Below are 118,586 nucleotides of genomic sequence, written 5' to 3' on the forward strand. Positions count from 1 at the left end.
TGATGCTATCATAATTGAAAAATTATGTAAGTTGCAGTTCAAGAATTTAAGTATTATTTCTGTAATATCCCATCATCACCGCAGCTTACTGTATCTGCGACACAAGAAGTGCACCGCGGCAAAACTTTGCAGCTGTTACTGAGATTAAAACAGAAAGAATGTCAAAAGCGCTGCAACGTGCGGCCCGATGAAAATAGTTTCACTCTAGATTCACCCGCAGCAGCGCATCGTAAGGTCAAGGCACGTGATTTTGTTGAAATTGTTTTCTGCCCTCCGAGGCGCATGTGTTGCACTCTCCGGTACGTCGACCGTGGCCAGGACATTTGAAGCAAAATTTCACTCATAAATTTCCCTCAACTGCGAAGGCTAAAATGCTTACATAAATAGCAAACAAAATGGAAAATAAAAGAACAAGCGAAAGCACCACGGGCGAGATGGCGCACGCGGCTGGGCCCCGTGGGTAACTTTTCTTGTGGATTTTCGCCGCCACCGTCTGGCAGTATTGCTTCATCAAGTAAACTCTTCCTTCTTTTTGGGACGGGCATTGCTTCCGGTGCACTTTTGGGCAAGGTCCGCTTTGCTTCCGTCCCGGGGTCCGTTGGTGAGGTTTATCAGTAGTTAACTTAAACACTAATGGGGCCGCTTTACCGGGGGCGCGATTACTGGCTTCAACCCACAAACGTGCCCACTGGTCGGTAAACAAATTTACACACACCAAGTAATTTGTTTGTCCCGCACGGTAATACCGCTAAGTGAGCTCATTTGCATGATCATTTACGGTGTTTATTTTATTAATTATGCATCAAACAGGGCAACGCTAAATGGGGCCCAGCGAAAGATTATGCAAATAATCGTGTACTAGGCTGATGATCTCCAGTACTTTTAATTTCCCCTCGGGGTGGCGCAGGTCCCAACATTACTGGCACTGACTGTACGCAATCAGTGGCACAAATTAGATCGAGTCAATGCTTAGTCTAATTATCACGCAGCATCAGCTGGACAGGGTTGGAAAACCCACAAATTATGATGATGATGTTTCGCGGAGGATTAAATGTGTGCATGCTAGAGATTGAGCTGCGACCTCCGAATTGTAGCCAGCAGCAAAATCAATCTCCACGTATGATAGTAAATCATATTTTCAGTTCGGTCGTCGTACCATTTCGGTGTAACTAGATTACGAACCTAGAGGTTAGCTAGTGAAACGATGGCTCGAATTGCTTTAGGAACATGAAGCTCACGTATGCAACAGCGATACGCTGGGAACACCATTACTTTGCATTATCATCAAAAGGATTACAAAACGGGAAAATGGAGATCCGATTAAGCCCGGTCTGGCCATGCTAACGAAGATGGAATAATTACTTAATTTGTTTTATTTGAATTTGAAAGCAGCAAACCACTTGCAGCACAACAATGGCCACGGCCCGAAGGAAAGTGTACATTGTTAGTCATCAGACCGCTGGGTGTCCTTCCTATCGTTGGCCAACTTCAACGTGTTGCAACAGCATTCGAAACGGGTCTTCTCAATCCATCATGTGAACGTGGCTTCCGTGTTGGTCGAAAGACACGAAAACGGACGATGCCGGGTTCGGTCTAGACTCTAAACGATTTTCAGTGCACTCCAACCCGCTTCGGGACCCTTTCTTCCGTACGGTTCGCTTCAATCCGGTCCGTGTTTCCGAACCGAAGACCAAACCATATTTCATCACTCACGCGATAAGAGCGATACGCCGGACCGAAGTGGACGAAGTTGGGAACTCCCATGGAAGCTGAATGATAAATTGACCACTTGAATGAATTATAAATTATTTATCTGCCAATTCCAGCGAAAGTTCAGCCCCTCTCCCGTTCCGACCGACGCGTCGCCCGAGTTCGGCGATTGGGAGGAAAAATGGGGAGAAATAGTTTATAGCAGTTCGTAATAAATTCATCATGCTTCGTACAGCGACGTTTGGCCCGGCAGTGCATCACCAGACGATACACTCTGGGCGCTCTCATCCGCTTGCCCTGATGCCGACCCTGTGCGACATGTCAAAATTCTGTCATCAACTGACAGCAATGCTGTTCGCTGTTCGTGTCATGTCAGCTGTTGCGATGATGAACACAATTGTCCGCTGCTAAGGCAGTCAAGATGTAATGCGAAACACGGCTGGAATGTATGCAAAAAACGTCAGAATGAAAAATTAATCATAAAACCGCAGTGTATCGCAGTACGGGCACATAAGGAATGTAATTGGGCTTTGGGCTTGTTCGTCACAACAGTTTCAAATTTCAAACAACCCAACGTCCTTTGTCCATCTTTTAAACAAGGAGTCAAACAACGACGGGTACAGTGAGCCCTCCGCATCTACTAATCATGTCACGTTTCAGATAACAATCAAACCACTCGTCCTGTCGATGCTGCTAGACCTGGAGGCTGACCAGGCGCCTCCACCGAGCAGCAGCGAAGTCATCGTGGTCCGAACAGAGGACTATCACGATCCGCAGCCCGAGGCATGAATAAGATGTTTTGCATACCGCATACCACCCATCGCTTGGAAACCCCTCGCTAAACCATCAAACAATCCTCTCCATCCGGACTGCAGTAAACAATCTCCTACATGTACAGCTGGGGAAATATTGGTTAGCATCGTGAAGTTCCCGCATCCCGCGGCAGGGACTACTCCGCGGGTGCGCTGGCAGCGCCACACATGAATTCAATCTGCACGAACGACGCTTTAAGTCGCAAACGGTGATGATAGCACGTGCGGTCGCGTCTTGAAATCTCGTGCTTCGCCAATTGTGAAAATAAATCTTACGACGGTCAGTGCTGCACGTCTTCGGGCAAGTGGATCTGATGAACGACCGTCGCTGTAAAAGAGCGGGCACCACTGCAGAGCGAGCGTAATATATTTAAATTTGCTTATTTCATTTGCACCTCGCACTGCTCCGGGGTCGTGAGATGGCATAAATCATGCGTTCGTTCCCAACTTTTATCAAATGTATGAAAAAAATCCCTCCAACACGGCGCTCGGCACTCATTAAGGCAAGTCTGAAGCTATGCAGACTAGAGAGCAGGCAAAAAGTCGTCGACCGCGCACACTAACGAGGCGCATCTCCCAACTATCGGATTTTATGTGATGCTCCCGCGTATGGTAGTGCATAAATTGTGGTACAGACCAGCTTCGAAAAAAGAGGTTAAGTACAACTCCATACCAGGGTAGTCAAATGATGATCCCCTGACGGGCAGCAAATTGTACATGCTCTGCGGACTGCGTTAAACCGGCAAAACCTTTGCCGCTGAAAATGAAACAAAAATATCCCCGTGGAAAATGTATCATCATCATCATTTCCATTTTGCCAACTGTGGGGCCGCTCTGTATGTTTCGGCGGATTTTTTAATTCTGCAATTCCCCCAGCAAACTCTCTGACGGTGTAAAGCTTTTGGCCCCGATTTCGGAGTGCAAACGATGGTGATACTGAACTTAGTTTTCATTTTAACTTTACGCTTGCCCCACGAGAATCACTATCAACGGTACAAGTTTAATTAATATCACCAAGGTTGGGAACTGAAACTGTTTTTCCACCAAATATTGGTATCGTCCAACGTTCGTGGTTGATTCAATTAATGCTGTGTTTCGATGCGAAATGTGCATGAAAGTTTTAAACCACCGTTCGTCTATTGTGTTACACAATAATGAGCAACGGTAACGATCGGAAATTGTGCACGCCCCGCGTGTCAATTTCCAATACGTTTTTTGCGCCAGAAAAATATGGTGAATAATTATACAATATCTTGTGCATGCAACACATAATGATTGGCTAGTGGAAGTGATGCTGAAGCGATAATACCACCGCGAATCATAACATGTTGGCATCATTTATCTATCACAGTGTCATAAATCATGTGCCTTCCTTCGCTCCGCAACATCAGACTAATCGTAGCGTTCGATCGATGATCGATTACATAGTCAAGCATTTGCATAATCGGATAATGGATATTTAATTCAGATTCAGCACACCGGCCATGATTAGAATAACAGCTGGCTGCCTGGGGTTGCCGATGGGCTGGAGTTAAAATTTGAATCAAAAACAATTCAATTAAAAGCCAAAAAAACAACATCGGGCCATCCTTGGTAGCAAATTAATCAAATCGAGAATACCCCATAATTGGCGGTTTGGGCATGGGCTAGTGGAAAATTCAATTTTCCCTCCGCCACAGCCAGGCGGCGGAGTGACTTGCTTGCATCGAACAGCCGCCGCCGAAGAGAGCCAGGTATGTGCATATTGCAATTTGTGGAATGATATTTGCCAGCCGGCCAGGTGTGTAAATACGAACGGAAATAATATTAGTGATGAGTTCGGATCAGGCATTGGAATCCGGCGTTGGTGTACATTGGATGGATAGTGCTCCAAGATGAAGCACCACTTGAACCAGAATCCATACCATAACAGCGGGATGCGGTCAGTCCTGGTAAGAGACGGTGTTTGGTATACTCCTGAATGCGATGTACGCATTACATGGTGCATCCGGCGTGTCGTTTCCGGTCGGTGAAAGCCGAGAAGCACAAAAAGGACCGTTCGATGAGCCCCTTTGTTTATACGGCCTCCAATGTCAAGCGAAACTCGATTACTATGCAAATGTCCGGAAGGGCTTTCGACGTTATGTGTTACTCTACTGTCTCGTTGTGGCCCCGTGAGCTCCCTCCGGGTCCTCCGGACAAAAATGGTACGAATATGTCGCTTTTGCTGACGGCTGACCCGATTTAGCCAATTGGAAGGAAAATCAGGCCGACAAATCGGGCACAAGCATAAGCGCACTGGGCAATAATTTGATTTTCCGACCGAATCAACCCGACCGACCGGAGACCGATGCCCGAAGGTCTGTTGTCGATAATTGTTGTGCTTTCGATTCGATTTTTTTCCACCGGGAACCCTACGGTGGCGGTACGAGTAATTAAGTTTACCGGCTCACGGCTTAAAGCATGTTGAAACTAATTATCACACCCGCGTATGGGCCGCGGGCCGGGACGGACCGGTGGACATAAAATTTAAATAAACAACTGCTGTTCATTCAAGCTCATTATGCTCGACACGCACTGCGACAAACCGGTGGGCCCGAGCACACACTTGTTTGAATGTGGAGTGAAGAAGCCTGGCACCTGGAGGCGGTCAGTCCCGGCTGTGTTCCGTCGGCGAAGGATGTGCAGTTCGAATGCTAATTTACACTGGCAACAGCTGAAGGTTAATACTTATTTTTCGGTTTTAATCATGTGAAAATCTGTCAACGGAGGACAGCATTCGGTGGAAGCTGCGTAAATAGCCTGCCGAACGCCATTATCGATCGGCCGACCGATGATTTCGGTCGGACCACATTTTTCAGCCCTTCTGCCAGATGAACAAACACAGAGACCATTTCACAGTGGCCCTTTCGGTAGATCTCGATTTGATGGACGGTCATGCTGATGATGAAACGCTCATATTTCCAATAATGACCGTGCTGTGGCATGGCATATGCTGAAGGCAAACACAACTGGTACACTCCACAATGTGGACACTATATTTTAAATATGTTTCCACGAGCAAACAGTCTTTTGAAACTAAGAAAATCTTTTTCAGAGCCGTTTTTTCGATTCCCGAACGAGCGGTCTAAAAAGCGGTCGGTCTGATCGGCCCAGAGGCCCAGTGTGACATCGCGAACGGATGGAGGGATAAAGTTTATGGAATTTATTCAGTTTCCGGGATTTGGGTAACCAATTTACTGCTCCCCTTGGTACGATAGATTGAGGCAGAATAAAATGGGAAAATTTAATAAAAAAAACGGCCGGAAATACCGGTGTAAGTGATACACTTTTTGCTAGCTAGCAGGATTAAACGGCTATCGATATCCGCTTCTTATTAATCTCGATCCTGTGCGGTGTCGTGTGAGCAAAAAACACCAACCGGTGGGGCCGATTCTACAGCTTTATTGATAAACGTGCCCTGTAACACGATCCTCGCAATGCACCGTTCGGTGCGCGGTGCTTCCGTTGGGAAATTAATAATTTTTTGCTTCGCTTTGCTTTCGGTCGCAACTATGTAACTTGATATTTTATGTCCAAAAAAACTCTCTCTTATTAGTAACCCAAAGCGCAGTTTTTCACGTTTCACAAAACTTTCTCGCAGTAACAGCTCCCTCTCACGTTTCGGTCACCTTCCGTCCGGCCGTTTCGTACAGGGACTGCAGAATTCCATTATTCCCACGGTGTCCGGCGGCCGGCAGCAATCCGGGACGGGCGGACCGTTGCGCCACCACCATGCGCTTGATAAGCTGCGACAGGTTGTCCCGGTACAGGGCGAGGTTACTGGCGGCCCGGCTACCGGATGGTCGCGTTGCCCTGGTCACCGGAGCGCACGTCGAACGGGTGGTTTCCGCGCGGCTCAACCCAGCCAGCAGCGACAGTAGAAGCGCGAGACAAATTATTCCATACCGTAAGAACTTCATCTCCAGATAAGCGCGTTGGCCCGGACCGAACTGAAAAGCTGGGACGTGTTTCTCCACCGAACCGAACCGGGGCACGGTTGACTCGTTTTTATACCAAACACATGACAGCCGGCCAACCCAGCGGTGTGATGCAATGGCCGTCATTTGAGAGTGTTGCAGCTACGGACACACCTGCCTCCACAGAAAAAGGTCACGCCGCCAGCAGCAGAACAACGCCCGGCGCAAACAAGACACTGGATACCGGGCGACATTGTTGGCTACACGATCACAATCGATTCGGGAGCCGAGCTGCTTGTTACGTGTGCCTTTTACAAGAAGAACACTAAAAAATAATCACACAATTACCGAAGGGCACACCGTGACTGTCGATGGCGTCGAGCAACAACTACTAATTACCAATCAGCCTGGCATTTCACGCTATCCGCGACCCGGGTGGCTATCGTTTTCGGAGAATCTTACCGGGGGGCTCGGCAATTCTTTTCCGAAACGGGACACTTTTCCTTGACAGGAGCGCCCGCCTCCTTGGATGCCTGTTTTGCATGACAACAGTCATTAAAGTACGGGACTTTGTGTTACGTTCGTGGCGCTGTCCGGGGGCGAACTACTGTAATGGCACTTTGTATCGCCGCTAACAACGGAATGGCCGTTTTCCTGCCAGCAGGGTGGCCGCACACGCGGCGGTAATGTATAATTTAAAGCGTGCGAACGAAAAACGGTGTCAGTGAACAAATCACGCACATCCGGGCTGTTCCGCCGTTGGCACTTTCTTTGGGGCCAAGGAAAAAAGTGGCAAAGAACTTCTTATTCATTAAACCCGTTTCTGCCCCACCCGGGGGCGGGGGCATCGTTAATCACCACGACGATCTACGATCCTAGCCTGGCGGAAGTGGTACACGCGAACTTCGCACCGGTTGGTTGGTTGATTGATGAAGGATTGAGAAGGGGCCACCGAGCCACCGAAACTGGGCATAAAACATTCAGCTGACAGCAATTAGAAAAATTCCTAATTAGAAATTGATTACTTCATCGGTGGCGTCAAATCGCACCCGTCAAGACGCTCGGGAGAATTAATATGATTCAAGGGTTTTCACAGGCACTGTATGATTAATGGCCGAAGCGGGCCTTCCTATTTGCCTTTTGCGAAACCTCAATTCAGGTGACTTCACCTGCTCCGGAACCTCGTGCCGAACGGATGGAATGTGGCACGGCTCCTAATTATACCATTACCGGCCACCAAAACCGCTGGCGAGATATGCGGGAGCAGCGTTGCTTTTGATTAAAATAAATTACCAAAACCACCAAATCATAGCCCGAGCCGGAGACCGGAATCGGCGCGAATGTTGGCGGGTTGGGTGCAGCGAAATGTAAAATTTAATCATTATTATTTCAGGCTCTGGCGAGCATAAACTCATTCGACACCACAACCTGGCACCCGGGGAACTCGCTGAAAGGACGTCAATAAGGATGGTGTTTTTGGGGAATGTAAATGTGGCCGAATTTTGCCTACTTTGGCCACCAAATCATAACACGTTTTTCTTGACCCGTTTTCCGGGCCCATATCACAGGCAATGTTTTGTGATCGAGTGGCGAATGTTCCGGAACACTGCGGAATACATTCCTTGCGCGCGAGCCACTAATGCGAACGGTTTGTGGCTACAATTAGCTACTCCACACATTCCGCTACTGAAGTGTAGCAAACTTTAGCCCCCGCCCCGTTTACTGACCACATATTATTGAAACGGATGCACTTCATTTATATGGCAGTGCCGCTGAACCGGGCCCGTTTCCGGTTTTCAGCTACACAGCGAAGCCGCGCGACTCATTTCGCCGGTGGTGGTGTTAAGTTATTTTCTCGGCATCTGCGCGGCTCGGTGTGGCGCCTCGGCAGCGATGTGGGTAATTTTATGTCGGTTTGGATCATTCGTTACTGCCACTCAACTTCATCATAAACTCATTATTCCGAGGCGGAACTGCTGGTTCCTGGGCGCCGTACACGTGCGGAAGATAATTTGTTTCCATTAGTGAAGCAAATCGTGGCAAATTAGTGCAGTAATCTCTGATGAGTTTCCTAAATGTGCATTTGTTGAAGCAAATAGTTCACCATAGTTTCACAAAACGAATTCCCCATTTTAGGAAACTTAAAGAGATTACTATTAACCGGGTGAAGCTATCATTTTGGAACGAAAGTTTTCACTTTATACTGGTGTTGCCACATCGCTTCTTCAACGGTCGTCCTGGCGCGAAATTTCGTTCAGATTCTAAACCAAATAAGTTTTACTCTACCGCATCCGCATTTTATTTTTATGCTTTCGGCCAAAGTGTAGTCGGAAGCAGTTGCGGAAGCTTTACGTTTTAAAAAGGCATAAAATATAGCACGATACTATTTCCCGCTTCCTTCCATTCGCCAACATTCTTCGGTCGTTCAAGACACGAACTAAAGGGACCGCGCTCATGCTCATGTTTAAATTCATGAAACAACGCTACACCTTGCTGCAAGCTGCAAGCTCACCGGAGCTCACATCCTCGCTCGCTGCGTTTCTGGCCATCCAGTTTAGTTGTGCGACTAAATCCTGGCCTGCATGTCCTAGCTGCGAAGAAGAAACCGGGCGCAAAGGATGAGGAGTGCAGCAGCGTAAAATAGCGTATAATGCAAACATAACTTGCAACGCCGATGAAACGGTGACGAACCGGAACCGGGCCGGGACGGAGCGAAACTGTTGCCGGCCGGGTCCACCCCCAAAATCAAGTACCGCCACAAACGGTTTTATTCAAATTCTGCTAGACAAGTTTTTTGTGCATAAATTTCTACCTGGTTCAGGGGGAATTGGTCACAGTTTCTTTTAAATTATGATGAGTAATAAAAGCGGAAGCCCGTGTTGTGAGCCGCGCGGTTCCAATGGGTGCCTAGAAACGGAAAGGTTCCGCCTGCGTGCTTCTTTACGCTTTCCGAGCGACCTTCTGGTGCTGCCGCTGGGCGGAATAATTTACCTGGGGGCGTAGACGGTAAATAAATAGGCATTACCATTTACAGTCATCGTATGACACATTTTAATGAAAAAAAGGTTGTATAAAAAGAAAATATGTGTGCGCAACTCGTTGGGCAATTATCGTAATTTAACGATTGTCTACCCTTGTTGCGGTAAAGTCTCGGAAACCAGTTCCTTTGCAGTCGCCATTATCAGCAGGGGTAACAAAGGGAACCCTTGGTACGTGACCCGTCACGAGCACCGGGAAATGAATTTTCATTAGCCCATTTTTTTCCGCAAAAAAATCCGGTTTTAAATTTCATAAGCCGAACCTTGCGTGAAAGTATTTCCATCTGGAAAACATAAAACTGTGAACAATCGGAGGAAAATAGAATCAATTTCTCGCCGGTCCTCATGGGCATTTTCCTCCGGTTTTCCCCGTTCATTTTAGAAATCCTTTATTTATACTCTCTGCTCCCGAATTTTCACCAACTCGATTCGCGCCCGGCTCGGCGGTGCTGGCAGTTTGGTGAAGCGTGAAAAAAGCTTTCAGTTTGAAAAATAAATTTGCTGAATTTATCTTTCGCATGGAACTGGCAAAACCCCGGGCAGCCGATATGGGATCCGATTTCGCGCAACCAACCGATCACTGCGGGCCACTGGAAAATGTACGATGCATGAGGATTGAACATCCCTCGCGAAAGGTTGGTCACGAGTGCCCATACGTTCGGGGGAAACGTGAGAATCCGTGGCACGATAGCACTTTATCGGAATAACAGATAACTCCGATTTTTTTTGAATCAGTTCAGAATTTTCCAATAGAATGTTTGAACGCCGTATCTTCCATCTAATAATTACTAAAATGGTCCACAAAACCATCGTTTAACCTCGTTCCGAGCCAATAATTGACGTTGAAAAAGGCTTCCAATCAATCATTCGTTTGCCGTCCGCAAACTTTCCGGGAGCCATTCGTGTCATTTTAAAAGCTACTTAAATTCGTTGACGAATGTTGATCTCTCTACCACGGGGCCCTATCTAAGCTGTTGGACATCAATCAAGCTAGGTCCATAAAGAACCGTCGGTATCGGTAATTACCCAGACGCGTGCGGTAGGTTGTCGTCGGGATTAGATCGTCGCTCGGTCGCACCGGTTCGGAGCAAGTGTCCTCGTTCGAGCCGGGCCACCATTCGATTGGCTAATAAATCTTTCTTTACGAGTTTATCATCACTATGAATGGGTGTCCCGATGACGTACATTTTGGGGCTTTCTATCGACGTTCCCGGTCTCCGCTTTCGTTCCCCGTCATTCGTGCAGTCTTTAGAAATGGCCACTGAAATAACTGAAACCGCTCAGACGTCAGGCATCGCTTCTGGTGGAAGCGATTAAAGCTTGATGTCTTCGCAAACGGTTCACCCCTTCGGTGCCCCAGATAAGCCCTACTGCCCTATTCGCCGTCAAATCAGGGCGCTTCCGGAAGGAGCAACTTCAATCTCGAAGTTTTGCAATGGTCATAAAGAGGCGGCCAGACAAGGCAACCGTGTCCTAGTTATTGAGGAACCGCTCTTCACTTCGCGCTCGACATCGAAGCCTCGATGCTATTGTATTGAAAGGGATTGATTCGAAGCATGCGACAGACACAAGCCGGGCCAGTATTCTCCGCTTTCGGAAGACTGGCACTGGAGAGTAGAGAAACTAATTCAATCGTTTTTACTTCATTTTGTTGCGCTTCATCTCCGAATCGGGGTCGTCGGGGGAAATTTCGGGTGCCATTTCTTTCGCAAAAACCTCATTTACATAATATCACAGTTCCCCACGGATTATGGCTGTATACTTTCGCCTTTTTTATTAGAAAATGCAGTACTCACATCCGGGGGTAAGTGCATTGATTGTGATGCGGTATTTCGCTTATTCTAGCGTTTCTTGCGTTGAAACCGAGCCATAAAATATATTCATAGGGCCGTGTCGTTCTACGCTTTTTGGTGGTTATCGAAGACAAATCTGGGGCACGCTGTTCACGGCACCGAATATTGCGAATGGTTGGCGAATTATTATTTCAATTGAATCGGAAGCAGACAACTCTTTGTTTGGTGAGCATTCAGCAGTAACATGGTCCCAGCTCATGCATGTTTCATAGCTACCAGGGCACGACTTGTTTCTGTACAACAAAATCGATGGGGAGAAAATCAATTCTTCGACGTCTGTGTCAACCAACGGAGAAGTTATCCTCCGCCAGCGGGACGTTGTAAAAGTTTCTCCGATAAGGACCGAGTACAAGCGGTGGCAATAAATTGCTTCGCTTTCACTGAAATCGTAATGAAAACCTAATAAAATATGTAAAACCTACACCCGACCAGAGGACGGATTCCGCCGAAGGTTCATGACAGTGATCGGATGGGTGATGTACGCGATGTTGAAAGGGGATGCTGAATCAACTCGTTGAGGGTGATAAATTTTGCGCAACGGAAGACTAGTGGCGCTATGCATTCACGATTGCACAATGGCCCCTGAAGGGAAACATATTTGTTGAGTGTGAATAGCATTGAATATGTTTCTGTGTTTGTAGCGATTTTTTCAACAGTTATTACACAAATACAATTCTTAAATTACGTATATACATTACGTATATATACGTATATTAAATTGCGACACGTATGTTTGCTTTTTAATCGTAATACAAAAAAAGCCTGCCAAATAAGCTTGAATTGGCAGCGCAATAAACACGATTTTGTAGAAAAAACATTTGCCATCTGCTCGAATATAACTCAGATGGTGTAGAAAAGATTTCCTATCACCGCCACGGTTGGACGTTAACATTCGCAAAGCGACCGGAAACTTTGGGCCACCGAGGCCCACTGAATCCCTCCCGAACTTGAAGCAAATGGCATGAGCGCACCCGGAAAAAGGTCGCGTACATATTTCATGCGAGTTTTCGTTTGAATGAAATTGCAATAAATATTGAGCTACCCGAGCTGTCCGTTTAGTCCGCGCGGCTCGGACGATCAGAATTCGACACCGGTAACACACGGGACCTACCCGGGTTATCGGGATCCGGCGACCGTTTCGAACAGAAATGCTGCCAAAACAGCAATCAAATTGAGCCCTGGGCAAATCAATGGTTCTGAGATTCCCATGGAAACATAAACACTATCATCAGAGGCCAGACCATGTTCATTTGGCTATAGTTTACTCTCTGAAAGGACATCGAAACTTGAGCGGTGAATATAAGTGTGATTGATTGGAAACAACAACACAATGGGTCCCGTTCAGGGATGGGTTCATTTCTTGCAGATCCATAAATGTCACCGCCTTTCTAGCGGTTTTAAAACATGAATTACGTTCTGCCCATGCTGCAGATACGCAACAAGTCTGAACGCCGGGGGCTACTGCGATGAGAGCAGCAGACAACAAGAGAAAGAGATTAAATCGCAACTCAGCACAATTGCGATCCGCCTCTGAAAGCAATATTGGTGTTGAAAAGTTTCTGCTGCCGTCTGTTCGTGGTGTCCGTCCGCAAGGACTTGAAAAGAACTAGTCCCCCTCGAACCGGTTGCACCTTCGGCAACGCGTGTGAAAACTTTTCATCTGACCACAACCGGGCGGAAAGGTCACCGAGACAGGCTGGGTCCCGATATTGGAACCTAACAAGGCGATGCAATTTGCCGTTCCGAACATGGCTCCAATTGGGCTCAAGAAGCGCAGCCGCATCGTTCAGTTCGTTTTCGAAATGTTGCTTCTGCTGCCATCGGAAACCCATCGCCGGACCGACTTTGTCAATGGACCGACGGCTACGGTAACAGATCTGCCCGTATCGATGAACGAGTGGCAGAACGGTGGAACCATGGTGGTTGCCATGGGAACATCATTGAAGCCCGAAGAAAACCGATGTATGGTTCGCCTCCAATTAACAGTGTATCCCGCCGAGGGCCACCGTGCTGCCAAGGAGTGCGTCTATAATCAATCTGCAGAAGCCATCGGAGCGCTCTCAGAATCACTGCTGAACGGGACGCCGTGTCGTGGTTGGGGCCCCGGTCAAGGATGGTGCTTCAGTGACGCCGATCGAGCCAACGAATCGAACCGTGGCGTACCGTTTCCGGTTGGTGAAAACTCATTCCGTGATAATGATGCAAGACAGCTTCTCGGAACTAAGGGCAACTACTATAAGTTACACCCAGCTCGCCGAGTGCTGTTTCGTTCGATTGTGGCTCGTAGACAACGGCACCAGCAGCTCAATGGTTCTGCCGATTGGATGGCAGTTCCAGGAAGTCCAGGCTCGCACCGAGCAGGAGTGTGTTCTGACTTGACCGGGCTGCTACATTTAATTTATGCTCAATTACGACCCAACGACCCTGTCCGGAATGGTGTTACGTGTTTTGATAACTTAGGTACGGTTCGCCCGCAAAGGAGAAAAGCCCGACGTCAACGCTGGATTTCAAACTGGAAACAGCCACCTCCTTTGTCAGCTGGACACCGGCAACAAGAAGAACTGGGAGTATCATTCCAACGGAACTGCCGAGGGGCTCTGCTCCGAAGTGAAAACTTGGACGAAGTGGAAAACTCCTCTCAAACACCAGGTACGCCCCGCAAAGGCTTTTGGGTTTCTTCCTGTCTGTTCTGAGGAATTATTTGCTTTGTTACCGCCCGGTTCCAGCTCAAGGCGATCTGTGGCAGCGGAACACGACAAATGAAACGTCGTCGTCGGCAATGAGTGAAGGTAGGGCGAACCACCGACACCGACTGGTGCGTGTTAAATGACGTCACAATCTGTCTTTTCCAGAGTACCGAAATCAGAGGTGTGACGAAACGACTAGCGCGCGGATCGTTGGTGGCCAGAATGCGCGGTTCGGAGACGCCCCGTTCGTGGTGTCGCTGCGGAACCTGCCGCACGAGCGGCGCTACGGTTTCGGATCGGGTCTGTTCTGCGGTGGATCACTGATTAACACCCGCCTGGTGCTGACCGCAGCCCATTGCCTGGCCACGAGGAAACCCGCCGATGTGGGCGTTGTGGCCGGGGTGCTGAACCGCTACGATCGATCGGGGCAGCGGATGCAGTTCCGGCAGGTGTACAGCGTGCTGCTGCACCCGGACTGGAATCCGAAAACCTTTCAGGCCGATATTGGTTTGGTGGCCGTTCGAAGTTCGTTCGTGTTTGCGGTGGCGGTCGTGAAAAATGTCCGTGCCATTGGACTGCCCTCGAGCGAGCCACAAGAAGGCCAGCGCTGCACCATCTATGGCTGGGGCCGAACGGAAGACGCCAATAAGCGCTCTGGGGCGGTCTGCTTGCAGAAGGCGGATGTGACCGTGCTGGACCTGGACCGCTGTAACCGGTCCGTTAGCCCGCTCATAACCGTCCCGGATGGCGCACTTTGTGCCGGCAGTTTCGATGGGCTCGTCGACTCCTGCCAAGGCGACTCGGGTGGGCCCCTGGTGTGCAATATGGCGGTCACCGGCATCGTCAGCTTCGGGTGGCACTGCGGGCTACGCCATTTTCCCGGCGTGTACACCGACGTGTTCCGGTACCGCCAGTGGGTCGAGGAGTCCACCGACACGGACCCGAAAACATGGTTCGCGGCCGCCACAAGGCTCCAGGCGTACAGTTGGCTGGCCACCGGTGCTGCATTAATCATCTGTTTCGCCCACTCGGCGACGTTCCGTGCCAATCATCTTTAGAAAGGCCAATTCGAGTACCGTGGCGCCCGTCTAAAAATTAGAAATAAAGAAGCTTTTCAGAAAAGGACCCCCGGCGAACCCAGAAAAGACGCTCGCATGAAGACATGAACTTACCGGACACCTAGCCGGACCGCTGCGGCAGACTCATAATTGCATTCGGTGCAGCAACTCAGCTCAGCAATTTTCTTCCCGCCCGAGAAGTGGACAATTCTGTTTAATTAGTTTTAGTTTTGAGCGGTTGGCCGACCACCATGACAGTGGCCCAGGGCCGGCGAAGTCCATTCCCGGGGAGTCCGGGACGATAGAGAACGATAAGTGACCGTAACGTGGTCGGTAGTAGACTTCGGCCGGGCTTCCAAAGAATCCTCATCTGGACCAGAAGGTGCCCGCCGGCGCACAGAATGTTGTTGCCGTTATTATTGTTGTAAACATGTTTCGGCGGTTTAGCACCTCCCGACAATGGATGCCGCCTGAACGATGAAGTTAGCCTCCCAGGCAAGGAACATATCGCAAGCGTAGAGCGAAGTAGATAACTCTTCGGTCGGTGGGTGTGTGGTTCCGTCCACATTCTCGAGGCCTGTGGTCGCTGGGCCCGGATCTGCCACTCAGCAGACTAACTCGCAACAGCTTAACCAATGGATGGCGGATGGCGTTTTGATCATGCATATTTTATTCGCAGCCACCATCGGCTGCCCTAGGAACTGCCTCAGTAACGTCGTTACGTCAACGAGGACGATGATGGTGGGCAACGATTTGTGCCCTGTGGGTGGCACAGGGCCGCCGGCGGATTCCACCTTCCCTCGCACGTTGGCCATTTTAAATTTCGCCCGCTCGCCTGCTGGCAACGCGCGGTTAGCCGTCTGGTTCCGTTGCAGGATCCGTTCGCAGGTCTGCTGCCGTGCGCGCCGTCCCGACTAGCCGAAAGCATGCCTGGCAGTTAATAATTTATGCTAAAAATACTTTCTCATCAACATTCGGGCACCTCGGCGGGATGGATGGAGCCACCGAGCCTTAAAGCTCGGCCGGGCTTCACCAACCCGTGGCCGTGATTAGCCCGTGGCCCGCGTGGACGGACCAGCGCTCGGCAGCGACGTCGATGACAGAAAGCGCTTTGCGAAAATTAAATCCCATCCACACCGAGCCGGATGGGGAACAAGTTGCCACGAGGGGGGAAAAAACCTGTTGGCAGTCGGATGGAAAATTCTTTAGAATTTTCATCCCTCTTGAGACCGTCTGACCCTACGCGGGATGCGGCGGTTCGCTGGAGACTTTCGGCACCGCTCGTCTGGTGTTTGAAGCCTGTCAGATGGTCCCGGCCGTCAGAAGGGCTGATAATCACGAGCTTGAGGTTGCGTGGGCCGGGACCACGGCCACACACATACACACTCGTTGCCAGCCATCGTTTTCTTACGGACGATCACGAAATTCAAAAAGCTGACGGTGGATGGCTTCGTCCCACGTTAAAATGACTGCGCCACAGATTCCTTTTGATGATAGGGGGTTTGGGCAAATTTCGTTCCATTCAGCGCCGCACCCAAATGGACTCCGGGAGTTGGATCCTCCGTTGCCTGGCGGCCGTAGAAGAGGCACCGGCTTGGGTTCCAGGAACCCGGATCTGGAATGGACGGGTTCGAGGCGCGATCGTCAAGGAAACTTTGGCCGGGCCTAGGCCAGATGTTTCGATAGGATTCGGGGGCAGAAAAATTCCCTCAGATGCACGTTATGGCAACCGGTTGGCAGCATGACCTTTCCGGGGCCGGCTAGGGACTATTTGATGTCAATTGTGGGCAGTTATGGAAGGTTTCCTGTCACGCCCCGATGCACCGCAGTTACAGCCAATAAATATTGTCTCTCTTAAACTCAATTTCGGCAACAAAAACGGTGCGGCTTTCGGTAAGGGATTCGGAGAGCTTATTCTGCCAACTCATGCGGTACGGTCTCAAGCTGATAGCTTCGGCCACCTCCCCCCCCCTCTTTCGCCAGGTCCCTTTAGGTAAACACAGCCCAGAAAAACAATCCATAAACAACTTTTTGCGTTCGCTCGAAAGTGGGTGCCAATTTGAGCTTCCCATCGAGGAAGGTGTAAAAAGTTTCGTAATGTCGCCCGAAAGTGCGCCGAAAGCAAAATAAACGGTTTGAACTTGACGGTCGCACGGAGCACGGTCGGTCGGTGGCCGACGGAGTATCGGGATGCGGGCGGCAGGAAATTGAATTTACCGAACAAATCACACTTCCGGTTCGAGTTCGCTGTTTAACTTTCTCCCGTGCCGTTCCACGGCCCCGGTGTTCCGGAAATCGGGGGGAATTTTCCATATGCCTGTCATCGCATTATAACTCTCGCGTAGAACACACAAACCGTAAGCCCCCCTGCTTTCGGTATTCGGCATTTTAGTGCCCTCGGTTGCGGGAAGAAGGAAACAAACGCTCCGAAACGCTCACGGCCGGTCGATGTCTCCACCGAGAGCCACCACCGAAGGAAGCCACAGACCGGCGCTCCGATATCGATAAGAAATCGCCCGAAAGGAAACGTCGCCAATGCCGTCGGACAGGACGTACGGAGGACGGTTGACAAAGGGGTACAAGCGAGAAAAGTAGAAATGAAAATTGAATTCCTTTGCATCACCGGAAATGCTTCTGCTTTTCTCCGATTCCACCATCCCGGAATGAGAAAGGCAAACCCGCAAGTCGGAGGTCGCCGTTTGCTGCCTTTGGTTTATCATTCGATCCTTTCAATTCGTTTGCTTCGTTTGTAGTTTGCACAATTCATTACCTTGCCTTTCTTTTCTTGCAGCTCTCGCCCGTTTTCTGGTTTCCGTCCATTTTTTTTCCCGTGGCCATTTTGTGAGTTTGTACTTTGAGTGTGAATATGGAAAAAGCTCACCGAGACCGGTCTGGTGGAACCGCAACCAGGCGCCCGTATGTATTAAACATTAAAACGTGAGCAAAGAAAGTAGAGTTTTGGAGGTACTTTTCGATGATACACGCATCCGGCTACTGGCTGAATCATGTTGTCCTTTGGTCCACCGTTACTGCTGCTGCTGCTGCTGGCGCATGCTAAACGATGATTTATTTATTTATTTTCAGCCCATCAGGTTTGCGAGCCAGCGCTCCGGCCGGCGAGGAATGCCTCCGAATCATAATGAAGTCGCAAATTGCGTTCCGAGAAGAGGGCCCGAAACGGGGGCCAATGTCGTGGAATGCTCCACAGGGACGATTGCGTTTGAACACCCTCCAGCAATAAGTGAAACGCAAACAAACGGCCGAAGGAACTTCACCCAAGAAAGAGCGCAAAGGAAGTCAGCCAAACACAAATACCCAAACCAGTTCCGAGTAGCGAGCGTCACAGACACACACAGAAATCAGTACCCGACCTCCTCGAAGAAAAGAACGCAAAGGACGTTCCGCAACAATGAGGAGAAACAATTTGCCGGCGATTTTTCTCTCGTCGCAACCGAGACAGAGAAGTACTTCACCTTGGTTCGGTGGAAGGACCGTGGCGAACGAAAAAGCGAACCAAACCCAGACATAAACAAAAACGCAACACGACGACGCGGACGGGCACGGACGGGACCGAAAAACCGGATCCGGAAAGGAATGGTGAAATACCACACAGTTAAAGATCACGTCGTCGGGGCCCTGTCATCGTACCCGCGCGCGTGTTTCCGTTTTGGCCCTCACGCCGGGGGCCGCAATTCCTTGGAGGGCCCGGGCTTGGAGTGCAACACGACACACCACTTTGGACGTTGTTTTTTGGGTCGCGTCCGTCTCGGCAGGCCAGCCAGCCAGCCAGCCACATTCGATACGCAAGAAAGCGTCGGGGCCCTAGGGGCCGCCACGTGGTACGCGAAAGCGCCACCGCGCGCCAACAATACGCAATCATCGCGGATTTTGTTCCGTTCGACGCAAAACCCACGCCGCCCCACATGGGGGAGTGGACTTTCGTGTTTCGGATATCGTGAGGTATTTTCTTTTCGATAGTCATGCTTATTTATTTTCTCATGCTGATTAATGGCGTGGCGAGTTGCCGTGTCGAAGCGGACGACGGAGCGTACAACGGATTAAAATTGTTGGCTAAGGATTTTTTTTCCCGACCACTAATCGACCGTCAAACGGCACTGGATTCTTTTCGGCTGCCCGGTTTTGTACTTAAAGACGCCAAGCGTTACGTTCAGTTCGCCCACCTACCGAATGTCGCATCGTTCCCTGACCCAGAAGGAAGCAAAACTTTGAACTTTTCAACCACGGACCAACCATTGGCTCCGACCGGTGGCCAACAAATCAGCTGGTTGTGGTGGACCAGAAAAAAGCTGCGGTTCCAAAACAGCGTTCCCGAAACCTGCAACAACCGCAGAAGACGCAAACCCATCGGTGGTGTCACGTGTTGGCCGTTCGTTTAATTGATGGCAGAGAGAAAGAGTCAGCGAAAATGGAGAAACGAACAACTGGAGGCCGGAGTCTACAAACCAGCCAGCTGAGAATCCCACCGGATCAGACTGATAAACGGGGCAGCAAGTTTCCGGTTCCGGTGGCCGCGCACTAATCCCGCCTTAGTGAAAGGCAAGAAACAGACGGTACTACGGTCCATAAGAAATGGGTCCCGAGATGAGTAATAAAAAGACAGCTTTACGGTTGGCCAAACCACGGGCGGCAAATATTTTCTTCGGCATGGAAAATTATTTTTAGCTCTTAAATCCTTGCCACGGACGACTTTGGGGCCCTCTGTTTACACGGTTCTGAATCAAACGGACGGTCGTCACAAAAGTCCACAAGCGCGCGGACACTGATATTTCAGCATCAATGTTTATTTGTTCGCAGGATGGCCCTTAAAGAATATCCTTTATGCTTTAAATGATGGAATGCTTGCGGCCGTGAGTGTACCTTTGTTATGTTTACTGGCCACCAGCAGTTCATTCCGTTTGGTAGGAGAAGGATTTCCAGTGAGAGATTTACTCTCTCTCTCTCTCTCTCTGTCTCTGAGAAAATTGGGAGAAATCAAGAGAAAGAGCGCACTCGGAAGAGAAAATGCTTTTCCAAAGAGAGAAAGTAAGCATAGGAGGCGGCGGTTGCTTAAAAGGTGTGCTTCGAGGCAGCCATCAACAGATGGCGCTAGCGCTAGTTTCCTTTGCTCAATGGCGGTCTATTTGGAGGATTTTTTGAACGTTCACGGATGCAGCACATTCGTAGGCATTTTGGCATTGTCGAACCGGGTGATCATTTGTCTGGAGAATTCCTACATCCGGCGGTCACTTTCTTCGTTCAGTGCAGTTTCCTTCCGATGGTGCGCCGCAACGAATAAAATGGCGCGAATAACGACGCTCGTGGCTGCCTCGGGACTGTGCCCTGTAGGTGGATCAATTTCACGCAACGTTACATTCCGTTTCACAGTTAATTTGACCGATTACACATTATCTTTCGTCCGCTTCTGGAATCCCCGAAGGTAGCATCGATCGATCTCGTCGAATCGATCTATTCCATGGTGCACAGCAGGAGGAAACTTGTTGAGTGTGATTCAAAGACTGTTGCCTTTGAAGTTTTTATTTTACAAAACTCCCAAGAGTGTCTGGCAACATTTACGACAGAAAAATGGACCACTTTTCCCTGTTACATGATGTTGAAAAAGGGACGACCACCTTTACAGTGCGGAACCGGAAGAGTGATAAGGCACATCGCTGTCGGATTTTTGCGGAGCGAAAACGGTTCACGATCACACTTAAAGTATGTTTATCATAACTCACCTCAGTCGTTGCGCGCCAGGCATATTCGTTTTGCTGGCGCAAGAAATCTGCCCTGACGAGTCCTCGAACGCGAGAGAGAGAGAGAGAGTTGAGATTGGTCCAAATTTATAACTCAATTCGTTTTTTCTCATGACAGTGGCAAATGTATCATCTGGGCGTCTTCGGTCGTCCATCTTGGCACGGGGGCTGCTCCGTGCCGGGACCGGAGCCGCTCCCGTTAAACGGGCAATTGGTTACACGAAATGGTGCGGCAGCTAGCGCGTTTGGGAAGGCCGATTTTGAATGTAATATTTTGCCAACCTCCTGTGCTCACTTGCCGCCGGCGTCGGCGGGCCACATAAGCGGTGGCAATGGTTTGAAAAAAAAACGACCGAATTTACCACACAAACGCTCTACACATGTGCATGTACTGCATCATTTTCGCCCTGAGGTGGCCCCGGAAGGAAGGAACCAACGGAAGCGCTTTAAGAAGATCACAATTTGCTTGCCTTTCCACGGAGGCCACCGTTGGCTAGAATGCGTCAGGCGAATGTAGGCAAATAAATTGAAACCGGGTGGGAATGTGAATTGCAACCGTTTCGATAAAATCCGTTTCCGTTTTTTTTGCCCATGCCCATGTGCAGTCGGGTGGCAACCTTAAATGGTTGTTACGACCAGCTGTGTTACCCCCCCGCCGCAGTTGCCGATGGAGAGGAAAGAAATAAACACTTTTTGCCAGCCGCTTTAGAATTGATTCGTGTGCGGAAAACTTTCAACGGCCTGGCGTCATAGGAAAAAAGAAAACTCGAATCAGCTTGAAAGGCCACGACGCTACCGCAACAAATAGAGTCCGCATCGTGCCATCGGGGCCCTGCAACGCTCCGGATCCGGAAGTGTGCCGCGTGTGTCCCGCGTATGCACTCAACCGGTGCCGGTAGCGGTCAACGAAGGACAACCCACTGTGCCGGTGGGAAAAGATGGGGAGAGTGTCTTCCCTTCACTGGTGCTCAAGCTCAAGACGCACCACGGCACGAGCACGAAATTTCCGCCCCTGTCTGCCGCAGGAAGGCATTTTGTTTGAGCGGGAAATAAATAAAAGTTCTCATTTAAACTTTTCCATGGTGGAACAATCAGCACCGCATTCAGAACGTACCGAGAGTGTTCCGGGCACCAAGATTTCCCCCCTTCCGTCAGGCGTGTTGCTCCGCCGGTGTGTGGAGATTAAATTCGAACTTTGTCTCGGGCTGGGGAGCAGAAAGAAACACGCAAAGACCCTTCAAGTAGCTCCGCATGCCAATCGAGTTACGGTTCAAGTTCAAGCTGTCGGTCCAGCGAAGAACCATATGAGAAGTGCATAACCCCAAAGGCAATCTAAGGCCCCACAACAACACTGGGTAACTAAGTCAGCGAGTAGTGTTGAGACAGGAAACTGTCCGCCGACCTGTTGTTGACCGTTTGTTGCGACGCCAGCGACGCAACTTTCACAGACTGATCGAGCCGAGTGAGATGGTAACGTCCTTACGCCATGTGTCCCAATTACAACTTGCCTGTCCACAAGATTTTGAAACAGTCGAAGGAATTCAAAGTATTTTCTAATGTTATTTGACCCCGGTGCGGCAACTTCTCCAAACTCATCTAACTTTCAAAGGCACTGCAGGCACACGGGTTTAAGGGCGACTGCTGATTGCCGTAGCCGTTGGCTGTGCCGGAAGCGAACGCTAAATGGATGGAGATGTTCGCCCCAAAAGTTGAGTTCCGTCGGGACCTTTTGGCTCCCACGCTATAATCATTCATTATACGACCATTCAACAGTGCGGAATCAGCAGAGAATGGGCCGGCGCCCGGAAAGCAGGAAAGAAGCAGAAATAATTGTAATTAATTTTCTCAAACGTGCGTTCGACGGTCGGATGCTGCACCCTCCGTTGGAGAACTTGCTTTTAATGAGCAAATTGCTTTAAAAGCGCACAGGAAAACAATCAGCGAAAGAAAACTCTCCCGGACTCCGTTTGCTCACGTTGGGCGTGCCGCTAGTAACGGTAGACATTGTCTTTCTTGGTTTTATTCGACTTTTGATGGAGTATGGGTCGGACTCTGATGACTCGCTTGACACTCGGAGCGGTGCTGCTGGGTGCATGGTCACGAGATTTCTTTTACTAATTAAATGTCTAAGTCCTTCTTACTGCACCAGCTGCACACCGATCGGCCTCGCTCCGGGCGCGATCCGACGCAGCTCGTTGGCGTCCTTCAGCTCTCGAATCTGCACTTTGTCACCGTCGGGTCCGAGGAGGGCTCGGATCGCTTTGCGAATTTCGTCGTTCAGCTTCTCGGGCGACGGATTGCCTTTCACTACCAGGACCTGCTGCTCATAGTTGGGCGTATCTGCCACAGCCGGTGACGGAGGAGGTGCTTGTTCAGTACGAGCCGTTGGCGAGGAGCCACCAGACCGCGTTGCTGCCAAACCCCGCATCCTTCGTGGACTGATCGGCACGGACGAGGACGACGGTACAGCAGGGCTTTCGTCCTGTTTGTTACTTTCTTTGGTGGTTTCACTTTCTTTGGCCGCTGCGAATCCGCACAAAGCAGCTAGCAGAACGACAAGCAGCAACAGTCGTCGAGAGTGTGCCATGGTGAACCCGTAAACTTCAGGCTTCTTCCACAGGAACGATAGACCATGCGCTCGGGAGTACGATCGACCAACGACTAGTATCGTTTCGGTACGGATCGGTTCAGTTTTATAGAGTTCTGCCCTGACGGACAAGCTGCGAAAACCGGCTTTCGAATACTGGCCAGCATGACTGGTTTACATAATCCGATTGATCGCCGAATTTTAAGTCACGAGCCGCGAGCCACGCGATGAAACTGAGAGTAAAGTATTGCCAATATCTACCTTAGTAAACGAGAAGTTAGTCCAGGAAAGTAATAAAACAGATTCGTTGGGAATGAAATGTAGAGGCAAAGCCGATCCCTTGGAGGTATCGCAAGCTACAACCTGAAAGAACTCTCTTTTTCATCTTCTTTTTCGGCAGCCAGCAACTGCTTGCAACCGGTTTTCTAACACAGAACCGTATCAAGAATCAGCACGTATGCAAATCAGGGATTGGCAGACAGTTCTTCTCGGACTCTCCAATATTGGGTTTTAATTTAACCATCTGAGAATAACTGGGCCTTAAAAAATGGGTAGCAGCATGTTAGCTATGATAGGTCACTGTGCTCTTTCATCAGATCCGAATCGGTAATGCTTGATAAGGAAATATTTGTCCAATGCCTATCCATCAGATCGCCTTTCAACTGATCTCCTTGGGCTTTTGCCGGACAAATCCTATTTGCATCATATTTGAGTACGACAAATAGACTCAATGTTTGCATAATCAAACTCAAGCCATCTTCCAGATGGTTCCGCGCGGGTCGAAATTTATTGTGGAATAGTGGTGCCTTAGGCCTTTGTCTTTAGATAGCCCAGAGTGCGGAGGGCGGTCAGCAGCAGCGGGTACGCTTCATTGTGACAGTCTCCCTGGAAATCGTCCGTATCGATGGTCCAAAACATGATGCCCCCGAGCTTCTTGTCCATCGCGTACCGCACCTTCGTGGCAATCGTTTCGACGCCATCGAAAGTGATCCACTGATCATCGCGGTACGCGTATTTGACGGCATTCTGTGCCAACAGCTTCACGACCCACTGACCCCCGTTCGGAGCGGTCCGGTTCGGTTTCAGTGTTTCGCACAGCTCGTTGTAACCTAGCGAGCCGGCAACGCGCGTGAACGGGCCCGGTAACCCGGGGCCGATCGCAGCAATACCCGGTGCCATCAGGCGCCCCGGAGCGACGGTGTACGTCTTGGCGTGGGTTGTTATGCCCAGCGTGAACTTTTCCATCGGACAGCCACTCTTTCTAACGTACGCGATTGTGGAGTCCTGCGAAAGGGAAGTGTGAAACCATCACAGACCAGAGTATGCAACGCTTGTGACACTTACGATCGTTTCACTCGTTGTGGAGTAATCTCCGTACAGTGGAGCATCCGGCAAAGCCTTCTCACTGCTGGCGTAGTCGTACGTCATCAGATTGATAAAATCAAGATCCTCACACAGTTTGGGCAGATCGTACCCGGACTGGAGAATTTCTTTCGATGCACTGATGGCCGCCGTTAGGAGCTTCTTGCGCGGTGCGTACCTCTTGCGTAGCGCTTGAACGAGGAGGACAAAGTTCTCGCGATCCTCTGGGATGCCTCCACGCTGAGATCATAATGTTCGAATTAAAAACAGCCACAGCGATGGCACATACCATAGTAGGTAGGCACTTTACCATAGTAGGATACTCCCAATCCAGATCAAGTCCATCGAAGCCATAGTGCACCAGATAACGCAGCGTTTGATCGGCAAAAGCCTCACGATCGGCCTCATGCTCGGCCATCTTTGGAAATGTTAAAAAATTTGAAGACCAACTTGAGCGGTTGTATCACCTTTCGAGCCACGGCCGATTTTACCAGCGAGTACTTTTCGGATCCCTCGTTCCATCCTCCGATCGCGAGCAGCACTTTGAGACAGGGATTGTCCTCCTTCAATGCGACCACCCTTTGGTAGCCCTCTGGAGATGGGAACCACAGTTTAATTGACTACCTCGGGGAGAAAGTGTCCAAAACTCACTGTTCACGTTGATGTCGTTGTAATAATCGAGCGAATCGAGTCCACCGCCAATGTTAAGACCTCCGAATGTGTAAACCAAGTGCGTACAGTGATCAGGCACGATGTAGCTAATGTTGAACGCACCGGATCCTTCGCGATAGTTGGACCAGCTGGCAAAGTAGCAAACAACACGATACGGTCCTACGGAGCCACCGAATCAGGTAAGTAGTGCTCAAAACAACCCCGCGATCAAAAATCTTACTCTCCGGACACTGGAAGTTTCCACGGATTGCCGTCGCGAAACTTAACAGGAGCAGTACTCCGATATTTGTCAATAACTTTGAACGCATTTTGGCCCTGAATAAACTACGGACCACTTGCTGGTTCGATACCTATTCAACCAGCGTGAAGATAAAACATTATCATTCACTACCGTCATCTCGGTACACGATCTCGTGCCGGAGTCAGTGATAACATTCGATAACTCAATTGGGCCATTGATGGGCGCGTTTCGAAAACGTGGAAAACCGGTAACCGTGCTATCCCCGAAAAGCATCTCAGAGGTCTTTGACGCTGCATTTGCCGTTTGGCTACCGCGGCCGAAGCGGTTCGGGTCTGTCGCGTCCAAATGAGTAACCTTGGAACAGATACCCAGAAACGGACCACGGTTTGACATTTTACATTTCCGCAATATGGACCAACGAAAACGGGTGTAAAAAACACAAACGCGGTCCGAAACTTCGGATCGAACTGGTTATCGTTGGGGTGCATCGTTTGCCAAAATAAACCCATGATATTCGAATCGTGCGCTACCGTCTCGGAATAAAAACTAATTCATGATTTTCCTTTCACGAACCCAAATGTACTGTTGTGTGCTGTTTTGTTTTTATAATCACACAAAATACATTAATTGAAATGCAGAAGGTAAATTGAAATAGAATGCCTAATTCAAAATACATGTTAAATTTTAAATACCTGATACCTATACACCTAAACATAAAATTCGAGCACAAAAGTTACAAAATAGATTGAAGCAACTGCCAATGTTTGCTAAGATTTAAATCTCGAGCGATTCAAATCCTTTGCGAAATCGTCCTGTTTGACAGCACTGCACAGTAATGTCAACCCAATGAGACGAGCCGTCAAAGTTTCCATCTCGCTCCCTCTGGACTGTAAACAAAGCATAGTCTAACCCGGTCACACACACGGCTTCGTCCGTTGGAGTGACAGAGACACAGCCAGCGCCGCAACCCAACATAACAACATAAGCGTCACGAAAACAAACTGTCTGCGTCGTAAACAAACTTCGCGGATCGCGTGAAGGCCGGCGCGTCATAACTCGTTGTGCTCATCGACACGGCACAAAATTATCGCTCGGAATCAGTTTCGTGAAGTTGCCAGGTACCGGCCACGGTGGATACGCGGGCCCGCTGGCGGACAGGTGTTTTATTTATTTTCCTATTGATTCCGACACCAGCGCGGGATTATGTAAGGACAATCCGCAGCACCAAAGCCGGAACAACGATGGCAGTGCGGCAAACCGTCGGCAGACTGGCTTCGGCAGCCACTGGGATCGGCGGTGCCAGCAGTGTTCGCACAGCCACCACAGCGAGCGACATCGAGTTGGCCATGGCACGGATAATTCCGGGAATCTTCAAGCACAGCCGCTGCCGGAACGGGGTCTACCCGCAGAGCGACGTACGGCGCTATCCGGTGCCGGATGAGTCCGTCTTCTGGACGCAGACGTACTCCGACTACCAACCACCGGTGCACGAGTCACCGATTTTGCAGGGCAAAGAGTGGGCCGATTTGGACGCTGGTAAGTGGTGCCTCAAGGTCAGCGCGTGCCCCCGGGTGGTGAGAATGACACTTGCCCTTTTCCCACAGAGAATCCCGCGTTCGAACCGAAATGGAACCAGCTCGATGGGAAGGTCAACCGGGTGAGCTTCGTTGGCGAGTACGAAATAAAGGACGACTGTCCGGTGAATCCGTTCGGTCGTACCGGTATCCGTGGCCGCGGTATACTGGGCCGCTGGGGACCGAACCATGCGGCCGATCCCATCGTGACGCGCTGGAAGATGGACGAAGCGGGCGAACCGGTGCTGCACCCGGACAGTGGCAAGCGCATTCTGGAGATGTGTGCCATCGAGCGACAGGACTGTGGCGAGTGGGCCATCCCGGGTGGTATGGTTGACCCGGGCGAGAAGGTGAGCGCCACGTTGCGCCGTGAATTTCTCGAGGAAACAATGGACAACGACGCCGGAGAGGAGGCCGGTGCGGTGGAGCAGTTCTTTGCGGCCGGTACCGAGATCTACAAGGGCTACGTGGACGATCCGCGCAACACGGACTGTGCGTGGATGGAAACGGTGGCGGTGAACTTCCACGACGAGACGGGCGCGGTCGTGGGCCGATTTCCGCTTCACGCCGGCGACGATGCGGCCAAGGTACGCTGGATGGACGTGAACGAGGAGGTGAAACTGTACGCCAGCCATTCGAACATCGTGAAAAGAGTGGTCGATATGCTCGAGGCGCACTGGTAAGCCTATGGCTGCGAATTCGGATGCCTTGGAAGGTTCGTGTTTGTGGGTTGTTGCGTGCCGTTGGCCAAACACGTTGCCACAGAGTACGTAAATTGTTGTAAAAATAAAACTGTTGTTACTACTGCGCGCGGCCAGAGTTGCTGGTGATTAAAATAATCATAACATGTATTTGTTTCACCTCTCCACACACCGATCGATCGATCTTGAACTGCGTGCTTCTAGAACCATTCCCATCTAGTTTAGTGGTACCCAACGCGACTGGCGTTAAGCACGAGATTTACACGTTTTGCAGAAAGATCTTTTTTGGGTCGTTTTTTATCATTAGTTTGGTTTTACGGGGATATTACTATGCATTTTCTCTATAGCTAATAATATTGTGGAGATTTCCAGTTTCCAGTTTGTTCGGTTTGCCCCGTGTCCGCTGTGTTCTGTTCCGACTACCAACCCCCCGTTATCTCAGTCGCACCGATTTTCTTCACCCTTTTAAGTCTATTTTAAAGTTTCTGTTTTGTTGTTTAATTCTGTTGCAACATTTTCATTTAACCGGTGGTGGATTCTTCTAAAGTGTAGCTGTTTATGGTGTTCAATTGTGTTACCACTCCCTATGCTTGAGTTGCGGGGCCAGAACCACTACCTCTTTGTGTGATACTAAACACGATCATTACGATGGGCGAAGTGATCCTCTACGTTTCAACTTAATCTTTGCCAAAGCAAAATCGGCGCGTTGGCCAGCGGCTGAGGGTTTCCTTTGTGAGCTAATGGGCTTAAATAATAGTTGAAAAATAATTGCTTTCACTCGTAACACTAACAAAACGGCACCGTTTATCACGTTTAACCACGGCATTGCTACTTAGCTAAACACATACTCAAACCAATAGGAATAGTAGAGTACAATTTGGTTTCGCGTTTCATAAGGAATTTTATAATTTGCACAGATTCTAGCGCTGAGATTGCTTGTTAATTCTGCTTGCTCCCTGCGGTTCTCTGCGATTATTGAGTGTTTTTGTGGCTTACCAAGCTTTTCGACATCGTAACAGATCCTGTTTACGTATTATTGCACGCACTTTGCTTAGGCTCCCCACACAAATGCACGCCGTAGGCGATAGTATGGCGTAAAAATGAGATTTGCAACTGCGAGTTGAGGTTCGATTAGTGCAATTTCGAGTTCTTTCCCTGTTTGCACCAGCGATTGCGATAAAATGTGTATGGTTTGAATCCAGCTCCAGTCTGACATTGTGGCCCGTCTGCGGTTTGCCACAAACCGACCCCGTTTCCATCCCCGTTTCTTCCCCATTTTGTTTATCGTTATGACTAGTACCATTGGCTTTGCTTTCACAATGTTAATCGTTTGTTGATTTTGTATGGTTTGTTGTTATATTCGTTTGTCTCTCTACCCTAACTGCCTTTCGTTTAAATATATTTTAATAGGTAGCTATGTGTGTGTAGGATCCGTTTGAATGGAAAGACGACACGGAACTTCAAGTAGAGTCGCCCCAAAAACTAACATTTAAAAATAAATATAAAACAAAGTAATTGCACTTTCTTCGTGTATAACCTAGCACATAGTTTTCTGCGTATAGATTGGCAATGCGTTTACAGTAATGCGAATAAAACGGTAGTGGCAGAATAATACTACAACATATCATTAATTTAGTCATTCAAATACAAAACAGTATTCTCAAGCACCCGTCCGGGTTCCGTCCGTGCCGGTTCATAATGGCACTAAACACAGTAGAACATCAAAAGGTTTGCTAAACTAATACAGAAACGACCTCAGTCGAAATGAATCGAACATAAAGTTCAACATAAAAAGGACATAATTGGCCGGAGCGCTTCCAATTCAGGGTGACCGCGGGAGTGACAACCACACTAAGTTAAGCATGCACACATACGCACACCCGTACACTCCAATTCCGCGTTGGACGCATTCATTCATCGACATTACCATCCTCCGAATGTTACTCATAAGTCTGATATCCAGTCGGTGCCCACCGCCTGCCTGCCTGCCTGCCGGAGGGATGGCGTTTAAAATGGTTGAGAAAAGGCCTGGGAAGGGAAAACACAGTCTCGTTCATTGCGTAATTCCGGGTTATCGGTAACTTTCACTACACACTAAAAAACAGAATTAGAAAGTAAACCTCTAGAAACGGTAGCTTTGAGAAGGCATTCGCTTCTGCCTTCGTATCCTTCCGTTCACGGCCGTCACGTTACACTTCCGCCTCAAACGGCCATCGCAACGTTCTACTTTTTGCCTGCACGCTTCGGCTCATCGTCATCGCTGTGTTCTTCCTGCAGCAGCAGCGAATCGGGATGCCGCACGGCGCTGGCCTTCTTGTTGGTGCCACGCTGCCAGGTGAAGACGCGCGCCAGCTGGGCGAACTTTTTCCTGGAAACCTTCCCCATGTGGCGCAACCGCTCCTTAAACGCAGCATCGTCCTGTACCTTACCTTGGTGGTCCTTTTCGAGCGCGGACAGGAACTCCTGATTCCACCGTAGCTCCGCCATAAACTCCTCGTTCTGCAGCATCATCGCAAACTGCTCGTCCCCGAGATCGAACTCGGTGCTGCGGTAGGTACCGTCAGGACCGATCGTACCACTAGCCCCGGCCGTTCCGCCGAGGCGCAGAAACGTCGGTGGTAACGGTCCGACCAGTGGTGGATTCCAGCGGCGACTGGCCGCACCCGCCGCCGACGATCGTTCCCCTTGGGCCGCATCACCGACTGCCGGCTGGGGCGGGTGCAGTCTGGGACTATTTGTGGCACTGCCGGCAACTCGAACTCCAGCACCGCCGACCGTGGTAGGTTTGCGCACTTTTGGCGAAGCGCCCAGCTGTTGCGCAATCGAGCTGGCGACAGTCGCGTTTGGTGAGGTGCTAAGAAATCGCTCCGCACCGGTGTCGCCACCGGAAAGATCCAGCAGCGGCGGTTCGCCCTGATTGCTATGTTTCGCACCGCTCCCATCGGTCTCCAGTTCGTTGCGCAACTTTTCGTTCTAAAAATATATAACCACCAGAAGCGACATGTACCTGGCATTCCTGCCTGCCTGTGTGCCACCGGATCGGGCCGGAGAGATTACCTGATTGTCGGTGCTCATCGCCAGCAGCTGATCGATAGTGGCATCGACAGCCCCCTGATTGGCACGCAGCACGGCCTCGATCACATCTCGATCCATTTCCGGAAACATATTCTTAAAATCGGACATGGCCTGCGAAAATTCCAGCTGCATCGTAGAAGCCATGGTAGTGACGAGTTGCCTATCTTTTGTTTGCTCTTTTCGACCCAACCACCACCGGTAGACACGGGAGCCGATGAACTTTGCTATTCACACACCTACCGCGGACAGATTTCAATTAATTCAACACTCCGTGGCACTCCTTGCGCACCATGGTTAGCACTCGCCGGAAAGGCGTCACCAGTTTGCGGGACTTCAGTTCCCCGCGACCGGAACACTAGGGATTTGCGGAAACAAACACGATCGCCCACACGCCAACCTGGATGGGCTTGGAAAATCACGGGTCACGCCACACAACACAAACAAAAAACCACACTCAAACAATGGTCAACAATGGGCACTGCACCGTTTTCGTTCGCTTCTTCTGGCGGCCCCGGCTAAACGTGAACAACTGGGCCAAATTTGTGGCAAGGCGGATAGAAAAGAATATCACACGGAGAATGCGAAATTTGCGAGAGTTGACCCTTTTGCTCCAAACTATCCTTGTTGCGTTTTGCGAAATGACTTTTAATAACTTTATTTGTGTTTTGCGTTTTACGCTGACAGCTGACTGACTGATTGAGTGAGTGAGCGAACGAACGCAGCCGAGCCTGCGTACTGTGAAGTGATTTTCAAAAATCCCCGAAGCGAAACGCACGCAGCCATCGTGAAAAGCGTTACACTCATGGGCAGGAACTTTTGTATGACCTTTCGATTTGATTGCAGCACCAATAAAAAACTGGCACCGGCGTATCGATAGTTCGCGAAAATTCTCCTCTCGGTTTAGATTAAATCGCTGATTGAGGTCATTAACACTTTCCAAAACATCTCGCCCTCGGTGTCTAATCTGTGCACGGGCACGAAATAAAACGTTTCTACTCATGCGAAAAGAGGAGAAGTGTGAACAGTTGGCGCGATTTCCCTGGAACCATGTGATAACGGTTGTAGAAAATTCGAATTACCGCGCGTCTGGCCGGGTACGATGCGTAATTAATATAGCGCGCCAGTCACAGAGTGCCATTAATTTGGAAGTTCACATTTTTTACACACTCTGCCGAGCACTGATAAGATTAGAACGAATTATGCCGGCGTGGATTACAGTGCCAGTTCTTTCGCATCCCATCGCCGAAGACGAACGTATTCTTATCGACATCGTTGGCGCATGAGAGGAAAGGCGACATCCAGCGGATTTTCACTCCCCAGAGCGCGCCACTGCAGAGCAACAACCTTGGCATATGGGTTCGAGGCTGCATCCGGTTGAAAACCGGACCGAACAGGATCATGGGTTTGGAAATATTGCGACCATCGGAAGTGGCGACGTTGACGTAAATGCCACTTTACGATTGGTAATTTTCCTAAAAAACTGATCTTCGCGTATTAATCACGTTCATCGTGTATGACGTTGAGTTCTCTAGAACAGTGAGTACGCGTTCGTGGAAGCGTCAAACATGTAACAGGACCGCAAAAAATGCTTGCCCATGAACAGAAGCAGCCCGCGCCACCCGGCGGCCGCGGGTTATCAATGTTCGAAAAAATACTACTTGCCTGATGTAAGTAGACGCGCTGAGAGCGCGCGGTGTCTGATAAAGAGCCTGTGAAGACGAATTACTCGCCGGCGTATCTCATTCATTGCGCCCGCCGTCCGACATCCGAAGTCGGTTCAACTCGGCGGCGAAACGTGATTATCGGCCGAATCAGCTCACGCGAAAGTGAACTTTGGGTCTGGCCCCAAGAGGCGACGGCGATCGACCACACACAATCGGCCCACAAACACAACCCGGGGGATGGGCTCGGCCCCGATCGTGTTTGCCCATGGTAACCCGTGGCCCATGCTCACAAATTGAAATGCTCAAACCGCGCGGTTGATAAGATTCACGTGCACGGGTGTGAATTTGAGGGCCGCGCAGATAGCCACGAAGTCGGTGGCGCCTTCATCACACCTGCCATCACGCGGAGCCCGTGCACGGATCCACGAAAACCGGTGACTGGGGGAACCTATTTTTGGGCGCGAATCACGACCTGCCGTCGACGGAAGCACGCGTCGGGTACTTGGGTATGATCTCATTAACATAACGCCAACGTTTTTGGGTCAGGTTTTAGTCTGAATAAAATGAGACCGAGGATTAGCACGGCGATTGGATTCGCCTGTCAACTGGGGGATTAACTCGCCAAATGTCTTATTCTGCGGAGAGTCAGTGAGAGAAGATTCGGTTTCAAGATGCTCCAGGCGTTATTCTAACTGCAACAATTGTTCTTACATAATTGAGGGAAATCGGGCCATTTCCGTATCTGAAACATTGTTGCAAGCTGCTGACCCAGTTCAATGTCACGCTCTAGCCGAGAACGTTTTCCGTTTCGCTGAATCATTCCGGGCCAACATTGAGGCCAAACCGATCCGAAAACATCGTGCAGTTGGTGCACTACATTGAGTAACATTTGATGAAGATTAGCTTGCGGCGATTACTGACTGACTGATAGCGGAATTGGTCCAGAGAGCCATCGGGCCACCGATTAAAAGAACTTTAACGATCGGACCATCAATGCCAGCGAAGCCATAAACGATAAGGCGTGGGTCGTGCTTTGCATTGACATGATTTTTCCCATCCACCACCGCACCAACTTAAGGCTCGTTAATCTCAGCGCTCTGCTAAACCAGTTGGATCACAAGCGCCGTCTAATGCGCTGGCCACCGACCAGTCTGTTCCGGGGATAGACGAGTCCTTCATCTTTAACCCGCATCCGGACGATAAGCGGCCGCAAGATCGGCAGTCATTGCTCCCGCGATCGGCGAACACGAAACAGCTGTTGGCTGTCCAGGCTGTCCGTGTTGCACTCCGGTAGAGGCACTCCGATTCATTCATTCATACCCCCTCGCTAATTGCTGCCCGACCCACCAAACAAAAAGAACTGGCCACCAAATCAGCAGGCCAAAGTGGTGTTTATGAACTGAGGGCAATGTTGCGGATGTTGCAAAATTCCCACCGAACGGATCAGCTAACACATCTTCACGAGCCGATGCGGCCAATCGGCCTCGCGATAATGCTAGTTTCGCCCGGCGATGTGCAGGATGTGAAATTAAATAGACCGACCGGTACACGTCGCAGATTAAACGCGCAGCTTTCCGCCTCATTTGCGTTCGCCACCTTTCACGGGCCTCGCGGGACGGGATGGGCTGACCTCGGTTGGCTCGGTCGCAGGACGACAATTGCGTTGATAAGCTGCGGTGCTGCGCTGACGGCAAAAAAAAATGTAATTGCGTCGTACTCATTCGTCGTCTAGCGGGTGATCATTAAATTCTTATTGGACTTTGCCTAGATACTTGTCCGCCGATGATTATTGCTAAACTTTTGATTGAACGCCGGGCGGCGTGGGTCGTTACCGTCGTTTACTGCCGACCCCTGTTGCCTTCACGTGGCCATTCGATTAAATCATTTCGTAGATTATTTCGTTGGCCCGTGGCGCACGGAGTGCAGTGTGGAGTGTGCCCTTTATGCAGTTTGAGCCCCGAAGCACCGAGCATAAAGCGAGCGAGGTGTTGGGCTCCGTGTCGTGTCCAGAGGCTAGGGGTTATCACCCGGCTCCGCGGCGGGTGTTCTTTTGCTCCCTTCTGTGGTTCCTATAATTAAACAATTCGGGACTAACTTTGCATGTTTAATTTTTGCAATCGGTGCACAACGGTAATCTAGCGGAGCGGCACTGCACAAGTGGCCGGTGGGCACTGCTGATATGCACAGGACTACTGATAAGAGCGATACATAAGTGATCGTCGCCTCGCGCCTCGGCTATCACCTTTGACGAAAGCTGTGATATAAGCAGTGACACGGGGCCGAAAACTTCACTTTGCTTTCGTAAAACAAGCTGCAAGCTCTGACGCCAAAAGTGCCCGGCACATGGCCCCGTCCGCCGGGGCTGCCGGTGGTCGTGGTGACGTCGGTAAACCGTAGAGCCTCCCGGTCAGGGCCCAGGCCTAGATTGTTTACTAACAAGCTGGACGAAAACATCGCAACACCAACCGGGAACGGGTTGTCCAGTGCCTGACCCCGGACAGCCCGGAGCGGCAGGAGTTAGGGCGCGACACGCGATAGGGCGATCAATTCGTCAGCCGCTGATTGATTTGCACCCAGGGCTGGTAATCTGCGGCCGACTGCAGCGCGCGATAGGCGATCATTGTAATCCGCAATCGTCGTCGACATCTGACCACGCTATCAGCGCCCAGGACATCAGTCCCACTGTCCCAGGACTGTGCCTCGCTGGGTGGCTATCGCTATCGCCGATCAGGGGCAAGATCTGAAAGTCCCGCGCACTGACGTGACTTGCACTGCAGGCACACTGGTGTTTACTATGGGGCCCGTGACGCGGGATCTATGTTCCGGCGAATGGCGGAGTCAACAGTAATAGAACCTTAGCGCGGGTTTGATGGCGCGATCCGCGTGATCCACGCAGGTCACGCAAAAGTCAATTTCCCAGCGATTGCGACGGTGTCCAGAAGGTACGGTTTCGCACGGCTTCGAATTCTCCAGAACTCGCTGCTCCACTTTTGCTGCGAAGAAGGAAGAATTCTGAGTCGACCGAAGTCGAGCGGAAAGAGATTCAAAATAAGAGGCGCGTCCCCGGTCAAAACATTCCGCGAGGACGCGGGCGCCAACCGGGGCACGCCGGTGGTCCGAAAATAGATTGCGCTTTGGTGGCAGCCTAATTCATCAATCATCGCGTCCCGATCGCGCCGGTCGACGCCACCGGCGCACCAGATTAAGCCAGAGAGTTCACGACTCCCCGCGGCGAGCAGCCGATGTGTGTTGACGAGGAACGGGCAACCGCCAGATACAACCAGTTGTAGTTCAAGGTCGATCGTGTTCATTCATGTTACTGGCCCCGCGAAGACGGAGGCGCGCGTAAAAGAAATTTCGGAAACGCTTGCGTTCGGAGAAGCGGGACGCGAAAAGGAAAACCAATAAAAAGCAGCGGAGCGAAGCTCCCAAATTCCAGCGACGCAGACACCGCCGTTCGGATCGATCATCCGATGAGGTGCGCAAACCAATCGCGTGCTCTCTCGGCCCGAAGATCGTCCCTGTATCGTAACCGTCTGTCCGCCTGGTACGTCTAAGAAGTGGTGGCAAAAAAATCTGCTTCAACTAAAAACGGCACCGGCGTTCCAAAGTCCCATCAACGAAAGGAACCTCCCCGAAATGGAGCGCCGCCACCACTGGAATGCTTATGTGGAGCCGCCGGAGTAGCGCAAAAAACGTAAATACCATTAGCAGCGGTAGCAGCGGCAGCAGCAGCAGCAGAAAGGGAAGAAGGTCATTCGCTTCCGATCGTGGCTTCGCCCTCCGCTCGAGACGATCGAGGTTCCCGCCAAAAACCCGCAGTCCCCGGAAAGTCCATAAAAGGAACGCACGCGAAACTTCGGGTTTCTGACGAAAGAGCGCGATGGGCGAACGTAAGAAAGGGCCACGACCCCGCCGGCCAAACTAGTTTCCTGGTTGGCCCGGGTTAGTCCCAGTCAATTTCGCCCGGAATGTAGACCAATGGCAAGAAAATGCGCAATACACAGTAGTGGACTAGGCCCAAGCGAAGAAGAAACCCCCAAATCGGCGAGTGCCAATCTTCGTGGCTTCTTGCGCGGTATGATGCAATCGTCTGCTCTCGATGCGTCACGTTCGACGGTTTTCGGGCGTTCACCGTCGCCACCTGACACCTGTCAGGCTCCGACCGGCTCGAGCATAAACCCTTCTGGTCTGCAGGTGTGCAGAGAGGTGGTGCTATAATCGCGTGATTTTAAAGCCCCCGTTCGCAAAAGCAATCGCGCTATACGCACACACTGGCAGCAACGTGCGCAGTCCGTGGAACGCGCCCGTTATCTTGCGTGAGGCCGCCGATGTTTGGTCATAAAATCTGATGCAAACCGCCGTTGCATTGCGCTTCCCTTTTGGGCGATGCTTTCTTATGTTGCGTCGGGTGTATGGTCACTCGACGCATGTTTCTGGAGGACCTGTTTTATTGCCCGACACGCCCGACAGCCAGCGCTCCCAATCGCAGCTCCTGATCGTACGTTTCCGGTTCTGGTGACGAAGGTTATCGAACGAACCCCATCGTACGCAACGCGGCCGATCAACATAAAGGCCGGCGATGCCACGTCGTGTGCCTCGTGGCTTCTCACGTGCACGCGAACGAGCCTCCGACAACACGACACACGCAATCAGAAGGACGGCCGAGTTAACGAACGCTGGAAAAGTTCTGAGGCGCGTGGGTCCAAACCAAACACCGACCGGGTATCTTGGAAGCTTAAAGTGGGCTTAGCACTTAAAGAAATACGATGCCGTTTCGTGGAAAACCGTGACACCCATTAAAACGCAACGTAAACGCGTCGGACGCAATTGACGATTTTCATGGAGGCGCCTGGTGGGTGGTAGTATCTAAATTAATCTTTCACTCTCTCTCTCTCTCTCTCGCTCTGCGGTACTGACGCGTGTTGTGAATGAAGCATGGCCCTTGAAGCGAAATGTTTTTAGGGAAGGATTTGCAGGTTAATTTGTCAGGAATAAAGGAAAAAAAACGGATGGCATTAGTCATTCGAACAATCCCTCGAGGAGAAAAGATGTAGGCCAGCTACTGACCCACTGGCTAGGAGGGAAACAAAGAAAATCACCCTTGAATTTGAATAATTTCCAACAAATAACCACAAACGAAGGTAAGATAAGGATAACTTTTAGCAGTGAACTTCTCGCAAAATCCTGTAACGTTAGGGTGCACGGTGATTGATCCGTTGGTAGCCAACGGAGTCTTTGACTTTAAAACAGTAGGCAGCGAGCGGCGAGAGCGAGACAGTATCATCCCGGTGTGCGAATGAAAGCGAAACACATTGTCAAACTCGATGTCGATCGGAGATGTTCGTCTCCTCGAAGAGAGTAAAAAAAAACCACGACAAGCGAAACGAAAGCACAGAAAGAAGACAAAAAATGGACGGCGCGAGAGCGAGAGAGGGCTGGCAGGGGGAGCAAGAGAGCAACAGCCGGAGATAGCGCCAGCGACACACTGATAGAGCCTCCAGCGCGAACGCGAAGTGTCGGGTCGGCTAGGATGGGCTTTCGGGGCTGGTTGGTTGCGCACGATCGCTCGGCGGCGGGGCCGGTGTGTACTAAACTCTATATAAAGAGGTGACCGAGCTGGGCACCGCATCAGTTCAGCAGTGCTCGGCAACGACAACGCGACAAGTGGTGCCATCGAAGGACTACTTCCAACCCAGTTACTAAACTTACTCCGTTCCGCGTGCCGGTAGAGCTGAGTCCCGAACCCTAGGCCAACCGATCGCTCTGTGAGGATTAGCACAAATTGTACCAGTTTCTGCCACTGACCTGGTTAACTTGCTGGTGATCGATGAATAACCGAGTGAGGAACGATTATTTCGCCAAAAGGAAGTGTTGCTGAATGCGCCGGTCTGTTGAATACGGACAGTGACGATTACGAAAGTGAGTGCAGTGATAAAAACGGACGGAGAATTACAGGCGGAAGAACTAGTGGAAGAACCTGAGACCATTCCTTGCAAGGTGAATAAATCGTTACTGTCCTCTTTCTTGGTATTTCCCAATACAAAATTGTTTTCGTCAAGCACAATCGAACGTTCCGGCAAAGGGGTTAAAGGACGTGATTCAGTTTTCAAAGAACTCCATAATTAGCGCGAATCGCGCGAGCCTAGAGCGCCCGAGGATTTCACCCAAACAGCGGCACACGAACCTCCTGTGGACGGTGGTGAATTGCCAGCGCTCCTGTCCAAGCCCGCCCCGGGACACTTGGGCGCCCTTTGTGGTTTCCAACCGATGGATGGATTAATGCAAAATCGGAGTCGGCTTCACGGACCGTCGACTTTTAATATGCGTTGTGATGGGCGACAAAAAAAGAGTCGGAAACACTCCGCCACCGGTTTAATGGCGGACGACGGATGCCGAATTGCAACAGGTTGCCGGGCCTGATTGAACGCTCAATCACTTATCCGTACGCGACGGATATGGCCGCGCCCGCTCTACCTGTTGCCTCCCCTTGTTGATGGATTTGGATGGTTATTATTTTTTACATATTGTGATGATTAAAAGTTGTGATCGCCGGCGAAAGCGGAGGCGAGGGTCACACCGCCGGCAGCGATATGAAAAAAATGTAAATCGAAAACCTTACCCACCGCCACAGAACATCGTCGTCTCGTGGGCTCGGGTGCGTGTCAATTCTTCCAAGTATCGCATATGGTGCCCATCCGGGGGTCAACATTTGAATCCAAAGTTACACAGGTTTCGAGCGCTACATGTTGAAACAGATTCCTGGAACGAAACATTCAAGCAAGTTCGTAAAACTTTTACCAGTTCGAAAGGGACCTCCTTTGTAATTTCTTTTCCCACTACGAGTCCGCGTCCTGCGGATAATTGCCTCAAGCACAATTTAACGTAATTTCACGCAAAAAAGGCCCGCAGAAGTACGCCGACGATAGAACTTTGATGAGTGGGAATATTTTATATTTTTACTGTTCGTTCGACAGCATGTTTGTCCGCAGGGCAGTTCGTACTTTACGTAGGATGACTTTCCCGAATTGATTGAAAACACTGCGCTAGGGTGAAGACAGCGTGTTTGGCGTTCTGCCCTGAGTCAAGTGATGTCGATGCGATGAGATGAACAATTTTAGCGTCACCCGCGTACTATGGCTTCCTTTAGCATGCACGTCATAGCCACGCGCCCACCGGACGGCCCCAGGGCTACACAAATATGTCCTGAAAGAGAGGCGTCATTCCATCCAGTTGAAGCTATGGTTGTGTCAGCCTCGTCGATTGAATGTTTAATGTGGCAATTGGAAAATGTCGATGTACCGCATTCAACCTAACATGGTATTGTAACGTTTGGCCGATGGTGAAGGCCTTCTCAGAAAGCGAGACATTTCTATTCGACGGTACCCCGAGGAAAATGGTTCAGAGGTCAGATCGCAAGAACTGAGCATAGATCCAATTTGCCTGTCAATGGTTCAATAGATTATTTGTTGAAACAATTTCCTACCAAAGAAGCTGGCACGGTGAAAGAATCGAACATCGACTGGTCCACACGATCGATCCCGAGCAGCCCAGGGCAATCGATGGATCGAGCAGTTTTCGAGCACCGAGCGTTAAACGAGTCCACCCGAGCGATAAGCTGACGATCCGGTACCGATCGGATCGTTGAATGACGCGAACCGATCGGAAATCGACAGCTTCGAGTGGTTTGCGATGATCGTACGATTTCGATGCTTCTGATACCGGCGCAACCTCCAAAGGGTCTTCGAGAAAATTCCAGCGGAAACTTAACTCCAAAAAACTGATTACGTCAGCCTGGGAAGGGACCTACGGTAATTTTGCAACCGGCAGTTTGATGGAGAAAAAATGGCAGTCAATTAGTGGGCCCAGAAGATTAATGGGAAAAAGCATCCTTTTGGTGGGGCCTTTGGTAAGTAAGCTTTTGAACGCAAGTTGCACGAAAGGAGCTTTCGCCCGGGGGCCGTTGGGAGGTCGTTGTACGTTTTCCGGTTTCGAGCATTGAGGCGTGGCCAACGCGGTGGCAAAAATGGAACGGATGGAAACGGCGAAGCGCTCTTATTGGATGACTGGTTAGTTGGTTCGCTTTACTGAAATTAGTGCATGAGGATTCACAATTCGATTCAATTCAACTAATGGCACAAAACTACAGCACTGTTGATAGTCCGTGCTGCGAGTTCACTTCAAACGGTATATTGTTGGAAACCTTGTTGGTACGGCCAAGGTCAGCCTTTTGTAGCTTCAAATTCATGTAACCGTCAATAGTTTCTCAGTTACTGGTCCTGATGCACTTTTGACGCAACAATAGTTATGCATCGCCACACGGCAACGTGACTTTGAAAGCATGTGCTCGACCATGAGAAATATCTCGGGGACAAAACAAACGTTCGGTCTTCTAACTGGAAACTTTTGGCTGTAACCAAACATTACCTAGAACGGTGGTTGGATCAATATTGATTGTAACTTTTACCCAACAATCTACGAACGGAGGGTTCTGTGAAATTCAAATTCTGTTAATTTGCCACGGGCCGCGCTCGATGGCGCTAAAGGGCGTCGATTGATTGCGCGTAATGAAGATCAAGTTTTGAAAGATGTTCGGGTGAACCGTTTGACGAAAGCAAAGAATTAATTTCCGATCAAACACCGAATGGCGATCAACTTTTGCGTATATTAAGCAAACTGTTTAACTTTTTCGACAGATTTAAAATACCCGTAAAGGTCACGGGCGAAAAGTTGAAGATGATTACACATTGGACGCTGGTGCTGGTGGTGGGGTTGGTGTTGGGCCCGTACCGCGCGCTCGCCCGCCCAACGGAACCGGAAGCCGGAGCCCGTGCGGAGGAAATCTACAGCGAGCTGGCCGAAGAGTTCCGCCAGCTGCACAATCAGGAGCTACGCATGCTGCAGTATCTGTCCGTGCAGGCCGAACGCCAGCAGCATGAGGAAGCCTTCCTGCAGCGACAACGTGAGCAACAGCAGCAACAACGGCAGCAACTGCTCCACGAGGCCCGTAACTCACTGCTCGAAGAAGGATCCCTGTTGGACGACATTCCGGCCGAGTTTTCGGGCGGTGTAACGGTGAACAGTGCTGGTGGCGGCGGCGGTGATGGATCTGTCGTCAGTGGCCGCAATCTCAACAGCTACGGAACTGACCTCGCGGTGCAGACAGAACCGGCACAAAGGGAGACCATCCATCCGAAGAGACAAAACGAGAAGAAAAATAATCACTGTAGGTAGCACGGAGTTCGCCGAGTCGATGATTCGAACAGACAAGCCTAACGATTGATGCCTCACTTTTTCAGACATGTCCTTATGCCACTTTAAGCTTTGCAACATGGGACGTAAGCGCAATCAACGATTTCCTCAATTGTAAGTATTTGTTTCATATTCGTATTTGTTTCAATTGTCTGTTAACCCATAGCGTCGATTTCAACTGTTGGATTTGCTCTTTTTCATCATTAGCTGGAACTAAACGGCAATAGCTGATCTTCGGGACAACGACACGCCTCGTCCACTTACTACACTGAATCAGCAGCGACACACGACAAAAGATATTGCGGCACGAGTTAGGATACGCAAGCCAAAACGGGAAGGAATCCCCTCCACACACCTCCACTCAAACGATTTTACTGAATGCGTTCTCGGACTTCCGACTTTCTGGGCCGGTACCGAGTAAAGATTAAAATTTCTGGTTGGCCAAATGAACTACTGTAAGCGAATCGAAACACTTTTCTGCCCAGAGCACCGTTAGGAAACAGAGACTGCCTGGCTGCCGTTAGCCGCGCAATGGGAGCCAAAGACACTACACAGTCAGAGACATCCAAATTTGCCTCCAAAATCCGCATCCGGTGTGGAGTAAATAGTAAATGTACAACGTTAGAAGGGGACCCTACTTCCGCACACGAAATTAAGCATAACGTGCCCCGATGGTTGATACTAACTTAAATTATCGATTGAATACCCACTGGAAATGATACTTAAATTTACTTATTTGCCATTAGCCCCGAAGGAGACAAACGAGGTACAAGTTATTTAGAGAAACAAAAGATTAAAATGAGGACTGAATGTATTACAAGGTGTGCAAATTGAGCTACGTCTCGGTAGTTTTAGCCCACGTTAGATTGTTAAGTCACAACCGCCAACATGACACACCACTAAGGCCAGCCAAGATGGAACATGGAAAAGTATTGAGAATTTTCTGTTTTTACTTTTATTTCCCTCATCATTCCCCAGCACCCAAAGTTTGCATCTCATCCTTGTTTCGACCTTAAGAGCCTTAACATTATATTATTTAACTTTGGTCGCCACCATCCAAACGCCCGATTCCCACTTATCGCACACAAACATTAGCGATCATCCGTCGCCGTCGTCGCGATCGTTGTTGGGCTTCGAAGCCCAAACGAAAGCGGAACAATTTGTATTACTAGCCTAAGTTATGATTAGACGTATGTTTAACATTCCGAATCGATTCCTTTTTTTATTATTTGTTACTTTAGCGATTAGAAGCAAAGTGGAAGAGACAGCTATAAAATACATGCACCTAAATTATATATCCTATGCACCGTGAAGTCGTCTTTGATCGCAGCCACTGAATGGGAAGGTGGGAAGATTGTTTTCGGAGAAGATATGGCAGCTACACAGTTTCCTTATTGCCAAGGCAAATTGGAGGACAAATTTTATCTACTAATAAAAGTTCTATTTTGTCACAATAAGCCTGTGGGGACGGATGAAAAGAAAGCGAGTTCACAAAAACCCTAACTAACAACCTATTTATTAATCTAGATTATCGGCTATGTATTATTGGAACCCATTTGAAAAAGAAAAAACTATAAGACGATGCTGTATATGTGTGTATATATGTACGGTAGTTGTAATTATTATTGCAAATAATATGGTGGACTGTTTAATAAGTGGATTCTTTCACCCGCAGCAATTCTCGTTCAGTCGGGTATCGGTACACGATCATCGATGGGTAAGCGATGCAACAGCGAGTAAATGAACAAATGATTATATTTATTTCAGGACTTCCTTTGTATCCGGAAGCAGGATACGTGCCCGCATTGGTAGTTGCCTACATTGGTTAAAAACTGAACCTAGGATACTTTAATCAACATACACAAAAAACCACAACCCAACACGCAGTAAGGCGCTGGCCGGAGTGACACGGTGGCATCGCCAGACACCTTCTATTCCTAAAGATTGCACCTTAATCTTTCCTTCTTCATTCTGATTCAACGCAAACGGAAGCATTGAATTGTCTTGGCTAAGGAGTTTACTAATTTAAATTAATTTTTTTACTTCATTATTAAACAATCATTATCAATCCGAGTACGCCCTACAGATCTGGCGAGTGGGTCGTAGTCCGAGGTGAGATCTGCAGTCACTAAAAGCGTAGGGATTTTCACTAGGCAAAAGAACGACATTCTCTAGCTAATATCCGGATCGATGGATACGGGCAGGGTCTTTACTGGGTGCTCCTATGTGCTATGTGAACCTCACCAACGCGATTCGGAAGGGTTTGCGGTCAACCTAATCTCGAAGCTCATCCTTAGTTAGTTAATTTAGTTAAATCGTGCAGCCGACTCTATACGGCGTCGTTGTTGATCAGTTCGATCGTCCGAGTGTGGAACCGTATCTTGTTGCTGTTTCGGACGGGCCCATCGATTAGCAGGTCGGTGGCGATGCCACACTCGCGTCCCTCCAGCTTGCTCCAGACGGATTTCAGTCTATCTTTGGCTTTCTCGCCGCCCGACTTCTTGATGCTCTTCTTTTTGTCCATCTTCACTGGTGCGCAGCCCCGTTTCTGCTCAATACTAGTGGTTTCCGGGCATTTGCTGTCGGCATGGAAGAAAAGGAAAAAGGTTCAAGCAAACCCGCTCAGCACACGTTAAGGGCACCGAATACCTTTTAAAATTTTTGGGCAACATCGGCTTCGGAGCAGCACAATAGTTGGTGGGATCTTCCGGGTGGTAACCATAATCTTCGCCGCGTAACCACGGCTCGTACTGCTCCGGCTGGAAACGGCGCACGAACGTTTCCATCGATATTTTCACCATGTCCGGTTGGCAGCGGCAAACGGAGGCACGCTTGCCGTACTCGATCCACCGCTCCGTGGCAAAGTTGGTCGACTCGGCACAGTTAAACCCATGATTAAAGCCGGCGTGGTAACCGTACGGGAAGGTGATCATGATTTCACCCGGCTCCTGGGTGATCTTGTTGAACGGAATTCCGTTCGCCTTCAGCACCTGTGTGCTGATCAGTGTCATCTTGTGGCGCAAGAACGCTTTGCACTCTTGATAGTTTGCCGGGAAGTAACGCTCGGCCAGCTTTTCTAGCTTCTTCCCGTGCTCCGGCGGGATCGCGTACCACGTTTTCGGTGCCCCAAAGTGCAAATAATTGATCGAGTACAGATCCATATCCTCCGTGTGCCAGGCGAAGGTGGTTTTCCACATTCCAAAGTACAGATAGGCCGTGTTCACGCCCGCAATGGAAATGTTGTAGTCCATGTTCACGTAGTCCAGAATGGTGCCGAGGCAGTTAATGTTCCACACCTTCACATCCGGATCGGTGATGCTGCCTGGCACGTCTGCCCCATAGATAGGCGCCACGTACGTTATGTTTTTCCAGAACTTTTTCTCTATGTCCGCGTAGTCAAAGTGCTTCGGCGTGCAGTGGCGATCCTCCTTGGTCTTCTCGTAGTACTCTTGTACCGTCATCGAGCGCTTCTGAATGTTGAGCTGCTGGTAGATACCCTGCCGACCGGACGCCACTTGCGAGATGGGCGTGCGAATGGTAATATCGATGTCCTTTATATCGTACCCCTGCTTGCGTGGGACCCATTCCGGCGGGGGGACGACCTAAGGGAACCGATCGGAACTAATTAAACAACTCACGCCTCTCCAAGCACCCACAACGGTGTGCCCACCTTAACTAGTCCAGCCTTATGTGCTCCCTTCGATTCCATGTAGTTAATGTACGCGGAAAAGTCCTGAAACTCTTCCCAAGTCGGCCGGAAGACCATTATCCTTGGTGTGGTCATTGTTGAGTCCTGTTTCTGTCCTACTGCATCCCCGAAAAGAATTGTTTTCACTCGAACCTCGAACGTATTTACTCGGGCGACCTCTTTTCTTTCATGCGGTTTGTTTTGGTTTACTCATTTGACGTTTATCCCTTTGGTGCCGACATTTGCCGGCAGATGGCGCTTTATATGCGACAACTCGGAATCAATCCGTCAGTTTTGAAACGGCAAACGGCAGTTACATGAATTGAGCCATATTTTATGTTAAACACTTAAACTTTAACTTAAATCGGCAAGACGAAAACACTTTTTATGTAGAGTGATTTTGTTCATGTTCTTTACAGATTAAATATTTTTTAGAAAGCGAACAAACGATTTTTGCGAGTATTGCCCGAAGTGCACGTGCACTTGTACGCTGCGGCCGCGTTCATTGACATTTTAATTATCGTGAACTCTTCGGTCGGATTTCAGCTCGCTCTCCACCGTTTTGCTACTGTTGCGCCAACGCAGCAGGATAAACAACATCAATTTTTATTATTATAATCTCGTTTTACGATTCGCGGGCGCTACTGGACATGCGTCGCATTCCGATGGGTCGGCATGGCCGCTGTCACCACTTGTGCGAAGATAGCCGTATCGTTTGATTGAGCCATTGACGACTCCAGTCGGGCGCCATCAGCATCTGTTCGAGTGATTAAGCGACTCGTTGACTCTTGGATCGATCTTAGATTGATCTGGATGCTTCGGCGGGGGCTGGTAGCAACGCAGAAGCACTATGAAGTCTATGAGGCAGATCAGGCACTCTGTACCGCGATGGATTGCGCAAGGTTAGTGTTTCAAGTTTATGACCGAGGACGGAAAAGAGTAATGGATTTACCCTGTGGTGTGTAAAACACGCACAACTCAGTTAAAAGGCTAGTTGATGAGTGAAACTCATTCATCAATATTCTCAAACGCATGCTTTTAACGATCCGTCTAACATCGGACTGAATCGGAAATAGTATCACAAAAATGGTCACCTGTGGAAAGCGGGGTCCCCGTGTCCAGCACGAACGCCGCCTCGTCCTAGTGCAGCCCACCGCCTCTTGACTTTTACTTTGCGTCGCCGGAAGAAAATGCGCGAGTTGCGCCGTGAGCAAAGGCGCAACAGAGAGCACGCTCAAGCGAATGCGCACGAGAGAGACCGCGCGATCGAGAACCGCGGGCGACTTCTAGGGTCAGCTGAGAATTAAGATCATTTTGTGGCGAGTACGGCGACCGATGCTGTTCAGTTGCTAGTCAGAGATCGAGCGCGTTGGAATGCGCCGCTAATTGCGTGCTCAAAGGTTCACGTTGCGCGAGTGTTGGCTAAGTTCGAATTGTTAAGGGGATCCGCCAGAGAGACGATGTGTTGACAGTATCAACGGGGCGTATCTATCGAATCAAACGCGATCCGCAGGAAAAGGTGGACCCGAGCTGTGTGTGGCGTCGTGAATTGCGCGGTTTTGTGCCTCTAGTTAATCGCTCCCCTAGGTGATAAGTGCACAGCAGAATGACGGCAGAATCGCTGAAGCCATTCCTTAATGCGCCGAACGAACTGAAAACGCAATGTGCGCAAAAATCCTCGCCCAAGTGTTTGCTGACCGCTCTGGGATGCGCCTTCGTGGCGATCCTCTGTTGCACGCTAATTGGTGTGGAGGTAGGAACCAAATTTAGTAACCGAAACATAATTGCCCCTGCGAATGCAATGCACTTCACTCTGTCTCCTCTCGTCCATCAGATCTGGCATTTAAACATGACCGAGGCTCTGCAGCAGGAAGTCGAAGACCTGAAGGTGCAGCTGAAGGAGCTGAACTCGATGCAGCGAGCGGGTGACTTCAACGATTATGAGGTAAGTGCAGCTTTTAACAACGCGATCGGCCGGCCGCACGTCCATGTGTTCCTTTTTTGGCCAAGTGTTCGTTTTTTGTAAGATAATTTAATAAACTCGACCGACAGCAACCAGCCCGACCAGACCCCATCAGGTGGCACCAGTCGTGGCGGTCGGTCGTCTGGTGCGCGAAGAAGAGCGCGAAGAAATGTCTCGCGCTGCCAACCGGATGCCGCGATAATTCCACTGGATGTGGTCCACCCCAGCGGCGCGGTGGCGCCAATCTGTAGTTGAACCCGTATCGTGGTGTGTGGGTGGCCCCGGCTGTGTTCATTAAATCAGAGTTCTCGAAAACACTAAAACCCAAAAACGAGGTGTTCGCGGGAGGCTCGCGGTTTGCACGGAGCCAAAACCGGAATGGATGAAAGCACTGCCCAAGATGGAAATGTCGGTCCGGGTCCCTGGGTCTAGCGGCGCGATCGGGTTAAGTGATGATCGCGGTTCGGTGTCGTGACTTTCAATAAATCACACCATTTTATTCCCTACTACTGAAGTGCATATAGCAAAAATGTCAAACGGGAATATTGGCCTATTGGGGCACGGTCGTCTTCACAGTCTGTCTGGAACAGTTCCAGCCCTAGAATGTACCCGGTGTCGCCAGCCGGACCCTTGAGGGCGCATGCTGAAATTGAATTTCCGCCCGCCCGTAGCATGGCAATAAATTTTTCGGTGACTCATCGGCACTTGGTTTGATATCAAATTTCCTGCGGGAAATACCAGACTGCCGCCGGCCACGGAGCGCTCCTGGGATTGAAGGGCTGAGTGAGAGAATGGCAGAAGGTCGATTGATGCTTACCCAGCCGGCAGAAGCCTTGCCCTTGGTTCACCAGAACGATGACATATTGTCGTCTAGGATGGCTGATGGGTACCGTTGAAACGTGCTCATCCGTTGGTTGATTACAGAAACATAATTGAACATATCGGGCTTCAGGCAAACCGGACCTCATTGTGCAGATGCTTTGAAATGATTGGAACAACGATTGTAGCCCGACTGAACGTTGTAGGGACACCTTCTTCGTCAGGGGGCCAAGGGAGTTTTATTTCACAAACCGCAGAGGCAAAAGTAGCTCAAGGAGAAGAAGGTCAATAAAGCATCGGAAGCCAGATTTCCTGCCGACCGGTACCCGATCGCCGGAGGCCAACTGTGACACGATTCTATCGGGGAAAATAAATCAACCACCGCGGTGATCATCCTTGAATTGCCGGGGGCCAAAGTTTAACGACGAATGATTCGCGTTCTATTTTGGGATCGTTTGATCTTCCAAGGTCCGCGCGGCGCACACATGTGGGCCTAACCCGGGGCGCCGAATTGAAGAGAAATAAATGTCCTTCTAATTTGTCTGTTTGGAATTCTCTAAATTTTCCAAATTGTTGGTTGAGCAAAACTGCTCCTGGAACCGTGGCCGTGTGTTTTGCGTGTCCGTTGAGGTTGTTTCAAGCGGCGAAGAAATGTGCGGCAATTAAAGTGCCATTGTACCGTTCTCGCGGCGACGGTTTACGATTGCCAACCGGGGGGATCATAAACAAATTGATGCAATTGCCGAGGAAAATTGCATCGACCGCGGGAATCTATTTTTGGTTTATTAATCAGAAAGCGGTGGCGGTGACCCATGACTGCAGGTGGAAATGCGCTGCACTTTCGCTACGCGAGTGTATGACGCGATCCACGGAAACTTTCTCCGTGGAACTCCCCGTGGGGACGCCAAACAAACCCCAGGGGCCGTACGGTCCTTGCTGTCGATCAGCCGTTTCCGTTGGCGAGGAGGCCGTAGCCGCGAGTGTCGACTTTATTGGTCGTTTACGTGCCGCCGACCGAAAACCGTCCTCCCACGGATTGTAAATTGTTACTTTTGGGCGGCGAAAGCCGCGTGTGTTATGCGCAATTTGCGTCACCGTCTTCTTTGACGGCGCGCTGCGTATCGCCGCACCGCGGGGGCTCTGTCCTTGACTTTGACCATCTGAGATGGCCGGTAGCGGTGGCACACTGGCCGCTATCTATTAATTCGCGCGATGATCCATCTTAGTTTGTCGGCGACTATTTTTAATTAAACGCTCCCATCCAACGCACCCGAGGGGCAACCTGTACATCACGGGGACGGATTAATACCGGCTGCGAAAGGCCACCGTTTTGAGCGGCTGATGATTGCTTTATTACTAAATTTTCGATAAACAAAAACCCCCGAGACACCACTCGAAATCGGCGACGGACGCCTGTACACAAACATGACCTTTCGCCCGGCATGATGATAGACACCCACAGGAACCGGGCACCCTCTGATTATCTTTGTTGACAATTCGTTTGCAGTTCGCTGGGCTCTTCTGGAAGGGCTCTGTTTGTTCGCCACCGGAGGGCTTATCGCTAGCTCTAACCATTCGACGAACAGGAACCACCAATTTGGTGGCACGAATCTCAAGTAGCACTCGGTTCGTCCAGTGTTCGGCTGGGGAATGATTATTATATCATCACGGCATGATGCGATACCCAGTTCAAGATTTATGCACTCGGACGGTGTGCCACAAGCGATCATAATAGATCACTTCGGCTCGGCGCCTCGTCGCACCAAATATGGGCTCGTCCGTTCGTTTTGGGCGCAGTAAATCTTCATTGTTCCCAGAGGTAGCCTAACGCGTGACATTGATTTATGTAGCGGCCTCCTTGTCGCCACGCACGTGAGCCCTGCGCTGTGGACATCATGGCGGCCCGGAACGAAAAAGGTCACATCGGGACCGTCCAATGTAGACGCGTGACATATCGAGCCTTGCTCTTGACCGGTGGCTCGCTTATCGGCTCAAACGGATCTCTCTCTCTCTCTCTGGGGGTCACAGCCCATGGCCTAATACCTATGGGAAGTCGAATGGATGAGAGGAATGGCCCAAACGAGAGCTAGAGTTACAGTTCGTGGAGCTGCTACTTACTAACTACTCCAACGGGAGCCGGGAGTGAAGGGGTTTAAATAAACAATTTCTGCTTGTTGTAACCACCGCATCGAGGCGCATCTGGTCGCATCTCGATGGGCAGATGCTAAAATTACTCCTCCCGCGTCCGAACCGAATCCGAATCCGGTACCACATGTAAACAAACTCATCATAAACAGCTGAAAGTGGAAATCTATTTTCAATCCCATTCATTCCACAACTTGACCGTTTACCGAGCCCAGGGTGGGGATTCCCAGAACGTGTGTGTTTTTTTTTAAATCCACTTTTTTATACACGCCATGATCGGGAGGCTAATTATAGATCCCTGTGGGCACGAATAATCCGCCCAAACGTAGATCATTGACTTTCTCGTTTGATCATATCGATGCGTCGTGCGTCGATCATGGCGGAGGCTTTTCCAGTTAATGGAAATTATTTCTGATTTCTGACCTCAGTTTGAGAGTTTTCAATAATTTCACATCACAATTAACCAACATTTGCAAGTTGTTTCGAGGTTGCTGAAGCTACGCAGTGCGTTCCGTTTGATAGCGTTCCGTTTTGATGTTTCCCGCGTTCCCCATAAATATCCCGGGCGGGCGCCACTCGGGTCGACATGAAACGATTCATAAACAAATTCAGTTTGAAGACACAGAACCGGCAGCGGAAACCACAGCGAAATTTTTCTTTGACCGCACGACGCGCGGTGGTTCTTGCGGTTTCTTTAAGGCGGTGCCTGCAAACCGAGTGCCACCGTTCGGCGGGGGACCCGTCGTGGGCCATGCGTCACTGAGAAAATATGTCCCACGGGACAGAGAGACAGAGAGAGGGAGAGCGGGGCCAGCGCAAGCTGCGAATACCATTTTGACGGACCGCGCTTTTCTTCGACGCAAATTTGACCACCACCGGCGAATCCGGCGACCGGACGCCAAACATTAAGCAGGGTAAGATTTATCGTTTCTTTACGGTTCGAGTGCCGCCGCCCTTGCGTCGTCGTTTGGCGTCGTTACACATCCGAAAGGCGCTCCCCCAGGCGACAGGGGATTCTCCGATGTCTTATTTTTAAGTCCGGGCCCGCCGATCCACTTGAGATCAGTACCGGACTCGGGGCTTAGCTTGACTGTTGCGTGCTGTTAATTTGCCCCAAAACGAGTCGGGCCGTGGTAAGGTCAGGTTCAATCACTATAGTTGGGGCATAGTTGGATCGTTAATGTAAAATATGGGGCACGCTTTGACGTGAGGATATCATCAGTGGAGGGCCCCAGAATGAGGGGCCCCACTAAACATCGGAGTTTTACGCCTTCCGAGCCGGTCTTTGACACTGTTTATTTATTCTATGTTCACGTCCGTGTGACATCCCCCCCATCGCTAAGTTTCGCTTTTTTCCACTCGTTACAACAATGTATTTCAGTTCTGCGGGCGGCCATGAAAAGGGTCTAATTAGGTTCGACTTCGGGTCACGTTCTGCCTTTTCGGTACGATGTGGTACGGAGCCAGCGGAATTTAATTGATTTGTAACAATCGGACACGCTCGGAGGAATAAGCTGGCCAGAGTTACAGGACTAAATTGGAACTTTTCCGCGTAAATCCCTCCCAGTCGTTACGGCAGGCTGAAGCGGGATGCTGGGCTGCGCCACCATGGTCAATGCGCAGAGCTTGTTAATATTTGATGCTGTTGCAAAACATGGCAGCCTTCTGTGCTTCACCGGTGGGCATAGTTTCTAGGACACAGGATTCCGGATCGGAAAGTTTGTATTATTTTTAGTACCTCAAAAACACAACTATTAGAGACAAGGTTAGTCACTGTTCGGATGACGCAAAGCGAAACTTCTACGCTTCCGATCGAATGGTGAAATACTAAACCCCCGGCAGTCCAGAAGAGATGTGTCACCGGCGGACCGTCCTTTATTAATTTCAGTTTCGCTTTCCAAAATATTTTTAATTCCCGCACTATGCTCAATGGCACATGATTAATGTTTCGCGCCACCACCGGCGGCCATTCGGCTTCGGCCAGTTGGTCCGAAAAATGCGAAACATGAAAATCGGCGCAAATTAATGTCGCTCTCGTGGGTCCGTAATTTATTGTGGGACATTATTCTATCCCCATCTTTCGGCCGGTGAGATAAACATCAAAACACCGGGATGATGTATCACGTTGATCGGTTCGCTTTAAAGAGCTGACGAGTGCTTAAATTGAAACATGTGTTTGAAACACGAGGACAAACTGCTCCGTGGGGCCGCCGCCGGTGGAGAAAGACCTTTTATGTTTTACATCACGATTAATGATAAGCCCCTGGCCAAGGGGTGGTGATTCTCGTGAAGGAGCCACGGACATCGTTCAAAATCGGCCAATGGGGAAGAAACGACCGGTGGCGATGTTGAATGCAGCTCGTTATCACTGGTTAATTAATGCCCGCGTTTGCCCGCATTGGGCAACATAATTAACGAAACTTTTAATGAAGCGCCGCGCCCTTTTGTCCGGTTGCCATGTTTTTTTGGTTGGGGGTCTCAGTGAAAGCTTCTTCCGTTTTTTTTCTACCGTCTGCCGTCGAATTTTACTTTCAGTTTGATAACGAACTGTTCGACAACCCCGACGAGTACGAAACCGGATACGAGTCACACTTTGACGGCGTGCTGTCGGAGAGCGCCGAGGACGGTATGGACGCGACCGAGATGCTGGACAGTGGCAGCAGCAGCCGAGCCCTTCGAGAAGAGGATGAGGAGGGGGAAGAGGAAGCGCTTGGTGGCCGTCCGGAGGAGGTCCCAGAAGGGCCCCGGGAGGATGAAGAAGATCTCCACTTTGACGACGGTGTCGAGGACATCAGCGTGTCGGTTTCGGAGGCCAACGGTAAGCGCCGAATTCGGTCCATTTCCGGTCTCACGCAACAGGGTGTTCCGATTGTGGACGAACCGTACGTACCGCGCCGGAACCGTTCCCGGCGGCCACACCGGATCTTCGAGCAGATGCGTCAGCGGCCGGAAGAGCTGGTCACACCACCGCCTTCGGTCGAAATGTTCCGCTGGGACGTCGATGGCAGGTTAGTGGTCTGCGGGTGTCCCCGGATACTTCGGTCAACACACTAATGTTCCACCCCACTCTGGGCAGTTCCAGGAAACCAGCATCCCATCACGCATCCTCGCAGCAGCAGTACGGATCGATCAGCATCCGGCCGTTCCATCACTCGGTTCACGGCCGCTTGGATCAGTACAGCACCACTCCGGCCCCGGAGGAGGTTCCCGTTTCCTCGACCGCTCGGCATCATTCTCGACACTCTGGAGTAAGTACAGCGCACGGTGAGAAACTTCCAGGACCTTCCGAAAGCATTCTCTTTCTCTCTCGCGCGCGCTCGTGGCAGCTCTCTTCGACGAAAGCACCGGCACTGGTCCTCAATCGGCACAGCCGTGTTCAGGTGACCGGAGATGTGACGAGAGCACAGCTGCAACAACAACGCTTCCCGAAGGTGGTTGGCAATCCAGGGACCCAAAATGTGCGTATTTCTGCCCCACAAACGGTAGCTTGGGTTGGCCTAATAGCTCCGCTATTCCCAGGAGGTCGTAATGAAACCCGAACGGCGTATGCGGCTCCGGCAACGCAAGACTGGATTGCTTCGGCAAGATGGCGAACCCAGGGCAAGGTCCGTGCACCTGGTGCAGGTCGACACCAACACTGGCCACCACCTGATGCGCCTGAAGCACTGGGTAGCGAAGGATGAGTCGAGTAAGCAGTCGATCGCTGCTCGCCTGTTCCGGTTCAACGGCGAGGAGCTAGAGATTAACGATCCCGGCATTTACTACGTCTACGCACAGGTAGCCTCTCTGGGGTGATCTTTTGCCGATCCGATCTAAGATGCCTCTTGGGCTTTTCTCGTAGATCACGTACGACAACGAACACGACATCAACGGGTTCCACATGCTGGTCAACGGCGAGAGTCACATCGCGTGCTCGGTTCAGGCTCGGCATGGCAACACCATCAGCACCTGCCACACGGCCGGCTTGCTCGAGGTTTCGGGCGAAAATGGTGTGAAAATTGTCATCGAGGACTTCGCCTACGGCCGCCAGTTCCTCCGGTACCCGGAGAAAACGTTCTTCGGCGCATTCAAGATAGGCAACTTGCCGCCGCACGCGAACAGGAAACACTCCAAGCAGTAGTCCTTCGTGGCGGTGGCCGCGCCCGTATTTTAATGCAACCATACACATGCTCGAAGCTGTATTGCACCGTACCTGTAGTTCTAGTGATAAACCGACGGCGGACGGATGGTTCACAGACCCCCGATATTGTATAGCTCGTCGGGGACCTATGGTTAATATGTTTGAAGCAACATTATCTACCCATTTTCCCAGCATTTTGGATTGTTTTCGCGCGATTGATTGGATCGGTGTATTTATTTTTCTTACTAAAACCTCAGCCGCCGGGTCCAGCCGGACAGATGATTCTGATTAGTGTTTGCTTGACCTGCTACCTCCGACTCCGAGGGCACATTTATCGCTCTATGCATGAAAAAAAACGGCACAAAATCATTTTGTGATATTTTTATAGCAAGCCCCCGCATCGATCGACCCTGGAGCGGATTGCGGCCCCAAAGTGCCGTCGAGTGGTTGCGCGGATCGATCGTTTCTGTGAAGAATGATGGCGGAGCGTTTGCCCTGCAAGTTTCGAGAAAATAAAGATGTTCGACCGAAAGCTGAAGCTGGGGAAAGCGAAAAAAAACGGAACGGAGAAGGATCGGATCGAAAGAATATCGATGCGTTAAAGGCGCCGGGAGGGACGATTAGTTTCTGGTGCGAGATTCTACGACGGCTCGATGAAGATTTTCACCAGAACCGGTGGCCGGATCGGGTCGGGAAGTTCTTCACATTCCGGTACGCTGAGGAATGTGTTGCGCGGTGATGACGTGGACTTATGACGGCTCGCAAGAGTGAAAAACAAAAAGTGTCCTCGGTTCTCACTTTCTCGTTATCATCCATCGTGGGGACGGTGAAGAATTTCTAACTCAACCGTGTCCTTTCGGGGAACCAGGCCAACATTGGGTCGTTGCGAAAGTGAACGCTCGTAAATGGTGTGACAGACATTATTAAACGTTCGACGGGCTCTGCGTACGGCAATATCCTTAAGGAGGCCCTAGAGCAGGGTAAGCAGGAACACGGGAATCGAGAAAAACAGTGCCGAGCCGAGGAAGCAACAAGTATCATGGGCCGAACCTGCCTCACGAGCAATAGTTCCCATTGCTGGGAAATAATCACCACCGGTAACGGCGTCGGGTCCGGCGTGGCGCAAGCGTGTCCAAAGTGGCATATTTTATCGCACCGTCAACCGTGGCATTGCTGGCTTTTATTTCTGCCCCAAACCGATTCCGCCGCCCACATCCGTGCTGACGGATGGCAAATAAAGCGGAATGAAGTGCCAGCAGTAAGCTGCACGGGAAACCCACCGAATATCCATTCGGTCGGGGAAAATGCTTGCGCCATATCCTTCGCCGTTAGACGAAGAAAGCCAACGACAGAACACGGACCTCTAAAAGCAACGACATGATCGTGCCGACCGACCCATGAATGCCACTTTCCATCGCCGTAATCTCCTGGAGACTGATAGAGGGCGATATTTCATACCGCCCGTTCGAGGCCATCCTTTCGGTAGCATCGGATCCGACACCGTGAAGAAGGTAGGCATTAAAAGAGGTTTCCTTTGCGTCGCGTTGAAGCAAAACAGGGGATTATTATGATTGTGTTTCATTTTTCTCCGGGAAAACTTCCCAATTCACGGGCGCATCGGCACCATTTGCGTGGAAAGCCTGTGCCACGGACATTGACGTGGGCTGTGGCCGTAAAAGGCGAAGCAACAGGGTTGAAAATATGGTGGCCCGAAATTTCATCACAAACCGGCTAAATAAATGACTGCTTGGAGCTAGCGTAAATCGCTTTTTATTTTAAGAACCCCAAAAACACCACGAGTGCCAAGAGTGGCCGTGGTCAAGCGTGTGGCAATTGTGTTCCCGAATCTCTTTCCACTTCAACGAAGCCAGCGTCGGCAGGATGACAAACGATTGGCCAAAGTGGGCAGCCCAATGTTTCAACCATTGCCCAGTCAATCAGAACTAACACGTGAAGCCATTCGATTACAGTGCCGAGACAGTGCCGAACAATATAACCGGGCCTAACCTTCGCAGCCAAGCGCTGTTTCCGGTGACCGCAGATTAATGGTGAGCTGTTGTGGGGGCAGTTCCCCCGAATGGAGGGTTTTCAGACGGAGTGCGGTTAACGTGGCGACGTGCGACGCGCTATTGATTTCACTTAAGGACACGCACTGATGGCATCTTACCCGGGGACCGAACGCACCGTGAAGGACAACGCCAGCGAGTCAGGTTTGAGTGCCGGTGGAGTGGATTTTCATCGGAACCGTCTCGGATAAATATGGATGAGCCAATGGGAGCAATTTTGGACGCTTTCGACGCGACGATGGCCAGGTTTTTATTTCGGGATCAGCGAAATCGATACATTCTACTCGGTAACGATGCTCAAATAGAGCCCGTTCTACGACCCACTAATCGTAATCGAATACACACCGGATAGGATAGCTGCTGCTGTCGGGAATCGCATGCTAGCCCAAGTATAGGGGGCTTCGAGAATTTAGAACTGATCAACAATAACCCTCGGGCAAGAGATGGGACCAATTACCGGGGGCTACTTAAAGTAACAGCCCTTTTATCACAAACTTCCCTGACCCCCCCCCGCGGGGTGTCTGGGGCTTCGCAGAACCCAAATGGGGGGCTTCAGCGTGCTACTGCCAAGCTGGTGAATGCCAGAGGTGATGCGAGCCATTTCGGAGAATCGGTGTTTTAGATCGGCTCGCCAAAACCGACTTTCAGACTGTTTCCCATTCAATTCTGTGCAATCAAAACGAGCATTCGGCACTGGAATTCCGCAGCCTGTTAAACGGCAAACAGTGGGACCTATAATATTGACAAGCAACAGCGGTTTGCATTAAAAAGCTTATTAAACAATTATACCACCGGAGCCTGTGGGCCCTTTTTGGCGTTTCTTCCCTAAAGAAGTCTCGCAGCGGGGCAGCGGTCATAAATAAGCGCGCAAATGAAGCAACTCATTAGCATCTTGCCAACGTCACCGTCAGTCGCCCGTCGGTCATTCTATAATCATCAACATCGCAGAATGAGCGTTCCTCCCCGTCGATGGAGACGCCAGGTAGTTCGTTCTTTACCGTCAAATTCCATTCCCGGTCACTCCGGTTGCCGGCGGCGACCTATTCCCCAGGTGAATCATCGAAGGCCGAGCGCACAAATTAATTCAATTATTTTATACACTACGTCCTTGTCGGACCGGTTCCGGTCGATGGGATAGAAGAGGTTGGCGAAGAAACCAATTCCTTTCGACCGGTTCGTGCTCGGATCGTTCTCTTCCTGTTGCATGCAGAGCGTAGGATTGGCTGGCGGTACGGTCCTCTCTCCGGAGAACCCGATACATTGTTTCACACCGTCGGAACCACCTCGCAAGTGTTCAAAACATGAATGAACCATATTCGGTTCCGGCGATCCGGTTGCCCGATTGCTGGCTGGAAAGCAGAGAACAGACTTGAGAGTCAGAGCGAGATGGATGAAATGAATTAAAAATCACGAGAGGCCGCCTGAAGCCAAAAGTTGGTCTACGGTGGAACCAAGCTGGGCACACCGTGTCCCTAGCTCAACTTCGAGGTTCGCCGAGTGTTTATGTCATGGTGTGTCATTTATTGAGAGCGACAGAATGAGAGTGCTGTCGATATGTTCTCAGAGAGACCCAACCAAACACCCACGGAACCGCGAGCTTTTCCCGTCGGTCGCAGGCGCAGTCTTATCGATTGAAGCGTCGCTCAGTTTGTTGGCCATGATTTTTTGCGTAAATTCCACCCAAAATTGGCGGTCTTTCGATTTGTTTTATCTGGTTTTTATGCTCATCGATCTTTTCCGATCAGTCAAACGTTGGAACACACTTTTCCACGAGTGGAAAACTCTCGCAGCGAAAGCTCTCTCGCTCTTTTTCACGCTCTCTGCAGCGGAACCGAAAGCTCGTCGCACGGCGAACTATATAAATAGGGGCTGCGCTGGTGCGATTTTTCAGCCGATCCCGTTCAGTGCTAGCACGGCCAACCCGTCAACCAGTCGTCCTGGGAGCCCACTGGTGGTCCCACAGTGCGTGCGTGCGTTTGTGTGTGAGTTCGGCCATCCTTGGCCGAATGGTATCCTGGTTTCGCAGCGCAAAAAGTGTCCTTCCCGAACCTTGCTGAAGGGCCGTCAAACGGTATTGCGTTACAGGCCCGTGGGGGCCCTCGGGTGACGACGCTACCCTTTATTCTGCCCCAGACATCGTGAACTAAGTGACCGTCGGGATTTCGATGCCCACCGCCCTCTACGGTGCGGTCAACAGTGTGCGTCTGTGTGCTCTGTGTGCCCGACGGCAGTTCTAGACGCCAAGGATAAGCAGCGCGCAGGGCCAGGTGAAAGACAGTTCAAGTTACCAACATCCCATCACTACGGGTGATTTGGCCGAGACACCGTTGTTGTTTTCTCGTATCGAGGAGCACACGCGTCGCGACGCTTTCAGCAGATAACTTTACGGTAATTAGATACGTTTCGGGATGCGCCCGGGTGTGGTACGAAAACGGTTCCTTTCGTGAGTCTTCGTGGAAAGCATTAAAATGCGCCCGACGTTGTTTACTACGTTGCCGCCACCGTTGTGCGGCTCAAAATATGATTAAAATTACGCTTCGTCCTATTAACCGTAAAGAAGCCAACGAATTTGTAGTTTTCGGGGGTGGCCACAACCACATAACCGTTTAGGGCCGCAAGCTCGGCCGCGTAGGCGAAGCCTACCGACTACCGGTGGGCGACCGGGCGATGAAACTAATTGGCAAAAAGCGATTATCCTTCGCCTGATGGGTACGGTTTATTCATCGTCATGCAAGCTTAGCGTCATGTGTGGACTGGTCGGTGAATGAAGTCCCGCGGGGCATATGAGCCGGCGGACAAGAACACTACATCTTCGGCGAACGGTGTGCGCACTCGAGGAGGTCCACACCACCCGCGAAGGTGGTGCGAAGGATGAGCAACAAGTTATACACCATTATTATGGGACGAATCCTTCGGGCGGACTTGCCCTGTTTGCTTTCGACGCTGGCAGCGACCAGAGCAGACGGGGCCGTGAGCGGGTCGCTGGAAAAGGTTTGCTGTTTATATTGAAACCCACCCACTGGCAAGACGCTGACGCCGGAACCGCTTCGTCAGGTTGGAAAGTCCAACCGAGTCTGGCCGTGTTCACTTGCGGGACCATAAAGAGAAGAAAAAGAGCTTTGCTTGCGCTTGGGTTTTTTGCTACCGACGGTACCTAGTTCGTTTGTTGGTTTCGCAGCATAACGGTTGCGTATGTCTCAGGTCGTAAGGTATAAAAAACGCACAAAGGATCATTGGTCTGTCCAAACAAAAGTATAATTGAATTGGGTTATTGCGGACTTTATTTCAATAGAACCTGTTGTATTTTAAGTGACAGAACCCCCCCGGAACCCTCGAAATGTTAATTGAAAGTTGTGCCAGAACTTCAGGGCTCGATCCTTGGACGCATTCTTTCCGCCACCTAGCGAATCGAATTCTCCCGCCTCGGAAGCATTTTAATGAGAAATTCTCGCTTCCTGGTTCAATGGGCCGCCTATTCGCTTTGATATGCAAATTTCGACCCACCGGGCTCATGTTGAGCTTGATTGATGAAGTGAGTGGTCCAGACAGGTGAACGAAGCTCCACCAGGATTCCACTCGCCATTCTTACTCGTGAAATGGACGTATCCAAGATTTTCACGGTTGATTGGAATAAATCGTCAAATAACAGCCATGGGACCACGAATGGTCTTCCATTCCCGGTGCTAAAAATTTGACACGTTCGTTCCATAAAACCCCCTCATCAAATGCCTTGTTACGTGTTTGATAGACCTCCTGGTGTATGAAAACTTTTTAATGGGAATAATGCCAATATGAACTGTCCGTCTGCGGAGTGCGAACAAATTGTAATGGATCGAATGGCCACCGTCGGTCATGCTTCGGTCACGAGACTGCCGGTTGATGATGGCGCCAAAGCATCGGGTTTGCAGTCGTAACAAACATCATAACAGCAATTGGTCGCTGTCCCGTTGATCACACTCGTTTGTCACGAGGCGGACGGACACGGTCCGTCTCAACACGAGCCCTCATTTGTCAGCCCACAGAGAAACCAGCAATAGTGGGATTTTCGGAGCCCAGCTGCGACCGATTCGACGACACGACTTGTTGAATCGTGGCGCTCGACTGGAAGTTGCGGACTTTATCACCCCCGGACCTATCGGTACGCACTCCGGGGTCGAGCAGTATCGATTGTGAGGCAAATAGTAATAATGTGAACGTTATCGAGCGTTCCTTTTTTCGGGGCCGGTCGGTTTTATTAATTACTTAGATTACGGACACTGGCCAATGTCCGGACCATCGATCGTCGGATCGGTGTCCCCATGTGTGCCCAGATTTACGGCATTCGGATATTGAGATTCATCGCTGTAGAGGCACGGATCTGTGGTCGCGTGCGATTCCGATTCCGCTGTCGCCGCCGGTCAGGCGTAAGAGATATGCGATTCCATCTCGACGACGACGCGAAATCTAGCGTGAAACCGTAAAACAGGTACTAAGAAAATCTAATATCGCTGCGAGAATGGTGGAGGCAGTAAAACTTTACCGCAATGGTACGGATCGGAATGGCACGGATCGACCGATGTCTGGGAACGATTCAGATGCGAACGGCACCATTATACAGGGTACTTTCAGGCTCACTCTCTCTTTCCACATTTGACTGTGTTTTATCGATTTTGTTTCACTTTGTAAAATGTGAATGTTATCGAGAGCTTCGCATGGTAATTTGGGTTTCTTTCTATCCTTTTTTACGTGGGCACAGAAGGATGGCGATGGCCTCCTGTCCAAACCATGCATGCCGCACTCGAATTACACGGCCCCCATGCTGAGGATATATGCTTGCCAGGTTAGGTCGAGCTTTTAATTTCACTCCATGTCATCGGCCTACGGGGCCGGCCTTCGAGAGGATGAAAATGTCATAGTGCCATCGATTGTAGCTACGCTACGCCGACCATTGTGGCTTAGCTTCGTGATATGCCGTGCTGGCATAACGTTGAACAATGGGCTTGGTATGTATTTATTCAGCGCTCCCGGCTGACGGGAAACTGACCCGGGGCTTGAAAGCAACCGGATGCCATAAATGTGATGCCATGGATGCCGGTTCTCCGTGTGCCACGGAGTGCTCGGGCTAATAAATTGAATGCGAAGCCGAGATGTCGAGATGACGAGAAGAATGTATTATGGGGAGTTTTTGCCAGAGAGCAACTCTACGGAGTTCTCCATAAATTTCTAACCCCTCCACTGGGCCACTGGTCACAAATTTGTTCTACCTACAAAAGCTTTCCATGGGGGTAATCTTTTAAAATCTGTCACATTCAGTCGAAAGCCTTCTCTCGTTCGAAACCTAGCTGGAATACGTCTCGGATCCCAAGAGCTTTCTACGTAAGATAGCACAATCACTCCGTGGGTGTTATGATAAACCAGGACCACTCAAAGGGTGGCTGGCAAAGATTTTTCGCGAATGCGACTCTCGAAAACACAATCCATTACTAAAGCCTCGTACGTGACCAACATGAACAAGGAGAAACACTCACCAAAGCACAAAGTGGGTCGCATGAAGGTCCAGGCTTCCGTCACGCATTCATTAGTGAAGCTACAATTGTTGCCTAATTCAAAAATAATAAACACTCTCCTCGGCAGATTGTTTGATTACTCCAATAGGCATGATGGCCGGGTTAGGTGTGCATTCGGTGTTGCTTCTGGGAACGGTCGCCGTGGCTGTGCTGGGCTCACAACACTCACCATACTCACTACAGGTAAGCGACGCTACTTGGGTTAATATTTAATGTAGAGGTATCATTCACACACGACAATCATTCCGTTGTAGGCCGCAATCGAGGCCCTACACCGTCGCGAAGCTCAACTGGCGCTCCGTGAAGAGGCCGCAGCTGATCAACTCGATGAGGAGGGCTATCTCCTGGAACGTAAGTGTTTGCGGACAGGACTTTGCACAAACGTAAATGATCAAAGAGTAATGTGTTTTTCTTCCGGTAGCCGCCACAGAGGAGCAACAACAATTTCGCCCGAATCGGCAGCGCCTGAATCGAATCTTGGCCAACTATCTCCGACGTGACGAGGAACCGATCGACGACCCGTACGATCCGTACGATTTGGAGGCGCGCAAAAGATCGGTTTTCAGAGAGCGCGATGGTAGGTGATAAGGTGATCACTAGCGTGAGGCCCCTGGATAAACTGTCTTCTCGTTTCCGATAGAAATGGCCTCCTACCCGACCGTGTTTCGTGAGCGAGAGCTAGAAAAATCGTACCCGCGACCGGACCTGTCCTTGGACTTTCTGAAGGAAGTGGATCGCCAGTCCAACGCCGAGCGCGACGAGGAGTATCAGGAACGGCTGCAGCGCCTGTGGAACAAGTACCAGCAGGAGGAGAACGAAATCGAGCAGCAACTGTTCGAAGACGAGCAGCTTGCTCCACTGACGGCCGGTGGATACGAGAAACGCCAAGGATTCCCGATGTCACACTCGGAACCATCGCCGGCAATGTACGGCCCTCCGATGGAGGAGCGCAAGCGAACCCTGCCCATCTTGCCTTGGTTACCGGCGACGCGCCGAAAGCGATTCCCGGTAGCGAAACGTTCGCCCAAACCCGAGATGGTTCCTTCGGGAACCGACAAGAAGGTGGCAAAGGATTTGCAAGCACTGTTCGGAGCCCCCCTAGAGCAGAAGCGTAAACGTTCCAGTGACCCGACGGGTACCGCGGCCCCAACGGTAGCAACCACAACCGTCGCACCGATCACGACGACCGGGCGTAGTAAGGAGATTCTGAAAAACAAACGAGAATCGAGCGACGAGCACCACGAGCACAGCTCGGAAGAGGGCCCAGACGAAGAGGAGCACGAACACGAGCACGACCACGAGGAGTCGAGCGAGGAGTTCGAAGGGGAGGACGAGGACAAAAAGAAGCGATCGGTGCGCAAGCGGTCCAATCTGGAGGTGGTGAAGGAAGACCAGATACTGCCGGGCGATATTGGCGAGTTTAAGACGAAAAAGTCGATCCAATGGAACAAGTACTTCGGTATAGATCGAAGGAAAAAAAGTGGCCACGATTCGCCGTCAGCCTCGCCCGGTAACTACCCGCTGAGTTTCTACAAGACGTACGATGAGGACCGCAAGAAGAAGAATGTGAACCAGGATAAGCTGGAGAGCATGGACCGGAAGCTGAAGAACATCGAGGACATCATTCTGGACCAAACGGTCAAGTACACGGGCGATCATGAAGGTAAGCTGGGGGAGAAAGGTTTGTCAGTGCTTGTGAGGCAGTGTTCCCAATCCTTGATCGTCACCCCTCAGGACTCACCGAACCGGGCGAGCTGCAGAAGCTGAAGGACAAAGTGGTGGCACGTCTTGCGACGGCCTACAGTATCGAGAAAGTGCGCCGTACGCTTGAGAAGCTGAAGGAATCGGTCAACGGCGAGCCCAACTACAAGGTCAACGAAGTGGAGCTCGATTTGCAGCGGGACGAGAAGGAAAAGGCAAAGCGTGTTGCAGTAAAAAAGGAAAAAGCCGAATACGATCATAACCAGTGAGTTGCACCCGAGGCAATGAGGAATCATTCATAATCCGTCAATTTTCAGACACAGCATGGAAGGCGGTGATAAGGTGGCGCACGAGGAAGTGGAAAACAATCTGGAAGATGCCGAGGAAGACAGGAAGAAGAAAAAACGGACCCAGAAACGGTACCAGGAGGTAGTCCGCGGATCCGAGCTGACCGATATGGACGATGATTTCAATCGAGGATTGGTAGTTGGTAAGCTCGCACGGTTTTGGCCCACATAAGACGCACTGCAGTTGATTTCTGGCTTCCGCAGAATCCACTGAGTGTCCTCTGCTGGATGCGTTCGAGAGACGGTGCCGCGGTGTGGACGTGTTGAGCGGGGACATCTATCAGGAGTTGCTACCGGCCTGTGGAGCGCATCAGTTGTGCTATCTTTGCGTAAGTTTGCTGAGGAGCTAGTGCTAGCAGTTTTCCAATACTCTACACCATATTTGCAGGGAGTATCGCCGAAGGTTTGTGACCTACAGTACCTGTCGGAGGCGGAAAATATATGCGAAAATCAAGCCGACTGCCAGACGACAGCACGGTCGGTGCTGATGATACTGCGCGGCTTTCCCGGGCCCCAGTTGGGCCCGAGGGAGTGCGCCAAGAACCCCTGTCTGTACCGGGCGATGCTCGAGGTTGGAGTCGTTGTAAATTGAGCCCAGCAACTATAACTAATCCACTATCTCGATGTGTGAAGTTGTGAACTTGTTACCTACGTTTATCACGAGAAGTGTCTCACGCACTCCATTTGGCAACGAAGCTGAGGGCATGGCTGTACATTGGAAACCTTTTAGATCAAACCACCTACATTCAATGCACGGCTTAGGTGCAGCATATTTACGCTAGGTTTTTCTTTTGTGTAACAACGATGATCAGTATACCGAGAAACGGTGCCGGGGCACCGCACGGAGTATTAGCAGGGTTGAAGCATACTCGTTTTCGAACCCACACGGGCTCTTGGCGAACGTACCCGCGCCGGATTTATCTATGTATAAGAAGCATTTTTAATCTCATATCGACAACTATGTGTGTGCGTGTGCAACCCCTTTTATCGATGTCAGCATGGAGCATAAACGCTTATCAGTGGTTATGCATTACTATTCCCTGCCCGCTACGTTGCACTGGTAATCGGAACTTTGCTGTGTATTTTCAAGCATTATTAATGGGTCCGTTTGAGAGTGAATGTGGGGAGCATTGGCTTCATCATTTGGCATCACCCTTCACCGTCAACACTTATAGATGTTTTGTCGAACAGTATTTACACAAACTTGCCAGGCACCTCCATGAGATTTGGGAGTGATTTTATCATCCATTTTATGTTATGAAAGTATTAAAAAAAACGAAGATCCTACGAATACTAGACAGGAATTGCAACCTCCGAAGGACGAAGGACACACTTTACAACGATACCATTGCTCTCGATAGACAGGCCAGTAAAAGTGTAGGTGAAGCACACGAGAAAAACACGTAAAACTTCGACAATAAAAAAAACATAGACGAACGAAACTCAAGTATGCTCGCTGATTTGAAGTGCAAACCAAACAGGTTACAATATTGGTTTAAAAAACAAATTATATTGCATCCACTATGAATGTTTCTTCTTGAGATCAGGTGCGAAAGGGCGAAGCAGAACATTGATAGAATCTACTGCGGAACGAACTGTGTGCAGCTAATAATTTTAATGGAAACCAGGATTGAAACTATTGATATACAAACTACGCTACTCTACAAATACCACTTAATCGATCAATTTCAGTCATGGAAAAGTATAAACGCATTCGGACGGCCACAGGAAGGTAGTGTAAACCAGTGCTACCCCCTTAATAGGCAGGTCGGGGTCCGAAGGGGTCCGTGTGATTAACTGAAGTAAACAAAGCACGGAGCAGCGGTTGTATAACGAGGCTATAAACTATATTAGTAATCGGTGGTAGCTACATGCGTACACACATACTATACATAAACAATGTTACTGTACACAGCAGCAAACCGATCGACCGATAAACACACCGGAGCGGCCAGTAACAACATTACACTACACAATCAATAGAAAACAAAAACCAGTATTTGTTGAAATCTAAATAAAGTCCAAACAAGTAACGTAAGAAATAAGTTGTACAAGTTGTGTTTGCTGAACCGAAACCATTCATTGGTAACACTGTGCTGCGGGCGATGGACCTTGTTAAAGTGGTCTATTGCCTGCACCCAGCTAGGAGCCCATTGCTATCAGACACTTGAGTGCTATCAGTGGAGAAATGACTGATGATACCGATACCGATAAGATTAACCGGGTGACTCCTTTGCTCACCACAACCATCACCAGCGCGCATAGTATCGACCGGTGGAGGCACTACTCAGTGTCGGTTCGAAAGCCCAACAAATCCGTCCCGTTGTTTCGTTGCCCTTTCGGGATGTGTTCTGCTAGGGCTCCTCAACAGCAGGACTTCCACGGTCCGGATACTCCTACGTTTGATCTGAGTTGGGACTACAACTATGACAACACACTTGCCGCACCACCGAACAATGTGCCACCAGTAGGTAAGCTTCGCGGCCCGGAGAATGAGTAACACCGAGGCAATGACTTTGCTACCGCCGACTTTGCGGTTGTTCCATTGCAGTGCACACCGGAGAGAATCGAATCATCTCGGCACAACCCCAGTCCATGGCCAATGGATCAGAGAGTGGTAAGAGGGCCGGTGGGAGTTCCCTGAGCCTGAGTTGGATTGTAAAATGCGCGCTTAATTTTCCAGTGAGGCCTTCTATGCTTTCCCCGTTAAGTGTGATCCGCAACGAACCGATCCGATCGGTGAACAGTCCGTTTCTAACACCGTTCTCGCCCAGAGCGGGGCTCGATTTCCTGTACGGTTTGCCATCGGTGTTTATACAACAATCCTACGAGCTGAATGAGCGTAAGAGCTCTGAACCTTATACTTGATTTACTTATTTTGAGCTTTTTTTTGTTACAGTCCTTTCAGGCGTGGCCTCAGACAATCGGTACACCATCCGCGGTCCATCAAACGAGGCACTCTACGGAGCTTCGGAAACCTCCGATCCTAGAGATAGATTTTGGGGTTCCCTCAGACCCTTCCAGCTATCGCTTGTGGACCGAAACCACCAGGAGGTGTTGCTTTTCAAGAAAAATCTTGGATGCGGTGTGTTTTGCTGCTTCTGCAAAAATCAGTTTCTTGAGATCTGGGCGAGCCCTGGTGAACTGATCGGTTGCATACAGCAGGACTATGGCATATTCTCGCAGGAAATTATTCTATTGAATAGCGACATAAACATCATGTTCCGCATTCCGATACCCTTCGTGAGCGCTATCCGCATGCCGAAAGAGACCCACTTTCGGGTGATGGACCGAGATCTGCTGACCCAGAAAGGGACGATTACACGCGCCTGGAATGTGAACACCTCGAGCTACACGAACAACATCTATTACTCCGATCCGAACATGGACGTCAAGTTTAAATCACTATTCATCGCTGCCGCTTTTCTGCTGGTAAGTGGCAAGGTTCGAGCGTGTTAGGCTATCACTAAATCTCGTTTTCTATTTGCAGGAGTACCTGTACTTTCAATCAAATTGCTGTTAACGCATACCGATGATATTGAAAGAAGAGCATCAGTACTTATACACCACTTCATGAATATTCTCATACCGTCTGGAGTGTCATGTTAGAAGTAAGGGTTTTTAATGCTTTTGTTTCATATTGCTAATAGAATAAACTGTCTGCGTGCTTTGCGACTTTTGTTCAATGTTACCCCTTTTACGGGATGGAAGCATGTTCTGGTGGCCGGTGGCTCGGAAGCAGGCCCACGAACGGCAAGAACGCGTGGTGACAGGAATGACAACCAAATTGAAGTAGTAGCTGTTTTACTTACTCAGTCATCGTGGAAAACTGTATAAACAGTATGAAGGCTTCCTCCTAAAAGACATGATAAGCAAATGTACCATCAACTCCGCGACTTGTCGGCAACCCGCATTTACTAACCTCAAAAAAGTGCAGCCGACGCTTTGGCCCTTTGTAGCCCGTAAACCACTGGTCGGAGGTGGTCTTCGCAAGGATGGCTCCTGTAACCACTTCCTGATCGGTGCACATGGCCAGCATTAGGTCAGTTAACTCTTCAACAATAGGATTTTCAGTAATCACTTCACTTCAAACACTTCACTCTTCAAATCACAACTATTTACGACTAACTATCGACTGGCTGCATTTTTGCATTTGGTACGCAGCACGCAGCCTGCTGTTGCTTTTGACAACCCCGAAATGTCAGCTGAGCTGTTTTCACAAACTCACACCTGATCTGTCATTCGTCCCGGCGGAGAGCACGGCGAAAGGAAAGTACCGAAAGTTGGCCGTTCAAGTGCAGTGGAAATTTGGGGATTTTCTATTATGAAGTACCTGCAATCGGTACCTCTGGGGGCGCTATTGGCACTGGAGCTGCTCGTTCTGTGCGAATCGTGCACCGCAAACGAAGTGTTCGGTTGCGGGGGATTCGTGAAAAATGTGAACTCCGATCTGGACTCGAGCAAGGTTGAAGTCGGGCTGTAAGTGTCCCCTTTTTGGGCTTTAATTAAATTAAGCATGTATGCTGATGTGTGCTCTGGCCTCGTAGGTACACCCCGCAGGGCAGTTTGAAAATCAAAACGGAATGCTCCCCCTCAAACGGGTATTACTTCGTCCCGGTCTACGATAAGGGCGACTACGTATTGAAGGTTATTCCGCCACCCGGTTGGAGCTTCGAGCCGGAACAGGTGTCGATCAAGTTCGACGGCCAGTCGGACGTCTGCAGCCAGGGAAGTGATGTGAACTTCCTCTTCACCGGGTTCGGCATTACGGGCAAGATTGAGTTCTACGCAATGCCGGATGCGGGTGCACGCGGCGTTAACGTAGACCTGGTCACAGAAGATGGCAAGAAAATTGGTGAAACGATCACCACGACCGCCACGGGGGTGTTTTCTTTCACACCGATCAAACCGGGCCGGTACGTGGTGAAAGCGCAGCACCCGAAGTGGCACTTTGTGCACTCAGAATACAAGGTTACGGTGGCCACCGGTAACACCGAGATTCCGCCCGGTTCGCTGGTCGTTTCCGGATTCGATGTGGAGGGTGGTGTCTTCAGCGATGGCCAACCGTTCGGAAGTGTGGGCTTCCTGCTGTACGCCGCCAAAAACGTAAGCTTCGTCTGTGCGGTCCAGTTCGCATTAAAGCTAATATCGACCGACAATATTTTCTTTCAACAGCAAAAAACGCTCGTGAAGTGTGCCACCGGCAGCATTCCCGCGATTGCGAACTCGGGTGATAAGGCGTACGAGTCGAATCCGCTTTGCTACACGACACCCAACAAGGACACGGGATCCTACGTGTTTGCGGGTGTTTCCCGCGGAAAGTATCTCATCCGGCCGCACTTTAGCGACAGCAAGATTAAATTCCACATCCGGCCGGAGGCGCTCCAGGTGGAGGTGTCTCAGGACGAAGTGCGGCTGCGTGAAAATTTCGAAGTGACCGGATTCAGCGTTTCTGGGCGCGTGTTGCGCTCGCCAAACGGAGCCAGTGTGGCCAATGCTCGCGTGAAGCTCAATGGCCGGGAAATAGCGGTCACGGGCAAGGACGGAAGCTACACACTGGACAACATACAAACGGGCACGTATACCATCCAGGTCGTGGCCGACGATTTACAGTTTAAGGACCACATCGTGAAGGTTTCGCTAGCCAACCCATCGTTGCCGGATGTTCTCGTGTCCGGGTTTAAGGTTTGCGGTCAGGTCGTGTCCAAGAAGGCGCACCGAGTGGCGATTACCAAGAAGGCCTCTACCATGATGGTGGAACTGACGAGCACGGCAGGAACAGGTGAATGGTGTACGTTCCTCGAGAACGGCCAGTACACGGTGCAGGTACTAACGAGCGACGAGGAACGGGCCAGTGGCATTCAGTTCTTCCCGGTAACCCAATCGATCGAAGTGAATTATCCGCCGGTCGAGGCAATCGTCTTCTCACAGCTGCGGGCGACCGTCACCGGCGAAGTTCGGTGCCTGGCGGATGCAAAGCGAGAATGCCGTGATCTGTCCGTGACGCTGCAGGCCCTCGATAGCAACGGTAACACTGTCGGCCAGCCCGTTATGGCGAACGTGGCGGAATCGGGCAAATACAGCTTCCAGAATGTGCTCCCCGGAAGCTACGAGGTCAGCGTGCCGAGTGGCAAATTGTGCTGGGAATCAAACACGGTCAAGATTAACATTAAATCTTCCAAGGAAGCGGTGCCGGACTTTGTTCAGACCGGTTTCATCGTATCGGTCATTGCAAGCCACGGTGCTTCGATGAGCTATCGGTGGAAGAGTTCCTCCGAAGGGGCGAGTGCCGTCAAGGAAGAGGAACTTGTCCTCACGGCGGGTATGAATATGTTCTGCGTGAAACGAGCCGGGGAGTACGAAATGCGTCTGGGAGGATGTCATCGGTTCGAAAAAACTACCCCCACCGGATTCAGCACCACCGACGGAGCACCAATTTCGGTGAACGCCAAGAGCCACCGGAACGTGTTGAAGTTGTTTGCGGAGGCTAAAGAAAATTATCGCGTTAAAGTTTTGCGTGAGGGGATGGCCGATGAGGTTGTGCAATTCGAACTCAGCACCGCCCGGGATGATTCGCCGACTGGCGGTGGGTACGTTTATCGAAAAGAATTCTTCCTCGAGCACGGTGAACTGATCACAATCGTGCCCCAGAGCGACATTATGCTCTTCACTCCGGAGCAGCTAGAAGTGACGGGTGGCGCCGATTGTGTCGATGTTGGACAAAAGCTGCATGCCAAGAAGGGACTGCTCATCAACGGTCGCACCAATCCCCCGATCAAGGAAGCCACCATTACGCTGACGTTCCCGAAGAATATGGAACTCACGCCTCAAACGACCCTCACCGACGAGAAGGGGGAGTTCCGCTTCGGACCCATCGATCCATCCTTCGCGGTCGAACTGTCCGCCGAGAAGGAATCGTACGTGTTCTCGCCCTTCGATCGAGCGACCAACACTTTCGGTGGCCACAAACTGTGCGAGATCATTGTCACCGTAAAGGACGATGCCGGCAACCGGTTGTCGGGTGTACTGTTGTCTCTGTCCGGTGCGGAAAGCTATCGCAAAAATCTAGTCACCGGCGACGACGGTACGATCAAGTTCCACTCGTTGTCCCCGAGCGAATACTATCTGCGGGCGATGATGAAGGAGTACGAATTCCGACCGAACTCCAAGCTGATCGACGTCCAGGAAGGGGCGACGGTGGTGGAAGAGCTCGTCGGCATGAGGACACAGTTCTCGATCTTCGGTTCGATCACCTCCCTCAACGGTGAACCGTTCTCGAACGTGGTAGTGGAAGCGGCCGCCAACGAAAAGTGTGGCAACACGCTGGAAGAGGCGACGAGCGAATTTAACGGCCAGTATCGTATCCGAGGACTTACGCCCGGGTGCCAGTATCGGGTGCGAGTTCGCACCGGAAGCGGTCCATCGGCCCCGGTTGATCGATCCATTCCACGCGAGCGTGTGGTCGATATCGGTAAGGCGGACACACGCGAAGTCAATCTGATTGCCATCAGTCCGCTCGCGTTCGTCGATGTCACGGTGCGAGTGGTGGCCTCCGAACTGGACTACTACAAAACGCTAAAGATTGCGCTCTACCGGAAGGGAAGTGAATCGCCCGTTCACTCGCAGCGCATCGAATCGCCCCTGAACATGAAATCCAAGGTTAACCCCGGCATCATGGTGTTCTTCCCGCGCATTCCGTTCGACGAGAAGAACTATCACATCGAGCTGACGTCGACGCTGTCGGATAAGAGCTACCGCTACAGCCTCTCGTCGGTTCCGTTCGTGGCCAACACGAGTAGTTTCTACGCAGAGATGCGGTTTGCGCCCGAGATGCGCACTGGTGACGGTGACCTTAACCAGAGTTCGCTCTCGGCCATCATCATGATCGCGATCATTGGGTTCGTGTTCTTCAAGCAGGAGCTGGCGTTCGAGCTGCTGGGTCTGGCGGGTAACAAACTGACCGCGGTGGCTAGCGGCCTGGTAGGTAACCGAGTGAAGGCGAAAGAACTGAAAAATGATGCTGGGTATATCGACGATCGGGACATCGATGCCCTGGCGTCGAAGATTGAGGGATCGAAGAAGAAGAAAAGCAAAAAGGTGTCCTAAATTGGCACGGTCAGGCCAAAGTAAGGGTGTGTTCAACGTGCAGAGGAAAAACTCATTGTAGTCGGAAATGAACAATATTTGGAATAAAGTAAGTGGTTGAGGTAGTGAAACAAGATTTTCCTTTGACGTTTTGTGTTAGTTCATATCTCAACTAGTCCATAAGTTATTTAAATAAGTTAACGGGCACGCCTTTGAATGAGCAATAAATTACCTTACATAAATTCAGTACAAGTACATCACAAACACTCAAGATGGAGAGGAGATCCTATCCCTTTCCTTAGCCTAGTTTCGCCGGAATCGATTAACACGTTTCAGGATTAGTTTCCCTCTCAACGGACTAACGGTCGGGGCGGTGGTCGTTGTTTCCGAATCGCCGACTTCGTTCTCCTGTGTGTCGAAACTGTACGACTCGGGCTCGGGCTGGTCCATCTGCTCGGAAGGCTCGACCACCGGTACACGTGCCGGAGGTCGACGAACGTTCTTCCTGCGCTGCGGCACTTTGCACTCCTGATGGATACGGCCACAATCTCGATAGGATTTCGCCCTCTCATCGCTAGCGTCTCGGTAGTTGTGGAAAATATCGCGTCTTCAAAGAACAACAGAAAGAGAATCAAACACCAGTTCCACGTGCCATTGGTCGCTTTGCACTTACCCCACGATGCGGGTCATGAAGAGCAACAGCGGATTCCTTCTGGCCTGAAAGTCGAACTCACAGACGAACCGCTTCTGGCAGGCACGACGATTGACGCCGAGAAGCCGGAACGCCATGTCCGTTATCGTGTCGGTCCAGTACATTCTGTGAGTGGGGCAACATAATGTATTGACCAGAAACTTGAGTTTCATCGCCGCGCCTTACTCATCTGGGCCAAGCTCATCCTCGTCATCAGCAGTGGGTTGCTCTCCGTCAGCAATGTCTCGTTTGCGGCGAGTTCCGGGTGCGCTGTAAGTGGCGGAGGAAGAGTACGACGACGATGCACCACCGCTTGGTGGTGGGCCGTAGCTCGAGAAGGGTTCTGGTCCGTAGCCCGAGAAGGGCTCTGGTCCGGGATAGCTAGAGATGATTTCGTGGCCGTGGTGGTGGGCATGGTAATCCGTGAAGCCACCGGCATCAATGAACGGTGGCGGAGTTTCACTTATGATCGAGGAACCGAAAAAGTGTCCCGGAAGTATTTTGTGCCCAAAGAAGTAGATTCCCGCTATAATGAGGCCCACAAACACCAATTTGGCCTTAACCAGCACGACCGTGGTGAGGGTTGACAAGACCGGTCCAACTGGAGAGGAACCATGAGGAAACGATCGTAACACAGATTGATCTTCGCAACAGAACTGGATCAAAGAAACTTACGGGCCTTCAAGAAAAACCTGTAAAACCGTTTCCTCCGTCGGCCGCGCTCTTCGACGGTGCGGGTGTTCGTTTCGGCCAACTCTTGTGCGGCCACCAGAGCCACCATCCCGAGTAAAAGAAGCATTTGCTTCAGAGCGGTCATTTTCGCGCAAAACGTGCACTAATCACAAGTAAAACTAAAACACTCTCGGTATCAGGAGTCACTCAAATCACGGAAGTGCCACGGATGCCACCCGAATCGCGGAAGTACGGCGAATGATCTCATCAGGCGGAGATGAATATCATTATATAGTGCCTCTTCGAGGTTCTTCTCCACTATCCGGTGTTCCGTAAACAAACGGTAATAATTGAAGCTAATTTAAAGATGGTCCTCCCTCCTAACGCAGCGTGCGCGGCCGCACTTGGAGTTCACGCATTTCTCGTGGCGTCGCCGACACTTTCTTCGCCGGCGTGATGGAAATGGATCGAGCACGATTCAAATTTTAACCATCTTTGTCCGGTGTCCACCACCGTGTGGTTATGTTTATGGCGCTGTAGCTTTCGGTAGGGCCACATTGGAATCTGTGTCCGCACCGATTTGGGTGTGTTGTAAATTCTTGGTTTCATTAAAGTTGTTCAACCAAACAGGTTCTAATTTTTAACGGGTTTTGAGAAATTTAAGCCATTAGAAACCAAACAGATTTGGGGCACACATTTCGGTGGGCAGATTTGAAAACATCGAACGATCTTCCGCCTTGCGTAAACTGGTAACGGATTGCGCAACCTAGTTATTTCCGTTCTCGTGCTAATGTCTATATCCGGCCACCTTTCACTGGGTTACGTGAGGTGCTAAACATGATGAAAATAAATGCACGTCCGTATTGATCTTCTGTGGCAAGGTGGCAAGAAGAACCGATCGCGTAGTCCGATCGTGACGGGACTTCGATCAGAAAGTGTCAATCAACAGCGAAACGAAAGTGAAATGGTTCCAACTTTCACGGACAAAGTCCTGCGGGGTATCTGTTCACCGTGAAACAGTTAGCACCTGACCCTGAGCCCATCCGGCTTATGCTTTGTGGGAGATGGTCTGGAACAGGTGGCTACATTTGGTTGACCATTTGCTTCTCATCAGCCGTCCAGCGATGGAGCATTGGTGCGTATTGGTGGTGTGTCTCATAATCGGCGCAGCTATTCGGGTGGCGTGTGAATTGGAAATAGATGGCCGATCTGATTCCGCCGCAATCGAGCCCAGATACGATCATTACGAAATGACTCGGTATTGTAGGTATTTCGGGCCGTTTTCTTGTATATTTTACGATCCCGACTGAAATTCTACTTTCCAGGGTGGCCCTGGTTCAGTGATGTGGCTTTGGTGATCTTCATCAAACTGAAGATCTGGATAGTGCTGGTGGCGATGCTCGTTTTCGGCGATGGCTACTATTGGGCCAAGACGAGCGGACCCAGCATCTTCGAGCAAAGCCAATGGGTTGGCGGTTGGGGCCGAAGGAAGCGACGATCGGTTGGCGGAGAGCCTGCCGATGATCCTAGCCTGGCGGACCGCATCTTTAACACTCTCGAGATCGGTGATGACTCGTGCCGAAAGTGGGTCGTTTGTGAGCTGTACCTGGAAGCGAAACGTGTGCCAGCGATATGGGAAACTTTGAACGGCCAGGGTTATGAAGTTTTTCGAGCCTATCGCCCGAAGCAGGTTGCTAACAGTTCAGCCGAGTGCCGAAAGCAGCATCCGTGTGTGTTAGTGAGCCACCAAAGTGATCCTTTTTGGACTGAACAGAAGATCAGTGACGAGAGCGACTGGCGGTGGCCACGATAGTGTTAACCCAGACCCCCGTAACATATTAATAATTTAACGAAAATGAATACAGTATTCACTAATGTGTATTATTTATTGTAAAATATTCTAGTTCCATTTGTTTAAACACATCATCCCAGTATAGTTGCCAATCGTTCAGTGTCGAATGATGGTCCAGACCTCGTGCCCATCCGATCGGCGAATGATGATGATAATCGAAACTGCCCGTATCCTGGAGAATGATGGGCGTTGGGCAGCAGTCATGTTTCTTGGGCAAGCTTTTGTACAGCAGCACAATAATGAAAACAGCTAGCCAGAAACCACCCTTGATGATCAGCAGAACGTTATGCGCGATCCACCAGCGCCAAGCGTAGGGATACGCTGTGGAAGGAAAGATTTTTTTATCAAGCGTACTTTCGCTGTTATCAGACGGTTCTGATTCTTACGACTTGAGTGTCTTCGGGGCTCTAGTTCACTGCCATCACTTGCAGTTACTAACAGACTGTACGATAGGGAAATTGAAATAAAACATAAACTAACCATCTTGTAACTATACATTTCGTTTGCAGGTTCGCCCAAACACTGAGGCAACCTGACGAACGTCCGCAAGCGACCGATTTTCTTACAAAGGAAAACCGCAACCTCTAATTGGTACTAATTGATCACTTTCCCTGTCAATCGGGAGGTTTTTTATTGACTTTGAGCGGGGTTGACAATGATGACTAGTGGTCAACATATCAGTGCACGCAAGGAGATCGATTCAGCAACAGCAGATCCGCCTCATCATGTTCGCAGATCCGCTCGTCTTTGGCTTCCTGGCAATCGGAATACATTTCACGGTGGCCACCGAGCAAAAGGATCCCCGGTCGACAAGCTTAACCGTTTCGGGACGAGGAGATTACTTCAATCATTACGGTAAGAAAGTTCAAAGCTTTTCAAGGAAAACAGACACAAAATACAAAACCTGCTTGTTTTAGGATTTCCGGCAGCGTTTTTCGGTTCTAATGTTGCGGCGATCGGGGCATTTGTGTACTACATTGTGGTTTTCTTGAAAATATGGGTCCTTGCTGGGTTAGCAATACAATGGAACACACGATCGGAGAATGGTTGGTACGCAAGAGCCTCACAAGATCGATGGTAAAAAATAAGGAGTAAGGATCAACAAAAACCAAATATGGTCATTAACATGCTGTCCTGTTTCAGATTTCCTGTGTACACTTATTAACACGTCCGCATACGCAAACTTATGGAATGCCATCATAAAAAATAGGTTGTTCAAAACACTGTACAAATGATTTCAAAAATAAAATATGTGAAAATTCATGAATGAACTTAAAAAATACCGAAATTTCAAAATAAATTGTTTTAAAATATCATAAAGGTCGTCAAAAATGAATGCAAAATAATAATAATGGAATATTTTACATCAATTTTATTTGAAGACGATCTTCCACGATGTCCAAAAACATAATTTGATAAAATTCTATCACAGAGAACACACAAAAACTGCGTTTCATTTGACGATTCACTTTTCACGCAAAATTTAGTTCAATAATTAACACGTGGGCTCGAATTGGGACCATGTGGTAAAGAAAAGTCAAGTGCATATCGTAGATTTCCGCTTCGATCGACGCAGCGAGACCTGGGACAGTCTGCAGTGGAATCCGGGACCAGCAACACCATGGGCCAAAGTTCCGTACGATGCTGGATCGGAGTTACGATCGCCATGCTTGTTGGAGTGCATTTTGTGGAAGGACGAACTCATCACCATCATCATCTTAATCTTGAGGAGCCGCTCCGATATAGTTACGGAATATGTGAGCATAAATTTGGAGCTGTTCCTCAAAAGGTTGTTAAAATTTGGTAAATCGTTGCACCACTTTTCAGATACACCGATGGGCTGGACCGTGTCCCTTTATATTTGGTACATGGTCAAACTAGGGCTTATTCTGGGAGTTCTTTTGGTGCTGCTATTTGCCAAGAAGTGGGGCAACGGTCGTGAAGCGATCGCTGTGGAAGGTGGTCCACAGTACTAGTGAGTAGATTCGAAAGGTGTTTAACATTACAAAAGTGCCATAAAATTGCTCATCAACCTCCTTTCCACAGTCATCATCGATCGCTAGACAGCAACGAGTACAGTTTATTGAAAGTTGCCAGCAGAAGGGAAGCAACTCTTTTCTGGAAGGATCGAATTGAGGCTATTCGTGAGAAAATTAAACGTTAGCCAAGTTTACTATTGATTAGTTCGTAATTTTATAAAATAAACAATGCAAGTCAAAAGCTGTGAAAGATAAACCTTTTTCGTGATCTTTGTTTTTTTAAATAACCGAAAAAATGTTCTGTGAAGGAAGCGACTAATGGATTTGCATACATTCCTCTTCCAAAGAATATTATTGAGTGATGTGCTAAAACCAAAATCTGAAAGTATTTCAAGCACCAGTAATATTATTCTTCCAGATTTTTACTTTCGTTTTCTGTAAAATGTCGGTGTCGGATCCACCAACACAAATTGAAGTTGTGTCCCAGCCGTGCGAAGATACGGCCGACACTGGTGCTCTCGCCTGGCACCCGATGACCTGCACCGAAGTCGAAACCTTCTTTCTTTCGAGAAATCGCTTGAACAGATCAAGCAACTCAAGGCGTCAGACGAACAGGCTAGTCTTCAGAGAATTCCTAGTACCTGAACGTGGACATCCGAGATGCCAATCTTCCTTTGGAATTGTTCCGTCGGAGCGATGCAACCCGTAGGGTATATGGTCAATCTCCGAAGGGAATTCTTCCCAAGGCACAAGCTAGTTCCAGTTGAAGAGGAGAAAAGCAACTCGACTCGATTCGTTTAAGAACTAATATGCAAGTGATTTATTCATACAATTTGATGTCTTATATACTAAATTTTCGGTACATCGCATCTCGCTAGAACCTTACTCTTTGAACCTGTCCCTTACTTGCAGTCCCGTCCCTTACTTGGAGTTTCAAGATAAGCAATACGGGTGCAATCAGTCCGTTGGTCCTTCTATGCTATTCTGATCCTACGCTTCTAAAAATAGGCATCCATACGTTCTTATCTTATTGCTCGCGACCCTTTCCTCGCGCTTCTAATTGCTTAGGACGCGTTATGTCTTCGAAATTCCGTTTCGTGGGAAATGTAAACAACGCGACTTGTCCTATGCTCGTTCGGATTACGAGTTTCCTGGCGGGAGGTATGTTGCATCATGTAAACATTGCTTCCTCCTCTGCTCCTTCTGGTTTGAGCCATAATCTACTCCTCGCGTTCTCAACATTTTCGAAAGGCAATTTCATGCCTCACTTGCTGGCCACATAGTGATAAGTGCCGATGTTTCCGCATTGAAAACAACCGCTGAGGGAAACCGGAAGCGACAATTTCACTTTCCGTTGCATTTCGTTCGAACGTGGCTGCCAATTGATTGGAACCGTTTATCGCCCATTAGGAAGACTGCCACTCGCTTTCGGCCGCTTTCTGCTGAATTGAGAAAGGACTTTTGAACTGACCCCTTCATCTGCGGCGATGAATCCAACGGCAGTCAGTCGCGTTTTCACCATTCTTGTGCAACATTTGACCATCAACATGACATCCGCCTGTGTCCGATGGTTGCTGGTGATCGTCATTCTTCTGCAAGTTTTAACATGGACTACGGCACAGGTTCCACAACGACCTCGACCTCGGCCACACTTTGCGGAATTTGAAACACGTATGAAGCAATTTAGCAGAGCTTTGGAGAACAATGTTTTAAAGGGACTCTTGATCGGCTTTCAGTATGGCCACTACATTGGGTCAGTGCGGTGTATGTTTGGGGTTTCCTGAAGCTCGGCTTTATTGTGGCCGCTCTGTTGGTGTTGCTTGCGTATCGAACTGGGTCCACGTGGAAGGACAACTCTATCATTGTGGGCCATGGAGCACCGTTGTAGTGAGTTTACTAGATATTGTTTGAGGCGTCTCCAAACCCGATAAGTGTAATTGGACATGTTCTTATCAATCTATTTCAGTCATTTTCGAGGACTAGGTCCGAATCGATGGGACTCGGCGGGCTCTGCATCTTTGAATGACGAGATTTTATATTGGAGTGATCAAATCAGACAAGTGATAGATAAGTTTTAATGTTAGGTAAAATAGAATGCTTGAACGAATCAAAATAAAGCTGGTCTTTGAATGATGGATTTTCATGTTTATTTTTATGAAAATAATAGAAAAATTATCGCTACACTTGTTACAGAAACTACAGACTCCAGCGAAAGTTGATATAACCAAAAGCATTATGAACGCATTCTTCGCATTGTTTACTTCAGGGAAATTCTATTAGAGTACAAAATAAGGTCAAAAGTATCTGTTTGTACAAGATCCGATTTATTGCCATCTTCCTGAGTGAAACAATCAATAATTTAACACTAGAATAAATATTTAACTTAAAGCAAGCGCTGAGCGTCACTGGTCTTCCTGAACGGGCACAGCTTCGTCGTAATCTTTGAACGGTCTCTGATCCGGACCATCGAATACGTTCATCGATATCGACGGTCCTTTCGTTTTACAGTTTGAAAAGAGCTGCGCACACTGTTCGATACTCTGCGCGGCCACATCGTCCGCCGATCGGTACTTTCGGAAGATGTCCACACCGAGCATTCGTGTACCAAGCTTCAGCAGGAAGTCATCCCTGGCCCGTACGTCCACCTCACACACGAACCGCTTCCGGCAGTCGCGCGTACCTACGCCGAGAAAGCTGAACGCCAGATCGGTCAGCATGTCCGTTACCATCAGATCCGCGGACTCCTCTCCCGGCGCCTGACGAATGGAGCGCCGGCGGTGTGGCGGCTTATCCCAAATGATCTCTTCGTGGCCGTGGTGGTGATCGTGGAAGTAGGGTATCGGTTCGCGCAGGATGATCGGTGTTTCACAGTGGCTGTGCTTGGCGGGAAAGCCTCGGAAAAACGCCCAAATCATGACGATGCCGAGCCAGATCGATCCCTTGACGATCGCCAGCACAAACACCGCGATGGCCCAGCCCCAGCCCCAACCCCAACCCCAGTCCCATCCGTGATGATTCACTGAAACAGAAGAAGAAAATTACCAACATGTCCTCAGGTTTCCACATCCATGCGTGTGACTTACATGGCCAACTTTGCCGTGCCGTCATGGCACGGTTTTGTGGTTCGGCTTTCAAGTCGGCCCCAACTGCCGATATCACTATGGTCAGCGCTGTCAGCCAAATCATGCTCCGATTTATGGCCATCTTGAGGTTACTCAGCTAATCCGAACACGAATGGAACTACTCAAGATACACGAATGTGGCGTTCGTGAGTAACCAATGGTTCTTTTATAACAAACCAAAGGTCTAGCTCGTGTATCCTAATTGAAGGCGCTAATTGTAGCGGACACTTTCAATTTCGGTGGATCTCCCGTGTGTCGTGTCGTACTGTGCCGTGCCAAAGCTATATAGCCAGCGGTAAGGGTTCCTGCTCGGATTTGTTCGATGGTGTGAAACTGAGAAGCACATCTCGAGGATGAAGCTGTTACTGGTGGCCTTTGGACTGCTGAGTGCGATCTCTTCCGTGGCGCACGGTTCAGAAGAAAGTGATACGGCGATTGCGCCACGATCCTACAAGTACTACGCACAAATGTGTAATGTTCAGTTCACTTTCGCCGCCGCTGCCGCCACGTGATGCAATGTGTTTTTGATTCGAAAGTGTCTTTCGTTGCCCCCGCAGGGTACCGTGTGTGGACGTTTCCGGTAACTATGCTCATCAAGGCGAAGGTCATCGGCGGGATCCTTTTTATGTTGCTCTTCACCACGATCATGCAGGTGATCGCCTATCAGCGCAGTGAACCACAGCTGCCGGAAATCTACACCGTTCCTTCGCACTACGGCTGGGCGTAAGTTGTCCCTTGCTTTCGGATCGACCGGAAAATGATCATTCTGTTCCGTTTTCATTCCATCCCACTGTGCAGTCCTACGTCTTATTCGAGCTGGGGATGAACGAGGGAGAGGCATTGCTTGATATGTTCCGCTTACAATGGATTCACTGTGATACTGAGCTATTTAAGAAATGATCTAATTTATTTACTGTCAATAAACTTATTTATTTGATTGCCGTTTACTGTTTTTCTCTACCTTCGAAAAGCGAAGCCTAACACCTTTCTCTCACTTTACGCCGAAAGAATTAACACATGCATTGCCGGCCGAATGTACTTCAAATGGGTAGTTACATTTCTGTTTGCCCTCAGTATCGCTTGAATATCCAGTCAAGATGTTCATCCAGTTGTTCCTCATCGTTTCCACCCATCTCGTCTCGAGCATCTGCTCCGTTGTCCACGAAGCGGTTCAAACCGAAAACAACACAGCCTTGGTTCAATCGAGGGGTTTCTACAGTGATCTCGGTAAGGAAAATGGTAAGCCGGCTGCGACAAGTTATTATTCAGAATCCCGTTTCTTTGGGCAGGATTTTTCGGATACATTTCATCCTTTGAGGCATTTGTCGTGGTGGCGATTGTGGCGCAGATGTGGATCTTTATGAAAGCCTACTTACTCTACGCACTGGCCGTTACGCGAACGAAAGGAACAACCAGACAACTGGCCGAAGGCAATTTACTGCCACTTCTATCCAGCGATGCTTTCCAATACAACTTCTTGCAGTAAAATAGTTTATTTCCGTTCGCTTAAGGTTTATTCGCGTTCTCCAAGTAGTTGGTCAAGATCGGGAAGATGGGATCGTACTGGGTAATGTTTTTCTGCCGCACAACGCTTCGGTACTTTTGCAATGCACCGGTGATCAGTTCCAACCGATCGCGCTCGGACGTATGGCTTTCAAGCCACTGTAGGAGCTTTTCGTTGCTCCAGCCGGCCGTAGTATGTGGACTTGCCATATCGCTACCGGCGTACCCGAACAACATAAAAAGCACAATGTACGGCGGAACGACACCGCCCGCATCAGCCGTCTGTTCCACCAGTTCTTGCGGTGTGACGGTGGACAGTGAAGCGATCGCCCGCAGTAGACGAAAACTTTTGCCCAACGAGGACAGATCGGCGACGATGGGTTTTAGTGCCGCTTCCAGATGGTGACAGTCGGCTTTGAGACGCTGGCGGCCCGCGAAAGAAATTGGCCGAATTATGGCCAGATTCTGCACGAACAGTTCGATGCATCGAATGGCCAGGTTTTGACCGGCTTCTTCAATTATCGTGCGGTCGTTGAACGGGAGAATGTGTGTGTTCCACGAACGAATCAGGAAATCCTGCAGCTCCTTCATGTACAGCGAAGGGCCCGCGGTGGAAATGTTGTTCGTACTGAGTCCTGGCTCGCGGTGCATGGACAACAGAATAACGTTTACCGCCGAGTGGATCGAAGCTGAAAGCAGAACCGAGATGTGAGACAAGGAAACTATCGGGCAAGGGCGCGGGCATTACCGATCAAAGGTTGCAGAATGGCCATTGTGATGGTTTTTCCTTCGATCAAGCTTGACTTCAGTCGCTTAGCAGCCTCGATGCCAGCGAACTTTGGCCCCAGATTGAGCACCAGCCGGTTCACCGCCTCGTGGTGATAGAAAATTATGTTTGCGAGCGTAATGTTCTGCGATTGCGAAACGTTTGGGTTATCTGAAGGAAGATACTAATTATTGGCGAGGAAAGTTTCGGTTGCGTCAGTTCCTTACCAAGCACCTGCTGTGTCTCCGAACCCAGCTTTACATTCCGCTCAATCTTGTTCCATAGATCCTTATTCGATACGCACAGCACACCGGTCACCAGATCGATCAGGCGGGGATCGACGATGGCAGCGTTCAGCTCCGTCGAAGCCACACGCATCAGCCCATCGATAACTTCCTGATTGGGAAAGTCCACATCGGCCAGGGCTACTTTGAAGTTGTTGGCACACTTCTCCAGGTATCCGGCCTCCAGCGAGTTGAAAACCTTCTCATCGAACGTAAAGTGTTGCGTGACCTTCGCTTCCAGTCCGCGGGCGAGCGACAGTAGCTTCGGCAGACCCTGCTGGAGCGTTTGCGTGACGTGTGATTGCGCGGATTTGAACGATTTGATCAACAACCGTTCCAGATTGTTCCAAAACTGACGATCGAACTCTTTGGCCAGCGTGTACTCTTCGCCGAGCGGAAGTTCGAGTAGACACTTTTGAAGGAAAAGCACCTGCGTACAGTGGCCATAAATTTCGTCCAGAAATAGCCACTCCAGCGCTTGCCAGAGTTTGTTGCGGAAGTTGGAAGAATTCGTCAGGGCCGGTGCCTTTCCCGGCCCCTTCATCTGTTTCGATTCGTGCCGTTCCTTCGCTGGCGATGAGGCTCCCGTTTTGCGCAGCTTGGCCACGTCCGTACCAGCAAACGATTCCTTAATCGCATCACGCAGGTAAGTGCTGAACGTTTCCAGTACATTGTTAAGACATTTCGGTAGTATCTTTAGGTTGTGAAAGATCCGCAAACACACATCTACTTGATCGTGTTTGTTCTTCAGAATGCCCTCAAACAGATCGCGATTGGCCATCTTCAGCAGCCGCTGTTTGGCCTTCGTCACGGTGCTTATTTCGGTGCGCAGGAAGACAATCTTTGTCAGATCCACGTCCTCCATCAGGCCTTCCAGTTCGTTCACGATGCTCGCTTGCTCGGCCAGATCGTTGGTTCGCTCCAGCTCCTTGTGAACTTGCAGAAAGCGGGCACATTGACGCAGCACGTGGGACGCTTCATGCAAGCGACCCAGGACCTTCGTTTGCATTTCGAGCTTTTCGTACGGAACTGTAATCTGCCGTCGAAGCCGTTCCGCTCCGAACTGAAGAGTCTCGATGTGACTGGAAATGGACTCGATGGAGGAGTTGAGTGTGCCGGCATGTTTTGCCTGCGATATCAGAGCGCCGTATTGTTCACGGACTTGCTTCTGCAGGGCGGTGGACAACTGTTCGATGCCTTCCGAAAGCTTACCGATCTGGTCACTGATCGCAACCGTGAACTGCAGCTGCAGCTCGGGGCTCGGTTTATCGGCCAGGAAATTTTTGAAGAACTCTATTGCGAGCGAAGAAGAAAGTTAACTACAATGTGTCGTAAGTACTGGAAGGAACTTACCATCATTTTCGATCTTTTCACACAGTTCCTCGGTCATTTTGCCGTCGATTCACAAACCACTTTTGCACAAATTCACTGTTCACAAATTGCGATGACGTTTTCGTAAACAATGCATAGATGTCAGAAATCAATCTGACAACACTGTCCTGGCTGAAGCTGTCAAACCATTGTTTTGCAAAACATGGCTTTTCTGGGGCGCGTCTTTTGTCGCCGGAACCACTTTCTTACGCTGAAACAGTATGAAAATGTGCAAGTGGCGCAGGGAAACCATCTGGAGACGGTGCAGCAAGTGAGCGTTGTCGAGGGCGGCAAAATGTTCGTGGCCTGGCACCCGAAGCCGGACTTTCCGTACGAGTTCAGCAAGCCGATCGACGTACCCTCTCCGGCGCAGACGGCGAACCTTGTGCGAGATGACATAATCACAAACAGCCGGGCGGCACTGAAAGCTAAACATCCCGAGTTCGTACGGCAGGAGCTGAGTAAATTAACGTTCACGACGAAACATCGTTGGTTTCCGCGGGCACGGGACAAGAAGGCGAAGAAAACACCGATGGATCGCCCATACCTTTAAGTGCCGATCCGATCGCTTGTATAGTGTGTGGAATAAAAAACCGCTTTATTTGTAACTCATGTGTTGTGTGCCTACTCTACGCGTCGCTTTTTAATCAGTGATCCAAGTAGATCCGAAATAGTGGGCAAATGTCCTCCGTCGAAGGAAGTTTTACTGTGCGTCGAGCTGTTGTTGCGTTTTCCTTGGTCAGTGCTTTTGCCGGCTGATTTTTTCAAATCCCGGTGATGTGGGAACGTTGGCATCAGTTTCGGGTCACACGCTGCAGAAGAGATGGGCACGGTATGAGAATCGAGACTAGCAAACTCTCAAACTCCGTTACTTACGCAATGGAGCTTCCTTGAAGTAGGTACTAAGAAGACATTCTTCGGCCTCCGCCCGATTCCGCGGATTGTACATGAACAGGAAATTCAGCAAACGCAGACCAGCGGCAGATAGCAAGGGGAACTTGGTTTTTAAATTATTGTACGGTTGAACTTTGAGCGTGAAATGTTGCACCAATGGTAGCTTGGCGAACTCGGGCCAAATGGCCTCCGATGGTGTGCCAAGCAGGTTGATGATCAGTTCTATTTGTGAGATTTCACTCGTGCCCGGCATAAGCGGTTTATGTGCGAGCAGCTCTCCCATGATACACCCGGTGGCCCACATATCGACGGCGGTTGTTTGCGTTTTGGCCCCAAACAGTAGCTCCGGTGGTCGGTACCACAGTGTCACCAGTCCGGGTGTCATTGGTTTGTCCGATTCGCTGATGTAACGCGCCAGACCAAAGTCTGCTATCTTTAGGCAGCCTTTATCGGTTAGTAGCAAGTTGGACACCTTCAGGTCACGGTGAATGATGAAATTGGAATGAAGATACTTCAGACCCTTAAGCAGCTGTATGATAATACACTTCACTTGCGACTCGGTGAACGGTGAGTCCATGTTATCTAGCAGCGAGGCAAGATCCTGTTCGCAAAATTCCATCACCAGGAATATACTCTCCAAGCTGTTACCAACTACGACCTCCTTCAGCTGGACCACGTTCTCGTGGCTGCAGTTCTTCAGAATTTGAATTTCTCTCAGTCCACTAACCGGAAGCCCGTCCTTAAATATGTCCTGATCGATGCGTACCTTTTTCAGTGCAACGATCTCGTTCGAAACCGTGTCACGTGCCCGAACTGAAAGATAAGTAAGATGACCGTCCGTTGCTTCCAGTACGGGGTGTAAGTACTTACAAACGATTCCGTAGGTACCTTCACCGACTCGGTTACACTTTTGAAACGCGGACACGTATCTGCATCGTCCAAACTGTAATAAGATCAAACGTTTTATTAAGGGGCCCTTTTCGCGACATTTTCATTTTGTACCATGTCTTTTGGTGGGATCTCGTAAAATTTCTTGGTGCGAAAGTCCATCAACGCTCCTTTGCGTTGCACTGGCCGATTTGGGTCGCGATAATCGGTGTAATCTGAAGAACGACGGATAAATTAGGAAAAATGGTTTGATCCAAAGTTACAAGTATACCTGAAGGCATGATCGGAAAGGTAGGAAGTCGTCTATTTTGCTAGAAAAGTAGATTGAGCGGAGAAATTACTGCACACCGGGTCGCGTTTGTTGCGATACTTTTACGCTGTAAACAAAATGCTCCATTTGACGTTTGTTGTCTGGTTGCGTGCTTTCATGTGCTATGGCTGCATACTTGCAACGGTCCCGAAATTGTTGCCTGTCGAGTATCCTTTTTGAACCGTTTATTTCGTGAACAAACAAGTAAAATATTTTCTAACCAGTTAAATACCTTAACAAATCACACTGAGCATAACGAGTGCAGAGGAGAGAGGCTTCTGAAGGTAACACACCAGAAAAACCATAATTTTAGTCTTTATATTCCGTTAGCTCCACCATCCCTCGAGAATTTGGGAATTTCCGCTTCTGCTATTAATCTCCGCGCCTTGACTAGAGCCCAGTAATAAATTTCCTGCTGGTAAGAGAAATTAGCAGCAGCATTCAACGCTGTGTTCGACAAACAAAAACAGGAAAAAAGAGGAACGAGGAAAAAAGCATAAATGAACGGAAACGGGCGCCTAAACAAACTGAATTAAGTTGAAATTTATTCTTTATTGTAGAAGTTTCCCCCACTAAAGCAGGGGTTTCGGCTCGAACACTGGCCGGCGCGCGTTGATGAAGCCACTGTGAGTAGAGAGATGGCGGCTTCCTCTTCGGGATCCTGGTAAACGGATACCGCTGGAGTCCGGGGCGCGGGAACCTACCCTTCGCAAACTGATTTTCCCCACTAATCCTCGGATCATTGGTTTGTGTTTGAATGCGTGTGTATGTGTGGGCAATTCGAACTCAGGCACTACATCGCAGGTCGCCATCGTTTCCCTCGGAGACCCTTTTTCGGTGCGATGAATGTGATTTTTGCCAAATGTTTGTTGAACCGGTAAAAAATGTGTGCTCCGTTTCAGCCGGCCAGAAACTTCGGCGGCCACTGCTGCGGATCGGAGGGCTGCCTTTTTTTGTGTGCCGGTATCGGTGCAGCATCACCAAACACCGGAGCGAAGGATAAGTTTTTGCCAGCGAGTTAGCGTTAGTGTGGCGCTCGAAAGTTTTCCGTTTGCGTAGGCATAATGGTGAGGCCACGCAGAAAGCGGCGCACCCCACGGGGTACGAAGGGGAGTCACGTGTGCAAAACTAAAATTGAATCATTTCACTCCGGGAGTTTGTTATTCGTTTACGGTTCGATTTTATCTAAATCTATTGTGTTAACCCATCAAAATGAAACGCACGACGCATCTGTCCCGCCATGTGTGGTCCCGGCGCTAGGCTTCGAAGGGATTATAGGTCGTCTTACTTATTTGCTGATGTGTTTGGGTGCATAAGCTAAATGGAATGTTGATAGAAAAGGTCGAAATAAATATTTGCCATCATCTTGGGTCCATTTTTGCTCTGGGACGATCATGCCAGAAAAAGGAAGAATGTGTAGAAAATTTAGACCGTTTCAAACTGAACGGGTATAAAATGTTTGCTGGGAAATTATAGATAATTTTCAGACATTACGATTCCGACAACCACCGGCATCAGTGGCAAAGCATTACGTGCACGCCATTAGGTTTCCCGTTGATGGGTACCAAATAGAGAGTATAGAGTGGCCTAGAGGTTGCCGACGGCGTCTAATGAGGGTGTGCTTAAGTGCATGGTGCTAATTGAATTATGCGAGAACTCATTGATGCAAAAGGAGGTGCGCACTCGTCACCGTTAGCGGACGGCACTGCAAATCGGCTTTGCATCTGGGTGTGGCCGAGCATGGGAAAATGCTCGGCCAAAATTCCTTCAATGGAGCACTCAAAAAGACATTCTCGCCATTCAACCCGCTGTTTGCAAATTCAGCGCGCGCTTTATCTACATAGAAAGTGGGAGCTATAAAAATGAATGCACTTAAAATAAAGTCCCCAGTCGTGCTCCGAATGATCGGTGTTAAGCTAGAGGAATTTACCCCCGAAGAGCGAATTTCGATATGAAGATATTGTCACCCGTGTGGTACGTGTGGGTATTATGGGTACGTCGCGGCAAGTACGAATGCTGTGGCCAAATGGTGATCGAAATCAAACTATAATCCTACCTCCCAGGGCCCGAGGCTTCACCGTTGGGCGCCTGGTTTGGCTTGGTCGGTAATGCGGTTATTAATATTCCGATACATGACAGCTTCTAGGCGAGCCGAGTCGGTTCCATTCGGTTCCGTTTCCACTGGTTTCCTTTTCTCGGAAGCCCGTGACGTCGTTTGGAACACGGCGCCGTGGGTCGTTAGCAGAAGTCAAGCTGCGACGGACTTTGCGGTTTGGCCAGTAGTGCGGTGCAGCATGTTCGACTTCATAATGAAAATACCATTCGCTCTGGTTCTCGAGTGCAGGTTCAGGCGGTTGTTCTTAGGGCTTAAGATAATGCACAGGACACGATGATGGCTCCATTCTCTCGTTGAGTTCATTGGAATTACGGCTGTCAGCCGGTGAGCAAACTGGTTTGCCTTTTAAATCGTCCGGCAACCTCGAGCCTGAAAATACATCAACCATTTACCGGACATTAAATTTCACCCCCCAATTTGGGAAACGGATGCTTAAAAGCCGGACGCTCTTAAAATGTCCGTGATAAATGCGAGAATCCTGTTGCGAAACGGTGCCGGTGGCGCGAATTTATATTTATGCCTTGTTTTATGCACATTACCTGTTCCTGTTGGGGTCCTGCCGCCTGTTGTTACTTTCGCGCGATATGTCGCACCACTTTCTTAACACATACCCATTTTGTGCCATTAATGTGCCCATGCTCTCTCGGGGTAGCAGTTTCGAATGCTGTAATTAAGAACGTGACCCCGAATGCTAAAAACCACATTATTTCTCACACCGCGCCGGGCCGGGCACCGGAAGTGGCAGAAAAGTCGTGCAGGTCATGCGAAATTCCGTATCATTAGGCACCGAGGAGAAGTCCCAGATCCCAGCCCCTCGGCCTCAGTCGTTAGTGATTTCTTCCCCCGTACAAGGCAAGGCAAGCGAAGGAATCTAAATGCCCACAACGCGTATGCAAATGTTGGGGCGGGTTATTAGCGTGGGTTGCACCCTGGAACACGTTCCCTTCGCAGATTGGCGGCACAAGCGGCATGATGAACGATGGCAACGTGGTTCCCAAGCGCGGCCCACGGACGGAACTTTAGCCCACTGTTTGCGGGCAAAGTTTTAGCTATCTCGCGTGTCCTCTGCGGACGAAGGCAATCATTTCTGGCCACCACCCTACGATCGCCAGCCAGCAATGAGTGGAAAACTAATTGGAAAACACAGGCGCGTGAGTGCGTAATCCTTTGGATTACGATTTGTGATGATGGAATTCTGGCCGGCCGGCTGGCCGACCGGGCAGCTTTGCGGGTTAACTTTCGGGCCACAAACAAATGGAAAACGGGGCGAGTAATTAATCGGCCATTGCGGGGCGGTCGTACGAGCGTTGCATAAATTTACATTTAATCCGCAGTCCCGGGGATGCGTCGGGGCGAAAGTTTGAGCCTGAAATGGTTAGCCTTTGGCACGCTTATCGAATGCAGAGACCTGTTGCCACGCCATCAAAGTTCGTGGACTCGTGTTTGTGTAGGATTATGGGGATTAACGTAACTTTGTGTAGGGCCCAAAAACTGTTCCCAAAAGAAGCGATTTGTGGAACTTGTCGAAGAACTCAAATATTGATGCCGGGTCCGCTGTCGCACGTCGCACCGTGCGAACACCTTACACCGGTTGATTGAACTTCTTCCAAGGTAGAGTAGTGAGGCAGCCATTGGACGTTAAGTAAAATTCGGTAAAACAGCAGATGGTCGTACGCTCTCCGGTCGAACGGACAATGTTCGAATTTCCCAAACTCGGCCAAAAGAACACCTGAAACAGCGAGCATCTCGAGAGGGGGTCGAAAGCCCACTCAAGCAATGACGTAAAAACAGTTTCCTAAAGTGCATCCGTTCCCTTCTGCACCTTCGGCAGAGGATCTTTTTATGGCCACGCTGTGTGCGGACGATAAGACGAGGCGCCCGACGGTGAGAAAAAGGTGCGATTGAGTTTGATGGAAAAACTTGGAGTGAAGAAGGCTTCTCCGGATTTTGGGGTGCCACGACACTAGCATGGGCCATCCGCCCATACGCGTTGGTCGGTCGGGCCCGCGTAAGTGCACTGATCCGTGAATCTCACAGTGAATGGTAGAATCGTGTGGGTCGTGTCGGCGGCCAGCAGTTGTTGGCGAACACCCGGCAAACAATCGCATCCTTTCAGCTGCCGGACGCCCATTTATGCTCGGTCGGGGCGGTGCATCGATTCGGCCGAACCTTTTGCGTGGTGTTGAAAGGAGGTAGTGCACTGATTGGAAGTGAATTTTAGGTTTAGCTTTTTGCTAATTCACTATGAAAGCAACGGTCCAGACGGTAGCGCACCCAACTGAACCTGATGTCCGCCCCAGCTGGGGCCGAAACCGTTCGCATTTTTGAGTTGGAAATTTAATTTTCCTCGGCACAGGTAATGCCCTGCTTTCCACCGGGGCAGGGACTGGCCGGCCAGTTACGGAAAGCCCGGAATGACCTCAATGGCCTGGCCAATGTTCCCGGAATTTTCTTCCGACCATTTCCGGCGAGCGAAATGTTCGATTGAATTTTGCACGAAATTCGAATTCAATCAACCGCTCACCCGGGCATTGAGCGGAAGCCATCGACCGAGAGGCACCATCGTGTTGGTTTCGCGAGTGAACAGACTTTTCCGGGAATTTGTTTCCCCGTTTAAGGATAGTATTGCTACAGTACTCACTGCAATAATCCGGGCACTATTCCGTGAAGCGTTAATGGAAAATAGTGTGGCACTGCAATACGAATGCATCGCACAGGACTAAATGTTTGCAATAGGGAGTTTGTAATTTTATCCGGAGAAGCTTCGAACACTGTTTCCGCATTCTTCATCGTGCACTCTGTGTGCAAATTTCCTATACTTGCCGTACTCATATAATGCTTCAAATTCCAGCGAACCTGAGTGTGAATTTATCGGCTGCTTGGAGAAGCCTGCAAAACGCGGCCCGGCCATTTAGCTCCAGCATTAACGAAACGTGTAAACGATCCAGCGCGCCCGATGGTGAATCACTCAATCCATCGTTCAAAACGCGACCCTTCACGGAAGGACTCCCGGTGCTCGGTAGCAAAGCAAACGTAGCTAGGCAAACCGGGCGGCTCCATAGCAACCGGGCGCTCTCGGGCGGGCTTGTTTGTTGCACGTCGTTTTCGGCGTGTTTGCACGATACGCAGTGGATGTGGATGTGTGTTTGTTTTTAGTTCCATTTTTCCGGATCATTTGCCGGTTCGGTGCCGGTTTTCTCGGGAATTTTCACGCGCGCTGATTCCGCCATCGGTGCTGAAGCGTGCACGGGTTGAGTTGGACAAAAAATCAACCCTAGAAATCTTGCGACCCCACATTTTGAGCTGGCATCAACGTGAACTCATATTGCGGTGCTCGTGAGATTGTTGGTTTAGGCCTCGGCAGCGCTCCGGTTCGGCCGGTTGTGTGAGGACCGCATCCGGTAGAGCAGCCGGTACCCGGGGTCGTACAGAATAAACAACCGCCCGTACAAAGTTGAGTCAACCGGACAAAATGGTAAGCACGGATATGATACTTTCCGAACCCGTGGCCGTGTGGCGAGCTAGTCCCATCCTAATTCAATGGTCAATTTTCTTCCAATCGTATCATGTTTCACGCAGGGACCGAAAAAGGCAAAAGGAAGTAGTGAGTCGTCCGGCCAGAGCGAAGGTATACCTCGGGATATTAATATCGGGCCATTTTGTCCTTTGCAGCCGTCATCGATGGGTGCGATATGGCGAGTATGTCCCGCGAGCAGTTGGAGCAGTTCGCCCTCAAGCTGCGCAACGAGATGGAGCGCGAGCGAGAGGAACGCAACTTCTTCCAGCTCGAGCGGGACAAACTGCGCACGTACTGGGAGATCACTCGCAAGCAGCTGGAGGAGGCGAAAGCGGTGATCCGCGGGAAGGAGCGCGACGTGGAGGTGGCACAGGAGCTGGCGGACCAGGACACGAAGAATGTGATGCAGGAAATGAAGCATCTGCAGTACGAACACCAGTCCCACATCGGGGAGCTGCGCGCGGAGATGATGACGCAGCTGAAAATGGCACAGGAGGACCACACGCTGCAGGAACGCGAACTGCTCAACGACAAGCGTGACCTAAAGCGTCTGCTGCGCGAAAAGGAGGAGAACGCCGAGCTGGAGATACAGCAGCTGAAGCTGAAGCACAGCGAACTGCTCAGCGTGGAGCGGGCCAAGTTCCAGGAGGAGATCGAAGCGATGACGAAGCTCTTCGAGCAGCGGCTCGGCAGTTACAAGGAGGAGGCCGAGGTGCGCCACGAAATGGAACTGTCCGAGGTGGAGGAGCGCAAGAATGGCCAGATCGCGGAGCTGATCAACACGAACGAGCAGGCGTATCGCGAGATGAAGAGCTACTACAACGCGATCACGCAAAACAACCTGGCACTGATCAACAGCATGAAGGAGGAGATGGAAGAGATGCGGCTCCAGTCGGACAAGGACCTGAAAAGCTTCACCGAGGTGATGGCGGAGAACAAGCGCCTGACGGAGCCACTCAAGAGCGCTCAGGGCGAACTGGTGGAGCTACGGAAAAAGCTACAGTACTACGACCGCGATAAGGCCACCTTGAACCGGGTCAAAGCACGGCTAAACAGCACCCAGAAGCAACTGTCCAGCCTGAAGCTCGAGCAGGACGTGCTTCAGATGCGCTGCGAGAAGCTGATCGATGAGCGGGACCAGTTGAAACGGCTGTTCGAAAAGTCGATGCTGGAGTTGCAGCAAAAGTCGGGCCTCAAGAACTCGCTGCTCGAGCGAAAGCTGGAATACATCGAGAAGCAGACGGAGCAACGGGAAGCCATTTTGGGAGAGGTCCTGTCACTGGCCGGCATCGAGCCCCAGTCACTGAGCGTCCGCATCGAGAAGCTGTTGGTGCAGAAGAACGACAAAATTCAGGCGCTCCGGTACGATCTGGCCCGCGTCTGCAAGATGTACGACGATCTACTGTCGCTGATCGAGGGCAAGCTGGTGAAGTACGGCATCACGCTGAAGGACCTGGAATTGACAAGCTTGCGGCAGGAGAAATGAGCTGCAGCACGTTCTAAATTGATTCTTAATTAGACAAACTACTTTTAATGGCCAAGTGAGAAAAGAAAGGAATAATTGACTCTTGAAATTCACGGTACATTTGGGGACTGTTTAAATTGGACCGCGTGCAGTGTACGGATATTAAAGCCACCAGCTGCATATAATTAAAGCGACCTCGACAAACCCTGCCCAGTGAACCCAACGGAAGGAGGCAGTTGAAAGGCCGGGTTTATCTTTACACCTTCATCGCTAATTACCGACCACAGAACCTGCTGCGGCTTGAATGCAATCATTACAGGAGCCATCGTTTGGAGCCATTCATCACCGTCCCAAGCCGAGGATATGTTGCGGTTAAACGGGGGACCCTGTCCTAAAGTCCTCACGCTTGCACCGTTTACGTCTAAACAGCGATGGCCGTTGGCGATAGGGCTCGACCCAACGCGTACGGTGTCACTCCAAAACGTGATTCGTTTGCCTGCGGCTTGAGAAGGGACAGAAAAAAGCCGTCCTGCCGACGTGCTGTTTCAATTGGACGATATGATGAATTCATCACTTCAAACACCAGAGGCCGTGGGCCGAGAGGCGGACGCCACTGTCTCATCGCGTGTCTCATTAGGATGGATGCCGTAATTAGTGGTTTGCTGGTCGCCGTTGAATGATAGAAGCGAACGTCTAATTATTCATTTCCACCGCAACGTGGGACGTTTCGTTTGAGTTATGACTGGAGGTGGATTTCTTCGTGGCCAGTTCTTGCTTCCCATCGCACGGGCCAGCACGGCCCACGCTGGATAGGATTGTTCTTGGCGCCTTCGTAAACCAATGGCCAAAATTGGCAACAAACTGCAACCAAAGGACCAATCGGTGCGCGTCCACGGAACGACAGATAGTAGATAAATCCCTGATGGCTGATCGGAATCGAAGGACGCTCCTGTCTATTTGCGAATCAATTATGCAAATGGAGCACCACCCAACACAACTCTCGGAACTGTGGCTTATTTATTCATCATCACCTCGGTTCGCCGGCCGCCACAGAAGGGAATTAATCCGCTCGGCTGCATCACGCTGCACGTTGTGTTGCATTCAAATCAATCAATCATTACCCAATGGTCGGTCAGTTGGTCGGGCTTAATGTATTCAGATTAAATCAATCTTTACTGTTGGCGAGACACCGATAGCCAGGGTTTTTTGAGCCATCCGACGGCAATTGGGAACTGTAGCTGCCAGATTTTGGTTTGCGGACGATCGGAGCCCATCGGATTATCTTTACATGCAACGCACACGGATATGAGTGAAATTGAATAAGAATTTACATTAATTGAAAGCAGTCCACCAAAAGTACCATTAACGAATTTTTTAATCCAATAGGTTTCGCTTCAAAATGGAGTGTCGATTTTGTGTAGAAAAATAATAAAACTTCCTTCCAAGTCGCCCGACTTCCAGAGTCTGATGGGAAAACTTTTACTCTTCGATCCGTTTGCGTGAAACGGCAAAACAAACCAAGTGCAGCAACGCCAAACGCTAATTTGAACTTTTGCAACCGGCCACCATTATTAGCCTTCCAATAATAGGCGACATTTTCCGGCGCCGCTCGTCGACAGCGAATGCAAATTTCGCGATTTTTCCACCGAAGGACACTAACTCCGTGACGGTGACTAACTCGTTCGGATCGGCTCGGCCCGGTGAGTGAGCAAGACTTATTTAATTTAACTTTCCGCCAAACTTAGGACAATGCACCGAACCGTGCCGGGGGCCGGTGGCAAGAAGAAAATGACGATCAATCGATTGCAGTGGTTGTGGACGGTGTGCAGGATTTCCCGTTTCTGTTGTCCCGCTTTCCCCCGGTTCGTGACTAAGCTAGGGGGAAGTTTGTGAAACAGTTTCCTCCACAAAACTTGCCCGTGAAAGTTTCATCATATCATCTCCGCTCCGGAACCGGACGCTCTTGCCCGGTGGCCGAGATCGTTTTCTTCGGCCGGTCCGGTGGGCAATATTTTGAAAAGCAATTCACTAAACAGACCGTAGACATGGAACACTGGAGAATGCCCTGGGCTCGGCCGAAGCTAAAACAAGGCCCGGCACTGCCAGAACTTTCCCCGCTGCCAGGAGCGTCTTTTGCAGGTCGGGTTTTTGTGGGATCGTTGCCCGGAAACGGAACGAACACCGGGAAACAACTGGCCAACCAGCAACCGACGGTCGATCGGATGCAGGCAGTGCGGTGCCACCGGCAGATGCACCTAGCAGTCGGGCTAGCCGGGTGTGAAAATCAGTATGCTCGGGACGTTGGGGCCGTTTTTTTGGTGGGGGGCCAACGAAAGTCAAGCCACGACGGTTGCATCGCAACAGACGGGCCACAGAGCGGGAGAACGAGCGAGTTCCCGAGTTGGCTCCGACTGGCTCGGTTCGGAACTTCCGGTCGACGATAGCATCAGATTTATGCTGCATCCTCGGTGCGGTGTATGAGGTATTCCGTTGTGTTCCGTTCTTTTTCTAAAACATTCGGTTGGTTATTTACTTTTCGCGTCGATTCGATGTTCGGGGTAGCGTAAGAAAGCCCGATGCTACGCTTGTTAACTGCATCAAATTTCCAGTTCCAGTTCCGTGTGTGCAATGTTTTCTCGATCGTAATCTCACCTAAGCCAAGTTTTGATGCCGGGGTCTGGCAGAGAGGGGGGGCCCTAGATTTACATACGCTCCCGGATTTGAGCAAAAAGCAAGTTGCCACTGGCGATGGGGAACCATAACGGAAATGTGATGCTCGCTTTGTCGGGCTCACGAGATTTATGTCCATGATTATGGCCTGCAGCAGACTGCAGGGTGCCGGGATAAGCAAGGTTAAACTGACACGCGCCAGCCGGTGGACGACGGGGTGCATTAAGCGTCCCGTGATGATTGTTTGTTGACCGAGTGCTTTTCTGTGTGATACGCAAGGTAGCTTAATGGCTTTGCATGCACATGGGTAAAATAAAGGTGTTTGCGATGAAAAATGTACTGCATTATTTAATTTATTTTAATTTATTAGTGTTGGAACGGAACTTAGGGCAAGGTTATTAAACTTAATTAGTTTTCTGTTCCAACTCTTTTGTATTGAATTGAACGCCGTAGAATTGAACGCCATACAAAATAATCCCATCGTCCGAGTTCTAAGAACCCAACATACATCATTCGCCCGAACCAGTGTTCCTTTCGTCGGCTTCGGTTTGATTGATTTTGACCACAATTTCAAAAAGCATTTTGCACCGAAATTCGGTCCCACACAATGTAAGGCGTGGACCTGGGTGGACACTGCGCCGGCACAACGGCTATTTGCGCATTCGAACGAGAGGAAGCAATTGATTTATTTTCAATCCATTCGAACCGGGCCGCCGGATGCCGCGCCCGGTGATGCTGCATTGCTGCCGGCCGCAGTCTCGGCGGGGCGAGGGTTTTTGATGCCACCGGCCGGCTGCCGGGAACCCGCGAACGACATTAATTATGCCAAATTGTTCCGCCAATCAAGTGCACTCCGGTGTGCACTTTGAACCGGAGGCTCCAGGGCCGGATTGGTGTGCAAGTGCATTAAGTGTGTGCTCCTGAGCCGAGCGCTGAGTGGACGCTGCACCTCATAATTCATGGTCACGCGAATGCCGAACGAATGCACAAACGCTGATAATGATGGCCGCTGGGTAGGGGCAAACCGAGAACCCCATTTGCTGCCGTGATTGTTCGTCATATAATATGTGCCAAAGTGTGCTGTCCGTACCGCGTACATGTCCGTACTGGGGCCGCAGAGCAGCATAATGAAGAGGATCGTTTATGGTTTTACCACCATGTCCACGGTTTGTTTTATTTATTTTAATCACAACATATTGCATTTCTGATCAGTTGAACCTTTTGGCCCGCTCTTTGTGAAGCTTTTTCCACGCCAATAAAGAGATCTTTTATCATTTTGTGGCAGAAGGAAATTTAATTGATTGCCATCGCATTGCACCATCAATCCGGTATCGGGCCGATTTTATCTTCCGGAGCCCGAGTGCACTCGCCAAAGATGATGTTGATTATTTGTTGCCAGATTGAAACCGGAACCGACCGAGCGGGTCCGACCAGAAGGTTGGATAAATTAATTTATCTTCCGCATTCCGCATTGCCGTAGGCGCTTGGGCGGTGCGGTCCGGGCCGGAACCTGAGGGCCAGAATCACACATCGAACCGACCGACCGGCGCTAGGGAAGCTTTTTCTTGTCGCCTCTCTGATTGGATGGCAAGTGAGAATGAAAACATTTTATTTTACTTCCTCTTCTTTTACAATGACCGGAACGCCTTCCCGTCGGTGACCGGAACAGGGTTCTCGTTCGATCCGTTCGGTTGCGGTCGCACCGGTAAGCTGATTCAATTGCTTGGAAGCAATCAGGGTGGAGGTCCCGTATTGGAGGCTACATCCTTGTTCCGGGTCACTGAACGTGTCCCATTAGGGGCGCAATTTATTGCCCCGATTGATATGCGAGGTCCCGGGGGTACCCGCGATGATCCCGTGTCCCTTTGAAGAAACGGGACCAAAGCGGAGAATCCTTCGTACGAAGACAATTATTTATCTACCACCAAACACGATGTGTAATCAAAGATAGGGAAAAAAGTAATAATTAAAATTAAAGGGCTCGGTTCTCGGACCGAGGACCGAGTCTAACATGAAGCGTTCCTGGGGTAAACTAAATCTACTCTGTTTGTGGTTCCGGAAGCACTTCAAATCAGTCGCCCGAAATTTAACGCCCAACGGTGGTGCGCCATTCCAGGGGTCTACGGGACAGGTCATTCTCAATTTCACACATCAACGAATTTCCCCGCTTTTGGCTGATAAACCGGATTTTCCCGGCTTGCACCGCATGGGGCACCACTTGTTTGCATTTGTCCCACATCCCGGCTAGGCCCGGCCGTTGTGTCGTGCCGTGTTTGTCTAGTTTTTGAACGCAGAGCACACGAAACTGCAAGCGCAAGCGTCCGGTGGTTGGCGAAACGATTCAATTTGCATAAATTTGCGGGCCGACGATGCAACGTCGGCACTCGCCGAACGCTCGGCAGGTGATGGGTGCACCTACTTTTAATGGGCTCCAGCACTCCGACACCAACTCCGGAATCCCGCCGAACTGACATTAGGTGGTTGGTGTGTGGGCTTTGACTTGCGGACAGCACGTGCTCAACACGTGCGCATCCCGTTTCAATTAACAATAAATTGGCGATTTACAAACACAAAACAAATAAATGAAAAATTAGGTGGTAAATTCCGGTGTTCCGGTGTTTGTTCACTCAGATGTTTATCGAACGCGCCGTGATAAGAAACTAGTCCCTCGTCGTGGCACGAGAGCTAGAGCCGCTTACGCTTTCCAGTCACGATCTGCATGTCTCGATTGAACGGCTGCTTTGCACTTGTGCTCGGGAGAGCCCCACGAGAGTGGCCAATTACCAGCTTCGCTTGCTGGCGATAGCAATCATCAATAACGGGACGGGACGGCGAGCCCGCTGTTGCGCCGCATTTGTCTCCCGAGTCTGGTCCAGGGCTATGTTGTCACGTTCGGGGCTGCGAGACTGGCAAACTATTTCACCGCTGCGCTGATCCGGCTACGCTCCGGGTAAACAGGATTTCTTGCCCGGGCACGTGCCTCCGGGCCCAGCAATTCAATTATGATATTTTGCTACCCTCGAGGGTGCAGTTTTTCGCGTGTAATTGTAATGCAAATCACAAATGCAAAGTGCACCGAAAGTCACCCCCAAGATGAACGGCTCTACGGCTACGGTGGCAAGTGAAAAGTTACGGCGCCATGTTTCGCCGACTTTCGCATAACTCACTTTCACGCGTCCTTTCGCTTGCGCTTCGCTGGGGTCCTGGGGCAACGCTTTAATCACTTGCTGACCACCGTTAGCCCAGCTCCGGCACGCCCATTGAAAAAGTAATCATAAATTTCCCACGCTGCTGCCTTCTATGTAGGTGTCTGCGAAAGGCCTTAGGAGGTGCCGGTGGAGTTAGTCAGAAACTTATCTGAGCACGGTTGGGACCCATAACGTGAGGTGGACCAGAAAAACGTTGGGCGATAAATGCTTGTAAACGAGCGATCGTCGGGCAAAGTTTGCTGTCCACTTTATCTACTTTTAAGGTGAATGATTGCTGCCACAATTACTTGCCAAGTGAATGGGGCAGGAATGATCTGGCCACACTCGGATTCACCTGAGTCCGTCATAACTAAAATATTTAAAATGACCAAATGGTTGCCAGGAAAGTATTTCGAAAACAATTTACACCAACCGTAAACTTCCCCCACAGTGCATTAATGATGGGCACAATCAATCAATTTTGTCAATAAAAAATGAGTTCCGTTTGCGCCGTGCTTTCACCGGTGCCTCCAATTTCAGCAGTCCCCCCGCCGTTGCGCCGCCACAACCGACAACCGCGAGATGATTGAGTTTCGGTTGCGGTTCCCGCAGACAACCGGCGAGATGCACAAAAAGCGATGATAGTTAATAATGGAGGACGTAGTACAAATTAAATTTTCCGCCCCTCCAGATCTCGACCCGGTGTGGAAAATGATTTTGTGGCTTCCCCACGATGGCTTTCGGGTGACTGTTGCAGTGCACCCTTGATGCACGAATGCAGTCGATGATGACGGTGATGACGGCGATGATGATGATGGCGGTGGTAGGTTGAATTACTTCATTTATCACTTTTTAATCCAATTTGTGTCCCCACGTTCCCGGAAGCTACCGGCAGAAAACAAAGCTGGCGGCCAGAATGTTAACCGAAATGGGGGTTTTGTTGGTGAAAAGTTGGCTTCTCGCATGTCTTTCCCGGAATTCGGAACGGCACTACACCCGTGGGTGGGATTATTGGTATGGCGTCCAGTGGACGAAGCCCTTCTGATCCAACGCAGGACGTTAGTTGCATGAACATCCTGTTTGACTAAACTTTAAGCTTTCAACAGCCCGGCTTCCCGGCACGGCCTCATTCAATTATCCACTGGATGGAAATTAATTTCCACTCAATAACAGATTGAATCCCGTCTTTGATAATGTGGTCGCCTTTGTGGCTCGGAGGCCTAGTGTGTGATTGACTCGGTTTCCCTCCTGATTTGCGATTCGAATGGTGAGCCGCCTTGCGCTGTCTGCATAACATGGCGCAGGCCTTCATACCATGGCCTCGGTCGTCAGTGGTAATTGTTTCTTGGAACCGACCCTGGCAGCTTGTTTACTGAGAACTTCAAAGGGCACTGTCGACGATTGGAAGTAGACCATTAGGCCATAAGGCTAGGCCGCACTCAAGTGCCCGAGATTCCAAAAATATACCCCCCGAATCCGGTAATGACGGTAAAAGTTTAGAAGGAAACTCAACGAAGAAGCAAATACCACAAAATCTCTGCACGATTTCTTAGGATTCGCCTGCTCCATTCAGTAAGTGAATAAACTTCCTGGCTGCGGATTAGGTTCCGTGCCGAAGAACGAAGGTCGGGGCCGTCTCTCAATGCGCCATTAGGCCACGTTCTGTTCATATTGCCGATAAAAAAGGACCTTTCCCGGTATTCCATGGAACCGCCGAAGGAACGAACGTAAATGCCATCCCGCCGAAGGCAAATGGGCCTCGGTTGGGGAATATGTTTTCAAACGCTGTTAAAGTCTATGTAGACACGCAGGAAATGGCGGAGTGGAAACAACACTTGATCCGACCGGCCACCCGACCGCGGAGCACGGAGCCACTCTTCGCCGCGAGAAAACTGACACGCCGGATGGCAGCAGGACGGCATTCCCGCGAGGGCCGGCCAAGTTATAATAATTCATTATGATTAAATTCAGAAATGTGACTCGAACGGTGGAAGGTGTTGAACCCCACGGCCACAGGCCAGGATCTCGCGCGCGTGTCATCTCGGGCCGGAAAAGTAATTACTCAGTTTGTTGGGCGCGAGGATGGCGTAAACTTTTCCCTACGACAGACAGCCCCTAAAGTTGGACGGACGTTTCAATATTTATTAAACAAGAGAGCGCGTTGGCAATAACGATGATAATGGGGCTACCGGAGCGAACACATTCCTGGGACCGGGACGCCAGACGAGCAACGGTCCCTTTCATTAATATTCGTGTCGAGGTCGGCCTAATTCGTTCGATAAACAATTTCGCCATCCACCCTTAAGCCCTTGCCAGCTCATTAGTGGGTTATAAACATTTTTATGTCAAATATCTCGTCCACAAGCGCCCAGCAACGCGTTTAACGATGGTAAGATTTTATGAACGGAGCAGATCGTGGGGGCCAACCAATCTGTGTGGGACCAATCTTTGCACCACTCTCGGCGACCGGAATGCAACCATCGCTTCGAGCCCGTTAAGGGTCCGTTGCGTTTCCCGGGCTTGCTAATTAGAGCACTAGCCAATGTCTGCCATAACGTTACACTCGGGTTAGGGATAGTTTCAGCGCACCAGATAAGGGTCTCACTCAGAGAGAACCGGGCCAAACGGGCAACATAAAATTCTGTACAAGGAATTCAAATGAAACAGATTTCCCGCACCCCGTTTCGAGTCCGTTCCGAAGAGCCGACGGCGAAGCACAGGTTTGGTTTGGATTTCCCTTCTCCGTGTGGTTTCGCCAGTGTGTTTCGGCCCGGGTGGTGCTCTATTGATCTTTCGACACCCTGCAACTCATCCATTTGGGACATAAACGGGAATTTGGAAGTCTGGCTGGGTGCCCCTTTCATCACCTATGCGCAACCGACCACTGGAGCAGCACTGTGCATCGAAAGGATATTAAAAGTTTACCCTGGAACAGGAAGTGAACGAGGTGTTGGAGTGCACCGGGTGCACGGGCGGTTGTGTGGTTACGATGAGCATAAGTGCCATGAGTAATGGGGGCGAGAAGTAGCCTCGAAATGGCACGAAAGGAGCCATAAAATCCGAAATCCTATTCCGGAAGTATTTGTGTGCATACGGCTCGTTGCCTTTCCAGAGGATTCTGCAAAGTGCCACTGGGTGAATCGCATCGCAAGCTGCCCAGCCAAGGGCACGGGCGAGTGTCGGACGATTAAAAACCAGCACCCTGGCCCTGCACAGTGGCTGTGTAAATTCTGCTTTCGGGCTCGGGACCGTGTTCGGCAAAACTGTTCACCGTTTCCCGGAAGGATCGTCACACCGGAAGCACTTGCTTTACGACGGTGGCCGAAACGGAGCGAAAACAAAGGAGAGAATATTTCCTTTTTCAAATGTTTGTAAATTGTTGTTAAGCATCTTGCTCCATTATTCACGGCCGGGTCCTTTCCCCCAGGGGGGGTGGATTTTATTTGAAAAATGCCCTTACGCTTAAGGCGCTCCGAAGCAGAACGAACGGGAGCGAAAGTAGGTAAATGACAAAAACAAATGCACACAAAAACCAATTAAATGCTGGGAAAACAATCCTGCATCGGTACATTATGTGTTGAGTTTCGATGTGGGGTCATTTCTATACTTTTGTTGTGTGAAACAATCCGAGTCGATTGTTGTTTCATGTTGTTCGACGAAATGTACCTAGAAAACATGCAATGCGGTGCGATCTGTTTGTTCAAACTTGCCGCCCAGGACTCGAAGATTTCGAATTTCCAATTTTACTACGAATCACCGTTCCCAAAACGCCTAAAGGTATGCAATGCAATGTCATATGTTTTCTTTTATGAACGTTCGCCGTGTTTCTGATTTAAAAAACATAAAAACATTGTTTCGAATATCTCTATTGAAGGTTCACCGAAAGGGTCTGAGTTCTACGAAGAGCAAATGCACTCGAATAAATGAGTGAATAAATAAATTCACCTTTCCAAGAACAACACTTTGGTAAATATGGGCTACAGAGGTGTTCGTGAGGTTCGAGGAAAACCCGAATCCGCCCAAAGGTGGCCAAGTGGCAAACCACTTCGGACAGGCGGCGAACCAACTCGCCCCTAGTTCACCAACTCGCTCACAAGGTTTTTTTTCCCAGCTTAGCCCTTTTTGCCAACTCTCAACCAGAAAAGTAATTTTCACTCCCCTTTCGGGGAGCTGTGTTTGGTGTAGATTTATGGATGAAATTTAACACATTTACCTTCGGGCGACTCTACTTTTCGAGGGCTTATCGCAACTCTCAGCAACGGCCGAAGCATCATCATCGCACCGGGCTGTAACAGTAGCGTATGTATTTATTTACATCCTTGTACGACTTGTACTCGAACCCTTTGCCTCGAAGAAAGCGTGTGAGTTGTTCCATCAGCGTTGGGCTTCACAAACTTTAAGGAACATCATACAGCGCAGCCCATACCGCCCTCGGGGTGGTTCGAAACGATGTCGAAACTTTAGGGCGTAAAGGTTTTCCTGTTCTCCTAGACGCTTTAAAGAAAAATCACTCAAAAGTTACTCTCATCTACGCGTACTCGTGTATAATACGCTTTGTTGGTTTACAAACTTTACTGTGTAATTGCACCTACAACCACTGCCCTGTCCGGCCGGCCAAAAGTTGGCTAAATGGCCGACGATTCTTTATCCGCTAACGCACCGTCTGGTGGGGATAACACTTCCGGTACACTTGTTCCGGTTCGCGGTCGTCTTTCTTCGCTTCAACATCTGTTACACGAACGGGCTTGTAAAGTATAGCATAAAACATAATGTTTATGTGCACGGGTAGGCCACCATCCGCTCCCGAAAGTAGAGAAACTAGTGCGCCCCACAGAGAGAGAGAGAGAGAGAGAGAGAGAGCTGCACAGCGTTGGGCTTCGAATGCGAAGGATTGAATTTTCTTTAAACGGTACTTAAGCATTGGTAAACCTTTCAACGTACATTTGATACAACTGCCCGGCTGACTCCTGCCAGGGAGACACGTGGCACAGAGCATAACGGGTCCCGTTGACCCACCACGAAACCGGAGTGAAAGATGAGCGAAGAAAGCCGCTTCCGCTGCGAAACCTCATCTTGGCGAAGGACTTGGAGCCAAGGATAAAAGAAGAGAAAGTTGTCCTTTCTCTCGCCGGCAGCATCGACACAATGCTGGACAATGGTCGATGGGGGCGCGCGACAGCAAAACAAAAGATTTTGCGTTATTTTTTCTTGCTCTGCGTTGCGAAACTGTTTCTCGAATTTCGCTTGCGACAGCGAAGGACTTTGCGACTCAAAAGGCTATCATTCGATGTGATTTCGAGAAGTTTCTCCGAGGGCGGAGCGGGGTATATGGCCGGTGGTGTCGAACCGGGCGCGGATGATATCTTCAGCACAATCAGCAACCCGCATCGTCATAGCATCATTTTTATCTTCCTGTTTCCTTCGAGCTTTTGCTTCGTGCCTTCCGGTTGGTTCAGGAGCGAGGATTGGAGTGGAATTTTTATTGCGATCCTCCGAGAGGGATTTTGTGGGGCAGCGACATTGAAGGTACCAGGAATCGAATGGAATCCGACACGCAGGATGATGGCGCAAAATGGTGTCATCTAGAAACAACGGAAACAAATAGAAATCTCATTCGGACTGTGCTTTCGCTCGAGTGTGTGCTTTCTTCTTTACGCGCGAGGTTTCCTTAAGGTAACACGAGAAGCGGGGTTCAACCGTAGATAGTCACACGATTCCATTCATGGCGCGCGTTACAACCGCCCGTTTTTGTCCCGGTTGTATTCAGGTTCAATCCTCGACTTTATTTTCCCTTTACAGCTCGACATGGCCACAATGCCTGTTTGATATTCAAGGATGTTGCGTAACGTTCGTCCAAATTTGTTTCGAACAAATACTTAAAAACAAAAGCGAGTCCATCTCGGGCATCCCCATCCAACTCGACAGAATAAACACAACCGACACAAAGCGACTTTGGCCCTACTCATCGGAGTGTGCACTGCTCTTTGTTTTCGAATACAGCATTTTTGTGGCTCTGGCTGGCCACTGTATTTGCCATGGCAACAGCAAAGCACACAGCAGGCTGAGCAAACAGGGTGCCCTTTTTTTGCTGTTGATTCTGCAAATCACACCGACATTAATTTGCCTTCGAGCATTTTAATTGACCTACTTCATCATTCTGGATCCCGGCCACCGGGTCCAAGGGGCACCGGGTTTGCTCTGCAGCATCAGCAGCTGGATTCACTGCCATTCGATATTTGTAAATATTATCTTCACGGGCGACGGTGGTGTTAGAGAAGAGGATGGGAGGAAAATGCATATTTATCACATCCCTGGCCACACAGACACGTGTCCTTCGATCCGAGTCCTTGTTCCACTCAAATCGATCCATGTTGGGCATTCCGCCCCACAGTACACTTTTATGAGTTTGATTCGTCCTTTTTTCTATTATTTTATTTATTGACCAAAGGCTGGCCAAAGCATGTGTGACCCTGCTGTTTGGCACACTTGTTGGCACGCAGCGGACTCTACGGCCCTCGCAGCGGGTGCTACTTGATGAAGTGCGATGAAGTTTGCCGACAGCGCTACTCGCGGCTATGATCGGGTTTTTGCCATGTTTATGTTGACCCAATAACTTCACCCGCTGGCCTCACTTGTGGTGCCCGCGAAGTCAACAAGAAATTAAAATTGCGTTAACATAACCTCGCGCTTTGGGCTCGGGCGAAATGACGGATAGAGGTCACAAGCGATGGTAGATAATAGGAATTGCAATGAAACGATGAAACATGCTCTCGAAACATGCTGAAACATAAAATATGCCTGTGAGCTGTTGCTTACCATGAAACAAACGAGACAATCTGAAAAAGTATACAAATTATTAACATGGATCGAAAAAGAATAAAAATGTTACTGATATCATTCACATCAGGGATCGAAGGGAAACTATCCTATCCATTCGGTAGGATGATAGAAAATATTAGAGTACGTATGGAATGATGAAAAGTAGATAACTCCATGTACAATACTAGCGTGTGATGGGTTTGACAAACATTTTATGATCCTTTCACAAATTCATCCACAAAATGTGGATTGTCAGACGAGTTTCGCGGATGGTTCATCAAAACGCACTCGGATTTATGGTCATCGAACCAGTACCATGATTTTCTAGGAATCACTTTATGGTTTTTCCCACCACCAAGCCATATTCATGGTTCGCAGTGAAGCGGAGAACATAAATTTAAATAAAATCGTGGTTTAATACCATTATTTAATGAAAAAAGTAAAACTCACCTTTTTGCGCACCAACATTACGTTACACAGCCAGGGCGAGATTAAATGTTAATCAATTCGTAGTTCTAATGCGAACTGACACCCGAGCGTAACCGAAAGCTGGGGTTTTGAAATTCATATTCGAGTGTCCCCCGCCCCGGTGGTTTCGGTCCGGCACCACATCAAACCACAATGCAGAATAATTGAATTGCTTTACGTCGTCGTTCCAGCTACTCTATGACGGGGTGACACGGAGCGTGGCCGAATTTACACAGTTTCATTTTATTTGCTTCCGTACGTTCCGGCGCTCTGGACTTACTCAATGGACAAATTCGATTTGTCACAAAATTTCGAACTCACCGTTCAGCCGATCGCTCCGCCAGACGGATGCGCCAGGGCATGGTTCTGTTTGTTTGAGCAATGGTCGGAAAAGTTGCGGGCGAGCTAAAGCAGGATTAAAGAAGAGAACTACCTAAAAAGAACACGAAAACTGGGAACTGTACTGTGAATGGTGTGAAAATTCGGTCGAATTGAATATTCATGTCGGCCCGGTTCCCCCGAAATGGGAATGTGCTCCGTTCCCATTTCGAGCTCGATTGGAAATGTATGAAAATGTATTGGCACAAATACGGAAACGACTACCGTGCCGTGCGGCATGAAACAGTCGTTAGTTTTTCCGTAAATTCGGTGGAAAATTGGCCACTGCCGATGTTTGATTTGTGGTTCGTTTCCGGGTGCACTGTTTAATTTAATCACCGGCAGAATGCGGCGCTCGTACGCCATTTACACGACCGCTGAGCCGAGCTAGTTCCCGCCGTTGTTGCCGTGAAGGTGGAAATTATTTGTTCGAACACAATAGAATTTAATTCGAACCGCTTCAGAGCGCGAAGTTGAAATAATTGAACGCTGAGGTCACAGGCATTATTTAAAGAACCGACGGTTCACTGCTCTTTCGAATTAATTATGGTTTACAGCGGTAATTGTCGAATCAAATTTGTTAAAGTGTTATTATGCCTGTCGCCATTTTGATTGAAAACTCAAGCAAATTCATTTGCGTGTGACACCAGAGCCTTCATTTTGGCCACAATACCTGAGTCCGACCGTGAAGCCGGCCGATTTCGTCTGCCACAATGTCGCCAGCGTCGTAGTCGAGCGTAGCATAAACAAGATGCGAGCCGGCACCGTTTGAATTTAATTAGGCATCACGGCAGGTGTTGGCTGGCAAAATTTAGCGTCTAACGGTGAGGATTTCAGGATTTCCTCGGTGCCATTCTCCGGGTGACATCGACACGGGCAACGCCTACGACGAGGCACCGATGTCCGGGCCAGTGCCGGGCACGGCAGAGACAACATTCCGCTCGTCTTCGCCAAGACAATCCGTCCCACCCGTCCGTGGCCGGACACGCGCGCCGAAGGGGACACGCTCTGTCGGATGTCAAAATGTCACCGGCAGCAGCAAAACCAACGCCAGGCTCACAACGACAGCACCCGGTGCTCGGGCATCGGGCAAACTTTGGCTTATTTTGTCTACCATTTCCTTCTTTCGACGCATCTCGTGACGGCTGCTCAGCCATTCAGCCGGTAGCATCCGGCCGTATTTATGTCCCCGTCCGCAGGATAAATTTCTCGAGCAAATCATGGCGCACCACCAACCAGCCATCCTGCTCTTGTGCCCCTTGCGCCATTTGGTCATTGTTTCGAAATTATCAGCCCAGCAGCGAGTGGCTGTTGCTTTCAAGTGGAATGTAAGAAACGAGATAACGGAGCTCCGACATTGCGGGCATCACATCCTGGCTGCTTTATTGCGGTCCGCCTGCCGGTCCAGGAAATAAGATCCTATCCGGGACGACCGAGGCCTCCTTCTTGGGCTGAATGGGTGCTTGCGTGTGCTTAGCTCAATGGCGCGGTATCACATTGACGCCACGTCGTGAATTCAGAACCCTGCAACGCCATTCCCTCGCCAAGTTTACCCATAATCAGTCGTATTGTCCAGCTGCGGCGTGATAGAATAATGATGAACACCGTCGAGCCGAGGTGATTGATGCTTTGTTGTACTGCCGTCAGCAGGTCCAGCCTTGACACCCGTTTCGAGTTACATGGGCTGATCAGCGCAGAAAGGTTTCGCTTTCATCATCAAATCTTGTGCCATCAATTATGTGTCCATTCTGACTCAGGGCTTCGGGCTTCAAACTACCTTCTTAATGGAGGCGCCTGGTACGCCACCGAACGATGGAGGCGCATGGTGGTTCACAGAATTAAAATGATGTTTTATTATGCTCCAACAAAATCGGGCCTCGGACGCTCATCGTAACGTGTTAAACAATCAATTGGAAGCTTCCCTAACCCATGGAGCACAGCGTACACACCGGAAAAGGTATTGTAATTAACGCCCCTAATAAGCTATAATTTGTCGAGACACAGCAGCTTCTATGCCTTCCTGTGAGAAACGGGGCACAAGAAAAACACAGCTTGTAACCCCGAAGGGAAATTAACGGTAGAAAATGGTATTTGTTCCAGTGCGCTGAACGCCTGCGAAAGGGCACCGCTCGGAACTAGGATGATGGGAAGATTGCCTTAATAAAATGTCGTACAGGGAACCATTTGTTTAACATAATTAGGCTCAGCTTCAACGATGTTTTGGGGCTCCATCTGGGCCACCGTTACACTTCGGGAGCGTTACAAAGAAGCGATAGTTGTTAACTCTAAGCAACGGTGTGTCTATTAAATTTGTGTCTAAATTTTGCGCAGTGAACACAAACACGTTAGTGGTTTCCGTTTCGGATCGATTCGAAGTTCAAGAACCGCCGGGGTCGATAGGACACTCCTCCGTGGGAAATCTCCGTTAAACTCAATTAAACCAACTCATTCGGGTTGTGGCGAACAGAAATCGGACCGCGATCGGAGCGTGACGTGAATTTGTTGACAAATCGTTCAAATGCCGATTGATGGCCGCGATGGAGAGCAGTCCCGGACCCGGTGTTGATGGATGGCAATTAAAGATTTGATTAGCTTGTAGCACCGCACGGGGTAACGCGCTGGATGATTGAGATTGAGAACGGAAGCGCGTGCCGAAGAGTGAAAGTGTTGACAAATTAATGACGGCGAGGACACCGGGGTTTCCCGGGTTTGATAATTGAATTTAGGATCCTTAACTAATTAATCACGGTGCCCCCGAGTGCGCCGGGTGATGCAGGACATCTATTCAGAAGTTGGAGGTTTTACGCACTGCAAACTTGAAAGTTACTTGAAGAAGGACGATTCCGCTTTACGGCCCCCCTATAATGAATAGCCCCATTTTTTGTTCTCGTATGAGTTTTGCTTCAGGTTGACCAAAGCCAGCCGTTCGGGTGCTATGTACCCTGTGGCCACTCAAAGCCCCATTCGAGACTCGGCTTATAGTCTCCCCCCGCTTTCGGTATAATTTATGTCACTCGCATGCATTAAACAAAGGGCAACATCGCACGGACCGCTCGGAGAGTCCAGGCCATAGACGAGCCCCTTGGTTGAAGTGGACGTGGCTTTCTCCCTCAGCAGGGCGAAGGAGCGAGAGTAACAAAAACGGCGAGGACCGTGCTGGCGAGTCCCAGGACCAGTTTTTGCCTTCTTTTTATCGCTCATGAAAAACTGACCGAAACGTCCCGTACCAATAAAGGTATAACGTAGAGGACAAGGACTAGGGAAGGTCCCGGCCACGGCACACTATTCACGGCACCGCGTGTGTGCACTTGTGAGCTTTACGGCATCATACAGCCGCGACGGTGGTGGTGGTGCACACGACAAACGCTAGCACACTATCGGGCACGGACCGTCGGTTGACAGTTTGCCAAACAACCTGCGAACAATCCACGCCGGCCTCTAGCGGGGTTCCCAAAAATGTTGACCTCCACCTCCGCCGGTCGTCGTCGGACACAAATTTGTTGTCGAGATTTCGATGGCCGAGATCACCCGCCGGAAAATGCCGGAAAACGGAAATGGTTCCAGCTCGCAAATATCCAGCGCGCGTCACGGGTGGGTTGCGTCGAACGGAACGGCCGGGTGCTGAGGAGATTGTTTTCATTTTCCGACCTTCACTACAGCCGGCCTACACCGGGTCGGGCCTTTTTTGTGCTGCTCGTGTGCCAATTCCCCTCCGCCGCAGGTTTTATTCATTCATCTAATGTACGGGAAATTGCGGCCTCGGGTGGCTCCGTTTCCCTCTTTGTGCGGTTTTTGTATGCCCCTGTTGTTGTTGGCCATAAATTTGGGACTTTTCGCAAAATTAAAACGTGTGCCATTGCGGGTGACAAGCGCGTGGACCGTGTATGTGGTTCCACCAGACTATTACTACTAATTGCCTCGATGACGTCGGGGTCGCTATGAAAGCATAAATGTTTATGGTAAGCATCATCGACGCGGGTAAAGGACATTTTCGTGACAGAGCCATTCTATTGCCGTCAATCTGGTAAACTGCACCATCAATCGCGATCACCGATCGATGTCGAAAAAGGCTAATCCATCTTCCCGCGGCACGGAACCGATTCGCCATCGGCTGGCTGGGCGTTACGATTCACATTTAAAACTTTTGATCGATTTTCGGCGCGACCCCGGCGCCGTCATAAATAAAAATCCCCAATCCCCATATGGTCCCTATTCAGATCAGAGGGCGAGAGACATTCATCCCTCTCTCTCTGTCTCTCGTTGCGGGTTGGACAACTTTATACCAAAAAAGCCATAAATCATCGCCAGTGGCAGCTTCGGGGCTGGTGACTTTGGCGATGACATATGCAGCCTTGCATGGAAGTAATTTTTTGCTCGACACGCGGCAAAAGTTTCGGCAGTCGTTAGAAAAGTAACGGAAATACAACGCAAAAAGCGTTCCGTCCGATGCATATGGCCCCGGGGCTTCGTTTAATGTATGAAACGGCTGCGGCAAACTGACCACAAACTAAATACCACTCTAACACCATTCGAAACCGGCCACAAAGCTGCTACGGCAGCATATGCAAAACATCATCAGCGTGTTCTGGTGTCTATTTGGCCGTGCATTGTTTGTGTGCGCGCCCGCGCACTGTTTTTGTTGCCCCCGGGGTGTGAAATTAAAGGTCATGAACGGGTGGACATTTTTGGGACTGTTGGAAATAGTTTTGTGGCTTTCGGATGGTTTCGGTTCCCTTTCTCTGACTCTACGGGAGTAATACATTCCCGGGGCAGGGCATAGTTTTCTCCCCCCGAAAATGGCCGAAATGGCTAGGGTCCTGAGCCACAGGACCGCAAAACTCACAAGCAGACGACCAGTGGCGATGCAGGAATGTGTTGTACACGGTATGTTTCCTCATGCAAACGAAGTTCGAATCTCTCCCATGGGGGATTGCTTCCCCGGGACCGGTTCGCCGCTAGATCCGCTCGGTGGCCGGCTCGTAGTTAAGGTGAGATATCACTCCCTGGGACTCAATCGTTGGCCCATTCGTTGACCATTTATCACCACAAACACAGCGCCACACACGGCGCACATGAGGCAGCCATTTTCTTTGCTGATTGTTGTTTGTAGCGACGCTCGCAAGTCTCGGAAGGAAGCGTCACCCGAAAAGGGGCCCATGCAAAACATACAAACGGAATAACAAAACAGGGACGTCCGGCGGGCTTTATGGAGCGGCGTTTTTAGCTTCGTCTTCTAGGCTAGCAAGCCCCACTCGGCGAAGTGGTCTTTGTCGCCCCACGAGAACGTGCCCGAGTGTTCCCCGGTGGAAGTGTTGTGAATCCACCAGTAAGAACCCGCACCGGTTATGTAAAGGCAAAAGCTGAGAGCATTTCTATGTTTTGTGTTTCGATATAACAAATTGAATTGATTTAGAGGGCTTTTGTTTCTGTTTCATCTTCAGCTCACCAGTGTCCTGTGGCATCGTACAAAAAGCGGACATAAAATTACGTAGGCGACCCAAACTTTAATACCGGTTCTCTTTTCAAACTGCAATAAACCACGGATCGCCAGATGCAGATGAGTTTAACGGCAATTTCGTGGTAACAAAAAATTAATAGCATCCCCTTTCGGGAGTCATCAAAATGGTGGAAATCCGTACATTTTCCCAACCTAACCCTCAATCATACCCTCATTTGTGGTGACATGAAAAGAAAATCCTTTTTCCCCATTTTTGGCACGCTCTCGTCGGCTCAACTCAGCTGACCAGCATCATTCCGTTCGCTCGCAACGAGTGTCCAGCGAAGGAGGGACTCAACCAAAACATTGACCACTTCAGTACCACCTCCGCCCGTTACTTAAGCATGCCAATCAGACGGGAAGACAGTGTATTTGAGTCCGGTTTGTGGTCCTCGCTGCTGGCGATCGGGACCGCAATTTCCATTTTTCAACGCCCGCCCCTTAAGCCCACGGGCCCAAAACCGGCCACCGGCTGACAGAACTGCTAACGTCATGCGTTCGATTCGGCCAAAAAGGGCCTCCGCACTGAATTGTGGGTCCGAATTTCCATTTCAAATCTAAATTCTTCCCAAACGAAACGTCAGCGATCGGAGGCGGCCCGAAGGTTTCGAGAGATTTATTGTGGCTTACGGTTCGGGCAACGACGCCAGGTAGTGCCAGGCTCTTTGCAGGGAACCCTTTTTGGCAAAGGAACCCCAAAAAAAAACCGACCACTTCACGGTGCCCTAGTGCGATTGTTCGAGTGGGCGTCGGATTTGCATGTCACTCTTCTATGACGGCGGTGATGGAACCCGGTACGGAACGTCCAGGATGATTGTCCCGGCGATCGGAATGATAATGCACAGTTTTCCTTCGTACCATCGCCACACAATCTGGCACCAGGGAGCACAGGTTGCGAGTCTAACGCTTCCGCAATTCCTGCAACTAACTTGCAAGCGAGGCAATTGCGTGGAAAATCGAGCCAATCAACGAGTGACATTCCTCTAATTCGGTCCCATTTGCACGGGCTGCAGCAGAGAAATATGGCATCCTTTCTCGTCCGAGATAAAATCGTGGAATTTTGAAGAATAAACGGTCTTGTTTTTCCATTCCAAAGCGGTTTCACTTTACAAGGAACTCGTTGAAGGCAGACACAAAGACGAGCTGCGGGAACTTTCCAAAGAATCCCCTTTTCGGTCGCTGGCGTAATGTTTCCGTGCGCCGGCTCGTCTGAAATAACATTCATGCTCGCTTCTCGTGAGGCTCCACAATGCGAACTAAGCCTGCAGCTTGCGTGGCTGCAAAAAAAAGGAATAATTAATTTTTCTAAGCTCTTTACGGCGGAAGTGACAGAACTTGACGGGGCCTTTCAAAAATTGTTTCCCCGGCGGCTTTTATGCTTTTATGAAAAGCGCGGGCAAAGAAAATCGATCGCAACCGTTTATGGGCCGCGTTTTGCCGAAGCAAAGAAATTTGTTTGCACCTGCGACATTTCCCGGACGGAATCGGAATGCTACAGCCGGGGACCGAACGCACGCTGACAATTGTTTTCAGCGCACCCGCTTCCCGGGTGACATCACGTAATTGCTTTCTTTTCTCGCGTGACACGCACGCCCAGGAGCCTTCGTATGGAATTTGTTTCACAAAAGCGACAGCCTCGGTGCCGGTGCCGGTGGCTCTTCTTTCAGGCATAGCAACCAAAAATTAAATGGTTTTCAAGAATTCCGCCACACAAGTAGGATCTTCCTTCTTCGGCAAGGAGCGCCAGAAAAGTGTTACACCATTCACGAACACCATTCTATTCAAGTACGGTTCCCGGTTAACCCACTCGAGGCACGGGTTGGCTTTGGCCGTGCCAAACCTGGTGTGTTGGTCTTTGTTAATTGAAATGTGTGACTGTATTTGCACGGCACAGGGTTCCGCCGCACATTCGTCCTGTCATTAACGCACAATAAACGTGCCGTAAAACCGCGTCGCGTCGTCGTAAAACTCCGCCTCAGTCTCGCTTCTGTTGAGGGAGACCAAATCCTTCCAACTTATGGCACGTACGGCTACTAATGTGGCCTCCGCACTGTCGGGGTGCTTCGAGACATATTTGTGGTCAGAAGTGAGCTTTGTAAAGCCGTGACGTGGCGCAAGGAGGCGTCATAAAGGGGTGTCAAATTTAATGTAATCAGATTGTTGGGCCACAGGCGCGTAAATTAATCACTCTCCTCGCACACAATGGTACCGGCTCGAGGGGCGCTCCGGCTTGACACATTTGTTAAATTGAGCGTGACGCGGAGTGGCGGGAAGCCCGAAAGTTGCGCCGCGAAATCCGCGAATCCGTTGCCATGTTGATTCGGTGACACGGCTGGCTGTTTGGCAAACAGTGGCGCCAATGAACTTGTGTCAATTTTCATTTCCACCCCGTCCTGGCGCTTAAGGCGCTAAAGTTCAGTCAAGCAGATTAATCGGCCACAAAGAGGATCCGGACGAAGGTGGCGTTATGATAGTTTCGCGTCGTCGAAAAATGGCCGCCAGTCGAAACTTTTCGCAAAGTTTTCCGCAGAATTTATATCGTTTATTGCCCCCCGGGAGATGGCCTGTCGTCTCATTCGATAAGTTAGCAGTAATTTAGCTCCAGAGTTCCCGGTGGAAGCGGTGATACAATTATGCAGCCTATTTTTCCATGCCCCCGACCGTACAGTGTAGGCCGAGGCCATATTTCACCGGCTCGATTTAATATTGAGAAATTGATTACTTCTTCGTGCCCGTCCATCCGTCGTTCGGTGCTGAAGGAATGTCCGTCTTTGCATGATCACTTCCATGGCTGTCTGACGGTGCTTTCCCGAGCCCGAGCGTGTCCCGTACGGGCTGACAGGGAAAAATACATTACGGGGAATGTAATAAATCGTTCAGTTTAATTGCCCTCCAGCCCAGCGCCGGAAGAACATGGTCCGGGCGGGCAGCTGGGATGACCATTGCGAATGCCATGACGCTGCTGTCCACATGGCCACCCGCCCTGGTTGGACGTGTTCCTCATTTACTGCGCAGTGGAGGCGACGATGGACCGACTACCGATGGGAATGATCAATGACCAAACGAGCGCACTGGCGTTACTTGCCAGACTACACGCTTTTCAATGCCGGGCGCAATTCCGGGCCGAATGACAAAGTAAATCGATGTGTCCTCAAGCTTCGACCGTTTCTCCGTTCGAATGTGCCAGGAATCCCTGGAAATGGCTCTACCCGTGCTAGCTAATGTTGCGCTGTGATCGGAACGTGACCGGAAAGAAGTGTCTTCGTGGGCACACCGAGGTCTGCTTTCGACCGAGTAGTCGAAATGTCCGGTGGCGTGACAAAATTTCTTCCGATTTGCTACGGACACAGCGGTCGATAGGTTGTTAGTTGTACTAACTGCAGGCTGCATGTGCGAAAATGTTGCAAAATGATTCACCTCAGACGACACCTTAAACAACAGGTTGGCCTTTCCAATTCCTGTCGTAAAGCGAAGATGTATCTGGCCAAGTCCTTCAGACACATTAACGCTTGCGCTTCGCGGCCCTAAAATGGTAGAGAAAAATAGATGAAACTAGGAGCTTACATTAGCTCAGTCTGAAATGGCAAAAGACTCCTGATGCCCTTTAGCGTAAATACGCCATCAACCCATTCACTACAGGGGCCCTGGCCACCCAGGGGAGAAATTTATGAAACGTGAAATAATGAGGTTTTTAGCACCAAAGCTCTGAACGATGGAACAGCGTGGAATAGTATCACCGACAGCATTCGTTTCGGACGAAAGCCATTTTAAGGACACTTGAGCGTAATGTGAGAAGCAATTAGGCAATAAAAGACACGAAAGGAAACTGCAAGTTGTCTTGAGGTTGGTTGAGAAACTTTGCACCTTATTTTAGATATTTTAAACCAACGAGTGCTGCTGTTTGCATAAACCCTGTGCCCTGGTCTGTCTGGCTGGCTGGATGGCTGCCCAAGCCATGTGTTCGCTTCCTAATGGTGCTTTCGTGTAATGTTTCGTGTAGTCATTCCGAAAAAGCCATTCCTCGATTCGTAGAAAAAGAAAATATCACGAAGAGAAAGAAACCTGATAGGGTCGTAAAACACGACCGAGCATCGTGGCTCCGCAGTGGCCCCTGCCTTGGCTTGTGGCTATTTTATTACAGCCTACAATGTTAAGGTAACGAGCTGCTTTTACGCTAATTACGCCCTGGTAACGAGGACTACGGTCACGTTCCTCGGCAGTGCCCTTTCCCGGTAGTGCTTTAGTGTGGCCCATAAAAGAAGGGTTTTGTTTCGTTATTGATCTTTTGATGTTCGGTTCAATTTATGACACAACTTCCACGTCAAGAGATTGACTGCAGACGCCGCACTCCGAATGATCGATACGCTGGTCGAACGCCGGAACCATTATCATCGGGGGAGATAAAATCAAGCCACCATTACCACTTTTCAGATAAACTACTGCCGCCTCTTACCAGTTGCTGTTCGAAAATCAAATCCGCTACCCCAGCGTTCGTAGCGAACCGAACGAACTGTGGCCCGAATGAGCCATAATGGCTAAGAGGATTTCGTGACAACCCATTCGCCGGGCCGGGCCCAGGTGCCCAGGACTAAGCTCGGGCTCGGGCTCGCCGGAAGTGCCCGTGCCTCTCAACGGCCTCTGCCTCGAGTGCCGGAGTCGAATGAAGAGAACTCAAATGAACGACTTAATGGGAAAAATGTGCCCATCGTTTCGCAGCAGAGCACCGGAGCACCGCAGCCGAGCAGCAGCCAGCAGAGATCAAGAGCCGTGCCTTCGAGGGACTGCTCGAACGTGCAAATTGGAGCCCCAAGCCTCGCACGCTGAACGGAGCCACGGAAGAGCTGGAAGAAGAAAAAGGACAAAACTAAATTAAGTACACCTTACTTGATTTCCACTTGGCTTTTTACATACGTTGCAGAACCGACGAGGAGGATAAGCTGCCCGGGGGCGGCGTAGGTCGTAATCACTTAACGATGTCTTGAAGGTAATAACGGCCCCATGTGGCCGGGGACTGGCTTTTGCAGGCGTAGCTGAAAGTAGTTGACGACAGCTTCCTAACGAGCAGCCTATCCACCCTGCGGCCAGAGCTCAAGCTGGAACGTGTCTCTTGCTCTCGCTCTCTCTCTCTCTCGTAAATTGCTTTGTGTCCCTATCACCGGTATCCACTTTCGGTAATGCACGCCCCAAAGTTCGGACAGGTGATATGAGATTGTTTTCATAAGCCTCGGGCACCTACGACCTGGAGGTGCCGCTGGCCAAACCCGGAGCCGGAAGGTCGGAGCACATTCTTCCTGTTGTTTATCTTTAATTTCAATCGCCATGTTCAAGCCGGCAAGGATTACAATCGGAGTATCGAGCGTAACGTAAGGCTTGGCCCCAAAAACACCGCTCCGTTCGTTGGCTTAGAGCCTTTTTTAGGGGACGACGTTACGTCGCTCAGCGACTTCAGTGCGCTCCGTTCTGCATCGCCAAGTAACGCCAACGACGGAGGATGCTGTTTGTTGGGTATAGTTTTGCGATGTTTGCTGTTTTGGAACCAGCGTGGCAAAAAGCGGGAACTTCCGCCGCCAAAGGACACGCCCGAGCACCTGCTAATCACCGCAATCTTGTACGAGCGATTGGAAAGTATAAAACTGTTATTGCGCCACACGGAGCGTGCCGTTTCCAATCAGGGCAAGT

General features: G+C 49.9%; 19 protein-coding genes across 22 annotated transcripts; 12 read left to right on the forward strand and 7 right to left on the reverse strand.

Moving 5' to 3' along the window:
* The first annotated feature begins 13,099 nt into the window (after positions 1 to 13,099).
* LOC131215992 (trypsin-like) lies at positions 13,100 to 15,096 on the forward strand. The gene is made up of 3 exons (XM_058210388.1): positions 13,100 to 13,313; positions 14,078 to 14,140; positions 14,204 to 15,096. Exons 1-3 carry the CDS (start codon positions 13,100 to 13,102, stop codon positions 15,094 to 15,096), a joined length of 1,170 nt encoding a protein of 389 aa, XP_058066371.1.
* A 9,147-nt stretch (positions 15,097 to 24,243) lies between these two features.
* Positions 24,244 to 25,778, reverse strand: LOC131215993 (probable chitinase 2). Its single transcript, XM_058210389.1, has 6 exons — positions 25,691 to 25,778; positions 25,450 to 25,629; positions 25,290 to 25,390; positions 25,109 to 25,216; positions 24,781 to 25,038; positions 24,244 to 24,720 (listed from the first exon to the last, which is right to left on the reverse strand). The coding sequence occupies exons 1-6, from the start codon at positions 25,776 to 25,778 to the stop codon at positions 24,244 to 24,246; spliced, it is 1,212 nt and encodes a 403-aa protein (XP_058066372.1).
* Positions 25,779 to 26,706: 928 nt separating this feature from the next.
* On the forward strand, positions 26,707 to 28,245 carry LOC131205571 (ADP-ribose pyrophosphatase, mitochondrial). Its single transcript, XM_058197723.1, has 3 exons — positions 26,707 to 26,829; positions 26,906 to 27,247; positions 27,316 to 28,245. Exons 2-3 carry the CDS (start codon positions 26,953 to 26,955, stop codon positions 27,966 to 27,968), a joined length of 948 nt encoding a protein of 315 aa, XP_058053706.1. The 5' UTR covers positions 26,707 to 26,829; positions 26,906 to 26,952; the 3' UTR covers positions 27,969 to 28,245.
* Positions 28,126 to 31,553, reverse strand: LOC131205572 (CUE domain-containing protein 1). The gene is made up of 2 exons (XM_058197724.1): positions 31,044 to 31,553; positions 28,126 to 30,959 (listed from the first exon to the last, which is right to left on the reverse strand). Exons 1-2 carry the CDS (start codon positions 31,203 to 31,205, stop codon positions 30,210 to 30,212), a joined length of 912 nt encoding a protein of 303 aa, XP_058053707.1. The 5' UTR covers positions 31,206 to 31,553; the 3' UTR covers positions 28,126 to 30,209.
* A 6,819-nt stretch (positions 31,554 to 38,372) lies between these two features.
* On the forward strand, positions 38,373 to 43,279 carry LOC131206705 (uncharacterized). The gene is made up of 4 exons (XM_058199375.1): positions 38,373 to 38,725; positions 41,422 to 41,951; positions 42,025 to 42,091; positions 42,185 to 43,279. Exons 2-4 carry the CDS (start codon positions 41,462 to 41,464, stop codon positions 42,192 to 42,194), a joined length of 567 nt encoding a protein of 188 aa, XP_058055358.1. The 5' UTR covers positions 38,373 to 38,725; positions 41,422 to 41,461; the 3' UTR covers positions 42,195 to 43,279.
* A 471-nt stretch (positions 43,280 to 43,750) lies between these two features.
* On the reverse strand, positions 43,751 to 45,811 carry LOC131206704 (probable lysine-specific demethylase 4A). Its single transcript, XM_058199374.1, has 3 exons — positions 45,648 to 45,811; positions 44,627 to 45,579; positions 43,751 to 44,556 (listed from the first exon to the last, which is right to left on the reverse strand). The coding sequence occupies exons 1-3, from the start codon at positions 45,759 to 45,761 to the stop codon at positions 44,307 to 44,309; spliced, it is 1,317 nt and encodes a 438-aa protein (XP_058055357.1). The 5' UTR covers positions 45,762 to 45,811; the 3' UTR covers positions 43,751 to 44,306.
* A 1,227-nt stretch (positions 45,812 to 47,038) lies between these two features.
* LOC131206703 (uncharacterized) lies at positions 47,039 to 55,231 on the forward strand. Of its 2 annotated transcripts, none has more exons than XM_058199372.1 (7): positions 47,039 to 47,418; positions 47,500 to 47,610; positions 53,128 to 53,600; positions 53,669 to 53,840; positions 53,919 to 54,050; positions 54,112 to 54,369; positions 54,434 to 55,231. In XM_058199372.1, the coding sequence occupies exons 1-7, from the start codon at positions 47,272 to 47,274 to the stop codon at positions 54,710 to 54,712; spliced, it is 1,572 nt and encodes a 523-aa protein (XP_058055355.1). In that variant the 5' UTR covers positions 47,039 to 47,271; the 3' UTR covers positions 54,713 to 55,231. The 2 variants fall into 2 exon arrangements, with proteins under 2 accessions (XP_058055355.1, XP_058055356.1); XM_058199373.1 differs by having other exon boundaries at positions 53,675 to 53,840.
* Positions 55,232 to 58,931: 3,700 nt separating this feature from the next.
* On the forward strand, positions 58,932 to 66,389 carry LOC131206276 (uncharacterized). The gene is made up of 9 exons (XM_058198772.1): positions 58,932 to 59,166; positions 62,392 to 62,507; positions 62,579 to 62,675; positions 62,746 to 62,901; positions 62,965 to 63,987; positions 64,059 to 64,290; positions 64,343 to 64,515; positions 64,577 to 64,701; positions 64,761 to 66,389. Exons 2-9 carry the CDS (start codon positions 62,415 to 62,417, stop codon positions 64,962 to 64,964), a joined length of 2,103 nt encoding a protein of 700 aa, XP_058054755.1. The 5' UTR covers positions 58,932 to 59,166; positions 62,392 to 62,414; the 3' UTR covers positions 64,965 to 66,389.
* Positions 66,390 to 66,674: 285 nt separating this feature from the next.
* LOC131206277 (phospholipid scramblase 1) lies at positions 66,675 to 68,047 on the forward strand. 3 transcript variants are annotated; one of them, XM_058198773.1, is made up of 5 exons: positions 66,675 to 66,843; positions 66,924 to 66,989; positions 67,056 to 67,214; positions 67,272 to 67,804; positions 67,863 to 68,047. In XM_058198773.1, the coding sequence occupies exons 1-5, from the start codon at positions 66,717 to 66,719 to the stop codon at positions 67,893 to 67,895; spliced, it is 918 nt and encodes a 305-aa protein (XP_058054756.1). In that variant the 5' UTR covers positions 66,675 to 66,716; the 3' UTR covers positions 67,896 to 68,047. The 3 variants fall into 3 exon arrangements, with proteins under 3 accessions (XP_058054756.1, XP_058054757.1, XP_058054758.1); XM_058198774.1 differs by having other exon boundaries at positions 66,924 to 66,986; XM_058198775.1 differs by having other exon boundaries at positions 66,722 to 66,839.
* Positions 68,048 to 68,696: 649 nt separating this feature from the next.
* Positions 68,697 to 72,583, forward strand: LOC131215995 (BOS complex subunit NOMO1). The gene is made up of 3 exons (XM_058210390.1): positions 68,697 to 68,851; positions 68,920 to 69,478; positions 69,548 to 72,583. The coding sequence occupies exons 1-3, from the start codon at positions 68,697 to 68,699 to the stop codon at positions 72,476 to 72,478; spliced, it is 3,645 nt and encodes a 1,214-aa protein (XP_058066373.1). The 3' UTR covers positions 72,479 to 72,583.
* A 177-nt stretch (positions 72,584 to 72,760) lies between these two features.
* LOC131215996 (uncharacterized) lies at positions 72,761 to 73,965 on the reverse strand. Its single transcript, XM_058210391.1, has 4 exons — positions 73,824 to 73,965; positions 73,335 to 73,749; positions 73,131 to 73,274; positions 72,761 to 73,064 (listed from the first exon to the last, which is right to left on the reverse strand). Exons 1-4 carry the CDS (start codon positions 73,963 to 73,965, stop codon positions 72,761 to 72,763), a joined length of 1,005 nt encoding a protein of 334 aa, XP_058066374.1.
* Positions 73,966 to 74,880: 915 nt separating this feature from the next.
* Positions 74,881 to 76,198, forward strand: LOC131215997 (uncharacterized). Its single transcript, XM_058210392.1, has 3 exons — positions 74,881 to 75,083; positions 75,146 to 75,571; positions 76,182 to 76,198. Exons 1-3 carry the CDS (start codon positions 74,885 to 74,887, stop codon positions 76,196 to 76,198), a joined length of 642 nt encoding a protein of 213 aa, XP_058066375.1. The 5' UTR covers positions 74,881 to 74,884.
* A 1,095-nt stretch (positions 76,199 to 77,293) lies between these two features.
* LOC131215998 (uncharacterized) lies at positions 77,294 to 77,836 on the forward strand. Its single transcript, XM_058210394.1, has 3 exons — positions 77,294 to 77,429; positions 77,500 to 77,647; positions 77,719 to 77,836. Exons 1-3 carry the CDS (start codon positions 77,294 to 77,296, stop codon positions 77,834 to 77,836), a joined length of 402 nt encoding a protein of 133 aa, XP_058066377.1.
* Positions 77,837 to 80,053: 2,217 nt separating this feature from the next.
* Positions 80,054 to 80,837, reverse strand: LOC131215999 (uncharacterized). Its single transcript, XM_058210395.1, has 2 exons — positions 80,735 to 80,837; positions 80,054 to 80,670 (listed from the first exon to the last, which is right to left on the reverse strand). The coding sequence occupies exons 1-2, from the start codon at positions 80,835 to 80,837 to the stop codon at positions 80,054 to 80,056; spliced, it is 720 nt and encodes a 239-aa protein (XP_058066378.1).
* Positions 80,838 to 81,126: 289 nt separating this feature from the next.
* Positions 81,127 to 81,500, forward strand: LOC131216000 (uncharacterized). The gene is made up of 2 exons (XM_058210396.1): positions 81,127 to 81,244; positions 81,331 to 81,500. The coding sequence occupies exons 1-2, from the start codon at positions 81,127 to 81,129 to the stop codon at positions 81,498 to 81,500; spliced, it is 288 nt and encodes a 95-aa protein (XP_058066379.1).
* Positions 81,501 to 81,847: 347 nt separating this feature from the next.
* On the reverse strand, positions 81,848 to 84,775 carry LOC131205906 (conserved oligomeric Golgi complex subunit 5). Its single transcript, XM_058198212.1, has 4 exons — positions 84,680 to 84,775; positions 83,270 to 84,619; positions 83,025 to 83,213; positions 81,848 to 82,965 (listed from the first exon to the last, which is right to left on the reverse strand). Exons 1-4 carry the CDS (start codon positions 84,714 to 84,716, stop codon positions 82,280 to 82,282), a joined length of 2,262 nt encoding a protein of 753 aa, XP_058054195.1. The 5' UTR covers positions 84,717 to 84,775; the 3' UTR covers positions 81,848 to 82,279.
* An 85-nt stretch (positions 84,776 to 84,860) lies between these two features.
* On the forward strand, positions 84,861 to 85,309 carry LOC131205908 (large ribosomal subunit protein mL42). The gene has a single exon (XM_058198214.1). It carries the CDS (start codon positions 84,861 to 84,863, stop codon positions 85,248 to 85,250), a length of 390 nt encoding a protein of 129 aa, XP_058054197.1. The 3' UTR covers positions 85,251 to 85,309.
* On the reverse strand, positions 85,278 to 86,836 carry LOC131205907 (cyclin-dependent kinase 10). The gene is made up of 5 exons (XM_058198213.1): positions 86,751 to 86,836; positions 86,594 to 86,694; positions 86,462 to 86,534; positions 85,574 to 86,404; positions 85,278 to 85,509 (listed from the first exon to the last, which is right to left on the reverse strand). Exons 1-5 carry the CDS (start codon positions 86,758 to 86,760, stop codon positions 85,322 to 85,324), a joined length of 1,203 nt encoding a protein of 400 aa, XP_058054196.1. The 5' UTR covers positions 86,761 to 86,836; the 3' UTR covers positions 85,278 to 85,321.
* Positions 86,837 to 92,490: 5,654 nt separating this feature from the next.
* On the forward strand, positions 92,491 to 93,908 carry LOC131205428 (dynein regulatory complex subunit 4). The gene is made up of 2 exons (XM_058197515.1): positions 92,491 to 92,509; positions 92,578 to 93,908. The coding sequence occupies exon 2, from the start codon at positions 92,598 to 92,600 to the stop codon at positions 93,906 to 93,908; it is 1,311 nt and encodes a 436-aa protein (XP_058053498.1). The 5' UTR covers positions 92,491 to 92,509; positions 92,578 to 92,597.
* The last annotated feature ends 24,678 nt before the right edge of the window (positions 93,909 to 118,586 follow it).

This window comes from Anopheles bellator, chromosome 1 (genome assembly GCF_943735745.2).
Source record: "Anopheles bellator chromosome 1, idAnoBellAS_SP24_06.2, whole genome shotgun sequence".
Classification (NCBI taxonomy): domain Eukaryota; kingdom Metazoa; phylum Arthropoda; class Insecta; order Diptera; family Culicidae; genus Anopheles; species Anopheles bellator.

Coding starts and splice junctions, on each gene's coding strand:
- LOC131215998 (XM_058210394.1), top strand. CDS start 77,294: ATGGGCCAAAGTTCCGTACGATGCTGGATCGGAGTTACGATCGCCATG. Junction 77,430..77,499: donor CCGATATAGTTACGGAATAT/GTGAGCATAAAT, acceptor ACCACTTTTCAG/ATACACCGATGGGCTGGACC. Junction 77,648..77,718: donor GAAGGTGGTCCACAGTACTA/GTGAGTAGATTC, acceptor TCCTTTCCACAG/TCATCATCGATCGCTAGACA.
- LOC131206705 (XM_058199375.1), top strand. CDS start 41,462: ATGATTACACATTGGACGCTGGTGCTGGTGGTGGGGTTGGTGTTGGGC. Junction 41,952..42,024: donor CGAGAAGAAAAATAATCACT/GTAGGTAGCACG, acceptor TCACTTTTTCAG/ACATGTCCTTATGCCACTTT.
- LOC131206704 (XM_058199374.1), bottom strand. CDS start 45,761: ATGACCACACCAAGGATAATGGTCTTCCGGCCGACTTGGGAAGAGTTT. Junction 45,580..45,647: donor ATAAGGCTGGACTAGTTAAG/GTGGGCACACCG, acceptor CGGTTCCCTTAG/GTCGTCCCCCCGCCGGAATG. Junction 44,557..44,626: donor TTGCCCAAAAATTTTAAAAG/GTATTCGGTGCC, acceptor CCATGCCGACAG/CAAATGCCCGGAAACCACTA.
- LOC131216000 (XM_058210396.1), top strand. CDS start 81,127: ATGAAGCTGTTACTGGTGGCCTTTGGACTGCTGAGTGCGATCTCTTCC. Junction 81,245..81,330: donor CAAGTACTACGCACAAATGT/GTAATGTTCAGT, acceptor TTGCCCCCGCAG/GGTACCGTGTGTGGACGTTT.
- LOC131205572 (XM_058197724.1), bottom strand. CDS start 31,205: ATGGCTTCTACGATGCAGCTGGAATTTTCGCAGGCCATGTCCGATTTT. Junction 30,960..31,043: donor CGATGAGCACCGACAATCAG/GTAATCTCTCCG, acceptor ATATATTTTTAG/AACGAAAAGTTGCGCAACGA.
- LOC131206703 (XM_058199372.1), top strand. CDS start 47,272: ATGACGGCAGAATCGCTGAAGCCATTCCTTAATGCGCCGAACGAACTG. Junction 47,611..53,127: donor GTGACTTCAACGATTATGAG/GTAAGTGCAGCT, acceptor TTTTACTTTCAG/TTTGATAACGAACTGTTCGA. Junction 54,370..54,433: donor TTTACTACGTCTACGCACAG/GTAGCCTCTCTG, acceptor CTTTTCTCGTAG/ATCACGTACGACAACGAACA.
- LOC131215993 (XM_058210389.1), bottom strand. CDS start 25,778: ATGCGTTCAAAGTTATTGACAAATATCGGAGTACTGCTCCTGTTAAGT. Junction 25,217..25,289: donor GATCCGAAAAGTACTCGCTG/GTAAAATCGGCC, acceptor ACATTTCCAAAG/ATGGCCGAGCATGAGGCCGA. Junction 25,039..25,108: donor ATTGGGAGTATCCTACTATG/GTAAAGTGCCTA, acceptor TTATGATCTCAG/CGTGGAGGCATCCCAGAGGA.
- LOC131206277 (XM_058198773.1), top strand. CDS start 66,717: ATGTGTTCTGCTAGGGCTCCTCAACAGCAGGACTTCCACGGTCCGGAT. Junction 66,844..66,923: donor GAACAATGTGCCACCAGTAG/GTAAGCTTCGCG, acceptor GTTCCATTGCAG/TGCACACCGGAGAGAATCGA. Junction 67,805..67,862: donor TCGCTGCCGCTTTTCTGCTG/GTAAGTGGCAAG, acceptor TTCTATTTGCAG/GAGTACCTGTACTTTCAATC.
- LOC131215992 (XM_058210388.1), top strand. CDS start 13,100: ATGGCTCCAATTGGGCTCAAGAAGCGCAGCCGCATCGTTCAGTTCGTT. Junction 13,314..14,077: donor GAAGCCCGAAGAAAACCGAT/GTATGGTTCGCC, acceptor GCCCGGTTCCAG/CTCAAGGCGATCTGTGGCAG. Junction 14,141..14,203: donor GTCGTCGGCAATGAGTGAAG/GTAGGGCGAACC, acceptor TGTCTTTTCCAG/AGTACCGAAATCAGAGGTGT.
- LOC131205907 (XM_058198213.1), bottom strand. Junction 86,535..86,593: donor AGATCCCACCAAAAGACATG/GTACAAAATGAA, acceptor ATCTTATTACAG/TTTGGACGATGCAGATACGT. Junction 86,405..86,461: donor AGGTACCTACGGAATCGTTT/GTAAGTACTTAC, acceptor CTTATCTTTCAG/TTCGGGCACGTGACACGGTT.
- LOC131205571 (XM_058197723.1), top strand. CDS start 26,953: ATGGCAGTGCGGCAAACCGTCGGCAGACTGGCTTCGGCAGCCACTGGG. Junction 27,248..27,315: donor GTGGGCCGATTTGGACGCTG/GTAAGTGGTGCC, acceptor CTTTTCCCACAG/AGAATCCCGCGTTCGAACCG.
- LOC131215999 (XM_058210395.1), bottom strand. CDS start 80,837: ATGATTTGGCTGACAGCGCTGACCATAGTGATATCGGCAGTTGGGGCC. Junction 80,671..80,734: donor GGCACGGCAAAGTTGGCCAT/GTAAGTCACACG, acceptor CTTCTGTTTCAG/TGAATCATCACGGATGGGAC.
- LOC131205908 (XM_058198214.1), top strand. CDS start 84,861: ATGGCTTTTCTGGGGCGCGTCTTTTGTCGCCGGAACCACTTTCTTACG.
- LOC131206276 (XM_058198772.1), top strand. CDS start 62,415: ATGATGGCCGGGTTAGGTGTGCATTCGGTGTTGCTTCTGGGAACGGTC. Junction 62,508..62,578: donor ACTCACCATACTCACTACAG/GTAAGCGACGCT, acceptor ATTCCGTTGTAG/GCCGCAATCGAGGCCCTACA. Junction 62,676..62,745: donor GGAGGGCTATCTCCTGGAAC/GTAAGTGTTTGC, acceptor TTCTTCCGGTAG/CCGCCACAGAGGAGCAACAA.
- LOC131215997 (XM_058210392.1), top strand. CDS start 74,885: ATGGTCTGGAACAGGTGGCTACATTTGGTTGACCATTTGCTTCTCATC. Junction 75,084..75,145: donor TTACGAAATGACTCGGTATT/GTAGGTATTTCG, acceptor TCTACTTTCCAG/GGTGGCCCTGGTTCAGTGAT.
- LOC131205906 (XM_058198212.1), bottom strand. CDS start 84,716: ATGACCGAGGAACTGTGTGAAAAGATCGAAAATGATG. Junction 84,620..84,679: donor TGAAAAGATCGAAAATGATG/GTAAGTTCCTTC, acceptor CGCTCGCAATAG/AGTTCTTCAAAAATTTCCTG. Junction 82,966..83,024: donor CATTCTGCAACCTTTGATCG/GTAATGCCCGCG, acceptor TTCTGCTTTCAG/CTTCGATCCACTCGGCGGTA.
- LOC131215995 (XM_058210390.1), top strand. CDS start 68,697: ATGAAGTACCTGCAATCGGTACCTCTGGGGGCGCTATTGGCACTGGAG. Junction 68,852..68,919: donor AGCAAGGTTGAAGTCGGGCT/GTAAGTGTCCCC, acceptor CTGGCCTCGTAG/GTACACCCCGCAGGGCAGTT. Junction 69,479..69,547: donor TGCTGTACGCCGCCAAAAAC/GTAAGCTTCGTC, acceptor TTCTTTCAACAG/CAAAAAACGCTCGTGAAGTG.
- LOC131205428 (XM_058197515.1), top strand. CDS start 92,598: ATGGCGAGTATGTCCCGCGAGCAGTTGGAGCAGTTCGCCCTCAAGCTG.
- LOC131215996 (XM_058210391.1), bottom strand. CDS start 73,965: ATGACCGCTCTGAAGCAAATGCTTCTTTTACTCGGGATGGTGGCTCTG. Junction 73,275..73,334: donor GATGAGCTTGGCCCAGATGA/GTAAGGCGCGGC, acceptor CCCCACTCACAG/AATGTACTGGACCGACACGA. Junction 73,065..73,130: donor TTCATGACCCGCATCGTGGG/GTAAGTGCAAAG, acceptor TGTTCTTTGAAG/ACGCGATATTTTCCACAACT.